The sequence below is a fragment of the Miniopterus schreibersii genome (genome assembly GCF_964146895.1).
Source record: "Miniopterus schreibersii genome assembly, chromosome: 4".
Classification (NCBI taxonomy): Eukaryota; Metazoa; Chordata; class Mammalia; order Chiroptera; family Miniopteridae; genus Miniopterus; species Miniopterus schreibersii.
Genome location: NC_138105.1, coordinates 24,389,175 through 24,533,353, shown reverse-complemented (window position 1 = coordinate 24,533,353; position 144,179 = coordinate 24,389,175). Strand labels below are relative to the sequence as shown.

The following is a 144,179-nucleotide window of genomic DNA, read 5'->3' as shown; positions in this document are numbered from 1 at the left end:
TGTGCACTGGAGGGTTGTGGGTTCGATTCCCAGTCAAGAGCATATATACCTGGGTTGCAGGTTCAATCTCAGACCCTGGTCAGGGCATGTTCAGGAGGCAACCAGTCAATGTGTGTCTCTCACATTGATGTTTCTGTCTCCGCCTCCCCCCTCCCTGACACTCTCAAAATCAATGGAGAAAATATCCTCTCTGGTGAGGATTAACAAAACAAAAAAAAGGCTTTGCTAGGAAAAACGTGTTCCACAAAAGGAAAATTATTCCATATTCTCTATATAATATTGATTTAATTAAAATAGATATAACAATGTTTTTCTTAATTCACATTCCTCTAGAATCCCTATTCCCACCTTCCAGAACTAGACAGTTGTCATTCAGCCCTCAACGCAGTTATAAAGCCAGTCACACCTAGTGTCAATAGGCAGTTAGACCTGAGCAGAGCAAGGATGATGGGCCAGGTACAGAAGGTCACCAGGGTGGAAAGCCCTGGGTGCCTAGCAAGCGGCAAAACTGGGAAAACAAGAACCTTGCCCCCAGGGTAACTTTTCCTCCCCTAGAATATAGCTGGTGGTGCAATTTAGACACCGCCCCCCCCCCCATCTTTTCCTCCCTAAAGGTAACAACTAGGCCTCAGTTGTATTTCAGCTCCAGACTAGAAAAGCAACAGAACCAGACAAGTGACTCCATGGCTGCCTCAGGACCAGCTGCATTGACTAATGACCTCCTGCCGTGGCACAGACCAAGCCGTGGAGACCATGACCCTAAAAGAATACACCTGAAAAGCTGATGAATATCCTATTGAGACCCTCCCCTAAGATTCCCACCTGCAAGAGAAATACCCTCAGCACAAAGGACCCAGGGTTCACTCTCCATCTAGGGAGCAGCCCCCGCCATTCCCTTTCCCCTCTTCTTCCCTCTCTCCTCCCACAGGCGGGCATCTCCTAAGCTCTAAAGGACCCCAGGAGACTTGCAACCAGGGAAGAATGAGCCGTGGCAGCTCGTCCCAGGCTAACCCCTTGAATCTGTCCCCAAGGCCCCCTTTCTCTGGCTTTCCAGAGAGCTAGGGCAGCCCAGCCTCAGCTCTCCTGTTGCTGCTTCTGTGCTAAGCCCTTTCTTGTCTTACTGTCCCTAGCTTTTTTTTTTTTTTTTTAATTCTCATCTGAGGATATTTTTCCATTGCTTTTCAGAGGTCCCCTTTCCTGTAACACCAGGACATGCATTCTCCCCTCTTTTGGGCCTTTTCCTGGAAGACATTATTCGACCTTTTAAAATGTTTGCATAAACAAACTCTATTGCTCTCCGGAGAGCTTTTTCCTTTGAACGTCTGTCCGGGCCTCACCATTCCAGAACTGCCACACCTCAGGCCTTGACCCTTGAATGCAGAAGTAGCCTCAGGTGTGACTACTGGGAAGAGGAAAGAAGGAAGGGCAGAGAAGAGGGCCTCAGAGAGAGAGGGGGGTGCAGGCCTCTCCACCAGGAAAAAAAGTGCTCCCAGTAGGAAGCTGATGCTGATTTAAATTTCAAAGACAATAGGTAAACACCCGAAGCCACCGTGGCCAAGCTGTGATAACAACACTGCAGGGTCTTTGAGAGGATTGCTTTATAACACTTGCCTCCCCCCACCCCCACCGCGCCCCCAGACTCCCCATCACCTCCCCTCTCTGCGGTTCTCAGCCACAGCTGACCTACACTCCCTCTCCAGCTTCTGGTTTCCAGGCGAGGGTGCCCGAGGCTCTGGCCAGCGGCCCGCGGCGCCGCGGGGCACGCGAGCACGGCTTCGCTATTCTGTTTCCAATTTGCAGGCTGAAGGTAAAAGTACACTAATTACACCGCGCTGGGAGCGGGCGCGGAGGCGAGCGGCGGAGGCAGCGGCCCGGCTGCCTGTTGCCCAGCAACGACCCAGCCGCAGCCGCCTGCAGAGCCGGGAGGGCAGCCGGGCGGGGGCGGAACCTGAGCGGAGACCCGTGAGACCCTCTGTTCCACCCTGAGGAACTAAGAAAGACTCTTTTTGATACTGATACTGGAGATCAACACCCCCTCTCCCCCTGCCCACCACCCTCCTGCTTCCCTCCACTTCTCTTTAACCAACAAAGGAAAGCAAGCCAACCTTCCCCAGGGCTGCCTGGCCGGAGTTGCTTTCCTAAAGAAGCAAAGAAGCCTAGCCTCAGCCTTCAGGCCCAGCAGGAACAGTGCTCTGCAAGGCCAGGCAAATTCCCCTTGGCTGGCCCGGAGGCCTGGTAGCCGGGGAGGCCGCAGGTGGTCAAGTGTAGGTGGCAGCTTTCATCATAAGGAGAACAGTGCCCTCTGCTGGCGGTGTCTTGGAGAGTGACATTCACTCGGCTCCTGGGCCCTCCAATACCCAGCACCTATGGTGCGCTTATTCGTGCCCTCTGAAATAATAACGGTGTGGGCAGGAGATAAACTGGGGCACGGAGACAGGGACAACATGAAAGGACGGGCGCAGTTGGTGTCCATTTACTCTGGTGGCTCCCCGATCTCACAGGCGAAAGCAGAGAAGCCTTGTACTTCCCCATGGGAAAACCCAACTCAGAACCAAAGGGCAATTTAACCGGACAACGGCAGACGCTGCTCCCCAGGCCCATTGGGGCCTGGGAGTGCTTTGTCTAAAATACACTATTTCCACTGGCCTAATGGACCCCACTAAGTGTGTTTCTAAGAATATCACAATGGGAGAATGTGGTGGGGCCTGTACAGGGCAAAAGGCAGAAATAAGTAGATTCCATCCAGAATGCATCTAGAAGCCAGCTGCCCTGCTAGACTGAGAATCTTGGAGCAGAGGCTCAGCAGTGTTCAAAGCATAATGTTAGAACCCGAAACTGCCTCAGCAGGAGCCCCATATGTTTTTTATAAAAAGGCACAATGTGAGCATTGTTCTGTGCTCAATAGCACGACTGTTATAACTAATGCTTTTGCTATGAATACGACCATTTAAAATTCCCAACCAGTTGCACTTAGTCACAATACGCATCGGAAAACAAGCCCAGAGCAGAGATTTCTCACTTTGGGGTCAGTTGGCTTTAAATACACATACACATGCTTTTTAATGTGCCCACTGAAAAACACACTGAACGTGCGCAAGAACCATGCTCTTCTCCCTGGTGTTTGCAGCTACAAATGCTAAAGATTTTCACATGTATATTTGAGAACTTAACATTGATTTTGTGTATACTGGGTTGATGCACAAATAGAGGAAAGTGCCTGTCCTGTTTCTCCCTCTAACTCCCCCCGCCATCTCCAGCCCACTCCCAGATCAGCATCTCTACCACACAGCTGAGCTGCCTCGCCAGGCCCCCATGCCTCACCTTCTGCTCCCACCCCCAACTACCCTCCTCAAGCCTGGCTGACCCAGTGAAGTCTCCAAAGGAGAGTAGGATAAATTCAATTTTGATAACCTAATTGGAAGAGGAAGAAAGCTCTTGGAATGAATGTCCCCAAATGTCCAAGTATACTGGGCATTTGTCAGGGTTCTTAGACAGCAAAGCACTTCAACTCATTTTCCATTTGCGGACTTTATCCATTGACTCTTGAAGGGAGGCGGTACCCCACTTCCACTACTGAGGTTGGGGGCTTGGGTAAAACCAGCAAAGGAGACCTGGACTTAGCCAATGAGGCCTCCGCTTTGGTAGCCATGCAGTCACCGGAACAGTTAGGGATTACTGGTAGCGGTGGAGCTGAGGGCCCAGCATCCCCCCGGTCCCTCCTGTTTCTAAACCTGGTTCTCCAGTCTTCCTAGCGATTCCCAGACCTTACTGATATCCTCCAACAAATCCCTCTTCTGCTCTAGTCAGATAGGGTTGGTGTCTGTAATCAGTGAACAACATCCTTACCCCAAACTATGTTTCAGGTGACATACACACTTCTCACATCAAATTTTATTGGGGGGGGGGCTATTTTGCATCTTAAGTTGAGACTCTGACTTGTCTCCTCTCCCTCTACCCAACCCTGACCAAACCCCTCGCTTGTCCCAAAAAGGGGGAATACTGCAGTTTTTTAAACCCATGAATTAATTGCCAAATAATCCACAAAACTTGGTTGAGGCCACATGACAATACTTAGAAGTTTCCTGGGAGGGCCTGCCCTGGGTCATTCCCACCCCTAGGGTAAAGCACCGAATAAACCAGCGTCACCTCCAGCTGTGTGGGTGAAAGTGGGGGTAATGCTCCCCACTTCCACCGCCCTTAACTAAATAAACAGAGGGGAGAAGGGAGGTTTATCCGGAGGACGGGTCCCTGGGGGCGAGGCCAGCCTGGGAGATGGGGGTTGATGGCCAAGGCCGCTCCTCACGGCATCCAGTTGGTCCTGAAGGAGCCGGACCCGCTCGTCCAAGCTGCGCTGCTGGGCCAGGACGGCGGCCTTGCCGGCCAGGAGCGCGCAGTAGGCGCGCAGCTCCCTGGCGGGCAGCGCCCGCACCAGCACTTCGCGCAGGGCCCGCTCGCGCCGCGCCACGTGCTCCTTCAGCTCCCTGGCGTCCTCCTCCTGCCGCTGCAGGAGCCCGAGTCGCTGCAGCAGAGAGGCCTGGAGCCAAAAGGAAAGGGCAGCGTGAGCCGGGCGAGTGCGCTTCGCCGCCCTGCTCTCCGGCAGCCTGAACGCTTTTACCTGCTCCTCGGGGTCGCCGTCAGCCCCCGTTCGGGACAGGGCGAGGCGCACGCGAGCCAGGCGACTGCCCAGTAGCAGCAGGAGGCCAAGCACGCGCTCCAGGTCGGCCATGAACCGGCTGAACCGCTCTAGGTCGCGGGGCGCACAGGCCTGGCCAACTGCGGCCTCCAGCGCCGCGCCGCGCCTGGCCCAGGTCTGGGCTGCGCCCTCCAGCTGCTCCTGCTCAGCTTGAAGGTCCCGCAGCATCTTCTGGAGGAGGTCCGCTAGCTCCACCTGCAGGGAAGGCGTGGGTACTTAAGGCGGGGCCAGGCCCCTCACGTCTCAAGGCAAATTCCAGTCTCTTGTCCCATCCACCTTCCATCAGCCCCACAACACTCACTTTCTTAGCTTGGATGCTTCTCTTTGGCTCAAGCAGACCCTGGCCACATGGCTGGTCAGGCACAGGGTGAGCGGTAAGGTTTTCAGGCCTTGTTTCCTCCTGAGAAGTTGGCAGGAACTGGGTGGAGCTTGATAGATGGGACCTGGGGACAAAGCCAGAGCTCCCTGAGCTGTCCTGCCCCAGACTGCAGGAGCTTAGAATCCCCTGAGTCCCTGGTGCCCCTCACTCACCCTGGCTCAGAAATACCAGCAGCCTCCTCTCCAGCCTTGGCACAGGCTGGCCTCATTGCAGCCCAGACCTCAGCTAAAGGAATCAACCCATCCAGCAGATCCAGAGGTGGCTCTGGGCTGGGATAGGACATGAGAGTGTCACTCAGAGAGGGATCCAGTCTGGCAAGCTCCTGAACCAGCTCCTCCAGGCGCGGACTAGGCCATGTTGGCCTGGAACCAGCCTGGACAGTGCCCCAAACCAGGGCAGTGTCATCAGGAGGCCCTTGGGTATCACTGCCTGGAGGTCCCAAGGCATCAACTGGGAGAGGTTTGAAGGAGTCACTCCCTGCAGCTGCAGGGGAGTCAGTCATCAGAAGTCCAGTGGAGTCAATGGTTGGGATGTCACCATTTACAGTCCCAGGGGGGCTACAGCATGTGGGCCAGCAGTCCTTTGCTCCTGCAGTTTCTGGGCACTCATGGAGGGGGTGCTCTAGGGGGACTGTAGCTGGGTCAGGCCTCTGGACACTGGAAGTGGAAGAGATAACGAATCAGAAAAAGTTGTGGCCGAAGACCACTTGCCAATGGCAACCTGCCACCACCCTATCACCCAGATTCCCAGGCTTCAGCTAGGAGAGGGTTCCCTGCCTCTCCAGCATTTCATAGCCATATATGGAAAGGGGGTGTCTCACTCTGCTTGGAAACATATTTCACCTGGCTGGGAGCACCAGGGGTGTATGGGAGACTGGAGATGACCTCATTCTGACCAGCGGGGCTTCTTCCAGGAAGACATCATCATCAGGGAGGGAAGGGAGCCGGGAAGACATAATGCAGGTCTCTGGGACCCTGTGCTCACAGTCAATGGGACTGCTCTGGGGACCCTCCGCAGGATACACCACTGCAGCTTCCTTCTGAGTCTGGAACCTGGAGGCAGAGACCCCACACTGACCACAGTGACCAGGAAAGAAGCTCTTAGTTCTGCACCATAGAAACAGTAAAATGTTGGGGGGGTGGGGGGCAGTTGGAGATTTGGTTTGCAAAAGACAGTGTCCAAAGACTCAGAATGAGGGCAGGTAGGAGGCCTTGTCTTTTCTTGGGCAAGAGCCATGAGAGCTGCCTCCTCCCAAGAGTGATCCACGTGTCTCACCTGGAATGCTTGGTCTGAAACAATGGTCTGGGGAGTTCTGCTCCTTGAGGAACAGCCTGGAAAGGCAAACAGGTTGGATGAAATGTGGCTCACGTTTTCAGTCTCCCAGATGACCCCTCACCCCACCCCAAGCCTGCAGCTCTTCTCTTCCATACCTGGACAATGGGCATGGTTCCTCCTGCACCTCCCCAGGGACCCAAAACTTCCCCTGAAGCGCTCTGACTCCTTCGAGCAGGCCTGTAGACGTTGTCGAGCTTCAAGGACCAGGGTTCTGGGTCCACTGTGCCTCTCAGCGATCTGATCTGGTGACCTTCGAACTCTCCCAGCACCTGATGCTGCAATTCCTGGGTCTCGGGCCTAGCGAGGCCAAAGCTGGAGCAGGCCCCGCCCGAGCATTCCCCGACCATCCCACCGCCCCGACCCACGCGATCCAGCTTCCCTGGCTCCGAGAAGCACCACTTGTGCTGCTGGTTGGCAAGGCGGCCGCGGCCGGCGGTTCCAGGCGCAGGAGCCCCGGAGCGCGCCGGCTCCCCTTCCCCGCCCGGGTGGCCCAGCGAGGCGGAGCGCGGGTGCGCCGCGGGGGGGCGCACGGGGGTCGCGGGCCGCAAGCGGGCGGGAAGACTCATGCGGAGCTCCTTGCGCTGGAAGGACGTCTCCCGGAGGACTCGCCGCTGCGCGCCCTGCAGCCGCTGGCGGTAGGCAGCCCGCGAGGCCGGCGGGCTGGGCGGCTCGGCGGCGCGCACCGCGGCCCCCGCCTCGGCCGCCAGCGCGTACAGCAGCGGGGTGGCCTGCCTGCTGAGCGGCCCCGGGCCCCCCTGGGCCTGCGGGGGGCGCGGCCCGCTGCGCGCGGCGGCCGCGGGCCGGGGCTGCGGGGAGGCGCGGAGGGCGCAGGCGGCCGAGGCGGGGGCCGGGCCGCCCCACACCACGCGCACGTAGTCCCAGTCCAGGTACGGAAGGGGGTCGGTCTCGGGCGAGGGAGTGCGCGGCTCCGCACCGCCCGAGGCCGCGGAGAAGGAGCTGTAGGCCGAGTCGGCGCGCACGGACATCCGCCGCAGGTCCAGGCTGCGCGTGGACGAGGCTGGGGACACGCGGCCGCCCCCCGCACCCAGGGTCTCCATGGCTGCGCGGGCGAGCGCTGGGCCAGCGAGCTCGGTAGGGCCTGGAAGAACACAGCCGGCCTGATGGGTGAGGGGCGCAGGGGAAGGGCTAGGACAGCCGCTGGCCCCCCACACGGAGAGCCAGGCGCTTACAAATCCCCTCTGGTCACAGTCTCAGCGCGGGCATGACCCCCAGGTCAAGGATGGCATGGCCGGTAGGCCCAAACCCAGGGAGCAGCTCTGGAGGTTGAGGGTCTCAGCTCAGGGAGAGGACCTGGGCCCTGGCCCGCTCCCCGCTGAGGCTTTCCTGGAGGCACCCCCTGGAGCGCTGAGCGCCTACCCAAGCTCCTTCCCTCCCCAGCCCTGTCGCACCCTGGCTCCTTCCTGGCGCTTTGTTAGCGTCTCCACAGGCTCTTTCCCTGATACACAAAGATCAAGAACGTTTTGAGATCACTGGGGAGCCGGGAAAGGAGACTGGAAGACCCAGGTCAGGTGGCAGGCGCAGCTTCACAGCCATCGGCCCTGCCTCCATGCCAGTTATGTCCCAGGTGCTTTATATAAATATTTATCTTCCTCCTCCCAACTGCTATCTGCATTTTACAGATGAGGACACCGAGGTTCTGAGGGGGAAATGATTTGCCCAGGGACACACAGCTGGTGAGAGGCAGAGCCCTGTCTGGAATCTGGGCCTGCCTCCAAGCTCGCTGCAGCCAGATCAGTTTCCTAGAAGCAAACCCTGCTGAAAGCCAGTGTCCCCCCACCCCACCCCCACAGCTGCCTGAAGCCTCCAACACGGCCCAAACCACTGTGGGAAACAGTCGCCCCCACCTTCCCTCAAACTACTGGCAGATTCCGGAATAACAGATTCCAGAATAAGGGTCCCTGCTTCTGGAGGCTGCCTTTTGTCTCACCCCCCACCCCCTTTTTTAATCCCTACCAGGGGATATTTTTTTCATTGCTTTTTGAGAGAGAGAGAGAGAGCACGCAACATGGATGTGAGAGACACATTGATTAGTTGCCTCCCACACTGGCCGGGACCAGGGCCAGGGGAGCCTGCAACTGAAATACGTGCCCTTGGCCGGAATCGAACCTGGGACCCTTGAGTCCCAGGGCCAACGCTCTAACCACTGACCCAAACTGGCTAGGGCTGTCCTGCTATTCTTGCACCTCCAACAGGGCTCAGCTTAGAGGTCTCCTGACCTTTTGGGATCCCTCCAGTGTCCTGAACTTCCCCCCCCAGGGCATCACACATCCCTGTGCTTTCATTGTTGGCTTGCCTATGATTCCTTCTTCCCAGTCCCACCCAGAGCTTCCTGAGGACAGGCCGTGTGTGTCCTCATCTCTGGACCCTCAGTACCCAGCATGTAGTTGATGTTAAATATGTGTTGAATGGCAAGGGCAGGAGCCAACTTATAAGGAGTAGATGGGAGAGAAGGAAGAGGGCTCCTTTGCTTCTGTCCCCTCTCCTCTCTAGTAGTCTTTTCGGGCTCAGACTGGGTGAGGCAGTTGCTACCACAGACACTAACCAGGTTTCTCATGCTTTAGTAGGAACCAAAAAAAGCAAGTAAGCACAGCTTGGAGCAGGACTGGCCAGAAGTCTATACCTCCACATTGCTGGAGTTGGGTGGGTGTGCCTGGGTCAGGGGTGAGAACAGCTTTGAGTCTTGAGAAACTGGGGCTCCTTATGGGCTTTGGGGGCTTGGGGAGTGGGCTTGCCTACCCTGAACTGCTTGGTGGGGAGTGCAGAGGAGGGTGCCCCCATCTGGTGTAGGAGCTGAAAAGCAGGTTCATCTGAGCCTCCTGGACACTATTTGGAGCTCAGGATCACTCTCCCACCCCCTTCCCTGAGACCCCAGATGCTACAGATTGCTGGTCAGGAAAGGTAGGGAGGTTAGTGGTGGGAGGATATGATGTTTCCTAAAAGCGAGAGGGGCTCTCAGCTGACAATCTTGGGACCAGACCATCTTGACTTCACCTACCTGGAGGCATCTTTATGCCCACTAAGGCCAGCCCTGCAGGTTGGGCCTCATACTCAGGCTTGGGGACCTCTTTTGCAAAGTGTTTCCACTCTCTGGACTTCAGGAAGACAAGAAACTACTCTGAGTAGCAGCCCTGCCCCAGGTGGACAGTCACCTCCTCTAGGAAACCCATCCTAGCTGCCGGACACTAGCCCTCTCGCTTCCTACTTTTCTGGGCCCAGCTTAGAAGCACCCTGGCTCATGACACCCATGCCTGCCCAAGTTGGATTGCTGCATCTACAGGCATGGTGACTGTTCAAATACAAAGATGTTTCCTCAAAAAGGCCTTGAAAATTCTATCTTATTTGTGAGTCACAGTGAGACAAAGAAAACTCAGAGTTCACCAAATAAAAACAGCTTGAATGGATAATAAAAGTGTGGGTACATATGTATTTTCTTATTGCTCATCTCAAGGATGCTTTTGCAGTGCTGGCCCCAGCAGGCTGATACCCATGCAGGATGCTCACACCTTTGCAGAACCTGCTATGCCAGGAGGGTCCAGCTCCTTTAGTATGTTTTGGGGCCTCGGCACAAAGAGTAAGGAGTTTTCACACTTGTCTGGCTGCAGGGAGCCTCTTGCAGTCCAGCCAGCCCCTGTGGCTGGGGGTGGCCCAGCCCAGGAGCCCTAGTGTCAGCATTAGTGTCAGCTGTGGGCTGGGCTGCAGAGCCAGTGCCTGCAATGAAGTCCAGGGGCTGTAGCTCAAAGAGCTCCCAGAGCAGGGGAGCAGCATGGACTCCCTGCTAGAAAACCACCAGACTGGGGTCCTGTAGGGATGGGAGAGGCTATTTGCGATATACTTGTCACCTAAACAAAAGAGCAAGACAGGAAGGAGAGAGAGATGACTTCAGCATGCAGAGCTGGGGGCCTGGAAGGTGGAGGTGCCAAGCTCAGAAAGGAGAGAGCTGAGATGGGGACCGACCAAGGGGTCCAGTGCTCATTCAGTCCAAGGCCTGTGGGCTTTACAGTGTTTGTGGCAAGTCTAGCAGTTGAGGAGCTGGGATGTGGGTCAGGACCTCAGTGGAGAGGTTGGACCAGGCCAGCAGGCTGACCCAGGTTTTCAGTTAGAGGTTGTTAGGGAAATAAATGAAGACAGCTTCCAGTGGGCAAAACCCTACCAAGGCAATGGGAGCAGATCCAGGTAAGGTGACCAGAAAGGTGAGCAAACGCACAAGACCAACAATGGTCAGGAATGAAGTCCTATCTCTCTCAAAGGCCACCTCACATCCAACGTCTCTGTGGAGAGGCTCGCCAAGGGGACACTGCTGCAAGGCAGTCTCCCTGCCAGACTGCGTTTCTGGGTCCCGGGCAGTGTCTTGCATTCAAGCACCGCAGACTAGGTCTGGCGGGGCAGTCATTCTGGAAAGTCCCTGGGCGCTCCCCGTCCCCAGCGCCCCTCCCCCATTCTCCCAGGGACTCGCTCCGCGCGGCGCAGGAAATGCGGGATGCTGGTGACACCTGCAGGAGCGCGCGGCGTCGTGTCGTATCACCTACCCGAGGCTCCGAGCGCCGAGTCCAGGCCCCGGAGGGAGGGGAGAGGCGCAGTCCCGGCGACCGCGGGGGGCGACCGCGTCACGTGCTGCGGCGGCGGCAGATTGGGGTCCCGGGGACGCTGGGCGCGCCGCTGGCCGCGGGCCCCGCGCTTCTCGGCCTTTCCTGTTGGATTCGCCGTCGGGGCGGGACGACTCAGAGGCAAGCTGGGGGGGGGCCCGGATTCTCCAGCCGCCCGGTGGCCGAGGGGCGGGAGTGAAGGGTCGCGGAGTGAGGCCCTTTGCGCGCCTGGGCCACCCGCGGGCTCCCCCTCCCTGCAGCTCCCGCGGCTCCGCCGGGCTCGTCCCCGCCCCCAGCCTTCGGCGGAGCGCCCCGGCGACCAGGGGGCCCCTGGACTCGCGCAGACCGGCCTCGGCGCGGGACGCACACCTCCGCACCCGGCGGCGGGGCGGGCCCCCGGCCCCCGCCCCCTTCTCGCCGCCGGCTAGCCCTGCCCCCTCCCGGGAAGCGGGGGGCTGGAGGCGGGGGGCGGGGGGCGGCCCCCGGCGCTGCGCGATCCGAGCTCCGGCCGGAGGTGCTGCTGGGCGCCCGCGGCCGCGCGGTGACATCAGAGCCCCGGGCGCCGGCTCCGGACCCCACCTCCCGGCCCGGCCGCCGCGGGGGAGGCGCCACGTCCGGCCACCGGGGGCGGGCGCGAGGAGCTGCCCCGGCAGCCGCCCACCCCTTCGTGGTGTGCGAGCGCGGCGGCCCAGCCCCAGGCCCAGGGGGTGGACACCAGTTCCCCGTCGGCCACAGGCCCCTTGCGCTGGGCCGGAGAAGCAGGAGCGCAGCGGAGGAGGGGCGCCTCTGTAGGGAGGCGCACGCCGGGCCTCCAGGCCTCCGGGCCACCCCTTTCCTTTAACGCTTGGCCAAGAAAACAGACCCTCCCGGGGCTCTTGCCTCTGTCCCTGCCCCTGAGGACAGTTAGGTTTGGATGGTAGCGCACTTCTTGACCAGCTGTGCAGATGCCCCCTTTCCAAAACTCTTCCAAAGCTCTTGGACTCCCTCCGAGGGCTCTTTTCCCCTGTTTTTTGCCCCCTTTCTTTCCATTTCTTTCACTACCCTAGGCCAGGCCGTCCTGGCCAACCACCTGGACCGGAGAGGGGACTGCTGACTTGTGTGTGCACCCCCCTGCCCCCTCAGTGGGTCCTTTAGGTGCTGGGCCTGGATAGGGTTCACCAGCTGCATGGAGCTTGGCTGTCAAGGTCCTCTCCTTGACAGGGCATCTCTGTCTCCAAAGAATGCTCTGCATTCACCCGCCTCTGTGCTCCACACCCCGTGCGGTCCTCTGCCTCTCCCGCCCCCACTTTCCACACTTCTAGGAATACTGGTTCTGCCTAGCAATGCCAGGTCCTTGGAAGGGGGCAGGGGGCCCTTCGCTGAGCCCCTTCAGCTCCCAGGTCTCTCTGCTGTTGATGTGCGCTGCCCTGGCCCTCCCACAGAATCAGCGTGCCCGGAGCAGGGACCATGACCCTCATCTTGGCATGCTTCCATGATCAGGTCTGTTGGTGGAATAGCTGGGACCCAGATCCCAGACCAGGGCCAAGGCTGCTGCCTTCTGGGAGCCTGGGGAACTGTCTTCTAAGGTGGGTCTTCTGAAGTGGAGGCGGCAGGCATCTGAGCCTGGGTCCTGATTGGTGCCCTTCTGGCTCTGTTCCTTCTTCAAACACCATCCTGACCAAGCCCTCAGCTTCAGCTGGAACTGGAGCTGTGGGCTCAGAAGCTCTTGGTTTTGAAAGTTTGCCCTTTTAAGACCCTGATTCACATGGTTGGTCTCAAAGCAGTATCACAATAGAAGGGTCACAACCCAGCAACTAAAAGTCAATTCAAAATTGCTCAAGTTTTTAATTTATATTTTAAACTTTATATTTAAAAGAAACATAATTCTTGAAAGCCATGAAGTGGAGACAGTGTCCACAGTTATTTTTATTATCTCACTCCACCTTCCTGCGCCTTACTTCTCTGGCATGTGCTGCAGAAACTCTGCATAATTCCCAGAAAACAGAAATCCTGCCCACCCGCTTCTCTGCTGGCCTCCTCTTTTGAGAAAGAGAAAAGCCGCCCCTGACTTCTGGAAGTTGGCCTGGTGCTGTCAGCTTGACGTAGCTAGGAGCTCACCTGACATGCATAGTCAAGGATTTGGTGTTCCCCTGTTGCACCTAAACAATTTCACACAATTAATATCAGACAAGGCCTTCTGTAACCAGGATGGTTCAAGACAAAAAACGAGACAACTCTTGTTGTCAGATCTGGACACAGATAAACCACGAACATTGTCCATGTCACAAAAATGACCAAACGTCTTTATGTCCTGGTTAATAGGAGTGACTGCTGTTTCTTTACTAATCGCAGCTTTCGCTTTGCTCTAGTCATTTCTCTTTCTAGGTAAGATTTACTAATATACCCAATCAGGGAATTACTCTTGCTTCCTGACAGCATCCGACACTGAGAAAAGTCCTGCTTCCTTAGCTCTCTCCAAATCCACTAACACAAGCCCAAATCCTGTAAGTCCTTTCTAACACCCTCTTATCAAGTTGGCCCAGGGTTCCACCCCAGGCCGTGTGTTCCCCCTCATTGCGACAAACCCAGTTTGCTCAATTGGAGGTGTCGTCTTGGCTGTCTTTGCCTGGAGGGCATTGGCACTGCGTGTTTCCTTATTACAAAAGCCCAGAGAATCTTCGAGAAGAGGAAGGAGAAGAAAGTACTACAGAGCTGGAGTCTCCTACAGTGACAAGGATGGAGATTCATGCATCTTTGTGGGAGAGTCCTTTTAAACAGCACTCTAGGTGACTAAGTGTAAGTCAGGGTTAGTGGGACCAACCTCGCTGTTCTTGGCCAGGCCTATCTCAAGGAGCTATGGGTGGCAAGGTGCTTGGCCTCCATTCCATGTGATTTGACACTTGTAACCTGAACTGATGACACCATACCAAAGCAGCTGTCCACCTCGCAAGTCTCTGTGGCTTCCTGCTTTGGTGCCTGTTCTCCCTGTGCTGGATTCAGGTGACATGTTGTGACAATGGTTTGAATGCTAAAGACCACATCGTTCTGCCAGGTGTTGTGCTAAGTGCTCAACTTATATGTCTTATAACCTTGCTATGCCTGAGAAGGAGGTATCATTATAACCCCATTTTACCGGTGAGAAAACAGAGGCTTAGAGAGATTAAATATCTTGTCAAGGTCAAGTAGCTCATAATCAGTAGAGGCAAAATTTGACCCTATGATGATCTGTTCCAAAGGCCATTTTCACATGACCAGTGAAAAGAACGGCAAGATTTGGGTGCCAGGCAGCCTTCCTAGGAGAGCCGGATTTGGACTTCAGGTTGAGCAGGCCAAGCAAGTGAGTGGGCAGGATGAGACGAAAGCAGCACAAGACCCCAATCAGGACTTTCCTCTCTCTCTGTGTCCTCAACAGCGCCACATAGGCCTGGGCTGTGTCATATATGGTTTCCATTGGTTTATTGTCAAGGGCTTGTAAAAACATTTCTTTCCTTAGGTACCTTTTCAAGAGGTTCTGCACCTTGATTTTTATTATTTATTTATTTATTGAATCATTACCCAAGGATACGTCTTCACTGATTTTCAGAGAGGAAGGGGGAGAGAGAGAAAAAAAACCATCAACATGAGAAGAAACATCAGTTCCCTGCCTCCCATACGTGCCCCGACCAAGGATCAAACCGGAAACCTAGGCATGTGCCCTGACCAGGAATCAAAACCCCTAACCTTTTGGTGTCAGGACGGTGCTCCAACCAACTTAGCCACCTGGCCAGGGCTGATTTTTCTTGTTTGAAATTCTATCTTGGGGCTCAGTCAGCATCAGTTCATAGAGCTGTATTATTCTTTTTAATAGGTGCATAGTTATTCATTGCATGACACAAATTGAGTTATTTCACCCAATCCCCTATTTACGGGCATTTAGGTTAATCTACTCTTTTTCTATTACTAATTCTGTAATGAATACCCTTGGTCACACATCTTTGCTCACATTTGTCAGTCTGTTTGTAGGATAAATTCCTAAAAAATGAACCGGAAGTGGATCCTTCAGTGTCAGCCACCCCAGCTGACACCATATGGATCAGAGAAGAACCACCACCCTAGCCTTCCTCAAGTTCTGGCCCTCAAAATCCTAAGCAAAATAATTGTAAATGTGGAAGCCACTAGGTTTGGGGGTAGTTTGTTTCACAGTAACAGGGTACGTAAATTTCCAATTTTGGTTAATATTGTCAAATTTCTTAGAGGTTTACCAATTTACATTCCATTAATATATGAGAAATGCCTGTTTTCCTATATCCTTGTTAGCACAGCACATTATCAAACTTTTGATCCCTGAAATATGAGAGGTTGAAATAGTATCTCACTGTTTTAATTTCTTTTTTAAAAATAAATTGCACATCATTTTGTACATTTTAAAGCCATTTGTATTAACTTCTGTGTTCTGTCCATTTCCTCTGCCCATTTTTCTATTGGATTACTAGTCTTTTTCTTATTGATTTGTAAAAATCTCTTTATATATTAAGGCATTTAACATTTTTTTTCCTACCTGTGGCAAATATCTTCCCAAGTTTATGTCTTTTGACTTTGTCTGTGGTAGCAGTGAATCTATAATCCATAGTTGAAGCAGATGTATCTCTCTTTCAGACAGCAGCTACTTAGCTGTCTTAATAATTTAGAGATGGTCATGTATTGGTTAAAGTACATTAGAGGCCAAATATCTTTCAATGAAATCATGTCTATTTTTAGAAATACAACAAAGCATGAATCATTGCTTATCCACAAATGTCTACTTAAATTGTAAAGGTTCCCGTGGGGTAAGTTTGTTTGCTTTTTAATTATGCACTGAATTCACCACATTCATCCCAAGAAAGGGCTTTACAGAGAGGCAGCCACAAGAAGAAAGTGCAGGGAGCAGGGAGCTCACCCTCTCCCGTAGGGGCTTCTGACAGGAAAGATCTGTAGGCGAGGTTGAGTAGGGACTGGTTGTTCCAAGGATTGAACCAGAGTTCCCTTTCAGATAGGCGGTTCCTGGAAAGAAATCCTGGGCTGTCACACTGCTATTGAGTACACATATATCACCTTTTCCCTACAGACACTGGGTGACACCCCAGCCTCTGTTTGCTTTGGTCAAAATAACTCAGCTTTTCTTCTCTAGCCTCTGGCCCCAAGGCCAGGCCTGGGACCATTCCAGCCTCCTGGTCTCCTCTCATTCAGATGTCACCCACACATCTTGGACAAGGGAGGGTAAATGACATAGATGGTAAAGGCTCTCTCCTGCCTACTCCTGTGGACTCAGGACAGATAGGTGGTAGTCAGGGGAGCTTTTGTGTCCCCTGTGCTTTATTTAGGTTTGCAAGCACATAAATTAACTCAGGCTCTGAATCAGTCACCCCCCCTCCCCCCAGCATTGCCCAGAGGGCAACAGCTGACTCAAGGCCAGGAATGAACAGACTGCCCCTTCGTTGTTCAGGCCCGTACAAAGGGGGAGTTGTTCAGGCCCGTACAAAGGGGGATATGGTCTCCAAGAAGCCCTGCTCCTAAAAATGCCCTTCTGTTTGAGCTAAACCTCCCAGGTCTCTGCTTGCCAAGGAGTCACCTGGTCAGCATTTTCAGCGGGAGAACAATTCAATTCTAGAGCTGCAGGCCCAAGGCTCGCAAAGCAGCCGTGTGCTGCATGGGGGGCCGAATTGGCCCACAGCATGCCGCGTGCACGTGGGATGAATTTTTGGCCATTGGCTCTGAAACAGATAATACATGTCCTTAATGTTCACCTAGAAAATCTTGCTGATTTTAACTGACCTGTCTGGTCAGGTACTCACATGGAGGAGACTTTGTTCTAAAGCCTCTGGGTGCATATGTCTGGCATCCATCATGGTCTGTGTGTTTTTAGGACACTTCCAGGGGTGAATGTGACCACACACACACATGCAATCTAGTTGGCAGTTCTTTGGACTTCAAGGAAAGCATTAAGAGAAGTTAAAACAAAAAAAAAAAAAATAGAAAGTTACTTTAAAAAAAATATTTCTTGATTGACTGATTTTAGAGAGAGAAACGTTGATTTGTTGCTCTGCTTATTAATGCATTCATTGGTTGAATCAAGGATCAAACCCACAACCTTGGCATATCAGGACGGTGCTCTAACCAACTGAGCTACCCTGCCAGGGCCTTAGAATATTACTTTTGACTTTCCTAGCAAATTACATAGCAAGATGAAGGCAGGCTGTGTCTATTAAATGGGTGGCACCGAAAGAATTTGGGGGCAAAGAGCAACTAGTAGCAATTGCCTGGAAGGGGCAGAGATGGATTCACACACGCTCATCAGCCACCCTGTGATTTCTCACCATGGAACGGTCTATCCTGCGGAAAGGGAAACCAGCGTATGGAGAGAGTGGGAGCCCAACGCCTGGCGGGCCTAAGTGTGAATGCCAGTAGCTACAGGACCCAGGAGATAGCCCAGCCTTCCCAAATTCCATTTCCTCATTGATAAAGCAGGGCTACTGCTGCATGTTTGCCAGGTAAAGAGGAAATGAGAGTCCATCATGCATATTCAGCTCATGGGAGGCCATACATGAATGGGGTCAGTTATTATTATTATTATTATTCCTCACATCAGCATCCCCCGTGGGGAATATAATCTTGACTAAATCCCAGTCCATTTTATCTCTAAGAGGATTGCCTTGCATACCAGGGACCTCCCATGGGTATTGTTCCTGCTGCTGGTAGCCCCCTTCCTAAACTCAGCTCACTCCTCTCCCAGACAGGGCTGCAGTGGTCATCTGAACACTTTCTTCTTGGGGGGACTCACATACTGTGTGGGGGAGACAGAGCTCTCCTCCCACTTGGAAAGCCAGCCTAGTCACAGTGTAGGCTGAGACCTGGATTGATGCTTCGGCCAGGGACTGGCACTCTCATGAGGGACACAGAGAGTCAGGGACAGGTGAGAAACTACCAAGTCCTAACTCACCTCAGTGGTGGTCCTAACATGTGTCCTGCTCTTGCTGCCCAGCCTCCTTTGTTTCCTGCCTATTTTCATAGCCTGGTCTCCTGCCTTCTCGTCAGTTCTGTGAACCACCAGACCTCCTTCCAGTACATTCCTTTTGGGGTGAGTCAGGCATGGCTGGTTGCTGTTACTTAAAACTAAAAATTTTCATATATGGAACCTATTAATACTGAGATGGCAGTGTTAGGCAGGAGGGGAATCTAGCCAGATTTGGGTTTCAGAGCTACTCTTTCCTTAGAAGAAGCAACCAGCGGGCCAGAGGGCAAGAGAGCTCTCCCACAGCCCTGGGCATGCAGTCCCTGCTCTGGGATGTGGCTGGATACCCTCTAACAAGTCTTACACAGTCTCAAAACCAGTAACTCAGGAAACGGGATAAAGCAGGCAGGAGAAACACAGGGCAAGCAAGTTCCTGGTTCAAAGTCATAAACATTGCTATAAAAACAAAACCAAGATTTCCCTTGCTAAACATAAAATCAAAGGCTAGGCAATTTAGAGATCGGTTGCTTTTTCCTGTTCCTGCACTAAAGGGTTGACCTGGTTCTACTGAGTTTTTCACAGTAGCATGGGCTAAGCTGTCAGGCCAAGGTGGGCCTACCTGAGACCCAGAAGCAGAGGCTCCCATCCCATATCTGCCCCTCATAGAGGGTTAGCCATATGCTGACACATCTTCTTTTCTTCCCTCTCCACTAGCAGATGTCCCTGGTAAAGGACCCATCATGGTGGTGAGTTACAAACCCCTGAGGCAAGTATCACCTCCTCAGTGAAGCCTGCCTTGATATCCCTAGGTAGAGTTTATTGTTCCCTCTTCTACCTAATACTACACTGTAGAATATATGGTTATTTACTGTCCTGTGTGCCCCATAGACAGATTTTGAGCTCTTGAAGGAAAGGACCAGGCCTGGCAGTACCGGGATCAGGACTCATCTCAGTGATGTTGAATGAAGGCATGTGGGAGACCTGATCTCAGGCGAACAGCTGTACCATTCCTCCAGTCTGTGAGTTCACAGTTGATAGAAACATTCTAAGGATGGCCTTGGTCTCCCCGACCCAGTGACGTGTGTGTGTGTGTGTGTGTGCACATGCTTGTGCTTTGGGGGACGTGAGAGGGAGAGTCTGTACAAACAGCATTCTAGACACTAAGTGGCCCTCCTATGGAAGTGTTGTGTAAAAGGAATCATTTAATTAGCAAGCAATTATTGAGTGTCCATGTACCAATCTGCCCATGGCTTAAGGTGAGAGACAAAGGACACATATCCTCAAAGCCAAGAGCCAGAAGAGCAATCGGCAGCACCCTTCCTTCCTTCCTGCTGCTGCTGGTAAGCCCTCTTTATCCTGGCTTCAGCTACCCTGGAGCACCTGGGTCAAACTCCTCCTCGGCCTTCACTGGGGAAAACAAGTTTAAAGCAATTAGTTCCTGGACTGGCCATTTCCTTCAGATCTCTACAATTCTTTTTCACTTTCTCCTTTGGGCAGTTTTAACAAAAAGATGTGACTTACCATGCTAGAAGGGACTACTTTCTTTTCAGAGTAGATGGCTTCAGTCACTTGGGTACAGCAAAGAGAGGTCTGGGGAGATGCTGCCATGGATAAAAGCAGAGATTTCCAAGAGAGTTCATTTGGATTTCCAAGTCCTCAGCTTTGGTTCTTAGGATTAATCATCTTTACTAGTGATGGCAGTAAGTTCTAGTTCAGTCTGTGAACACAGGTTCTTTCCAAAATGTAAGTACTAGAAAAAAATTAAAAACAAAGTCAGCCCAGACCGGTGTGGCTCAGTTTGATGGGCATTGTCCCGTGCACCAAAAGGTTGCTGGTTCGATTCCCAGGCAGGGCACATGCCTAGACTGTGGGCTCAATCCCCGATAGGGGGTTTGCAGGAGGCAGCCTACCGATGTTCTGCTCTAACATCGATGTTTCTCTCTCTCTCCCTCTCCCTTCCTCTCTCTAAAAATCAATAAAAAATCTTTAAAAACAAACCAAAGTCAAAATGCAACCTTCTTATTGTTCTAGAGCAGTGAGTGCTTTATTTAAATTAGATTAATATACTAAACAGCTTACAACTCAGCAGAAAGACAATCCATTTTTTAATGGTCAAAAGAATTCGAATAGACGTTTCTCCCATGAAGATGTACAAATGGCCAATAAAGACATGAAAAAATGGTCAATATCAAATGCAAATCAAAACCACAATGGGGCCCGGCCGGGCGTGGCTCAGCAGTTGAGCGCCGGCCTAGGATCCAGGAGACTGCAGTTCGGTTCCAGGTCAGGGCACATGCCCGGGTTGCAGGCTCATGCAGGAGGCAGCCGATTAATGATGATTCTCTCATCATTGATGTTCCTATCTCTCTCGCCTTCTCCCTCCCTCTCTCTCTCTAAAGTCAATAAAGATATATATTTAAAAATAAACAAAACACAATGGCGGGGAGCAGAAGAAATTAACCAAAGAACTTATATGAATATATGCACAGCCCATAGACACAGACAATAGTGTGGTGAAGGCCTGGGGTGGGGCAGGAGCTGAGTTGAGTGGGGCAAAGGGGAGAAAGCTGGGCATATCTGTAATACTCTCAACAATAAAAATAAAAAAATTAAAACCACAATGACTGGGGTGGTGAACACACAATACAATATACAGATGAGGTATTATAAAATTGTACACCTGAAACTTATATAATTTTATTAACCAATGTTAATTGGTTATTTACCACCCCAATAAAGTCAATGAAAAAAAACCCATAATGAGATACCACTTTACACCCACGTGGATGGCTGTAGTAAAAAAGACAGACAGTAAGTGTTTGTAAGGATGCAGACAAATCAATCTTCATGCACCGCTGGTGGGAATGTAAAATGGTGCAGCTGCTTTGGAAATGGTTTGTCAGTCCTCGAACAATTAAATCAAGTGGCCACGTGACCTAGCCATTCCAGTCTTAGGTAAATAACCAAGAGAATTGAAAACATATATTCATGCAAAGAGTTGTAATGTGAATGTTGATGGCACCATTATTCATAATGGCCAGAAAGTGGAAACAACCCAAATGGCCATCAACAGATGAATGGATAAGCAAAATGTCACATTTCCATACTATGGAATATTATTAAGTCATAAAAAGAAATTAAGCCCTGGCTGGTTTGGCTCAGTGGCTAGAGTGTCAGCCTGTAGACCGAAGGGTCACGGTTTCAATTCCTGGTCTAGGGCACGTCTCTCTCTTGAAGGTTCCCTGCCCCCATCAGGGCGAGTGCGATGTCTCTCTCACATCGACACTTCTCTCTCTCTCTTTTTCTCTCCCTTCCTTCTACTCTCTCTAGAAATCGATGGAGAAAATATCCTCAGGCGAGGATTAAAAAAAAAGGGAGAAAAAAGAACTTAAGTACCAGGGGAGGGGGCAGGGTGAGGTGGAAGAGAGTATAAATGGTGATGGAAAAATAAAGTAAAAATGAAGTACCAATACATGCTACTACAACCTGGATGAACCTTGAAGCCAGACAAAATGACCAAGTCATATGATTTGTGAAGAAAAAGAATTTTGGCAGAACTGGGACCAGTGTCTTCCTGATGGGGCAGAATTCTATGTTCCATCAGTTCCTTCCACTTGGGTGGGCAGATAGTCAGACAGCCCCTGAAAACTGCACTCCAAAGGCAGCTACAGGGAATTACAGGATGTTTCACCTGTATCTCAGCCTGTGCCTCGCTTCTCAAACTGTGACTGTTCTCACCAGCGAGCGATGTGATTTGTTTTTCACCATCAGTGATCCCACTGTGCTTGGGATTAGCACAGTGGGAAAGAAGTACAGTCGAGTATCACTATTCAAAAAAGAAAGCTACTGCATAGGAGGAGGGAAATGTATCAGATTAAATAATAAATAGACAATGTGTGTACTTTAGAAGTATCATGAGCTCCACCTTGAGGGACAATATCAGGGTGAAGTTTAGAGTGAAATCTATGAGGAAGAGACTGTTGAAATATAGACATATAATATAAGCCACATATGTAGTTTTAAATGATCTAATAGCCATATTAAAAAAATAAAAACAGGTAAAGTAGATTTTAATATATAGTAATATATATACTACATATTTAATATATCCAAACAGATCCAATATACCAGAATATTATCACTTCAACGTGTAATCAATATGACAAAATGAGATAGGTTACATTCTTTTTTCATACTCTGTCTTTGAGATCTGGTGTATATTTTACATTCACAGCTCACCTCAGTTTTGATTAGCCACATTTTAAATGCTCAGTGGCCACACGTAGCTAGTGACTACTGTATTGGAAAGCACAGCTTCAGAGAATCTAGTTAGGGTAATAATAATAAAAACAACATTTAGGGAGAATCTATTTGCTAGACATTGTTCTAAATTCTTTATATGTATTAACTCATTTAATCCTCACAACAACCCTAGGAGATAGGTTCTATTGTTAGCCCCATTTTACAGATAAGGAAACTCATTTGTCCAAAGTTATAGCCAGGGTGGTTCCAGAGCTCATGCTTTTAATTACTCTACTCTGTTCCTTAGGCTGTGCTTACAGTTTCTCTCTCTAGTATGATCTTCATGAGTGGTAATAAACCAAGTGCTGCTCTGTTGGGGACTTTTTTTCCATCTCATTTGCATGCAGTTTTGTTGGGGAAGGATCTAGGTGAGCTGAAGCCATGAACCCTTCAGTTCCAGGAAGCACTCACTGTGTGGCATCAACTCGGCACACCTCCGAGATTCCTTAATCTCCACGACCCAGCTTTAGCCCTTTACAAATATTTCACAAACTGGAAATGGCCAAGGGCATGAACACAATGAAAACCTGTGATCCTAATCACTTTCTTCTCCAATCATGCCATGGTTTGCAAAGTTCACAGCACTCATTTTCCTGGCAAATGATGCAATGGAAGCTGGGCACATTAACCTTTATTTTGACTTTAATAAGCTGTTAAGCCTATTTATCCCTTTTCTAAAGATAACAATTGAACTCAGTTTTCCTACATTTAGGCAAAACTTCAGATTACTTATTGGCAGGTAGTTTGGTCCTGCCAGTTAAGACTGTCTAATAAGGTACTTTTTAATGTTAAATATCATGTGCAATCCAAACACTGGATGTGCTCCTGCCTTAGAAATAGTTCTACTTTTCTTACCCCACACTGACTGGACAGGGACGAGATGCAGATGTTCAAGGAAGCCATCAGGTAGAGAACATGTAGAAAGTTCTTTGTCACAAAGGAGTTACAATTTGCTATAGACTTTTCTTAACCCATTTTCTCTAAGCAGAGGTTTGAACAAGGACTTGACATGGTGCTTATAGGAGTACGTCTTTTTGACTTGGAGAACTGAACACACAAACTCATCTCTACTTCTTCCCGTTAACATTAGAACAAGTGAATATCAAATATACCCATAGGAGCAGAGAACAGGTGATGAGAGCACAGAACGCTGGGAAAGCTCAGGAAATGAAGATGCCATATACCACAGAAGGCAGCGCAGCGGTGCCAGCTAGGACTGTCAGTGGGTATTGGCTGAGTCTGTAGATGGAACCACTGTACCCCAGTGTACACTCCACCATCCCAAGCAGCTAGATGACTACCCCTCCCCCAACCCAGCAGGACACTGGAGGTGGTCTCCGTGGAAAAGTTGAAAGCAGACAAGTGAACTCCAGGCGTGGTGGTGGCTGGGGGAAGAGGAGCAGTATTGAGATGAAAAGGGATTGATTAGGTAAAAGCCCACAGCCCCTTGCACTGCTGGGCTCGAAGACCACCAGCAGCTAAGCGTATGTCTTTGCCCCCCTTCCTCCTATCAGAAGACTGGATAACAGGTCTGGGGAGAAACCTACAGACACTGACAGAAGCCTCAAACCAAAGAGCCTGCTAATGAACACATCCTGCCCTTTTGTGCACAGCTCCCAGCAGCTTTCTCGGGCCTTACACTTACAGATGGACAGCAAAAGAAAATTGAGAAAAGCCTCCAACATGAAAGGCAAAGGCCAAAACAAACAGGAACAAAACAAAACTCATAGAAGAAAACAAATAGAACAAAGAGAAACGATGATGAAGCAGCATCTCGTGTGGATGGGAATCTGAAGCCAGGAAACACACATCTTATTCTTTCCTTTCACCATAACGACAGAAGTTTCTTCTCTTACTAGAAGGCTGCCATTCTACAACCTCAGAGGGAGAGGCTAAATAACGAAGGGGAGAGCCACAAAAAGAGATCCTGAGCCCACTTCTCTGCATCCCCACCTCCACCGCTGTGGTTCACGCCAGCATCATCTCTCACCCGGACCACGAGAAGAGGCCCCCAAAACCTAAAAGGTCTCCCTGTTTCAGACTAGTGTCTGCCCAACAGCTCTACATGGAACACTTGGAGTGATCTTTAAAAAAAAAAAAAAGAATCCAATCATGGCAGGCCCGATTCAACATTTTCAATGGTTTCCTAACGACCTTGGCATAAAAATCCAGCCCCTCGCACTGGCCAGTAAGGTCGTGTACCAGCCTGTCTGGCTGCCTCTTCAGCCTCGTCTCCTCCCACACCACTTGCCATTCCACTGATTGCTTCTCCTGTCCCCCTTGCCAGTGATAGCTAGGTCTTTCTGATGTTAGAAGACAAGTTTGTTCTGCCTGGAGGTCCCTGTACATGGCTGCTCGTGTTGTTTACTTGTTTACTGGCTGTCTCTCCCCACTGGAATATGAGCTCCAAGTGCCTGTCTCTCTTTTTTTTACCACTATTACAGCAGCATCTAGAAGAATACCTGACATGCTGTATGTGCCCAATAAACATTTATTGAATTAATAAATCTGTAGTTTAAAAGGCTCAGAGTTTCTAGAGGTAAAGTGGTAGAAGATGGAAAATTAACTCCATCAGGAGATATCAAAACTTTATTGATGTCAACACTTTCCTTGACCCAAATGAGTTTCAATGTGAAAAATTATAATCTATTATATCAATGTCAATATCCTAGTTGTGATAGTATGCTATGCTTTTGCACGATGTTGTCATTGAGGGGACTGGATAAAGGCTACATGAGATCTATTATTTCTGACAATTGCATGCGAATCTACACTTATCTTAAAATAAAACATTTAATTAAAAAATTCTAATCTAGCCCAGACAGTGTGCCTCAGTGGATTGTCATCCTATGTCACTGGTTTGATTCCTGGTCAGGGCACATGCCCGGGTTGTGGGCTAGATCCCCAGTAGGGGGCATGCAGGAGGCAGCTGATCCATGTTTCTCTCTCACATTGATGTTTCTGTCTCTCCCTCTCCCTTCCTCTCTCTAAAAAAAAATCAACAAAACACATTTAAAAAAAATATTCTAATCTAAAGGTAAAATAATTTAGTATTTCTTCAGACTGCTTATGTAGTACTCACCCCAAAATGTATTCCTCCACAGAATATTCTGTGATGACAGATGTTCACTGACAGAACTTAGGCTAATAAAGGAAGTCACTATTTCTGGGTAGGTGATATTTTTTTCCTGGAGCTGAGAACATTAGACTCTGTTCTCAACTATACACAGCACCTGGCCCACAGTCAGTGTTCAATAAATATTTATTCAATGAGCTAATTATTTCTGAGAAAGCCAAAATGACATCCAGGCACAGGTTGTGAACTTCTAACACTGCCTATCATAGCATTCCAACCTGGAAAGATACTAGTACCAAAGACAGGCCTATAAATAACTCTGTAAACCACTCACAAAGCATCTAAGATGCCCAAAATGTACAGTTGCTCTTGTCCACATATATCTAATTACTCAACTATCCCATAAATATTGTATTACATAGTAAGGTAGGACAAAGAAATACTGTCAGGCCACCTATAAAATCCTGTTCTTTAAATGGATACTGAAATAGGCCTGGTTTAACAAACCAAGACCCTTTCCAAAAATTAACCAGTAAATCTGTGGTCTGGAAAGGACAGCTGAGTCTGGAAGTAATTAGCCTCACATGGAGAACCTGCTTGACTTGCCAGTTCCGGTAAAGGATGAAGTATCAGTCTCCTGGTTGTGTTTATTTTTCCTTCTATTTAGACAACAGTTAATGAATATAACAGCATACTTCTCTATTGTATCAATCCACTCAGCCAATCTCCATACTTAAGGAATGTTACTGGGACTGACATCCTCTAAAGGAATATTTAAATATTATCATTTCACTTCATTTATAAGTTATAATCACTCCAAAGTTAAAAATTAAAATTGACTGAAGTTTTGATATAAACCAAGTTCTTCTGAGCATTTTCCTTTGATCACTTATGTAACCCTGAATATTTCCCACTTTACCCTATGAAAGAGCAACTTTATTTCCCCCTCAGACCGTCTAAACTGAGCTCTAAACCAAGTTCAAGTGGCTGCTGCTCTTGAAGCTGATTAGTAAAACACCAAGTATTCAACATAACACAGGAGTTGATTTAAACCGATAGAGAGCAGGAAACTCAGAGCTGAAGGTAAAACCAGCTCCTGACATGCCCTATTGTTCCCTGGCACACTAAGGCACGCATCACATTAGGTGACCTCGTATCTCATCTGGACTAAATACCGCAGCTGAATGCAACTATTTACGGCAGATGTGGCCTCATCCTTAAATTTCCAGATTTAAATCACTGCTGTCCTTTGTTATTTATTTTCTAAAGTGGCAGCTTTTGTAAGAGTAACCCAAGAAAAAGAGGTTTCATATGGAGGCGGCAGTTGGGAGACTGGTATATTGTGTAGAAGAGAATCTTTGAAGTTTAAATTTAGCAGACATATCAGCCCTGAATATTAACACTGTCTTATGAATAAGAGAAACTAGATTTACAAATAAAGCCAAAAAAAAAAAAAAAAAAAGGCAAGCGTCTAGTTCTTCAAGCTATTTATTAAGTAAGTCTGTCTAATTTAGAACTTACCTGTAAGGATGAGCTATTTTTTCTCTTCCTAATTCTGGCATTGACAGTGATACTTAACATCCATCAGAGCTACCCCTTCATTTTCCTCTTTTCGAAACCTTTAGATTGCAGAGCACATTCCACAATCAGCCGCAGAAACAGGCCATGAAAAAAATAAAAACAAACAAGAAATTTGTTTCAGAAGAACAAAAATTAATTCACTTTAGGGTAACTGAGGAACTACGAGGAATCCCTTAAGTTTATATTTCATGTGGTCCATTTGAAAACAGCCATATTTAAAGGAGAGTTACTTTCAAATAAGTTCAGTTGTACTTTGCCATTATTACTTATGGCCTTTCCATTCTAGATATTTTTTACTCCTAAGAATGACAGTTGATACAAAACCTCTGAAACACCATTTATCTCTTAGACTTGCAGCTCCTTTACCAAAGGATAATGACACCTTCAAGTTACACAAAAGGGTAAAGTTATGTGGAAACTGGGCCACCTAAAATTTCTACCTTTGTTTCAGTCCCATTTTTCAAGGGTAAAAATCATGAGCAGAAAACAGCATTTATGTCAGTATGTGCAGGTTTATAATGTGTATGCATGATAGCACCAGGAAACAACCCCAAAATGAAATAAACAATTCCATTCATAATAACATCAAAAAGAATAAAATTCTTAGAAATAAATTTAACAATAAAAAGTGCAAAACTTATACTCAAAAACTACAAAAACATTTTTGAAAGAAATAGAAGATCTAAATAAAGGGGAAACATCCCATGTTCATGGATAGGAAGATTTAGCATTGTTAAGATGGCAATACTCCCCAATCTGATCTATAGATTCAACACCATCACTATCAAAATCCAAGCTGACTTCTTTAGACATTAAGCACTAAGAAAACATTTACAAGAATGGAAAGTACTTCTTGCATGGAGTTACTTTTGGTTTGTAGACTAGGGTTTTAGAAACTGAAACAGAAATCACTGCATCAGCCCTCTATATCCCTAGGGCTTTCTTAAGGTAAATTGATTGACAACCCACATATAAGCCCTCAGATCCAAACAAGGTCCCCTCTGTAATATAATCTTGTCACTGCTAGCTTGGATCAATGGGAACCAGCCCAAAGCCATCTGAAAAAAAATATGTGGTGGTGGAATAATGGAAGCTAAAGGAAATTGGAAACAAACAAAAATTGCTCCTTGACTTCGTTCCATAGGGTCAGAGAACCAAACACATAAAAGAGAAAATGCACTTTAAAAATCTTTAACACTGCATTTTCTTGGGGAAAAAATCTTCAAGGCAATTTCCTTTACATGGAACAAATATTATATTGTTTGATGTGAATCAACCAATTTATACAAGCCATCTAATGAGCAGTCAGTATGTTGTGTATCAGTCACATTAATGCAACAGAAATGGGCTTTGTTGCAGATACTCTAGACCTAGTGAACCTCACTTCATCAAGATTTAGGTAAGAAGTTAGCCTCTCTTTTACTCTGAAAGAGATCAAAGGTTGAACCAAGACTATCTTTTAGCCATGCTTCCTCTGCCTCCCAAATCACCATATAAAAGCAATCTTTATTTAATAAACACACATGAATTTTAAGCCACTGACAGGAATTTATTCTTCTATTAAATAAGACTACAACACTCTGAATTGTGTGCTTAGATCTGCAATTCCATCCAAGATTAATGACAATTAAGTTTTTAACATTGAAAACAACTTACAAAAAGAAAAAAATTGCTTTGGGGAAAAAATGGAAAGCTCTCCAAAATAATTACATTCGTTTACATTTGCAAATGAAAAGGCAGATGTTACCCCTTTACACTGATAGATGTCACAGAATGTGCCAATTGACACAGAACTCCTCCTTATACAAGACACACCGCATAATATTTACAGATTTGACATATGAAGGCACAGGTAGACGCAGGGCATTCACTGTGCCAAAGAAGCTCAAGGTTTTAGTTTAGAGGACCATGTGTTAGCGACAGGTGCACTTAGTGGCTATCATATCTTCATATTCTTTATAAGCGATTGAGCCATCAGGCTCAATAGTCAACACACTCAAAGGGCTGTATCTGGCAGGCACACAGGACGGTTTTGGCACTGAGGAGTCGAGCTGCTTCTCATAGATGATGTTCTGCACCATGGTGTGTACTGGAGAGCCATACCGATGCCCAACTGCCCTTGGACAGTCCCCTTTACAGTATCGGGGGTTATATTTGTGTGGGGCCACAATCCAGTTGTCCCACTTCAGCTGACTAAAACGAAGCCTGAAGTCATGGAGCTCACACTCATCCTGGGGAAAGAGGAACTGTCTGAAGTATTCACTCAGGTTGAAAGAAGCTGGAACTAGAGGCTTCTTCAATTCTGAGCTGAGAGTGTCCTGACCTCTCCGGTGACGGTGATGGGAAGGTCTTACTCCTTTAGCAGCCTCTTCTCCCATAGGACAGGCAGACAGATCTCTCTGGTCACGAGCCTGTGAGGCACTTCTTCTATAGTGGAGGGAATACCACCTGTGATGAGCCTGAGCACTCGTGTCGTTCAGATACAAAAGCAGTGAGGGGGGTACCAGGTCAAAGGGACTGTCCCGTGCTGAAGGGTGTTGTAGCTGGTCTTTCAAGCATGTAAAAGTCACAGACATGTGAATACTTCTCTTGCCGGAGGCCACAAGAGGTTGAAGCAGGGCGGTCACATCAACTTCAACCCAGTTGTATTTCCTTCTAAATTCAAACTGTGATTTAAAGGTAAAGGAGTGTGGAGCCCTAGGGCGAGTCTTGCTAGAACTAGACTCTGGCTCTTTCAGCAGCAGGTGGCACACACATTTAGCAGCAGAGGGGAAAGACGCTGAGTTGTTCAAAGTGTACAGCAAGACTGACTTGAGTAAGTGTTCAACAGCAGTAACAGGATCCAGGTTAAACAGCAGGTCCACTGACAGCATCGGCACCATTCCTGGGGAGAAAAACAATTCACCAGTGGTGTTTGGATACAATTGAAGAGAGCAGGACGTCAAATCACGGAATCAGTACTTTGGAATATACTTTCTCCCTTCTCTTTTCTTACTTCCTTAAACCCTAAAAAATGGGGGGAGGGGGCGGTTATACAGAAAATATAGGTAATTGGGACCATAACTAATTCCCAGCAACTACAAGTGGATATATACTCACCAGAAAGTCAGAACAGCTTTGGTGGTGAATTAAAATAACAGGGAATTATTACGCAGTTTAATTTTTAGAATCTTAATAACTTGCTCCAAACATAGAGGAAGCTAATAAGGAAAATCCTATTTTTCTCTTGGGGAGTCTCTAGAGGGAAAACTATAATAAAAAACACTTACTAGGTTTGTTAAGCAGACATTCTAAGCCTTAATGGATGGTTTCAATAAAAGCTAACTTGTCTAAGTTAATTTGGAACACTTGAGATAGACAACAAATAGAGGCTCTAAAGCCACCAAAATAAAATAGGACAGCAGGAAGGAGGAAGGGTTAGAACCATGAGCTAGTGAATACAGATTTTTTTGTTTTAAAGTACTGCTGCTTTCACACACCCTCACCAAGGCGCTGAGTCAAACTGATGACTGTTCTCGTGAGGACCTACTGTTCCAAATTGGGACTTAAGCTTTCCTCTCACAGAAAGCAACAAACAAGGGGAAAACAGCCTGTGTGACAAAGCACACCAACAGCTCTGAGATATTTTAGGCACATTTTCAGGCCAGCATTGGTAGGATGGAAAGAATAAGCAACTGGAAGTCAAAATACCTGGTTTCCAGTCTTGATTTTGACCTTGGACAAGATGCTAACCTTCCCCAGCAGCACTTTCCTTGGTCATTAGAGCCATTACGTCTCCTCTAGCTCTAAAATTCTATCATACTAGCCCATCTTAACCCATGAGGGCACTAGAAGAAACAATAAGATCAAGCACCAGATTTTTTGAATTTGGATACTTACTGAGTGTCATGAAAAGTAAAATGCAATTCAAGGAGCAAGGCCCAGCTCCTTTCTGTAATTGAAGTGCAGCCCGGTCTATCATCTTCCCTCCACCCATTAACCAATCTGCTCCTACACACCTGTCACCTGGTCCACAGAAGCCTGCTTGTGCTGAACATAAGGGGTGAAGAGCCGAACAGTGTTGTAGAGGTGACTTCTGTTGGATTTAGGGATCCCCTCTTTGGTAGCATATGCCTTATAGAGCCTCTTCATGTAGCGCAAAGCTCTGGAGTCTGGCTGCAGCCTAGGGGCCCCACCTTGCCCCTCACACAGAACCTTGAAGAGAGGGGAAAAGAGGCCAGATCTGTCTCTCTCATTTAGAGGCTGCAGCAAGGACCAAGGCTCGGCCTCAGATTCCAACTCATCACTGGCTGCAATCTGAGCTTCTCCCCTAGAAGCCTGAGAACCAAGGCTAATAGGAAAACACAGCCAGGAAAAGCAGCCAAACCAAAAAAAGAACTTGCTGGGAACCGCCATGGCTTGGAAGAACTAGCAGGGAACACAGCCATACCAGTCTACTTCCTAAAAGCCAGGAAGAGCCTCGGTTGATTTCTTAAATAAATTTTAGGTGTGTGGTGGGTTAGGGTCACTTCTGTAATCAGACCTCAAGGATGCCTAGCTGAAGATAATTTTTATCAGGTGTATATCAAACAGCTGATAACACTATTTATCCAATTTGTCCTCATTAGATACGGATTTGGCTCTTTTGCTTTCCTCTTCCTTTCTCCTGACATTTAAGACATCTTAAGTTATCATTACACTATTGCACCAGCTATGTAGCTGAAAGGCTAAGAGAAATTGAGAAACGATCTTAAAACAAAAGAACTCATTTTTTGAGAGAGATTAGGGTTCTTAAACTGTTCCTTAGGTGCTTGCTGAAATTTCCAAGGCACGTGGAAAAACTAACTAATTATTTATGATGATAGGAAGATCTGTTGATATGCAATTTATGGTATTAGGTTTACTCTTCCTGCTCCTTCCTCCTCACCACCTCTCCCACTTTCAGGTGCTTAGAATAATTATTTCCCACGTGTTGATTTGGAGGGTGAAAGTCACAGTTGGCACTAAAACTCCAGAAAGCAGAGAACTGTTAGGTTGCCCAGCTCTCCCAAGTGGCTTAGTATAGAATATGGACTTGTGATACAATACACTTAAAAAAGGAAGACATCGCCTTTAACCTTGACTCATGTAAAATATAGTACCTTGATGTCTTTACTTTGTTTGTCTGCACATTCACGTGTACCTATTTTGGTCGAAAGGTTTAGAAATGTTGGCAGGTGCTAGAAAATACATGGAAGTTTTACTTACTATTTTATTAATGGCTCAAATGGTGGTAGAATTTCCTAGGGTATTATTGTTGTTAACTGTTATGTTCTTGCCTTGGAGTTGAGACCAAGCTAGCGGTCATGTTTTGAGACAAAGGTGCGCCATGAAAAGCTGAAATGAGGGGATATCCAGTGCCCACCCCTAAGGAGACTGTGCAGGCAAAAGGGCAACCCACACTCCTGGTACAAGATACAGAACCAGTCTGTGCAGTACTTAGGCTGATAAAACAGAGGTATGTTCCCAAATTGAAGTTTCTTGCCTGCCAAGCCTCCCTGGCCTGTGGCTAGGAAGCAGGTTATAAACACACCAAACTGTTGAACGAGGCCTGAGTCCTAGATGACATACAGCCAGCAATTCCCCGAAAGAAACATTTACAGGCAGCGCAGCCAGTAGAACAGCCAGACAGCTGCACAGGGGGGCAGCCTCCGTAAGTACAAAGCACCTTCCGACAACACGGGAACACCTCCCAGCCAGCGTCGCCTGCCTCACCTCCTGGAAAGTGGGGGGAGAACCGCGGGCGACATGATCTATCCCCGCACCCCCTACCCAGGCCAGACCACCTCGGGGATGTGAAACCGGGAGGGGGTCGGGGGGGGGGAATGCCGAGAGGCTCCTTCCCTCTTAACCGCCACTTAACAGTCCTTTATCGATTGCTTGACGATTATTGGGGGGCTCTTGTGGATGTACCTCCAGAAACGTTTTTGTTCTACCCTGGGAAAGCCTACGTCCTGCCAGTGGATTCTCAGGGGGCGGCGGTCAAGAGAGGCCCCAGATCTGAGTCCCTGATTTTGGTACTGGGGTCGAGCCGGGTTTTAGCTGCTGCACCAGATGGAGTAACACCTCGCGTTCGCTGCACCCACTCGGGCCTCGGGGGACTCTCCACAGCTGGAGGGCTCGCGGCCGGCGGCCCGGCCTCATCGCCTCTGCGTCCCCTGCGCACCGGGCCGCTTCCAGCGGCTCCAACGAAAGGCAGAGGGGACGTGCGCGCGCCAGGAGGGGCGCCCCGGACCCCAACGGCCGCACAACGACCGTCCTCCACAACACCCCAACCCCAGCCCAGGTACCGTCCACCCACAGAGTCAACCGGCCAGGGCACCTCTCTCCAGAACCGGGGGGGGAAGGGGGGCGGCCCACAGCGCCTTCCCCTCAGACAGCGGGAAGATGGTATTCCCCGGAAGTGACCTCACGGCCTCCTAGAGCGGCTTCCGGTCCTGTCGGAAGTGGCGGACGGAAGTCGGTGTGCCCCGCGACTGTGGAGGGCGAGGTGACCCTGGTGTGGGGAGTGGGGTCCGGTGGCGGGGTCGTGCTGGCCGCCGGAAGGGTGGGGGCGCAGCCTGGGCTGGGGTGGACGAGAGGCGCCCGGGAGGGCCTGTCGGGTGCGGGCGGCGCGTCCCAGGACTGAACCCGACGCCTGTCCACCTTCGGTCCTGCAGGCGCCGCCGCCACCATGGGCCGCGAGTTTGGGAAGCTGACCCGGGTGCGGCATGTGATCACCTACAGCTTGTCGCCCTTCGAGCAGCGCGCCTTCCCGAACTACTTCAGCAAGGGCATCCCCAACGTGCTGCGCCGCATTCAGGCGTCCATCCTTCGGGCCGCGCCGCGTGAGTGCCGGGGCCGGGGGGGCCGGCCTCCCAGTCTGGGTGGGAACGGGCCCAGCCTCGGAGCGCTCGCCAAACACACGTTTTCTCGCTGAAAATTCCTCAGAGCCCTTGAACTGGTTATATTATCGTCTCCATCTTACAGATGAGGAAACGGAGTCACAGGGAACTTAAATGAGTTGGCCCAAGGTCACTTGTGTGACTCCGACTTCCTCCGAGGTCATCTTTACCCACTGCTTTCTTAGCGATGAACTAACTGTTTTGTGTTAATGTGCAGCAGATAGTGATGGTAGTTGCACAACATTGTGAATCTGGTTAAATGGTGAAGTTTATGTTAATTTTGTCTCCATTATCTCATTAAAAAATTTAAAATGTGCTTCAGGGAAAAGATAGGGGAGGTTTGGTGACCAAATTTCCCAGGTAGATCTTTTTGGTCATCTATCAGATGGGAGTGTAATGTAACCCTTCTTTTTTTTTTAAATCCTCGCCTGATGTTTTTTGATTTTTAGAGAGAGGAAAGGAGAGAGAGAGAAAGAAGCATCCATGTGAGAGAAACAGCCATCTGTTGTCTCCTGTATGTGCCCTGGCTGGGGATTGAAGCGGCATCGTTTTGCTGTACTGGACATGCTCCAACCACCAACTGAGCCACCCGGCAGGCGCTAATGTAACCCTTCTTGGTCAAAAGGTTTAAAAGTGGATTTTTGAAAACTAGAATCAGGAAGGCAGAATCTGTTGTGATTCAGAAAAGAGGACAGGGACCCCTTTGTCTTATATGTGCTCACTGCTCTCACTTTTGATTTTTAAAGCATTTGTAGCATTTTATCTTGTCTACACATGGGGGACCGAGGAGTTTGAGAAATCCAGGAGGAAGAATCCGGCTACCTATGAAAATGACCAATAAGCAACTCATCTGGAGGATGGTTCCCTGTGTCTGAAAGACCTTTTTCTGAGAGAGGAGTCTACACTGTATAGTGTCTTGAAGACACAATAAACTTCTTATGGACTGCAATGTTGTGATTTTGCATTTTTGTGAGCAGAGTCCTTGGTGCGACTTGCTAATACTCAAGTTAATGAACTCCCTTCCCGAGATGAGCCCTGAACAATTTGGCTAGTCTGGGAATTTATTGAAGGAGTGGGGCTCGCCCCTTGTTCTACAGTATAATCTGCAAGAAAGGAGCTGCCACTACTCTTGCAAGCTGGCCAGTTGTGGGTGGCATGGACTGTGGGGAGTGTTGGTTCCCATCCCTCTGATCCTATAACAATAATAAAATCTAACTATATTGTAATTACTATGTGTCAGGTACTCTTCTTAGTCCTTTACACAAATTAGTTCTTTTAAACCTCACAACTACCTTTGAGGTGTCATTACACTTATTTTGCAGATGAGGACACAGGCACAGAGAGTGTAAGCAATTTGCCCAAAATTATACAGTTACTAAAATTCATGTTCTTAAAGTTATACTGTACTGCCTTTTCTCCTAAGGCAGGCCTTCTTTAGCCTGAGGGGAAGTCAGCTATAAAAGGAGGGGTGAGGTCAGTGACCCCTTGACTTCTAGAGCTGGGGCCGCACTCTGGCTATTTGTACTAGGTTGCTAACTGTTTTAACCACATATGCCCCATAAAGCCTAAAATACTTACTCTGGCCACTTATAGGAATACTTTACCCCTGTTCTGGAGCCTTTGAATGGTCTTTTTAGTAGGAAAACATTTTTTTTTAAAGAAAATACTGAATATATTCATCACGGGCTCAACCAGAAACTTAATTGATAAAAGCAAACAAAACAAATATGACACCACAGCTGAAGATACAGAGTCCTATACAGAAGTCAAGGCAAGGACGTAACATAAAAGGAAAAAATTAAAGTTAGCACAGGCCCTGGTCAGGTGGCTCAGGGGTTAGAGCATCTCCATATGTCAAGTTTGTGTGTTCTATCCCTGGTCAGGGCACATACAAGAATCAGCCAATGAATGCATGAATAAGTGGAACAACAAATCGATGTTTCTCTAAAATCAATAAACGATAATGTAATTAGAAAAAGCACAAGGAAAGAGACTGGACAGCCAGCTCACGGCTCTTAGCTGGAGACCTGCTTTGCATAGGTTTCTTGCAGGTTTTTTTAAAAAATATATATCTTTATTGATTTCATAGGGAGGAAAGGAGAGGGAGAGAGAAACACCAATGATGAGAGTCGTCACTGATCGGCTGCCTCCTGCACGCCCCTGACTGGGGATCGAGTCCGCAACCTGGGCATGTGCCCTCACTGGGAATCGAACCCCAATCGCCTGGATCCTAGGTCGATGCTCAACCGCTGAGCCACGCCCGGCTGGGCTTGCAGGTATTTCTTAAAGGCTGTGAGGTTTTTCCAGAGCTGGGCAGCATGTGTGCTCAACAGGCTGTCCATGTTGTGTTCTAGCAGGCTCTGGATGGAGAACAGGGTGGTCCTGTCGTCACACAGGGCAGATAACCTGTCCTTCAGGATGTCCAGGCAGATGTTACCCTGGGTGTCCACACTGGGGTGGTAGCAGGGGGTGAGGAACTTTGCCATGGGTGTGTTGTAAGGATAGCCACTGGGGAAGTCTAGGGAGAGTTTGAACCTCATGTCTTAAACTGTGCCAGCTGCTCCATGGTTGGTCCCCACCCACTTGACAAGGTCTGATTCAGGGAAGGCAGAAATTCCTTTGTTGCCAGACAACATGGGGTCATCAGCTCCTATAACCTCCACACCACTCATCTCTTGCCCTCGGAGCCCTGGATGGCGCCCCTGCTAGGGTAGGCTCCTTCATGGCAGCTGGGAAGCTAGTGGCGGCTGGGTCAAGGCTCTGGGAAGCCACCCGGGCAGCCCTGGCAGGGATCAGGAACTCTGAGAACACAACAGTAACTCTAAAATGTACCTTTTTCCTTTCATCAGGAGTTTGCGAAGCGTTGGCAGTTATATGCTTCTGCTTCCCTGCTCCATTTCTAGAAATCTCTCTTCTAAGTATACTTCTTGCTGGTCCAGAGCAGCAACTTTCACTGTAGCTCAGCTTCTGTCTCAGGCTGTATTTTTCCTTCTTATTCTAATGATTTTAGGAACCAAAGTTAAAATACTTCCAAACCAAACCAAAAAAATTGGTAAGATAAATTATATTTATTGTGAGGCAGGATAAAGGGGAATGGCTGAGTGACAGGCTTGGGCCTATACCTTTTAACTGTTTCTCCGTGATACAGGCAAGAAACCTACATTCCTGAACTTTGAACTTGTTGCCCATAAAACAGATGTATACAAAGCCACAGGGTTGCTTTATAGTCATTATATACATGGGTAATAAATATTACCCATGGCAGGGTGGTGTAGACTTAAAGGTCAGCTATATAATGAAAACACACCAAACATGGCTTAATTTTCCTGTTTGGTTCTTTGTCCAAATTTATTCTCAGGGCTTGCGTGATCTGCAACATATTTGGGCCATGGACTTTTTTGAGACTGAGAGAGAGCTGTGGACCTGAGAGTGGTGTAAATGCACCCATCCATAACTTTGCCGTTTCAACAGATTCATGCACTGGGGAGATCACTGCCATTCACGAATCTCTCTCCCCTACCCAATTTTAGCCCCAAGCTTCCTAGGGGAGATGGCTGCCCCTTCCCACCTTCTTGGCTTCATTTAAAAAAAAATGTTTTTATGGATTTGAGAGAGAGGAAGGGAGAGGGAGAAGAGAGAAACAATGATGAGAGAAATATCAGTGGGCTGCCTCCTGCACTCCCCCTACCGAGTATTCAGCCTGCAACCCGGGCACATGCCCTGACTGGGAATTGAACCGGCGACCTCTTGATGCACAGGACGATGCCCAACTGAGCCACACTGGCCAGGGCATACTTGGCTTCTTTGACTCCTTTGGAGATACCAGCTCAAAATCAAACTTACCCTTTCTCAGCACCCAGTCTGTTGGTCTGAATCCTTTTTATCCCAGGAGCCTCTGCTTTTTATTTTTATTTTTTTATTTTTATTTTTTAAATGTATCTTTATTGATTTCAGAGAGAGGAAAGGAGAGGAAGAGAGAGAGCCAGAAACATCAATGATGAGAGTCATTGATCGGCTGCAGCCCGCAACCCGGGCATGTGCTCTGACCGGGAATCGAACCCTGATCGCCTGGATCCTAGTTCGATGCTTAACTGCTGAGCCACGCCCGGCTGGGCAAGCCTCTGCTTTTTAGAGTACTCCTGTAAGCCCTCTATATGCTGAGCTTCTGCTTTTAGATAAAACTGTTAAAGGCTGCTTTTAAGCCTCTCTCACCAAAGGGCTTCCTCTCTAAACTTGGGGGCACAAAACTCTGGGTAGCATGGTGCTGAGGTGGTGATGGTAGAATGTGACAAGTTGTCACAGTTCAGTGCTCTTGTACATGATATGGGATCTGAGATCATTTTAGGGACCATTTGTAGAAATCCAAAAAGAAAACTTAACTTGGGTAAAGTCTCTTAAGGAAGAGGGACCAATACTATGGCCTCAGTGTCTATAACCCACCCACCTGGGCCCTCCGGCCCTGGGTGCGGCTCCTTCACGTGCTGCTGGGGGCACAGCCAGTTATTGGTTTTGCCCTTCTTTCCCCCTGCAGTGCTCCTCCCGCAACAAGGGCTTTTACCTCTGGGCTGCAGAACGTGGCCAAGGGAACTCTTCAGTTGGCCAACAACTGTCCCGGAGATACAGGTCTACCTAGTGCAGGCCCAGCGGTCTGCCAGTGCCAGCCAGCAAAAAAGCGAATACACTTTGACCCTTTGTTGAAATTGCATCTGGAAAAGTTTTTACATTTCAGGAAAGTCATTTTTATTAAGCACCTCCTGACTGGGGACAGCAAAAGTTTCCAGTTACTGTGAAGCCCTTATGATCTCTACCCCTGAAATGTGTTTCAAACATCCATTCGTGTGCTACATTCTCTTCCTCCCACTTCATCCCAGGCACTTACCTCCAAAGCAGAAAATCCCTGGGAGCTGTGTTCAGTTAACCAAGCTACAAACTATCAAATGTGCTTCAGTCTCAATTTCTTCTTGTAAATCAATCATATGAACCCCAGAATGTCAGTGCCTGAAAGGCTTCAGGGATCTTCTCCCATCTCATGGAAGAACAAGAGACTAAAGCCCAAAGAGGGGACAGGCTGGCCTGTGGTCAGTCACCCTACTTGGACCCTACTCCCGCCTCCTAGCCAAGAACTATTCTTATGGCTGAAATTGTTAAAGGCTGATTAGGCCTTTTCCTGGAGGAAGGAACATGTAGTTGTGTATTTACTCATTTGGCAAAATACTTGATTGCAGAGAGCTTGTGACATTTACAATTTTTAACTTTTTTAAATTTCAGGAATGGGCCTTCACAACCACTCAAGGGGTATAGGATGGCGGTAGATACCTGCTGTCACTTCAGCTTAATGCTGCCTGAATTCCACTCTTCTTTTAAAAGTTTGATTTTTATACCATGTTCAATTTAAATAAAACAACAGCAAGGTTAGTTTAAACCTATGTTTAAATACTTTCCGTTTCTTCCACCGCAGTAACTGGTGGTTCTTTTGTTCGGGGAGGAGGTGGCAGGCGAGATAGAGGCTTGAGCCACAAAGGCTTCTGCATTGTCGTCACACTCATGATGACAAATGGTCTTTTTCCTCTGTGCACAGGGGGACTGTGCGACCCTGCACTTGGCTGTGGTATTGGCTTTATTAACACAAAAGGCTAGTTTGATTTTGCTAGGAGTACAGGGAGGCAAAAATGGAGGAATTCATTTGGCAAATCACTCCGGGCTGATAAAGGGGAGGCTGGCACTGAGTCCACAGACCCAACTGGCTCTAGGACATCACGTTGTTCAGTCTTTTGCTTATCTAATCGGATTTGTTCTTACCCAATGTTCACTAGGTCACCACGTAGCCTCTTCCCCACCCCACAAAAATTGCTAGTTAAGCCCCTACATGGGGTCATTCAGGACCCAAGCTCAGGATAAAGGGAAGGAGCAGCTAACTAGTCGCAAACTCGCAGGATTGGTTAGGTGGGTTTGGCAGAGGTCTGCTTCTCAGTGTTCTTAAAGAGCAAGCAGTGGTGTCTCCCGCCAGGCTCCAAGGTCCTGAGAGAGCTGGAACCAGGACAGACAGATCTGTGGTCACACCCCGCCCAACCCCAACTCTGAGAGAGGTCCACCATACCAAACTCTTCTTCCTTGGCCAGAGATTGGCGACCTTCAATTTCACCTTAAGCTGTGCCACATCTCCTCCATTTTTCTTGAAGAACAGGCAGGTTCTCAACAAATATCCAACCTCTGAAGATGAGAAGGGCCTTGGGAATAGCAATCAGCAAAATTTTCACGGAGACACCAGGCAGAGAAGAAATCTTGTTGCATTTGTCTTGTCGGCCGGTGAACACTTCTAGGTCACAGGAAAATCTAAAGTCCTATAAACCTCTTTACTCAGAATTCACACCTTTGCCCCCCAATTTACTAAAATGCCCTTGTCATTTAATGAGTACCCATAACCACTCATGATTTAGGTCCATGCCCCAAGAAGCCAGCAACAGTCCCTACTTCAGCTGATGGGTTTTGGGCTTTGGAGACAGCTTAGCCTTAGACCAGCTTCCCTGAGGCTGCTGGAAGGACATGCCCTTTAGGAGGCCCCAGTCACCTACTGGGAGGAAAGCCCATAACTCAAGGCTTCGCAATGTGATTTGGTTTAGGAGCCCAAGTCACTCACAGAACAAAACAAGAAATCAACCTATACTCATTCATTCGAGTCACCTGTGGTTCACAGAAGTCCCCCGTCATCCTGATGGCCCTTCCCCCAGGAGAGGGCAGGTAGACAAGATTTTGAACTTTCCACAGCTGGGTCTCCATTCTTCCAGGGAGATGATCTGGAGCAGAGAATTAGGGTGACAGTCAATCTACATAAATGAGGGACTGGGGCACTGTAGACCATGCTTGCTAAAGCATCCTCCCACAGTAGGATTAGGGGCTTTATCCAATTGCCTATAACAAAACAGATCAGTGCCTCTTTCCTAGACAAGGCTGAAAGGGGTCAACACTATTTCTGAAGACCTCATTAGAACTATTTTGATTAAAGTGATCTCACTAAGCTATTTTGGAATCAAAATGTGGCTAGGTGCCTGGCCTCCCTCAATAGCTTCACGTGGCTTTCACAGGGGAGGGGGGGTGCTGACTTTTGCTAAAATGGGTGAAAGGGTCCAAGCCAGCCAACATAATCACTCAAAGTCCAGAGGAGAGATCAGTAAATACAACGTGCCTGAAAGGCAGGCCTTGAGCACATTCCTCTGGTAGGCATTAACTTATTAAATCAACCCTGATTGCAAAAATAAACTTTGCCCCCACCTCACCTGGCAACCATAAAAGAGGCAGATTTCAGTCTATAAAACGAAGTGGGAACTGCCCCTGGCTTTTAGGCGCCAACCCCGTGTCAGAATGTGGCACCTCAAACTTTTTGCAGTGCTCGTGATCTGCCTGTTACTGTTGGGCCAGGTAAGGATACGAATGTGGATGTGTGGGGATGGTGGTGCTGTAAGCAGAGCCCGAGAGCCAGCCTCGGACCTGAGGGATGGTTCTTCTGCTCTGTCTACAGCATCCTGGGAATGACCATTCCTCCAAGATGTGCAGCAGGCTGTCAGCTCTTCCACACCTGAGGTGACTTTGTCTTTGCCCTACAGGTAGATGGCTCCCCAGTATCGGAACTGAGTTCAGCAAAGAGAAGGCTGCGGAGAATGACCCCATTTTGGAGAGGGGTTTCCCTCAGGCCCATTGGAGCCTCCTGCCGGGATGACTCTGAGTGCATCACCAGGCTCTGCAGGTACTCCACAAACCCAGGAGCAGAGCTGGGCAGAGATCAGCACACACGCAGCTAAGAATAAAGTTGGGATGCAGGACTTGAGGCCGGGAGCTCCTTGGCAAATGCCTCAGGAATTAAGAGCCAAGGACAGGCGCACACAGGTGCAATGGAAGAGTGATGCCTTCCCTTCCTGCAGTCCTCCCTAAGCTTGGATAGATGGACCAGAGGAAGGAAACGGCAGGCTGGCTCTGGGCACTGCTACCTTTTGTCTTAAAACCTACCTTTTCTTTTCCCATAGAAAGAGACGCTGTTCCCTAAGTGTGGCCCAGGAATGATGTACATACCAGGGAAAAAGAGGACAGCACTCAGCTACAACAATGCTCCGTTCTATGGAATATTGATGAACTGTGTATTGGTTGGAGACTTAAGTGAAGCAATCTTGTGTTTTTAATATTTAAAAACAGATGTATGCTTTAAATTGGACTCCGTTTCTTCTTAGAATGTTATTTAGATGAGCATAACTAAACTTGTCAAATTAGAGTTTATTTTTCTATGTATACTATTAAAGTTCTCAAATTCAAAATTTTGGCAGTCTGGAATTTAAGCCTTTGAGGGGAAGAAGGTTCACTTGTGTACTATAGAAAAAACAGCATTGCCTAATAATGATGTGTTGTTACTTGATCTTAGCCGAAAGGCCGAGAAGTGATGATGTATTACTTCTCGATCTTGAAAGTTAGCAGTGAGTAGTAACTAAAGTAGTGCGAGTTAACATTTTTTCAAGAAATAAGGAACACGCCCTAGCCAGTTTGTCTCAGTGGTTAGAGCGTTGGCCCGCAGACTGAAGGGTCTTGGGTTCGATTCCAGCCAGGGGCACGTACATCGGCTGCAGACTCAATCACTGACCCAGGTCAGGGCTCATCCAGAGGCAACCAACTGATGTGTCTCTCTCATGTCGATGTCCCCCTCCCCCCCTTCCACTCTCTCTGAAAAGCAATGAAAAAAATATCCTCGGGTGAGGATTAAAAAGAAAATGAAAAAAGGAAAGAAAGCACACGCCCTGGCTGGTGTGGCTCAGCTGGTTGCGTGTCATCTCATGCACTGAAAGGCCGTGGGTTCTATTCCTGGTCAGGGCCCACGCCCAGGTTGTGCCCCCGACCCCCGGCTGGGGTGCGCGCAGGAGGCAGCCGATTGAGGTAAAGAGCCCGACGGCAGGCTACGGTTCAGTACGAGCTCTGTGATCAGCAAGTTCCTACGCTGTGGCCCTGGATCCTGGGTGCCAAAGACGGCCAGTGCTGGCACTTGCTACCTGATGATGTGCCCAAGTTTGTCTGTGACTGAAAAGGCAGAAGTGGGAAAAAATCTAGTTAAATAAAACAATAAAAGCCCAAGGCACCAAGAACAGCAAAAAGGATTTGTCTGAGATTTCTGCTGGAGCAGGGCGAATTCTGATCTATGCAATAGGACCCATGGCCAGCAAAAATATAGCATTTCGGTAATTAGAAAGTGAGACCTGGACTGGTGGGACCAGACTTTTAAAGAAGAGTAGCATTGGACCCTAAAACACAAAACAGAAATTATATGAAAAGGGAAAACTGAGAATTGACAGTGTTTATAAACTTTAATACAGAAAATCTATTTGATATTTATTAAACTTAGTTTCTCCAGCTATGGTTTGGCATTATACAAAGCATCTTAATGACACAGTAGAGTTAAAAAGATCTTTACAAATTGAAATGTGATACCCTTGTCTCCAAATATTTTAATTGCCATAAATTTGTTTAAAAATACACATTAAACGCATGTTTGACACTCTAAACTTTCTATAATCTCAATACCACAAAATACATATAATATACTATACAGATGTGGAAAAATCTAGTTAGTATATAATACTTTGCTCACCATTAACAGCTTTATTATGTGAAATGCACATACTGACTTAGAAATCCTAGCTTTTGAACCCCAAAGTACCTCTGAAATTTTAACATATTGCAACAAATAAAAATCACAGTATATAATTGAAATTTTGGTTGAAAATGTCAGATGCCTAAATATTTTGGATAAAAGAAATGTAAAACAAAGATTTGGATCATGTACAAAACAAAGGCATCCAATCAGACACTAACAGTACCTTTCTGCAGAATCAACAAGGCTTCTAATTTATCAGCGGCATTACCTCCCCTTCAAAACCCTCCCCAAATATCAAACCGTTATTCACCAAATAATTTTAATTTCAAATAAGATAAAAGGATTTTCAATAAATATATAAGCATTTCCATCCTCCATATACAAAATTTCTTAAAACCATTCAAAACGGAGGCTAGATAGAAATTTTCATAACTGTGCTTACCAACCCCACATCTGGTCCTCAAAGATGGTGCCTTTTCAGGCACTGCCACTTGGGCCAGCTCTGTTGGTGAGCCCCGCCCCAACCCACCCTAACCCAACCCCAGTACTGTTGAATGCTCATGTCAATGATTTGCCAGGTGTGTGCATAAAGTTGTAAAATAGGGACGCTTCTTGAACAGCAACAACAAACTCAACAGTATGGATAATCATGGCATTGACTTGAAAGGCAGCATTTCCAAAGAGAGATTTTCCAGAGAGGAACATAGCAGGTAGAATATTCCAATGGTTAAAAGCTGAAAAGAAACTCCACGTGGAAGCAGGAAGAGGTCAAAACTGAGTATTACTAGAATTTCCGGGTGGGAGTTGTGTTTGTTTGTTTTTCCCATGCTCATTTAGGGAACTTTTTTGTTTCTTTTTAAGAGTCACAATTTATGCTTAGCTGAGCAATGGTGGCAAGGAGAGGCATATGCAGACATTCCTGAAAGTCAACTTCATTACATGATGATTACTTAGGCTGCTATTTTATGATGCTTAACTTAAAAGACCTACAAGACTCAGTTTAGGCTAAACTCGGATGCCTTATTCTGTGACCAAATTCTATAAAAGAAAAGAGACTCAGATATTGTTTCCATTCCCTTTTCTGGAGACAGTAAGTTCATTTTAATTAGCAATAGGGTTCAACTGAATAGAATCACCATCTGCTTTACCAACTACTAATAATTTGCTTCCTGTTACTTGTCAACTTGGTTCTAGGGTCTAGGGGGTCTAAACTGAACTCCTTCAGTGAGTATGTGAAAGACATGCTCACAAACATGACCAATTTGGCCTCTTGTCACTACATATTCCAAGTCATTCCATAGTTATCTCTTCTACTTATCTTATGGAATAGCAACCTTAAATGTGCAGTATTATTATTGGAAAAAAGTCTGCCTCCCCAACACACTGATACATGACATTGAAATGACATCTGTGTTCCACATAATTAGGGAACATGAGTTTAGGAGTCTATATGGATTTGAAATGCTTTCCCAATTTTCTTAGGTTCTGTTTGCTTTTAAAAACATCACCACAATCTGCCTAAAATCAGTCATTCCAAGTATATGTTCCTGAGACCCAGGAGCAAACTCCTATAATTCAAAATACATGAGGCCATTTTGTCCAATTAGCAACTGGAAAATTAAAATCCTTCCCACCCTGTAAGAGCCCTATTATACTACAAAGGGGCTCAAATATATTTTAAAAGTTAATTTACTACAAATCATAGTAATTAAGCTTTAAAGATCTAAAAGGAATACACATTGCACCCTTGAACATTAATATTCAAGGTGTCAACAAGAAAGTGTCTTAGATCAATTTAATAAATAATGTGGAAATAGTTGCACTAAGCTAAAATACTAAACACACACATTTTTGACAAACTAAGTTCATGTTTTCATACATACATTACATACATATATATAAAGTGTGTATGTGTACATAGTTTTCAATCCAAGGCTGCATACCCTCACACCCGGAAGAGTGCACAGCTACTCTCTTCCGCACAACTAGGCTTCACGGACTGGAGAGACCACTGGCTGCTCTGAAACTCCAGTCAGAACGTTCACTCAGAACAGGTGCCTTTTGCAGGCGCTTGCTTTACAATGCAAGCTCATTCAGTAAAGGTAATTTCCCAAAGTTTCTGTCATTAAACACAAAATGATGCTGTCTGAGCTAGCTGATTAAACCTTTCTTTAATTAAAAGAAACAAACAATTAAAAACAACAGCAGTGAATCTAATAAAGCCACAAGTGTGTGTCAAAGTGCAGCCCAGATGCCCAAGGATCCATCAGTGCGAGAGCTCTTCAGAGCACAGGTGTGTGTGGGCATGTGTACACGTTACTCTAGATTGCTTTTACTTTGGAGAATTAAATTAGTGATGGTCAGCCTTCTCCACTCTTCAGCAACTATAACTGTAAATTTATTGGAAGTACTCTACTCACTCATTGCTTTTAAAGTCAGTTCTTGGCTACTTGCCCAGAAAAAGGTGGCACTGAGGCAAGAAATGCATTGAATGCTCCCCAGCAAGACTGGGCCTGGGCTGGACTGGAGAAACTTGAGAATCACCTGGAGGGAAGCTCTCCCCACAGCCCAGCTTTGCACAGGCTGAGCAAGACTACTATGTAACAATCTGCTGGTTGGTTGCCTATAAAGAATCCAATGGTGTAGGCTGCTGACTCATACAAGTGTGGTCTTAAAGAGCAGTCAACAGTAGTTTTTAAATAGTTGCTATTTCTAGAATTAACTATATATTAAATACAAGTCTCAGACTAAGTTTTTAGCCACTTGTCAAACTTAGTTTTAAATGGTTGGAGACAATGAAGACGCCTATTGAGGAAGGAGGAATGGTCACCTGTAAAGGAGTCCAAAGTACGTGCTGGAGCAGATGAAGACACAGACAGAACTTCTGAGATGGGCTCAGGAGAGGGAGTGGTGTTTCCACAGAACATTGCCTTAAAAATTCAATTATTTAGGACAGGATTTTGATCCACTGCCCACTACCACCTGGTGGGAAAAACCCGCCACAGTGAAAAGTTTGAAAAAATTCATTCTCCAAGAATTGACAGTTTAGAGAGAGAGAATCTTAAAGCAGCACCATAATACATGCAGGAAACTCTGCTTTAACAAAATGAATGTGTGACTCCAGAAACGCTCCTGCTGCCTCTGAGGACACACTAGAGACTAGAACACACTGGAACTCCGAGGTGCCGACAAGCTGCTGTTGCTGACCATCTAAATGCTCAAAGGATACTTTTTCCATTTCTAGGACATCACTACAAATGAAGGAATCAAGGTCAGAGAAGTCAGAAGGCCAGGACATACGTCTACTGGATTTGGATTAACAGCGGCAAGTTTCTTACTGAATAACTACCATGGACACTGAGAAGTTGTCCTCTTAAGGAAAACTGTTCCTAAAACCCACGAAGTTTAAGTTAGAAAGATTATGAGAGGCAATTTCTCCAAGGGTTAAGGTGGTCAACATAATTCATAGCTATCATTCTTCAATGATACGCAAAAACAACTTGAGGTACAAAACAGTAAAGAAGTTCTAGAAATATGAAGCCACAGGACAATTAAAGTTCTCTAGCTTCAGAATAAGTATAAAAGAGACTCGAACACAGAGAATTCACTGCACCACTGGGCTTGGAGATTTCCTATTCCTCCTTTCCCATTTCAAGCCTTAGCAATCATCTATAAACAGCAGGATAATTCTTTTTTCTGACTGGGTGGGTTCATTTTTGGAACGGGGAGAGGACAAACTGTTTTTGATGCCCACTACCCAGGAGGTTAGACTACCTTCAGTACCAAAGCATTCGCTTTTCTGGAGAATTAACCTTTATGCAACCCTAAAGGAAGATTTAAAAGGAGAGAGAATTTAACATTGTTACTGCAGAAAACCAACTATATTGGTGATCTGGTCCTAGTGTAAAACTTCATCTGTAAACAGTCTAGAGTCTTCATTTAAAGGTAAGATTTAAGGCACACCAGACATGATAGGGGCACTAAAACAAGATAGAGGAAATATTTCTCACCTTTGACTCCTATATGCACCTTACAGGAAAAGGTACTTTGATATACAACTCTTAAAGAGCTGGCTTCTTAAGCAATACCCCTACTTCCCACCCCTTCCCAAGAGAGCTCACATTGAACCAAGTTAGGTAATTTTCTAGTGTGAATTTTCTGATCCCATCAGAAACATGTATCATTGATGAGGGCCTTCATAATACAAAGGGAATAATTACAAAACAGACTTAAAGGGAGAAATTCATCATCTCTACATCAGGCATTAGAACTCTAACTTGTGTAACAAAACACACACACTAAGGCTCCAGCCCATTCCTGCATTAGTCACTGCAGGCTCCTATCAGAGCATCACAATCTAGTTTGGAAAAAATTTTTTTACATAAGAATCCTGAAGAAAGGTTTTACCCTTTAAAGATCATCAATGAAAAAGATTTAGGCAGCAACTTTCAGGAGTAGGATCATCCTTTGCTCACAATAACATGCTATTTCAATTAAGTGTCAAATAATTAGCAACATAAAAGAACACATGGTTTTAGTAAAATCCATAAAGTTCAAGATTGTCCTTTTATGAAACCCTTCATTTGATATGCTTCTCCTCGAAAGTCTGCCTGCCCTCTTTTGTAATGCATTAAATGCAAGTTGTAGTCACCTTGTGATTGTTAGTGTTATCAACACACATTCACAGTTCTTGAAATAATGCATACCAAATCAGACATATTTCATTTTACATCCATGTAGAATGCTATCTTCTCATATTTAAGTGATTTTCATATGTAGAAGAATATCATTAATACTAAGTATAAATTCTGCATTAATAAAATTGTAGTTAATATTTGAAATATTATCAGGTAGTAGGTACAGAAAGAACATGTCCATATTTTAGATGAACCAACTATTACTCTTAGAAGAGCTACCACAAAAAGACATTATTAGGTAACAAAGCTCCCAAAGTATATAAATAAAAGTGCCTACATTAAATTTATGCTAAATATTTAACAGGATAAATTTATAGGCAGAAATAACTAAGTTTTAAACTAGCCCCAATGTGGGAACTTAAAAAAAATTACAATAAATAGAATTTCAATTGATTACTTATGAATTGCAACTGGAATTTCAATCTTATTACAGATTACCGAAACCATCTTATCAATATGCTGCAGATTTAAAAGCATTTAAATAATTTTTCATATAGAGACTACTGAAGGGGTCAACTGACATGATGGCTTTGGGTTATAAAAAACAATAACACATGAACAAGGGAGGAGAAAACCATTCCTCATTCTTAGTGTTGACTAGGTGGCATGTTATGGCAGTTTTCCTTCGTGATGTAACACAGTGTTGTGGAGAAAATCAGAGGCAACGAGAATGTGTTCAGTTCAAGATATCAACTTGGCATCCTGGCGAAGCCAGTGCAGTCCCTGCCGGGTGTAACGAACTAGGTCTGTCATGATGCTTGCGTTAAAGATGAGAGGGCCCATTACTTTATCCAGTTCAGCAAAGAATTCTAGAAAACCAAAAACACTCATTAAATGATGTACACTCTTTTTAATCACTGGCTTTAAAATTTTTAGTCTAGATTGTAAAATAGTATTCATATGAAGTAAAAAAACACACCCTTCTACACTAAAATAACTGTCTGTGTCTTAGAACAAATTATTCCATAGTCTCAAGTTACATTTTTTCCCTAAGTCACAAAACATTTAAATGAACTGTATGATCAGGAATTAAGCATTATACATATAAGCAGAATTCCGCTGATGGAAATTATAAACTATTAGCATGCAGTAAACATTATTAAAATGGAGACCAAGTACTACAATGTACTATTATTACTCAAAACATTCTCTGTGTACTGTTTTTTGCATAAGAAGCATGTTTTCCCTTAAGAGCCCCTGTGAGGCTTAGACACTTATGACAGCTTACATTTAACCTTTCTGTTGTAATCATATGCCATGAAACACTGATATATCCCATGTGTTAGTAGTTTAAAAATATAAGGGACAGAAATAAAAGGATTCTCCCTATGTGAACAAATATAGACTGATGTGCATGTGAGGGGGGTGTAGAGAGGAAGAGGGGAAAAGAGTATCCTAACATTTGATCCCAATGCAATTTTGGGAGATAGAGGGATGCAGGACTCAGACGATAAAGACAGTTGATACAGATGCACAGAAAAAGGGGTCATTCTCATGATAAAGATCTACTCAAATAAGGCAAGAAGTAATCAGCTGAGAAGAAAAGGCTCTGCTTTATAGAATTCCAGCTAATTAATGTAGCAGGAATATCAGAATAGAAAATTTCTGATGCATTTTCTATTTCCTAATGGAATAATAAATGTAGGTAATGATCATAAATGGATGCTAAAAGCATCAAGTTAAAGTTTAACAGGGAATCTTACATCAAACTGACACCACCTAAATGAATCAATGGTCAAATATTATTATCACTAAAGAAGAGATAACCATTGCATGCCTTATACTATGATGTAATTGGAAATCTAGAGTGCCACCTATGAAACATTCTTATCTAAAATAATAAACTTGAAAAAAATAACATAATAAACTCAAGTCTAACTAATCAAGCCTCTAGATGTAACTACCAGTCCTGACCAGTGTGGTTCAGTTGGTTGAGCACCGTCCCATTCACCAGAGCAAATTCCCTGTCAGGGCACGTACCCAGGTTGCGGGTTCGATCCCTGGTGGGGCATGTGTGGGAGGCAACCAATTGATGTTTCTCTCACATCAATGTTTATCTTTTCTCTCCCTTTCTCTCTCTCTAAAATCAATAGGAACATATCCTCAGGTGAGGATTAGGAAAAAGAAAGAAAACAACAGATGTTACTACCAGTATGAAGGAAATTAAGGGGACAGAGAAGAGCAAGCTAAATGATACCAGGAGAAAGTTATCAATCAAATCCAGAATATGACTTAGTCTATGGCCCAGTTTCTCCTTGACAGCAGTAGAATGGCCACACACACCAAAAAAAAGTAGAAGAGGGGAAGATACTTAAGAGACTGATCAATAAATGTTTAGATCCCATCTAAACCAAATTCAACTGTTAAAAAAAGGGCATATTTTAGATAATAGGAAAATCTGCTGGCAGACTAGGTGTAAGATGATAGTTCATTTGGGTGGCTGTGATAAAGGCATGGTGATCATGTTTTTGAAAAGTCTATCACCTAAAGATGTATATAGCGAAGTATTCAGGTGCAATGTCATGATTTGGTATTTGCTTTAAAGTACTGTGGGGAAAAGAATGGGGGGCAGGGAGAGATGGAACATGATTAGCAAAATATTGTGCTGTTGAAGCTGAAGCTGAATGAAAGGTCCATGGGTTTGTCATATCATTCTGTTTCCTTTAGTCAGTGCTAGAAAACTGCCATACAAAAAGGGAGAAGAAAAAAAGAAAAGGAAAGGAAAGGAAAGGAAAAAAGGCTCCAAAACTCGAATCAGGAGGAAGAATGGAAAGTAAAAGTAGGGGTGACTAAAAAAGAATTTCAAATTTGTAACCTTTCCTGAGCAATATTTAAAATATTAGAAACAATTTAAAAACACAACCTTGTTAGATGTTGGGGTCCCCCTTCTATTGTTCTGTCACCATTACCCCTCTTTAGGGAGAGGAATCTTTCATTTTCATCTGATTATCTGTTCGTACTATCAGTATTCAAATGTACTGTGACAAAAGGACACTTGATTGACTACTTTAGTGCTTCTCCACAAAGGATCTACTGGAATAGATGCCACACACACATATATACTAACATCATCTACTAAAATAACATGGTATTTATATAGTACTTTTTCCTAAGGTCTTTAAATCTTTATAATTCTCATTGTTCTTAATTTGGGCAATAACAAATTTAAAGTACAAGCCTCAAATTATCTAATATTTAAAAATGCTAGAAATCTATTCATTTTGTAGTCTCTTGTATCACATAAGTTTCTTCCAATATACCTAAAAGTCTAGTATGAACATGTTTTCTTATAATATCTCATATGTATAAGAAGTCTGGATGTGATCCTATGCCTATAACCAATTTTACTGTTAATCATCCTAAAACAGGAACATATATTTTATTATTTTATTGTATGAGCTGTGTTTAATATACCAGAACAAAGCATATTTGTCTTAGACCAAAAACTATTTTTAGTTTAGTTTGTGTCACCAGTATAGTGAAAGGTATTTTCTGACCAAATTCAGTACATTCGATATGATTGCTAAGCAATGGGGATTAGCAAACTGACTAGATAAAAAACTTAAAATGCAGACCAGACACTTACTTAACTAGGTCATAAAAGTTCCTTTTAACAATTCTACCCCTCAAAATCTCTCCAGAGACCATCCTACCTTTTTGTTCTTTGGAAAGCTGCTCAGCTTGATCCCAAATTTCTGTGGCATAGAGGAAGTTAGATGTAACCTGAACATAGCTGGCTGCCATCTGGTGGATCCTGTGTGGAATGGTCACTGAAGAACCACTTGCTGAAGCACTACTGGTGCCAGAAGAATAATTTCCTGAATTGCCTGGCGACAGCTTTGGAGAAACAGGGGAAGGCATCCCAACAGCTTTGCTACACACAAAGAAACAGGACATTTATTCATATGAATATGGTGAACATAATAAAATAAATGTGCTATGTACGGGCTCTTAGAAGGAGCCCACATGAAATTTTCAAATGAAAAGATTCTTTCAAACTAGAAGGGTTCCCAGGGAAGTACAATTTCTTCTAAATAAATACTCTGCTCACTAAAAGACCACTGTGAATTATCATCTTATCTGGACTCCGTTTTAATAAATGGCAACAGAACAAGAAATGAGAAAGAAATGTTACTACTGTAGTTCAAAGACTTAGTAAATCAGATGGCCTCACTCAAAAATTCAACACACTTTCGATGGGCATATATTTAGGTACTTTTCAAACTGCATTGTAAAATTGGGTGGAATTAACAATTTAGCACAAAATAACTGTGGTAGTAGATGGGAACATCCTATTTTGAATTACATAATTTCTCGTACTTTCCTAGTTTAACCAAGTTATTCAGAACTGACAGAGAGGTATAGCTTTCTCAATCAACTGTAATCATCTCAAGCTTCTGTCAATTAAATATTTCTTAGAACACATTTTGAAAGCTAGCAGGTTCATTTCAGTAGTACTAAAATTTGTAGAAATGCCCAAGACCGTAAAAAAGGAAAACTCAAACAAAAGTTGGGTGGTAAGCAGGAAGTTATCTACGAACATTTTTATCGAGCCTGGCCGGTGTGGCTCAGTTGGTAGAGCACCGTCTAGTACACCAAAAGGTCATGGGTTTGATTCCCAGTCAGAGTGCATACAGGAGGCAACCAAAAGATGTTTCTCTCACATCGATGTTTCTCTCTGTCCCTTCCTCTCTCTCTCAAGTCAATAAAAGCGTATCCTCTGGTGAGGATTAAAAAAAATTGTTTAAAAAAGAAGAAAAATAATATTTTTTATCCGCACTTTTGGCACTATAATTTGGTTAAGAAAATACAGAGAGGCACAGACAAAATGTCAATTACCTGATGTGGAGGTGAAGGAGAAACCACAACCATGCCTTGATTATTAAATTCTGGCAGTGCCAAGATATTAGTACAGATAAACTTACTGTGATAAAAACCCAAGTAGCAAAAGAAACCAGCCTGTAAGGAGAGTTAAGGTGCTGAAAAAACTCAGATTTCTGCAGGTGAAATGTTCCCTCCTCTCTAATCTGTAAGATTATGTTCATTATCCTATTTCAATTTATAAAAAAGTTAAAATATTTAAAAATTCTTAATCAGAGATGGTTTTAATTTTTTAAATGGTTGTCATCTTACCATTTTGGAAGTCAGACCCTACCCATTCCACTTTTACATAAAAATAATCCTGCTTCTTTCTGAGGAAACACCAAATGGCGGATGACGCCGGTGCTGCGAAGGCCCCAGGAGGCCCCGGGGACCCTGGAATCAGTGGCCGCCGCGGCTTCCGTGGAGGATTTGGCAGCGGCGGCCAAGGTTGTGGCCAGGGTCGGGGAGGGGCCGAGGCCACGGAGCTCGTGGAGGCAAGGCCGAGGACAAGGAGTGGATCCCAGTCACCAAGCTGGGCTGCCTGGTCAAGGACATGAAAATCAAGTCCCTGGAGATCTACCTCTTCTCCTTGCCCATCAAGGAATCTAAGATCATTGGCTTTTTCTTGGGGGAATCCCTCAAGGATGAGGTTTTGAAGATTATGCCCATGCAAAAGCAGACAAGGGCTGGCCAGAGGACCCAATTCAAGGCATTTGTCGCCCTTGGGGACTACAATGGACATGTTGGTCTGGATGTTAAGTGCTCAAAGGAAGTAGCCACTGCCATCCGTGGGGCCATCATCCTGGCCAAGCTCTCTATTGTCCCTGTGCTACTGGGGGAATAAGATTGGCAAGCCCCACACCGTCCCTTGCAAGGTGACTGGCCACTGTGGTTCTGTACTGGTGGCCTCACCCCCACCCCTAGGGGCACTGGCATCGTCTCAGTCCCTGTGCCCAAGAAGCTGCTGCTGATGGCTGGTATGGATGACTGCTATACCTCGGCCAGGGGCTGCATAGCTACCCTGGGCAACTTCGCCAAGGCCACCTTTGATGCCATCTCTAAGACCTACAGCTATCTCACCCCAGATCTCTGGAAAGAGACTGTTTTCACCAAGTCTTTCTATCAGGAATTCACTGACCATCTCGTAAAGACCCACACCAGAGTTTCTGTGCAAAGGACCCAGGCTCCAGCTGTGGCCACCACATAATTTCATATCAGAAAAATAAAGTGAATTAAGCACCCCCCCCAAAATAAAATAAATAAATAAATAATCCTGTCACAAATAATATTTTATAGAATAAAACTGACCTACCTTCCCAAGCCAGGTGATGGTGCTTGAGAATTATTATAAGAATTCTGTGGAGAAAATGAAATGTACTTAACAAAAATTTAAAAACGCACACATAAAACTACTTATAAAACACACACATAAAACTAAATATATTCAAAAACACTGGTCCAGAACTGATCAGCCTTGTAAATTAAAAGCCAAAATGTGTGCATGTGCATGTGTGTGTGTATAAATGTGCAATAGAAAGAAGTTATGGGTAAGAGCTGGGTGTTCTGGAAGACTTAAGTGAGACATAAAGAATGAGTAATATTCAAAATGATAGAGTGGGAGAGGTGAGTCATACCACATACAAAGGCTGCAGAAAAGAGAATGTATGAGAGACCCCTAGTTATCCTGGAGCACAGGTTTAAGTAAGGAATGAGAGAGATCTTGAGGATCTTGCAGGTCAGGGTAAGAAGCTTGGACTTGACCCTGCAGAGAATGGCAAGCTACTGAAGGGTTCCAAGTCATAATCATGGCAAGATTTGAGGAAGACTTATGTGTTGCTATTAAAGGAAAAAACAGAAAGACATTTTAGAAAACTGTAAGTCTAAGGAAAGATGGCAGTGAAAACAAAAGACCATTTTACAAGTATAAATTAGGTTTCATGATAAAAATAGCCTATATCTAGTGAAATGTTAAGAGCTATTGAATATGGCTACATAGATTCTACAAACAGATATATGTGCATTTAAAAACTTACCAAGAAACCTCAAACTTATTTGAGAGTTCCCAAACAGTAGCTCCCTCCTTGCGGCAGTTAAAACGAGGGCACTTTTTGAGCGGGGATAGAAAACTTCACAAATTTTGTCTCCTAGCAAATGGACCCTCCTCTTTAGCACACTTACCTTCAGGTGCTCTGTCAGTGTCTTTGAGTACTTCAGAGCATTTTCCTTCTTCAGTTTGAATAGCCTCAGGTACAGCAAAGACTGGCATCGCAGGCTAGTCAATGAAAAGGGCAGCTTATTTATAGGAGCATGCTCTGGCCTCATCTGTACAGACAATCTTTGCATTGTGCAAGAGTACAGAACTGGCTCATGTGAGCAGACCAAAGCATAAGGTGAGCAATACTAACCCTTAGGCAAAACCAAAAGCTGTGTTCTTATTATGGCACTCACACTAGAGAGAAGGAAGGGAAAGATACCTAGGACTAGCTTCCTATTTGTTGTCATTCAAAAATTTAAACCTCACCCACAGGATCCAACATGTCATTGTAACATATGCACTTAAAAACTGTTGAGGGGCAGACTCTATAGATCAAATTATAAGTAATCTAAAATTAAACAACAAAAACTAGGAAACTCAATTATAAATATTACAACTCTGAGGAAATATATATAAGCCTTAACATGGCTTACAAAGGCCCTGCATGATAATCACTGCCTACCTCTTTAGTCGCTTTCATTTCTCACTGGTCTTCTTTTGGTTCCTCAATAGTTTACAGTTTCTTCCTACTATTCAGCCCTTGCATGTGTTCCCTCTACCTAAGGATGAGGTCTCCCTACACTCTACTCTTACCATTACATATACTTTTCTTCCAAACTACTTAATTCATATACTTGTAATTATTTAATTTCTGTTTCCTCACACTAGACACTATGACAAATAGGACCATGTCAATTCTATACATAGCTGCACTCCCAACTGTTAAACATAGTGCCAGGTAAAGTAAAATACTTATAACAAATCAACTGTTACATTTGCCTGGAATACAAGCAAACAAACTCCATTATTTATTCTGAGCAAGCTTAAACATTTGCTCCCCAAGGAAAGGTATATATGTGAATGGGGAGAGAGGATACCAAAAGAAGAGCCTGGAAAGTGACCACTTAAGACAATGGAGAGTTCTTAAGTAATCCCACTCTTCCAAGGCTTTTGTCAAGAGGGCAATGGATCAGGGACTGACAACTATTAAAACCTTTCAGTAGGAATTTTGAATTATTTGCTACTTTACCCATCAAGGAGAGATTTATGACAGGGTTATAGAATGTTGATTCAAGGATAACTTTCAGAAGCACATACACAGCACAATTTCTTATGGAACGGCCTGTCATTTGAAAGAGGTAGAATACGTAACACTCACCAAAGTACTGTGAGTCTTTTATCTGCAGCTGTAGCATCTGGTGCTAAGTAATTCTTTAGCTTCATAGTGTATCTGTGAGTTAAAATAACAAACAAACGACACTGTATTTCAACTTGATCTTCTAACTACCTTAGTCCTCAAAACACTGGACTTTAACCTACATAAGGGCAAAAATACTCACTGAAGTATCTAGTTCCCATCCAAGGACAATAAAGGATTAAACATCCTCTTTAGCTCCACTGTATACAGCCATGCTGCTTTACAGTAGGGATACATTCATGCTGTCAGGCGATTCCCTCACTGTGCAAACACCATAGAGTGCACTTACACAAACCTAGACGGTACAGCCTACCACACACCTAGGCTAGATGGTATACAGCCTATTGTTCCTAGGCTACAAGCCTGTACAGAATGTTACTGTACAAAATAACACAAGATTAAATGAAGTGCAAGAGAAAATGATGCAATCAAGAGATGGGGTAAACATAAGATATGTGAAGCTGCTGCCGGCATAATGTGGCATACTGTTTTACAGTAAAATTTTAATGTATGTAGAAAGAGTATCCTTTAAAATAACAATAAGTATAGTAAATACATAGACCAGTAACACAGCTATACATCATCAAGTACTATGTATTGTACATAAGTGTACGTGGTATATTTATATGAGACAGGCAAGTGCAGTAGGTTTGCTTATACCAGCATCACTATAAACAAGGCATTGCACTATGACATTACCACAGATCCACGACACTAGGAGACGGAAATTTTTCAGTCCCACTATAATCTTATGGGACCATCGTATATGTGATCTGTCATTGACTGAAACATTGTTATGCAGTACATGACTGTACAGTTGTATCAGCCCCTTCCTAGGTAGACCAGAGAAATAATATCACCAATGATGTGTCAAGTTTCCCCACTTACTTGATGAGCTCCACTGTCTCTGAATACATAGGGAATGGGGACTTGGATTCCTGAGCATTTTTCTCTAATGCATTCCCACATTCAATGAAAGATACCACAGCATCAAGATAGTATACAGCTTTCTCAAACCTGTCAGACTGAAGAAAGGAGAAAAAAATAAGAGTTGCACTGATGTAGCATGGAAACAAACAATAAATGTAGATTTAGTTAATCTGATTAAATATATACATGTGAGGAGAATATTTACTTACCAATGCATCTGCATTGTGCTTTAGCTTTTTTGCTTCTTGTAAATAATGGTCTGCTGAATAATTTCTGCAATGTAAATTTTTATTGTAAATAATATGGTAAGTATTTTTCATAACATGACAATAGTTCATTTTAGTCTCTAGCATCCCTCAGTTTTCATGTCCTCAAGAAGATGAGCTATTACTAAAACATTTGATTCACTATTTTCCTGATAAATGTTTACATTGAGTTAAGAGCATAAATAGTTTTGGCCAACTCATGGCAAATTTTTACTTAAGAAAACGGAAATCAGGCTCCCTAGTATTAAATACACAAGTATTACTTACCCAAGTTGTTGGAGAAATCTAGGGTAAATAAAAGATTAAATAAGAGAAATAATCTCTTATTAAAATGGAGGAAAAAACCCCAACATTATTCTTATATATTTAAGAAAGCCCCTATTTATTTTAAACAGTGATCAGCAGCAGTAAGGTTCTACCAGAAGGCACATCATTCACATCCCTCATGAGATTCATAGAGTTAAGTCAAAGGAGTAATACCTGGGACTACTGGGTACCTTTCAAATTAAAATCCAATTATTCTGTAGATCACAGTATGAATTCTTCTAGTCACTGACAGAAATGAAAATGAATTTCTTACATGGTGACAGGTACGATTTCTTGAATGCATAAAAAAATCTTATTTATCTCACCTGTCGTCAAAGGCAAGCTTTGTTCTCCGAGGCTTAGAAGCTTCAGGAGTTGGTGTAGATGAAGGACAGTTAGAGGAGCTATTTGAAGTCTTTTCCTGGCCAAAAAAATATATAACTATGTTTAAAATTGTGAAATTAAAATTAAACTAAAAATATTTCCTGAGCCACTGGGAGAAAGAAAACAAAATTCCATTCACTTCAGTAATTAATTTCCTTGTTATAAAATTTTTAAATTTCAAATTGTAAACATCTTTTTCATAGATTGAATCCATTTAACATTATCAAAAATTGTCATTCTAATATTAGGGGTCTACTATGAGCCAGGCACTGACCTAGGCACATAAACATAAATCTAATATCAAAATGGCAGTACTACTTAAGACAACATTTACTGGTAATTACTGGTTAATGGAAACAGTAATAAAAATATCTAACATTTACTGTGTTCTTACTACTTACCTGGCACTACTTAACTAAGTACTTAGCACAGTCATTAATCCTTCAACAACCCTATGAAATATGTACTGCTATTAGGATAGAATAAAAACCAGTCTCAAGGTTAAGTAACTTGCACAAAGTTCAAACAGCTTTAAGCGGCATTCCTGGAATTTGGGTATTAAATCCAGACCTGTCAGATTTCAAAAGCCTAGCCACTTTCTTAAACTTTATTCTGCCTCTCGCCCGGCCAGGCGTGGCTCAGCGGTTGAGCATCAACCTAGGGTCCAGGTGGTCAGGGTTCGATTCCTGGTCAGGGCACATGCCCGCGTTGTGGGCTCGATCAATGACTCTCTCATCATTGATGTTTCTGTCTCTCTCTCTCCCTCTCCTTTCCTCTCTCTGAAATCAATAAAGATATATTTAAAAAACAAAACAAAACAAAACAAAACAAAACTTTATTCTGCCTCTTATCAACATAGCTCTGTATGCCAGGGCTATGACTGCTTCCCCATTCAGCCCTATCTTTAATAAAATGAATATATACTTTCGATAATAAAACATAAATAAGTAGACTTTATCCTACAAATGTCTGTTTCAACATCAGAAAACCCAGTAATAAATTATTTTTCTACTGGTGCTTAAAATCTATTTAAAAGGAATCATATAACCATTTTCTTTATTTTCTTGTATGATAAGAACTTTTCAGTTCCACCATTACAGCTTACTTCAGGGAATAAAAATTAAAGTCCTGAGATTTGAAAAAATACTAAGCTTTTCATGGTCAAGTTGGCATGTATATGAAATGGCTTCCTGAATATTGTGTTGCAATGTAACATTACTAGGATAGCTTATAGATCTGTAACTTTAGATTTATTGAAGGAAAACTGAAATTTCTGAAAATTGAAAAAAACTTTCCCCCAGATATTTCAATACACTTTCTTATATAAAAATTATGTGTGTGTGATATATAAAATCATTACATGTGGTGATGGATGTTAACGACTTATTGTGATCATTTCACAAAATAAATAAATTTCAAACCATTATCTGTAACTGAAATAATATTATGTATAAAGTATACCTAAATTAAAAAAAAATGATAGAACTGTAAGAAACAGACAAATCCTATATATACTTGTGGAAATAAGAGAAGTAAAACACATTTCTCTCAGTGAACATTAGAAGTGACAAAATATCAATCAGCATAGAGAAGGTATGAAAACATGACTAACCTAATTAAATTATATAGATCCCTGTCTATAACATATGTAAAATACACATGCTTTTCAAGCAAATATAAAATATTAGAAAAATCTTCCATGTACTTTATAAAAATAAAGCAAATCTTAACAAAATTTAAGATTGTTACCATGCAGACCACTCTCCAGTTCCAATGTAATTAAGGTAGAAGGACTAACCAAAAGATAACTAGAAAATCTCCATACATTTGGAAACTGAGTAGCGTACTTTTAAATAACTCTTTGATCAAAGACGAAATCACCACGGAAATTAGAAAACATTTAAAGCAGTGTTATAAAAACATTATATACCAAATCTTGTGTGATGCAGCTAAAGCAGTATTTAGAGGGAAATATACAGTCTAGGTGCTTACATTAGAGAAAGAAAAAGGCTTACAATTAATTTAAAAATTAATGAAGTATCGACCTCTAAAAGTCAGTAAATAGAATAGCAAAACAAACAAGAAGAATAAGAAAATTATAAAGAGTATAAATTAATGACATAGAAAACAAACTTATAGAGAATCAACAAAACTAAAGGCTGTTTTTTGAAAAGACAAGTAAAATTAGTAAGCTTCTGATGAGACTGAATAAGGAAAAAATAGAGATGGCACACAGCTAATATTAAGAACACAAGAGGAACATAAATAGAGATATTACAGATATTAAAAGCATAGCGAGACATTATAATGAACTGCTGTATGTCATTTTCAAAAATCTGATATGAGCAAAAATCTACAAAAACATAAAATAAAAATTATATGTAACTTTGGTTTACCATATTAATTTTTCTTCAGTTGAGAGAAGAAATAGCATATTTTCTAACTATATTAAAGATTTTTCTTTTTTTTAAATCCTCACCTGAGGATATTTTTTCCATTGCTTTTTGAGGGTGTAGAGAGAGAAAAAGAAACATCTGTGTGAGAGAGACATCAATTGGTTGCCTCCACATGGGCAGGGAACGAGCCTGCACATGCCCTTGGATGGAACTGAACCCGGGACCCTTCAGTCTGTCGCCGATGCTCTAACCACTGAGAAAACTGGCTAGGGCAAGATTTTTCTTTAATAAACCCATATATAATTGTTTAAATGGGAAATTGCTAAGACTAACAGCAACAATTTTAACAAGTGTTAAGTCCCATAAGATACTGAAATAAGAGTGATCAGGGCCTCTATTTTATAGTTTGTCGATAACAGAGTACAAATAACTACATTTGATCCAATGAATATTTCCTGATTACCCAGTAAGTTCAACACTGGATAAAACACAAAACAAGAAAGATACAAATCCCTGTTTTCAAGAAGCTGATCAACCAATAAGGAAGAGACAAAGGCAGTGAATTTTACCTATGAGATTAACAAAAGCCAAATAAGCAGGTGAACTTACTGAATGAATACTTAAACAAAAATGATAAAAGCATACAGGCCTTGCCCAGCCAAGCATGGCTCAGTGGTTGAGCATCAACCTAGGGTCCAGGAGGTTGTGGTTCGATTCCCCATCAGGGCACATGCCCGGGTTGCCAGCTTGATCCCAGGTTGGGGGTGTGCAGGAGGCAGCCCGATCAATGACTCTCATCATTGATGTTTCTATCTCTCTCCCTCTCCCTTCCTCTCTCTGAAATCAATAAAAGATATATTATAAAAAAAAAAGCATACAGACCTCAAAATCCTACAATTAAAGGAGGGGAAATAGAGAAAGAGCCAATGAGCAGGTTAGTAGAGATCTGGAGCAGTGAAGGAAGCCGACAGGACACTCAGGTTCCTTGAGGATACTAACTTTCTAAATTACTACAGAAGGGTGCCCAGCTGGAGGAAAAGCCTTCTGTAAATCTTCATTTGATACGGTCACAATTAAAATTACCTCAATCTGAAAGACTAATAATTACCACATTTAATAAGCACAACTAACTGCCTTCATCTAATTTTTCAACTCAAACCTTTACTACTTAAGTTACAAATAATAACCCAGTGAATTATATTCTTAAAAATACAGGTATTTTCTTAATTTTGTTATGGAGTTTGCTCCTGGATCAGAACAGTTTAGAAAGCAATGTAAATAACCTGGTAAAACAAATAGAGGGTAATAGATCAAAGAAGCTTTTTCAAAGCTGCATTAATCTCCATCCACATGCATTAAGAATATTCCCCTATATATGATCATGCTCTAGGAATAATTCGTGTTAGCTCAAAGGATTTTTTTCTTCTTCATGAATCAAAGCCAAATGGTTGCTTTGTCACTTTATGTAATATAACTTGCCTGTAAAATCCAATTTTAAAAAATCCAAAGCCAATTTTAAACCATGGAGAAGCAACTGGAGCTATTTATAATTCAATCACAATCAACTGGTTTTCCACAACCAACTCTTCCAATTATGGGTTCTATCTTAATTACTAGGCATGTGGCCAGCTGACTTGCTGCTTTCATGGTCTCAAATCACTGCATTAGTTTATCACCAAGAACATGACATTTTGAGAGTAAAAATGCACATAAATTTAATGAGATGTCTATAAAATTTTCAAAGAGCAGCGTCACCTTGAAGAAGTCACATGGCAATAGAACTGATTTTCAAAACACTCAGGCCCCCAGTGTCTTACCTTGACCTCCTTAGAGGTACTGGAAGTCTTCCCTTCAGTTTTCTTCTGCTTTGACGTGGAGGAACTGTTTTTGCTGCTGCCACTATTCTCCTTGTTGCTGTTATTACTTGACTTTAAGGAAGAAGACTGACTAATAGTCCTCTTCCGAGAGCCATGCTCTGTTTTTGGATCTTTTGAAGGAACAGGCCCAGCAGGAGAAGGCAACAAATCCTTTTCTTTCGCCACACTCTGTTTAGATGACCTGCCAAACCAAACAAATGCCCTCATTTCTCCACACAGTCATAGGGGCAATGGAGTTTTTTCATTTCTCTTTGTCTTCAAGACAAATTTGTTTTTCCCTATGAGATTACTAGGATACATGATTTCTGCAAAACAAAACTGTAAATTTCATGAAGGCATGCATCTTGTCTGGCTTTCCCCCGTGGTTGTATACCTAGTGCCTAACCCTTGGTCTGCAACACAATAAGTATTCGATAAATACTGGTTGCAAAACTAAACAAAAAGATGAATGGTGAATGAAGATATTAATGCTCATAAATTAGCTATTAGTCTCTTGCAAGTTACAGATAGGCTTATCTAGCCAGAAAGTGGCAAAGCCTTACTTTAATTCTTATCCTATACTCACCCCTAACTCCACTAAAAAGAAGTGATTAAATCTCAAATGCTTTCCATCTCTGTTAGCTAAAAGCAAAAGCTTCCACTATTTGGTTTATGTTATGTGTATACATGTGTATGATATATTCTTGCTATAAGGAACATTATAAAAGTGTGTTAGAAAGTACCCAACAGCAAATGAGACACATATATTAATACACATGTAACATGTTCGGGGGACGTACTCTCTGTTGCTGGATGGCTTGTGGCCTGCTGAACTCTTGTCCTCTGTTTTGGGTTTCTTGCTCTCATTGGCTCGGTTATCATCTTCATTCTATATGAAAAACAGAAAAAAAAGCTGCTGGGCTTGAACTTTATTCATCTAATTTTAGTTTCCAGAACTAGTCACCCTCAAACAGCTTATCCCCGATAAACTTCAGTAAGACAACAAATGTGAAGTAAAAGAATTCATTTAAACAATGTTCAGTGAAGTAAGTTTTAAGTCTCAGTAGAAGACTCCTATTTTAGATAAAGAGTCCAAATATTAAAACAAATTTCCTGTAGTCTTTTAGATGGCATCTTTTCAGACTAATGATTTCTGGGTGGGAGCAGGGGTGTGTGAAATTGTAATTAAGATATAATTCACATACCATAAAATTCAATCTTTAAAAGTACACAGTTCAAGGCTTTTAGTATATTCACGGAGTTCTACAACCACCACAACAACACATTTTAGACCATTTCATCATCTTAAAAAGACACCTGTACCCATTAGCAGTTACTCCCAATTGTCTTCATCCCAAGACACTAGCAATCATTAAACTGTACATTTTGTCTTTATGAATTTGCCTATTCTAGACAGTTCATATAAACGGAATCATATGAGTGCTGGCTCCCTTCACTTAGCATAACCTTTTTAAGGCTCATCCATGTTGTAGCATGTATCAGTACTTCATTCCTTTTTATGGCTGCATATACTTCATTATATGGATATACCACATTTTATTTATCCATTCATCAGTTGATGGCCATTTAGGTTGTTCTCCACCTTTTGGGCTAACATGAATAATACTGCTAAGAACATTTAAGTACAAGTTTTTGTGTAGACATGTTTTCATTTCTCTTGGGTATATATATCTAAGAGTGGAATTGCTGGGACATAAGATAATACTGTGTGTACCTTTCTGAGAAACTGCCATACTATTCCAAAGCTGCTATATCATTTTACATTCCCACCAGCACTGTTTGAAAATTCAAATTCCTTCACATCTTCAACACTTGTTACTGCCCATCTTTTTATTGTAAATTGAACCTAATGATTTCTAAAAAATTTTCTTGCTAAAACAAAAGCTTTGGGAAAATCTGTAATTGTCAATGATACCTCCCAGGATGAACCTCAGTTTTCCAATTTGATATTTGCTTTAAATTTCAGGGCACAAGATTGCAAACATGCAGCCATAACATAATCTATTCCTCTACACCAGCGATTTTCAACCAGTATGCACAAATAAATTTTAATACATCCAATACCTGACTAGTCAAGGGCACTAACTTCTTTTCCCTTAGACTGTCAACAAAAAAAATGACAAAAGCCAACACAACAATAGCAGTCCTGTGTGAATGAATAAAAATTATATCTTTTTTTGTGTCAGATTGGCAAAAAAATATTTTTTGGTGTGCAACAGAATTTTAGTAATTAGTTTATGTGTACCACGAGCTGAAAAAGGTTGAAAACCGCTGCCCTACCACAAATGATTAAAGATGAACACAGGAAACATGAGAAAAAGAAATCTACATCCCTCATTACCTTTGGCTGGGTCTCCTGTCAGTATCATCTGCTTTATCTTTAAGAACTGCCTGACAATTTTACCAAAGCCACCAATCTCAAAAATCAGCACCAAGTTTCCTGGTGTTATATATTTTATAAAATCAAAATTTGACTTACAAGTATTTTTAAAGACATGTTTTTATTTATTTTAGAGAGAGAGGAAGGGAGAATGATAGAAACACTAATGAGAGAGAAACATCGATTGGCTGCAACCGGCACTGCCCCCTACCGGGGATCAAGCCCACAACCCAGGTATGTGACCTGACCGGGAATTGAACCAGCAACCCTTTGGTACACGGGACAACACCCAACCAACAGAGCCACACCAGCCAGGGCTGACTGACAAGTACTGATAAAGAATACTTGGGAGGAATATATACAAGTGAGATATAAGGGAGGGGAGGAGATATGGGGTACTCTTTTTAGAAGAAGGGGACATTTTCTTGTAATAATATCTTTTTAAACAAAAAGACTAAAAAGGCCATTGTGGCTCAGTTGGTTGAGCATTGTCCCATGCAATAAAAGGTCCCAGTTTGATCCCGTCAGGGCACATGCCCAGGTTGCAGGCTCGGTCTCCGGTCAGGGTGCATACAGGAGGCAACCAATCTTAGCTTCTCACATCATTGTTTCTCTCCCTCTTCATCAATGTTTCTCTCCCTCCTCCTTCCTTTCTCTCTAAAATCAATAAACACATATTTTTAAAAAAAAGAGTAAAAAGGACCTTCATTTTCTCTATTATATTTTAAATACTTTAAAATCTTATAAAGAACACGGAATACTTAAGCACAAAAGGACCGGCTTTGCATTCCATACCTTAGTTTTCTAAAGAGCAGAGTCTATTATATACAAGTTCTTATTTCATGAATTAAATGAATTTAATTCTATGAATTAAATCCCATAACCACATCTAACAATCCAAGGCTGTGGACTACAGGGGCCAGCAGCCCTAAACAGCCCTAAACAGCTTAGTTGAATAAAGCATCCCACACTACAATAATGGAAACTCATTAGCTATAGCACTGAAAGTAATAAGCTTCAATTTTCTAGAAATTCAGACTTTAAAGTATCTTCAATTTATGAAGATACAAAAAATAAACACAAGTATTATTCTAGTTTGTTCAAATATATCTTATGTGCACGTAGTACTGTGGTTGTATCAGAAAGAGAGGAAAAACGTCTAGCTCACTTCATTTTAAGAAAATGCTGTATTCTTCTTATCCTCAAGGTCAGCTGGGATTGGGATTTTACTCTGAGACCACCTGGTACCTATCTGTTCCCCTGCTCACGCTTTCAGTCTTTTACAATCATATTCACCATCTATCTATGTATCAGGAAATTACACTATTCTTCAAAACAGATTATTAAAATTTACGTTGCTCTAAAAACTCACTAGAACTGAAAAGATCAGGCTGTTTTTCTCAAAGATTCTCCATTAAATATGTAAACTGTTCAGCTTTTTCCATTATATGTCTATTTTCCTCCAATCATAGACATCGTGAGTTTTCACATTTCCAGGTTCTAAAAAAAGCTGACCTTAAATATATACACCAAGCTTCATTTCTAAATCCAAATTATCTTGGAAGTATTTAGAGATGAGAAGTATATGCCAGCAGATGTTTTTAGTTCTGAACTTGCAGATATAGGTGTCTGAAAAGGGAAAAGAGCTGGGCATAGTTATGTACAGTAGATTGGTGAAATGTCTAAATTAGTGAGACAAATTTTTTAGCTGGAATTAGTAATTTAGAAAGTGCGACTTGGTCTGGGTATGAGAGAGAAGTGTGACAACCTGGAGAGTACATACCCCCAACTAAAGACATTTCAAACCAAAATTTAAAGAACGCTGTGAAGGCCAGTTTGCAATCTCTGCTTCATTCTCACCTCTACACTGGCCAGGATACACTCTGAACAGAAGCACCTGACTAGAAACGATGCTGCTTTACTAAAGGAGACAGGCAGAGGCACAGTGGTCTTTAGGAGACTGTTCTATTTGTAGCCTCGACTGGGCCTTGGGCTTACCCTCTATTTCCCTCATGGCTACTATTCAACTAGTTATTTTGCGCTGAGATTTCCACTGCATTTCAGATTCTGATGTTTAAAAACAGAAACAACGAGACCTTTACAAACCTTATGTTTCCTCTTGCCTTTGGTGGAAACTTTTTCTGAGGCTTGTTTCTGAGCCTCTCTTGTGTGCTTCTCTGGCACATTTTTCTTCTCCCCCTTGGGTGGCTCTGTTTCTTTGTAAGGCTTTCCTGGTATTCTAGTCAAGAGATTCAGGTCAATCTTCACAATAAGTGGATACCTGTCATCAGGCTCACTAAGGGGTGAAAGAAGTTCCTTCTCTTCCATAGGAGAGAATATTCGTTGCCGAAAAAAGCTATCTTCTTCCTCCACTGAGGAGGGTTTAACAGGAGTCCTATTACTCTCAGGGTACTTAGGAGTTTGTGAGGAAGGAGGAAGGCTCTCGCTTTCATCCGAATCTGAGGATGAGGTATCTGTTTCTATGATTTCCCTCGATTTCTGGGAAGATTTACTTGTTGACTTGTATTTCTTTTTCTCTGCTGAAGGGCGAGGGGAAGATTTGGACTCCTTTTTTATGTTGGGTTTCCTTGAGCCTTTGGTGGCTGCTTTGTGTCTGCTGGAGGGCATACTGGTAGCCATGTCTACGGGGGTTTCACTTTCTATCTTTAAGCCTCCACGGGGCTCTTCAGCAGCTGCCTTCTCTGCCTTTTTGGGTTGCTTTTTGCCTACAGTTCTCCTCTGTGTTGTACTGTCACTCTGTGCAGGAGACTTCTGCCTCCCACGCCCACTTTCTGATCCCTTTTGAGTGGTTTTGGAGTCTCGTCCAGGAGTAGTGGAACTTGTTTCTTTAGGCCCACCTGGATCAGTGTAGCTATTCCCAGTGCCCTGTTCTCGGCCTTCCTTTTTATAGCCTTGAGATGATGGGATGTTACTGTCCACAGAAGAAGCTGGTGACACTTTATGTGGGTTCACTTTATTCAACCAATTATCAAGTTGCCATTTGTTTGTTGGTGGTGGTTCAGGCTGAAAGACAGAGAAATAAATACGTTTTCAATACTGAAGCTTTCTCCCTCATTTACAGTCGCAGGAAAAGGAAAAACACAATGCCTAATGCCACTAAGGTTACTTGCTTTTCATAGCTCTGATTGAGCCAAAGCAAAGGGCTAAATAGTGACTATCAGCTCTAATCACTTAAATGAGAAGATAGCAGCTTAATGTTACGTATGGCCTTTAAATATTAAATACTGTCAGGAATCCATCTACAAAGCCCAAATTTTAAAAGGCCGTATAATATCCAGAAAGTGAACAAATGATGTAGGTACCAATAGAGATTTCAAATCACATTTTATCAACCTACAGTAGAATTACACTATAAGACTCTTTTTATCCACAATACGTAACATAAATTACATGTTAAGATACAAAAATAAAGCCCAAACAGAAAATTCCAGTATTTTCATGACCTGAAATATGGCCTCAAGTAGTACCTAATCTAGACCAAATGTTTGTTCAAATAACAAGGAACCAAAGTACCTAGTTTTCTCCAAGATACACAGCTCAATTTCTTTTTGTCAGAATATGTAACATTCTTTCCTTCACCTTTTATATTTGAATCAGGTTTCAACTGGCCATCACCAGGGGCCTTGAGAGGGCCTAAGGAAGGTACCCCCCGCCTCCCTCTCACCTCAGGAGATGCACTCTGAGATGGCTCATTTGCCTCACTGTCACTGGAACTACTTTCACTCTCTGAGTCAGATCCAGAGCTGCTTTCAGATCCACTGTGGCTGCTAGAATCATCCCTGGAGTTATCTGCTCCTTCACTATTATGGTGTGAAGGTTCAGAGTTACTAAAAGAGATAAAACATATAATGACCAAAAGTCTTTTTGTTTTATTTTTTTTTAACAATGATAACAGGAACACATTCAAATCTGACAACCAATTTTAAGAAATAAAAGAATGGCTACCTTCCTGGTGTACTCCTTGGCATTGTCTTATCACAATCCTAAAATTTAAACATGAGAGGAAATCCGTGAATGAATAAACAGCATTCCATCTGCTTAATGTGAACAATATCTGAACGTTTCATGAAAAACTGGTTTCTCTAATGTATGCATCAATATTTACACTTAACACAACATACTGTTTTACCTAAAGAATAACTAATTGCCAGGATAAGATGAAAAGCTTTGTTAATAGTTCTTGTCAACAATCTCATGATTCATGAGTATATTCTGATCCATGATAAGTATTAAGAAAAAGCCAATTTTGCCCTGGCCGGGTGACTCAGTTGGTTGGAGCGTCGTTCCATACACCAAAAGGCTGCAGGTTAGATTCCCGATTAGAGAACATGGCTAGGTTTCAAGTTCAATCCCCGGTCGGGGTGCATTTGGGAAGCCACCGATTGATGTTTCTCTTCCTTTCCCTTCCCCTCCCTCCTTCCCTCCCCCCCCCTCTAAAATCAATAAAAACATATGGTTGGGTAAGAATTAAAAAAAAATTTTTTTTAATGGAGGTTTAAAGACAGAGCAGAAATACAACATCCAAATGTTAAAAAGTAGAAAGTAACTTATTTTAAATAACTGGATCATAAATATATTCTTCAATTATAATTTTTTATAAAAAACAATGAAAACAAATACTGTATGAGACTGGCAAAATCATGTAGTAGTAGACACACCTGTTCCCCATCACTGTCTTCACTGCTGCTTAGCTTTAAGTCATCTTTTAACATACTAGAGGGAAAAGGCAGAAAGGGTTATTATTTTTGGAACAATTTATCATGGCATACCAGAATATTAAATATCTACTAAGAATTCTACAAATAATCACTGTGGTAGCCACCAAAGTTTCAAGTGAAAAACAAAGAAAAGAATCAATAAGTCTTATTCTCTCTGGTTTGGTTCACATCCAGAGTAAAAACTGAGAAGTAATTTAAAATTCCAGAAACTCCAACTTTTCCATAAGTAAAATATTCACTTTCTTTTCTAATTAAATAAAAGCCAACTTCTAGAAACTCTTATATTCACTTTTGTTATCTCTTATTTTTCTCTAATTGCACACACACACAAATTATTAAGACAAATTATCATACTCATACCCAACAGTCCACTAGAGAGATATAACTACTAAAAAGAAGGAAGATAAAATAAAAGCATCGGTAATTCTCTTTCATTGTCCCCAATGTTCCATGAAGAGATCTGTACAACTGGGTAATTGTGAAAACCTGAACACAAAGGCAAAGTTCTAGTTCATACATACCTCACTAAGCAAGATGAGTACCCTGTATAGAAGTAACAATTATGGACAAGAAACTTGGCTATACCATACAAATGACCATGTATGTATTAAAAATAAGCTCCAGGTTCCAAATCTTCCTTGATCAAATCAATTTAAAAAACAAAAAGACATATTTTTCTTAAGGACATAACATCAAAATTAAAATTAAAATCTGAGTAACAGACCATAAAACACTCCTTGCCTTTTTACAGAAGAGGAAAATTAATACAAAGCTTAGGGAGAACTAAAACTAGAAAAAGTTTTAATTTCTCATTACTAGTAGTTTCATTACTTTTCTTCTCAAAATTTCATGACAGTCTCCAATCAGTGGGAGAAAAATCTTTCACTTTAATAACTACATTTTCCCCTCAAAGCTTAACATGATTTCTAAATCTGACCCCAAATTCTGAGTTATCACATAAAATAATCACAAAGAAACACAGTAACCAGATGATTATAGAATTATGACATGTTTTACAGCTGGCCCAATTAAGTGGGACAGAAAAAGAGTTTTCTTTTGGAAAAGGGCTTAGTGCATCTCTCTAATTCCCTGTAAGCAAATAACTTACTCTGAATTCCTCTCAGCCTCCATGATTTAATAATGCAGCTCGGTGAATCAGTTCACATGTGTGAATATGTCAAAGTTTTTGCCAGACACTCAAAGATTAAGTACATGTTTCTAAGTGTTGTTCTAAATATCCAGACACTACATGTAGACGTTTAGCAAAAAAGAAACATTAAACTTATTAAACAATAAACTTACGATTTAGACTGATGCCCATTTGAGGTTTTAGAAGGATTGTATCTTTCTAGAATAAAAAGAATGCAGAAATCACTAACTGAAGTAGGGCTATTTAGATTATAAAATATCTATCAATATACCCTCAAGGAAATATAAATCAAAATGACAAGATACAATTCTTCATTCATTTGTAACACTTTAAAGTCTGATAATATGAGATACTGAAGGAAATAGGCATGCTCATATGCTGTTGGTAGAACTATAAACTCATGCAATCTTTCTGAAGGGCAATCTGATAATATTATCTAATCAATACTGTTAAATGCGCATATCCACTGACTTAGCAATTATAATAAAAGGAATTTACCTTACATATATATCTGGAGGAGTACATAAACATGAACATACACATGGATGTTTATTATAATATAGTTTATAACAGCAAAATCTGGAAACAAACGTCCCTCAAGAAGGGACTAGTCAAACAAATTATGGTATTTTCATACAATATAACACAATTTTAATGCTAAAAAGAATGAGCTAGAGCTTTATACTACAAAAACTTTAAAATAAATTAACAAAATGGTAATAAAGAGTAGGTGCAGCTTATGATCCCATCTGCCAATAGTTAGCTTTGGGAGAGAGAATGGGGGTCAGGGAATAAAAGAAAGAATGAGACATTCTTAAAGATTTTAAGAGAGAAAATGTAAACTCTAAGGTCTATTAGCTAGCTGTTTTCTGTATATTCACAATGTCAGGTCCCTTTTTCCTATAACTATAGCTTTAATGCAGAATTAAGAAATGGATATATAAAATAAAGTTTGTTAATATTCGGAGGAATTTCTTCTAGTTTCGTTTTTAAGATCACTAAAGATAACATGCTAAGTGTCAAAAAGTTCCATATTTTTATCTCCCAAAATAGCTTATTACCAGTGTAAATCTACCTTACTTAAGAAGGTACTGCTCTTGGCAAAGAGAACACTGGTTTTGTTACAGAGCTATATAATGAAGCCTAGACATTTGCTACAGTTCCTGACCTTACTGCTACCCTTACCATTGTCAATTCGCACAGCCATCAGGTCTTGGGACCATGCTTGAATTCCCTAAGGCTATCTTTCCCTCAAGTTCCTCTGAGAGGCTAAGAGAGTGGAGGTAGAAGGGGACTGTGTAGCAGACAGCAGACTTTCTTCCCAGACCAAATGAATAAATAAATATACAAACAGGAAGAGAAGAGCCATTGTAAGCTACAGTGATCCCTTCTTACCTGGAGTTTTGCTATCACAGAACCAAGTATCTTCATGAAGCAGATGGAAAGACAGAATGGCTTTTGGGTTTATAAGGTGTCAATCGAATTGAATTCATGAACTTTGTAGTTCAAATACTTAATAATAAAAAGTTAATTTTGATCTCCAATAATCTGTAATTCTTCATTTTTTAAGCATATCAAGATTCAATTGATAGACTCTTCTCAAAAGACTTTGAAGAAGCAAGTACAAATGTATTGATTTTAGGTACTTTCATAGAGAAATACATGCATTACAACTCTTTGGAGTGTTTGAATCATGGACGTAATACACACGTTTATTACTGTGTAGAATGTTGCCATCTTCCGTAAAGTATTGTCATATACTGGTCTCTACCAGAGAGCATGTTCCAACATTCATTATTTGGTTAACAACTTTCTTCTTAGTTTTGTGTGTGCTTAAAACTTAGCCAAAATCCTGCTTTGCACGAATTAATTTTACAATGCTCAATTAAGGTTTACACAATGAGCTGCTACTTGAAACCTTAAAACTACACTGTTCCAATGCTGGTTTGCTATTCCCATTACAAATGCATTGGTTTCATATTATCTCTTGAGAAATACAGGCATTATTTTGGGGGGGAAAATTCAGTTGAATCCATTACTAATCATATTATAAAAATCGGGATAAGACATGCAAGAACTTATTAAAGCAATATATGATATGACCATGAGAAAGGAAATGTTGAAGAAAACCAAGAGGAAAAGAAATACTCACTTTGTTCTCCAGGGCCAAAGCTGGACTGCTGAGACTCCTGTGATAAATGGGACAAAAATTATATAGTAACATTAAGTGAAAAGGTTTTATTAGTGAAAAATGCTTCAAGTGAAATTATTCAATTCCAGCTAATTTAATGAATAATTATGTTGAATTCCTAAGAATACATAAAAGAAATACAAAAGAATTTAATGGAATCTGATCAGCCTCAGCAATTTTGTCATCAATAATGGACTTTCCCAGAGCTAACTACAAAAAGCAACCTAACTGTTTCTCATTCATTTCTTTTCAGCATGGTATTCATATCCTAATTTAGAGCCCTGGAAAAGCAAATGATTTAAATTTAAGATTCTTGGTTTTAAGAAAATGTTTAATTTTTCTTTTTAAAAAGGTAATACACCAAGAACTTTATACTAGGGTGAAAATAGCTGTACGACCTATACAATCTCAAAATATACCACTTTTACAGACTAAAGAAACCTACAAGGTATTCCCATGTCATTTTACTCTCTTCTTCTCTCTGCTTCCAGAATCTTACAATCAGCAACTTGAAGAGATTGTCATATACTTATTTATTTATACTCCCTATACTAGCACAGTGCCTGGTACTCAGGAAGCACTGGTAAAAAAGAAGCCAAAATGTCACTGTCAGTGAAACATGAGTTTCCAAACTCAACTTTCATGATCAGAATAGCTGTTTTACATGTGTAAACTGCCCATTTTTCTAAGTTAAGTCTGTGGTACACTATGTAGTACTGAAATCACACAAACATCCCTAAATGCCTCTTTAAAATAAGCACAATCTTCTTTTAATTTTAATTATTTGTGAAAGAAAAATCCAAAAAGTATGAAAGCTAAAATATAGTTTTGCTATTAAAAAAAGTTAGAAACCTACATCTGTGGTCAACTGATACTCAACAAGGGTGCCAAGACCACCCAATGGGAAAAGAATAGTCTTGTCAACAAATGGTGCTGGGTCAACTAAATAGCCATATGCAAAAGAATGAAGTAGGATGCTTAATTCAGACAATATAAAAAATTAACTTACATTGAATCAAAGACCTAAATTTAAGAGCTAAAACTATAAAACTCTTAGAAAATAATGCAGTGCCAAATCTTAATGACCTTGAATTTGGCAAAGATTTCTTACATATGACACCAAAAGCACAAGACAGAAAACCAATAGATAAATAAAATTAAGAACTTTGTGCTTAAAAAGATACCATCAACAAAGTGAAAAGGACAACCCACAGAATGAGGAGAAAATATTTGCAAATCATATATGTGATGAGACTGATATTTACAATATAAAAAGAGCTCTTACCAGTTAATGATAAAAAACACAAATAACCCAACTCTCTCGGGTCCTCACTTCCAAGATGACCAAGAAAAGAAGGAACAATGGTATGCCAAAAAAGGCAACGGGCATGTGCAGCCTATCTGTTGCACCACCTGCACCTGATTAAGTGCCCAAGAACCAGGCCATTAAGAAGTTTGTCATCAGAGCCTGGCCAGTGTGGCTCAGTGGTTGAGTGTCAGACCAATGAACTAGGAGGTCACTGTTTGATTCCTGGGCAGGGCACGTGCCAGGGTTTCAGGCTTGATCCCCGTGGGTGGCATGCAGGAGGCAATCAATCGATGATTCTCTCATCACTGATGTTTCTATACCTCTCTTACTCTCTCTAAAATCAATAAAAAATATTTAAAAAAAAGTAAAAAGAAGTTTGTCATTCAAAACATAGTAGAGGCCGCAGCCATTAGGGACGTTTCCAAAGCAAGTGTCTTTGATGGCTATGTGCTTCCCAAGCTGTATGTAAAACTACATTACTGTGTGAGCTGTGCCATTCACAGCAAGGTAGTCAGGAATCAGTCTCATGAAACCTGGAAGGACTAAACAATCCCACCCCAATCTTAGACTTGTGAGTGCTGCCCCACGACCTCCACCACAGCCCATGTAAGGAGCTGAGCCCTTAAGGACTAAAGAAAAATTCTCTGGGAGAAAAAAAAAGAAAATCATACTTAAAAAAAGTCACATAACCCAATTAAAAACTGGGCAAAGGGTCTGAATATATATTTCTCCAAGGAAGATACACAAATGACCAATAAGCACATGAAAAGATGTTGTCTGACATCATATCTCATCAGGGGAAATACAAATCAAACCCACAATGGATAGATATCACTTCACATCCACTAGGATGACTAGAATCACAAAGATAAGAAGTGTTGCCAAGGATATGGAGAAACTGAAAGCCTCGTGGAAATGTAAAATGATGTAGCTAGCTACTTTGGAAAACATTCTGGCAGTTCCTCAAATGATTAAACATAGAGTTACCATATGAGCAAGCAAAATGAAAACATGTCTACACAAAAACTTGTACACAAATGTTTATAGTAGCATTATTCATAATAGCCAAAAGCTTGAAATAACCCAGATGTGCTTCAGCTGATGAATACAAATCATGATATATATCTATACAATGAAATATTAGTTGGCCATAAAAACGAATGAAGTACTAATACATGCTACAACTTGGAAGAACCTTGAAAACATTATGCTAAGTGAAAGAATCCAGGTGCAAAAAACCATATATGGTATAATTCCATTTATAAGAAATGTCCAGAAAAGGAAAATTTGTTGAGAGAGAGTAGACTAGTAGACTAGGGCTGGCAGGGAACAGAAGGAAAGGAGGTAATACCTAAAGAGTAGGGAATTTCTTCATTAGGTGATGAAAATGTTCTAAAATTGCAGTGATGGTTGCACATGTCTATAAATATACTCAAAACCACTTAATTATATACTTCAAATGGGTGAATTGCATGGTATGTGAATTATATCTCAATAAGGCTATCATAAAAAACCTATAAATAAAGCAGTGCCTAAGAGGTTACTCCTGTAAATTGCATTAAAAATGAAAAGAATCCTCTATTCTCTTGAATTGCTAATTTACCTGATAAGTGGTCTAAAAATTAATAGCCCAAGCTTTTAAGCAATTTCTGACTCCTTTCTCTCATGTCTGACTAGTCAGCTATTCACCTAATCACCAAGTGCTACTGGATCCTATCTCCAAAATATCTACTAAATGCAACACTATCTCCTCTCCAGACTTCAGGTCTTCATCTTTTTTCATCTATAATGGCCATCTAATGGATCTACTTAATTCCAGTCTTTCTCCTTCACTTAACTAAAGCCTCTTGCTAACCTTTCTAAAGTCCAAGTCTTAGTACATAACATCATTACTTTCCTATTTTTCTTTATTGATTTGAGGGAGGAAGAGAGAGAAGCATCTATTTGTTGCTCCACCCATTCATGCATTTACTGGTGGATTCCTGCATCACTGGGGATCAAACCCACAACCTTGGCACGAGGCTCCAACTGAATTACCCAGCCAAGGTTCTCCCATTTTTCATAGAGCCTCTAATGGATGAAATACAAACTCTTTCGCATGACATTCACTCATATATGTAAGTACTGGAAAAACAGAATGAAAAACAAAAACAAAAGCAAACATGGGCCTTGTCCTCATGGAGCTTAACACCCATGTGAATAATATCAATGACTATCTTTGCAACTACTCGTGCAAATAAAGGTAAAGTGGCAATTATGATAAGTATAAAGAAGAGCGAATACACAGTATTACATGAAAACTTATCACTGTGCGCATGTGGGTATGCATGAGAGTATGATTATGAATGTGAATATGAATTTGGCTAGGAAGATGAGCACAGGCTTCCTTGAGTAAGTATCAGGTTAAGATCTGAAAGATATGTAGGAAGTAAACTGGGAAAGAAAGGGAAAGGTAAGTGTTCAGGGTAGAAAGAACAGCATGTGTAAAGGACAGGAGTACAGCTGGTATAAAGAAGTTAAAGGCAGTCTGTGGGAAGAAAAAGTACAGAAGAAAGAGTAGTGAGAAATGAAACTCAAGACCTGAGAAGCTGGGTTAGATAGCTTGTAGACTTTGCAGACCACATTAAAGATGTGTGTGTGTGTGTACAGTTTACTAAGTAGAAGAATTATACAATGACAACTGGGTATTGTGAAGATCAACCTTGCTATTAAGAAGTGGAGAATAGCTCTGGAAAAACTAGAATGGAAGTAAAGATATCAAGCGATTACTACAGAGGTCTAAGGAGGAGATGACTACAGCTTAAACAAATCAGTGTTCAAGATTTTCTGATCATGCACTCCCTATCACTGAGAAAGCTTTTTATTTGTATCTCCAAAATATGTACAGTTGACCCTTGAACAACTGGGGTTTGAACTACGTGGGTCCACTTAATATGCAGATTGAAAAAATCCTCATAAGGGTAAACTTATATTTTATTCATTACTAATTATCTAATATAACCAAATTACTGAAATTTTATTTGGCTCAGATAAAATGAAATTTTTCACTACATACAAAGAAAAAAGGAATGACAGGAAATTACATATCAGAAACAATGCAAACCAGAAGACAGCAGAGCAATGTCTTCAACCTAGAATTCTACATCCAGTGATAATACTTTAAAAAGAAAGGTAAAATAAATACTTATTTTGGACATACCAAAGCTAAAAAGCATTCATCACTAGCAGACAAACATGTTAAAGAAAGTAATCTAGGCAGAAGGAAAATTATAACAGAGAGGAATCTGGGTGAATACAAAGGAAATGGTAACTGTGTGGGGAAATACAAAAGCCTTTTTTCTTATTATTTAAATCTTTTTAAAAGATAACAGAATGTTTAAATGGAAAACAGTAACAATACTGTGGGGTTTATAACTTATGGAAGTAAAATATATGCAATAATAGTACAGATGCTGGGAAGGGAGAAATGCAGGCATAATATTGAAAGGTTCTTACATAATAGAAAAGAATGGTATAATATTACTTGAAGATAGACTTTGGTAAGTTAAAGATATATTCTACAAACCCTGGAACAAACATTAAATAGCACAACAGTTATAACTAATAAGCCCAAAATAAAATGTAAGAATGAAAAATACTCAACCCAAAAGGCCAAAACAAAAAAAAAGACTAAATGTGACAAGTAGGTATTAAAAAGCAATATGATAGAAATTTAAACCCAGCTATACCAATAATCACATTAAATATAAATGGTATAAATACCCTAATGAAAGAGCAAAAAAATGTCAGATTAGAAATTTAAAAAGGAGAAAATGATAATGATACCTACAAGAAATACATTATAAACACCAAGGACACAGTTTAGAAGTAAAGGATGGAAAATGGGATATGATACACTAATCAAAAGAAAGCTAGAGTCGTTATATTAATATGAGACAAAGTATATTATTAGCAGGGTTAAAAGGTGTCATTTCATAATAATAAACAGGTTAATTCATCAAGAGCTAATAACAATATCAAATGTTTATGCACCTAAAAACAGAGCTTAAAAAGTAAAAAAAAGCCTGGCCGGGCATGGCTCAGTGGTTGAGCATTGACTTAGGATCCAGGAGATCATGGTCGATTCCCAGTCAGGGCACATGCCCGGGTTGCGGGCTCGATCCCCAGTGGGGTGCATGCAGGAGGCAGACCATCAATGACTCTCTCATCATTGATGTTTCTCTCTCTCTTTCTCTCTCTCTTTCTCTCTCTCTCTCTCTCCCCCCCTCTCCCTTCCTCTCTCTGAAATCAATAAAGATATATTTTTTTAAAAAGTATGAAGAAATGAACAAGCAAGGACAAATTCAAAATATAGTTGGAAATTAACTACAACTCTCAATAATTAATAGAACAAGTAGAATTACAATGAATAAGAACATAGAAAACTTGAATAATATTAGAAACCGACTTCATCTGATATTTACAGGGCACTTCATTCAACAGCAGAATATATATATTTTTCAAGTATATGTGAAATATTTACCACAGTGTAATTAAACCACAAATCAGTAACAAAAAATATGTGGAACATTTAGAAACTAAATGACACTACAAAATAACCCACAGAACAAAGAATGAATTTTTTAAAAATCAGGACTTTGAACTGAATAAAAGTAATACAACACATATTAAAATGTGTGAGTTACAGGTAAGACATTATTTAAACAGAAATTTTAACCGTCAAAGTGTATATTAGAAAACGAGAAAGGTCTCAAATCAATGATCTTAGTTTCCGCTTTAAGAAATTTTTTTTAAAAAAAGTACATTAAACCAAAAGAAAACAGAACATACCAAGAATGTGGAACAAGCCAATTGTGTAGTGAAGGCCTGGGATGAGGTGGAACCAGGTGGGAGGGGAGGGGGGCAATGGGGAAAAAACGGGAAGCATAGCCATGCAGCCTAAGGCACTAGATTAAAAGTAATTGTGATATGTGATATTGTAAACCCTACAGTAATCACACAAAACAGGTCTGGAAGACTCCTACTTTCTGATTTCAAACTTACTACAAAACTATAGTAATCAAGACAGTGTGTGATATTGGCATAAAGATAGACAAATAGATCAGTGAAACAAAACTGAGAGACCACAAAAATACCCTCACAGTATGGTCAACTGATTTTCCACATGGGTGTCAATATAATTTAATGGGGAAAGAATACTCTTTCCGACAAATGGTGGAGGGACAACTGGACGTGCACATGCAAAAGAATGAAGTTGGGCCCCTATCTGACACTAAATACAAAATTTAATTATAAATGGAGGAATGATCTAAATGTAACATTTAAAAATATAAAACTCTTAGAAAAAAACATAGGTGTAAATATTTGTTACCCTGGATCATACAACAGTTTTTAAACAATGACACCAAAATCACAAACCACAAAAAATAAACTGGACTTCATCAAAATTAAAAAATGTTGTGCTTTAATGATCGCCATCAAAAAAGTAAAAAAATCCCACAGCATGGGAGAAAACTTTTGCAAATTATACATATGATACAGGACTGTACTCTAAAATATATAAAGAAAAAATAAAATAAAATATAAATATATAAAGAATTCCTATAACTTAATGATAAAAAGACAACCCAATTAAAAAATATCTGAATTGGTATATCTCTAAATAAGATATACAAAGGCCAATAAGCCCATGAAAAGATTCTCAGCATCATTAACCATCAGAGAAATGAATATCAAAACCACAATGATGGGGGAGAAACAAGATGGCGGCAGAGGTACAGCTGCACCCGCCGCCTCCCACAACCACATCAAAATTACAACTAAAATACAGAACCACCACCACTCAGAACCTCCTGAAATCTAGCTGAACAAAAATCCTACAACCAGGGAATTTAAGAAGCACTGAGACCAGTAGGAGGGGCAGAGACACGGGCAGATCAGGGCTGAATCCCAGAGACTCTGCCTCGGGCCCACACCCGGTGCTGAGGTTTAAACCCGGGAAGGACATCTCCGCGGTGGAGGTTTACTGGAGAAGTGAGGGGTCCCAGCCCCACATTGGGCTCCCAACCTAGAGCTCCAGGGCCGTAAAGAAAAGTCCCCAAAACTTCAGGCTGTAAAAACCAGTGGGGACTTAACTTCGGGACACAAAGGTTGGGGGAGTCCTAGGCTTTCCTCTTAAAGGGCCAACACATGGACTCACTCAGAGGCGCTCCATCTGAGCTCCAGAGCTGGGCAGCAGCTTGAAAGGACCTGGGACATTTGGAGAGGAACTAACTTGCCTGAAGTCAGGGCGAGAGGTGAAGGGGCAGCTTTCTCCCAGACAGAAGAGCTGGCAGAGGCCACTGCACCTTTGGCGAGCTCTCCCCACACAGAGCCAGCAGGAAGGCACCATATTTGAATCTCCAGCACCTGACTCACGCCTTTGGCCCCGCCCCTCCCCACCTGCAAGCTCATCCAGGCCATTTCAATGGCTTTTCTATGCAAGTGGCCTCTAGAGCCTCATGCTTAGGACTTTCCTAAAATCTCTCAAACAAGCAGCAGCGTGCCCAATATGGCTTGATAAGTGGCCGCAGGGCTGGCACTAGTGGCAGCCTGCATTGGTTCATAGGCTGGCCTCTCCTGGACACCTCCAAGCCCAGCACAAGTAGCAGCCAACTACGGTTTGCTGTGTAGCTCATGCTGGGCAGCCCTGGGCAAGTCACAGGCAGAGGCTGACTTTGCACCTTCCAGGAGGCCCAGAGACAGTGTACCGGGGGGTCGGACTTGACTATGCTGGATTACAACCCTACCACATCCATGACTGACACACTCAAGGGGCGCACTTGGAGAACATCAAAGCTCCACTGAAGTAAATCCTGCTCCATAGGGGTGTCTCCAGCACAGCAGCTCTTTGGCTGGAGTTGCAGCTGGTCCTCACAGCTGATTGGCCTGGGGGTGAATTTCTCCCAGTGACACCAACAGCAATCAAGGCTCAACTACAACAGGACAGTGCAAACAGCCCACACAGGGGTGCACCTAGGAGGTCCAGCTCAGGTGACTGGGGAGGTTCAGCCACTGGACCCTACAGGACACCTACTACACAAAGCCACTCTACAAATTCCAGGAAACATAGCAGCTCTACCTAATACATAGAAACAAACACCTGGGAGCAGCCAAAATGTGGAGGCAAAGAAACATGTCACAAAGGAAAGAACAGAAGAAATCTCTAGAGAAGGAACTAAATGAAATAGATCCAAGCAAGCTAACAGACACAGAGTTCAGAATTTTGGTTATAAGGATGCTCAAGGATATTAGTGAGACTATTACGAAAATAAGTGAGACCATCGATGACCTAATAAAGTACCTATCAGAAATGAAGGCTACACAAACTGAAATGAAGAACAAAATACAGGAAATCAACAGTAGAGGACGCTGAGAATCAAATCAGCAATTTGGAACACAAAAAAAACCCAAACACCCAACCAGAAAAGGAAAAAGAAAAAAGAATCCAAAAATATGAAGATAGTATAAGGAGTCTCTGGGACAACTTCAAAAGGCCCAACATTCATATTATTGGGGTCCCAGAAGGAGAAAAAAGAGAGCAAGAAATTGAAAATCTATTTGAAAAAATAATTACAGAAAACTTCCCCTACCTGGGGAATGAAATAGACTTAGAAGTCCAGGAAGCACAGAGGGTCCCAAACAAGAGGAACCCAAAGAGGCCCACAGCAAGACACATCATAATTAAAATCCAAAGGGTAAAGACAAAGAGAGAATCTTAAAAGCAGCAAGAGAAAAGCAATTAGTTACCTACAAGGGAGCATCCATATGACTGTCAGCTGATTTCTCAACAGAAACCTTGCAGGCCAGAAGGGAGTGGCAAGAAATATTCAAAGTGATGAAAAGCAAGAACCTACAACCAAGATTACTCTACCCAGCAAAGCTATCATTTAGAATTGAAGGTCAGATAAAGAGCTTCTCAGACAAGGAAAAGCTAAAGGAGTTCATCACCACCAGACCAGTACTATGTGAAATGTTGAAGGGTCTTCTTTAAGAAGCTGCTAATGAACAAAAGAATCTGAAAAACTAAATGTATCCAGAGACACTGACACATGCAACACATGATCATACTTCAGAGGGAAGAGGGAAGGGGGGTGGAGGGTGGGAAGAGATTAACCAAAGTTACTTGCATATATGCATAACCCATGGACACAGACAGTAATGGGGTGAAGGCCTGGGGAGGGGGTGGGAGCGAGGTGGAGGGGGTCAATTGGGGGGAAAAATGGGACACCTGTAGTGCTTTCAACAATAAAGATAAATTTAAAAAATAATAATAAATAAATAATAAATAAAAATAAACAATTTTAAAAACCCACAATGACATACCAATTCACACCCACTAAAATAGCTATAATCAAAAAGAAAGATAATAACAAGCTGTCCAGGGTGTGGAGAAATTCAAACAAACTCTCATAGGCTGCTGGTGGGATATGTAAAATGGACCAGCCACTTTGGAAAATCATCAGACAGTGCCTCATATATTAAACAAAGAGTTACCATATGACCTAGCATTTCCACTCCTGGGTAATAAACAAGAGAATTGAAAATATACATCTATATAAACACTTCACTAATGTTTACAGCAGCTTTGTCTTAATAGCCAAAAACTGAAAACAACCCAAACATCAATCAACTGAACAGATAAACAAAATATGACATATCCATACAATAAAATATAGTCAGTGTTAAAAAGGAATGAAGTATTGATACATGCTGTAACATACATGAACCTTGAAAACATCATGCTAAGTGAAAGATCCCATCACAAGACTGTATATTATATGATACTATTTGCATAAAATACCCAGAATAGGTAATTCTATAGAGATGTAAATTAAGATTAGTGGTTGACTAGGGCTGCGAGGTGGGGAATGGTTGGAGAATAGAGAAGGGTAACTGCTAACTTTTAGCAGGGTTTCTTTTTGATGGCTGTACAACTCTGAATTTACTAAAAACCAGTGAGTTGTATATTTTAAATGGATGAGCTGAATGGCATGTGTATTATATCTCAATAAAATTGCTACCCTCAAAAAAGAAAGAGAAGGCATTAGCCAGAATTATGAACTTATATTTAAAGTCTTCTAATAAACTAAAGCTTTAATTTTACAATTAAAAAAGAGGCATAGCTATTAAATAAAACAAGAGATAAAATTAAAAAAGCAAGAGTGTCTATATGAATATAAATGTAGACCTGAATATCAGACAGACATCAAAACAAACATTAATACCACATATAAAGAGGAACATCTCATAATGTAAAAAAGGGATCAATTCATCTGAAAGACACAGCAATTCTAAATGTTATGTACCTAATGACAAAGCTGCAAAATACACGAAATAAAAACAGACAAAACTGAAAGCGGAAACAGATCAGTAAATACAGATGCAGATGTTCACACTCTCAGTAACTGAAAGAGTAGACAGAAAATCAGTAAAAATATAGGTTACTTAACTACTCCCAACCAACTTGATCTGATATATATATAGAGAACATATTGTATCTACTGCACATGAAACAATCACCAAGAGAGATCATATACTAGGCCATGAACATTTAAATTTAAAAGGACTGAAATTATACAGCATGTAGTATTATTTGAAAAGAACATAAATTAGAAATCAATAAACAAAATGATATCCGGAAAATCCTTAAGTATTTGAAAATAAAACCACAAACTTCTGAATAACCCATGGATCAAAAAAGTCACAGAAAATACCCTAATTTGTGAGATACAACTAAAGCAGGGCTTAGAGGGAAATTGGTAGTTTTAAATACTTAAAACAAGAATTGTTGCCGGGCCGGGAGTGGCTCAGCGGTTGAGCATCAACCTAGGATCCAGGAGATCAAGGTTTGATTCCCAGTCAGGGCACATGCCCGTGGTTGTGGGCTTGATCCCCAGTCAGAGGCATGCAGGAGGCAGCCAATCAATGACTCTCTCATCATTGATGTTTCTATCTCTCTTTCCCTCTCCCTTCCTCTCTTTGAAATCAATAAAGATATATATTTAAAAAATAAAAAAATAAAAAGAATTGTTTACAATCTATGATCTAAGTTTCCACCTTAAGAAGTTAGAAGAAAAACAAATAAAACCCAGAATAAGTAGAAAGAAGAAAATAATCACAATAAAAGCAAAAATAAAAGAAATAGAAAACAGAAAACCTAAGATGGTTCTTGGAAATGATTGATAAAACTAATAAACCTCTAGCTAGAATGATCAGAGAAAAAATACAAATCACTAATATCAGAGGGAAAAGGACTTCACTAGAGTTCCTATAGACATTAAAGGAATAAGTATATATTATATATAAATCTATGCAATAAATTTGAGTACTTATATAAAATAAATAATTACCAAAATTCACACAAGAAGGGATTAAAAATTTCAATAGCTATCTAACAAAGAAATTAAATTTGTAATTTACAAACTTCTAATAAAGAACTCTATAGGTCCAGACAGTTTCACGGTTGAATTACATTAAACATTCAAGGAAGAATTAATACTAACATTCAAAAACTATTTCTGAAAGTAAAGATAAGGGAACACTTCCTTGCTCCATTGAGGAAGCCAGTATTACCCTGACACCAAAACCAAAGACATTGTAAGAAAAGAAAACTACAAACACCCCTAACCCTGCCACCACCACCACCACCACCACACACACACAAAAAAGACAATGGGTTTGAACTGACACTTCAAAAAAAAAAAAGAATGGTTAATTTGCTCATGAAACGAAGTGCAACACCATTTGTCATGAGGGAAATACAAATTAAAATCAAGCCCGGCTGGGCGTGGCTCAGCGGTTGAGCATCGACCTGAGATCCAGGCGATCAGGGTTCGATTCCCGGTCAGGGCACATGCCCGGGTTGCGGGCTCGATCAATGACTTTCTCATCATTAATGTTTCTATCTTTCTCTCCCTCTCCTTTCCTCTCTCTGAAATCAATAAAGATGTATTTAAAAACTAATAAATGAATAAATAAATAAATAAATAAATAAAATCAAAATGAGGTATCTCTACATGCCCAATAAAATGGCTAAAACTAAATAGACTGACAATACCAAATGTAGGCAAGTATGGAGAACGAAAGCTATCATACACTGCTAGGGATGGGCGTGGGGGGAAGAAGGAATGTGATACAATCACTTTGAAAAATAGTTTTCAGTTTAGTATTAATTTAACACGCACTCAACATATGACCCAGTAATTCTATTTTTTACCATACAACCCAGTATTTATCCATAGGAAGACTTGTAAATGAATGTTTATACTTAATTTCTTGTTAGCCCAAATCTGGAAACAACTCAAATGTTCACCAAGTGAATGAATAAACTTTGGTACAACAGAAATAAAAAGGTACTCAAAAATTAAAAGGAACATATTACTGATATATTCAAGAACATAGAAGAATTCCAAAAGTATATGCTGATCAAAAAGAAGGTAACCAGCCCAGCCGGGTGTGGCTCAGCGGTTGAGTGTTGACCTAGGATCCAGGAGATCGGGGTTTGAATCCCAGTCAGGGAACATGCCCGGGTTGCGGGCTGCAGCCAATCAATGACTCTCATCATTGATGTTCTTATATCTCTCTCTCCATCTCCTTTCCTCTCTCTGAAATCAATAAAGATATATTTAAAAAATAAATAAATAAATTAAAAAAAAAGAGAAGGTAACCAGCCTGGCTGGCATGGCTCAGTGGTTGAGTGTCGACCTATGATCCAGGAGATGGAGGTTTGATTTCCAGTCAGGGCAAGTGCCCAGGTTGCGGGCTCGATCCCCATCATTGATGTTTCTCTCTCTCTCCCTCCCTCCCTTCCTCTCTCTGAAATCAATAAAAATATATATATTTTTAAAAAGAGGGTAACCATATATGCAAAAGAAGTAAACACTGAATGGATTCTATTTATATGAAAATCTAGAAAAAGCAAAACTTATCTATGATGTAAAACAAATCAGCAATTGTGTGGGGCCAGTGGTGGGAGTAAGGAGGACTGCAAAAGAACATAAGGGACCTTTTGAGGGTGATGGAAATGTTCTCATTCTTGATTAGGGTGGTGGTTACAAAGGAGCACACATCTATCAAAATTCGGACTGTACATTAAATACCTGTGCAGTTTTTAATTTGTGAACATTGATTTAAAAAGTAAAAGAGTAGTATGGCGCACATATGGGCAGAAAGTTTTATCTCTATGTAACATCATTCACAAAAATAAACTGGGCTAAATATAAACTTAGAAAACAAAACTTCAATCACACTGAAAGAAAAACAAGAGGATAGATTTATAATCCTAGGGAATGAATAGTCTTCTTTAACAAGACATTAAGAAGCAAAAGATACAAGAAAGAGGAAAATACAATTATTCATCAAAATTAAAACCTTCTAGACCATAAAACTTAAAAGGACTCTGGGAAATATATCTGCAATATGTAGTAAAAGAAAATATTAGAATCCACCCAGCCGGCATGGCTCAGCCATTGAGCATCTACCTATGATCCAGGAGATCTAGGTTCGATTCCCAGTAGGGGACATGCCCGGGTTCGCGCTCGATCCTTGGTCGGGGGCGTGCAGGAGGCAGCCGAGCAATGACTCTTCTCATCACTGATGTTTCTCTCTCTCTCCCTCTCTGACATCAATAAAGACATATTTTTTAAAAAAATAAAAATACCAGAATCCACAATTCAAACAAAACATAGAGCAAAACAAGAAATTCTCCTAAAACTCACAGGTGAAAGATGCAACCCAAAGGGTAGAGGATGTGGGAAAATTCATCCATACAGAAATCAAATGGATAACAAACATGTAAAGATGATGAACTTTACTAGCAATCCAGGAAATGGAATGCCATTTTTCACCCAAAAGAATGGTGGTTAAAATAACAAATAGGGGTGTGCATGTGAGGAAAAATAGGGAACACAAGTGGGAGCACTCACTGGTACAACCACTTCGGGGGGAATTTGAGAGTATATATTAAGCATATACTTTCAATACTCAGTAATTCTACTTCTTGCTTTTTACCCAAAAGAAACTTGCATGCACACTAGAAGGAATGAACAAAGATATCCACTAAAGAAATGTTTACAGAAATGAAAACTTGGCAACAACTTAAATACCAAAGGGAAATGGCTAAATAATAAGATACATTTATACTATGGTTGCAATTTTAAAAAATTAAATACCTCTATATGTAATATATTATCTACTTATAATCTATAGATAATATATATGTATAATAACAAGAAAAGGTCTTGAAGACCTATTGCTGACTAAGACTACAAAACAATAAATCTGTATATAAATAATGAGAAAATGCTTACATGTAATGATTACATAATATGCATGTAAATACAAATGAAAATTCTTACAAAGTTATATATGAAAGGAGCTCAAATGAGATGAAGCGGCAGAACTGAGGAAGGCTATTATTAGAAGTCCTGACCAAACTACACAAAGAGAATGTATTCTTGTATAATTTGTATAAGTTAATATTTTAAAAATCTGCTGATTTTAGTTGAGCTTGGAATTTTTGTCTGAGAAACCTTTTTCCATATGACATAAATATGGTTTTTATATCCTATGAAAAGGAGTTTCTCAAACAACAGTTTGAGAAGACCTTACCACCTAGAATACCGCCTAGAATACCATAATAGTTTGCAACAAACTTAAAAGTCTCTTCTACATGTTGCCTTCAAAGCTTTTCAAGTACCTCTGAATTTAAATCACTCTTGATTCCACTATCTGATTTTATTTCTTCATAGCAATTATCACTAGCTGAATTTATCTACTTATTCTCATTTACTGTCTGTCTCCCGCTAGAATGGGAATGGCAAGACAATTATGAATTCATATGATTTTAGTCAAGCCATTTAGATTTTTCTTATAGTATCAAAGATACGTTTTATTTACTTACCTTAGTTGGAAAAGGAAATTTGGAAGGTTCTGTTTTGCATGGTGTGTGAATAGCCGTTAGAGGGGGAGGCCATGAATGCGTCATCTCCTGAAATGTAATTATTACAGTTTGTTTTCAACCAGGTCAAGGATAAAAATTACACAGCTAAAAACCAGATTTGTATTATAAATGCTGGTTTCACGATTGCTCCTCCAAAAGTATACATATTTAATCAACAAGTACCAATTAGGCACGATGTGTGCAAGGCACTATGGGGCAGGTAATAGGAAAATAAATAATATACACTCTCTGGCTTCAAGGAGCTTAGAGTTAAGATGATAAAACCTGTGAATAGTTACAGAAATCAGCTTGTAATCAAATACAAGGCACATAGTAAAATGCTACTAAGGAAGAGCTTGCTGTGGGAGTGGGAGCAGGGGAATAATAATAAAAGCAGCTAACATTTATTGTGTACCTGTAATGAGCCAGATACCATGCTGTTTTACATGTCTATTACTCACATAGTGCTCACAATGACATTATGAGGTAGATAACCATTATTATCCTGAGTCTACGTAGGATGAAACTGAAGCACAGAGGTTAAGTTATTTATTCAAGGTAACACACCTAGTAAGTAATGAACACAGAATTTCATCCTGGGATGTTTGGCCACAGAGCCTATTCACTGATAGGAAATTTTGGTCAGAAAAAATCAGAAGAGAGGTATTAAAAGCACATGAGCAGGAAGACAGACAAGTAAGGCCGTAAGTCTGATTTTATTCAATCAGGCCTTCTGTCTAATCATATGCCAACTATGTCCAAGTGGAGGTTTGGTTAAGATCACAATGTGCATACTACGGGAGTAGAGGGGAGAGAGGTATCAGACTTGGAATAAGGAGGGAGTGTTTTATTCTGGCATTTAGCTCAAAGTAAACAATCAAGTATACAGAAAAAGTATAGTAAAGGTTTTATAACTTTTAGAAATTTACCTTACAGCTTATACCCACACAGTTGTGTAAAGATACATGTTCAAGCAGCTCACACTTAAAAAATGGAATCAACCTATATGTTAAATAACACAGGAATAATTAAACTATCAGACATCCATATAATGGAACACCAAGCAGACAGTAAAATGAGAAATTTAAATACTGTTATGAAATGATGTCCACAGTATATTAAATGACAAACACAAATCATAGTCTATGTCCTAGTAAATGTTTATATATGAAAAAAAATCTCTGGAAGACAGTTACCTTTGGGCAATAGAATGACAGAAGGGGCAAAGACAAGGGCATTTAATACAGTTTTTACTACTTGAAACTCTGGAACAGCCACCTGCACTATAATTGCTCTTTATCTTCTTACAATGCTTTATTTAATGGCATTTCACTTACTGAAATAATAGTTGATTTCCTAAATCCTGCTCTACAATGTCAGCTCAAAGGGTGCAAGAGTGTCATTATTATCACCACTATATCCCCAGTGCTTGACACATAGTAGGTGTTCAATTAGTAAGACTTGAATTAACGAATCTCTTTCTTTTTACAGTAAATACATATTGCTTTTAGATTAGAATTTTTTTTCTTTAAGTCTCTCCTAGAAACAGTATGACTACAAATGTCAAGAAAACATGAAGGGAATTCAGACCTGAAATTCCTTGCCCACTGCACACAGGGAAGGGAAAAGAAAACAGAAAACCATATACCCCAGGTTTTCAGTGTTGGCATTTTACACCTCAAATACCAAAATACCCTCAACAGAAAATCTACTTAACTCTCCATCATCAAATGACTGAGCACTTATTACTCTCAAGGCTATATGCCACGCTGTATATATACATTCAGAATAAATTTTCAGTAACATCAAAGAAATAATTAAATATAAGAAAATTTAAGATTTCTTCTAGGTATTAGAATGCCATGCATTTTTGAGGATTTGGGGAAAAGATATATGCTTCCTTAGACTTTTTATATACATGGCAACTGAAAAATGAATACTGAAAAATCAAAGGAAAGAATTTATCACTATGGTCTCTGACAGTCTAATACAGGGGGAAGAATAATTGCATTAGGATTCTAAGAAAAAACAGAATTTATATGTAACTCAAGAAGAAGGAGAAACACATTTCATGGAAGTTTTTTTAAAAAAAGGTAAAAGAGCGAGAAAGTATATGAATTAGGGAAACCAGTTTGGTTAATCAGTAGTGGGAGAGGTTAGGACTGGCCTGTGGAAGGTCTGGAATGTTGAACCTGGTAGCAATATGGAAGACAAATGAGCAGGGAGACTGAAAGGCAGAAACGCAGAGTGAGGACTGTACACTGCAATTACTGAAGCCCAAGATGACAGAAACGGAAATAAAGGCATGAATGACTATTACAAGGAATTTTCAAAGTCTACAAGTAGTTCTGTGATAAAGTAGAACATGAAAGAAAGAAATGACAGATAATTAGAATTCTACACTTATAAGCATGGGAGAATGGTGGTACTACTAATGGAAGGAAATCTGATAAATTTAGTCATGTTGAATCTGAAGCAGCAGGGAGAAATCCAAATGGAGAGCCAGTTAAAAAAACAACTAAGAGACATAAACCAAAACCCAAAGGAGACCAAGGCAGAAGAGAAGGACTGAACAGCTGTCTGATAAAGAAAAAAAAAAAAAAAGGAGAAAAGAGCAACTAAAAGAGCAAAAAGAGGTGGCTAGAAAATGCACCCATATTTAAAAGATAAGAGAAGACACAAGGTTCCCCAAAGGCAGAGAATGAAAGACAAGAAAGATGGCTGGTAAATAAAAACAAAGAAGCATATCAACAGTCATGAAAGGAAGAATGTTTCCAGAGGAAAAAATAAAAATTCTTTAAAACAGCAGAAAGAGCAGAGTATTCAAATAAAGTCTCCAATAACGTTACAGAACAGATTCCATGGAGTGGCAGAGGTAAAAGAGAGGTTATAGTGGGCCAAAGGAGAGGAGGGGAGAGTAAAGCAAACGCAGCCAGTGCAAGTAGTCTTAGCCAGTGCAAGTAGTCTTTCCAAAGCATCCATAACGAAATGCCAAGTGCAGACATAAAAATTTAGGAGCTTTTCCAAAAAGTCCTAGTAATATGTTTCTGATGGTTTTTCTCTATTGAGTCAAAAGCAGAATATAAAAGATTTTATATTTTTCAAAATCTTTAAAATATATTTCTTACACTTAGATTAGAAATAATTTTTAAATGTAATTATGCAAGTGAGCAGCTGGTCAAAAAATTTGAAAATTTATATACAAAATATACCATGATACTGAGATATATCACTGGACTTCCTCTTTTTCTTTTCTCAATGGAGGAATATACTTTTTGGTCATGTATCAACTTTAAACATATTCCATTAAACACTCAAAATATGCATTATTCAGAGGAGGTCTTTCAGTGTAGAATTTGATCAGTAGTGCAGATGAATTACAAAGCAAGCTATTTTCAATGTTTGACTGTAACTACTGAGTTTTTTAGCACTTCAAATTATTAACAGAGAAACCTGAGAAAGTACAGTTATATTTGGTTCCTTCCTCTTTTTAAGGGAAACAGTTAAGACTGAAATTTGTTTTACTTAAAAACAAAAACTGCTCTTTAAATAGAAAAGTAAACAAACCAAGTGATTTAGAACGTAAGTATGACTATCAGCATAATAAATAGTCAATTATTTTTGATGGACATAATCAAGTTATACATGTGAGCAATCTGTTGCTTCAGATCCTTTGTGAAATAGAGGGGAAAGAAGGTAAGAGAGTGGCAGAGCATAATTAAATAAGAGAGTTGAACCTATTAAAAAGAAAACACACAACTTACTTTAAGAATTTCATCTACACAGCTCACATCACCAGAAGCAGATGCCTTAAGAAAGAAGAAACACATATTAGATTTGAAGTTATTATTAGATTTTTATCATTTGTTGCACAAATTCAAGAAAATTATTAGAAACAAACCTCAGTTTAAAGAAGTACTTATGATCCCACCACTCCACATCAGAACACTAATTAGAATCTTTGAACTAATTTTCTTAAATACAAATTTTTCAAAAACTAAAAGAATTTTAATCACCAAACTGTACATGATTTTAAAACTTTATATTTTTCAAAAGCTTTAAAATATCTTTCCTATACTTAGACTAGAAATAATTTTTAAATGTATTTATTCAGATAAGCAGCTTATCAAAATATTTAAAAATTTATACGCAAAAAACCCATGAGGCCTAGCTGGTGGTTAGAGCGTTGGTCCATTGACTGAAGGGTCTCAGGTTCAGTTCCAGTCAAGGGCACGTACCTCGGATGCAGTTTGGATCCCCAGCCCGTTGAGGCACACGAGGGAGGCAACCAATCGATGTGTCTCTCTCATATCGATGTCTCTATCTCCCCCCCCCATTCTCTCTAAAAAAAATCAATGGAAAGAATATCCTTGGATGAGAATTAACCAAAAAATGAACAAACAAACAAAAAACACCAAAAACATGACATTGAGGTACATCATTTCACATAAACTAACAAACAGAATAAAACCAGTATTATTGAAAAATTACTTGTCTGGAACATGATGGACATTTTACATAGCCTTTCTTAAATGTGGAAGTTGTTTATTTTAAGGCACAAACAGGAATTAAAAAGCGGGAGTTTGAACTCAAGTCTAATTCTAAGGATCATGATGTTTGAAGAAAGAATAAATTACCACTTTCTTCTCTTCAGAGGAGTAATTAGATGACAAATGCCATGAACAATGAGTTTCTCAGGGCCAAAGAAAAGATTTTCAAATGTTCTTGAAAAAGCGTTTTACCTATACCTGACACCGACCACCCCCCACAAATGTTTTAAGCTATGAGCTGTGATTTTCAGCTACTACCATTACCTTTAATTTTTTTTTTTAACCTCACCTGAGGATATGTTTATTGAATTTAGGAAGAGGAGGGGGGCAAGGGAGGGAGGAGGGGATGAGAGAGAAAAAGAGAGAGAAACATCAATGTAAGAAACATCGATGTGAGGGAGATCTTTGAGCCCCGAGCGGGGATCAAACTCGCAACCTTTTGGTGTATGGGAAAACGCTGGGCCACCTGGGCATGAGGAAATCTAAGATATTCATAGATCAAAAGGAGGAAATCTAACATACTCATATATCATACTTTTATTCTATAACCGACTCATCATTTTATTGTTTGAAACAGTGAATGACATTTTCTCTACTGCCCAAGAGGGGAAGTGAGCAGCTCTATGCACCACTTGGGAGTCAATCACAAGTCCTCCTTTAAACTTTTACATTTCTTACTATTAAAACAAATGGACACTTGAAGTTCAAAAATAATTTCATGGTAAACTGCTTCACACAGTCACAATGTCAAAAGTTCTAAATGGGTAACTTACATCCAGTGGCTGGGAAGGTATTTTCAGCTTGGTGAGATGTGCTTTGCTGCTGGGCTTCAATTCAGCCATGCTGCTGCCATGGGATTGGCTGCTGTAGTGCTCAGAGGACAGCTTTGGTTCCATGGACTCCTGTCCATCCATGGGCCGCACATAGGCAGTAGGTTTCTGTAACATTGAACTGGACTTTGACATCAATGAAGGTGGGAAAGACTGATTTGAGTGCTGCCCACTTGAAAAAGGTACACGGGAAGGAGAATCCCAGTTTGCATCAGGGTCCCGAGGTGATTTGGAACGCTGATGTTCCTTGCTATGGTGATCATTCCCATGAGACCTGGAATGACTGGAGCTTAATGAAGAAACAGCCTGGGGTTTCCCCGGGCTGGAAGAGCGTGATTTGGAGTGTTCTGATCCATGCTGGCCTTTTTTCCGGCTACTGCTCCCACTACTGCTATATGAATCACGGTCATGCCTCTGGCTACTACTATTATTGCCACCACTGCCACCTGCACTGGTCCGCTGGCTACTGTGTCCACTCTGTAAGCCTGAGGAACGTTTCTGAGACTGAGATGTGCTGGGTGCTGGTCCTACTGGAGTCCATTTGCTACTCTGATGAGAGCTCCCATGTCTCTGTTCAAAGAAATTTGGGTTAGATTTTTCATCTGCTGACGGTGGTACTGTAGGCTTGGGAATTGCAACAAGCTTTGGTATGGATCTGTCTCCTATGAAATCCTTCATTTCATCGTAGTTTCCAAGCATACTCTGAATACGACTTGATAGCTTATCTTCTTTGCTAGTCTACAAAAAAATGTAAAATATAATTATACAATTAGCATAACTAGAAATAAAAGATGCTTCTAAAACTGACTTTCCAAACTTCAAATGGAAAGGGTCCTTCTTCATATTTTAAGGTTAACATCTCAAAGCAAACTCCAGATAGGTCATTTTTATGGTGAAAAAATTCATGAAAGTGAAAAACATTCATGATAAAACACAAATATTCTATAGGACACTGAGAAATATATATATATATAATAGATTCCAGGAAGGAAAAAATACAAATTTCACCAATAAATATACTGAAACAGACTGAAAATCTTTTAAACAACAGGAAAAGTAATCCGCCTTTACGTAATTAAGTTCCAGGTCAGCAGATCAGTCAACACTCATACACTGACAGTCTAGGAAAACATTATATTCCTAATAATTCAAAAATTTAGTGAAACAAGTTATACCCAGCCGTTTTTTTTAAAATTTTAATCCCTCTGTCACTTTGATTCATTAAGTTAATAAAAGTTCCAGCCACAAATTAAGCATGGAAAATCTACTGATAAAAGTTTAAAATTCTCCCCAATAAATTTAATTTAAATGAATAAATAAATAAGTTTTAAATCCTAATTACTGATTCTGACCAATGAATGCTCCAATATTTAAAGTCAACAGTACATAATTTAAACTTCAAGAATTATTCTTGGATAATAAGAAAGTTCAAGATGTCTCCAAGCTTTAGGACTCTTTCATATTCATACACATGGAAGAAAAAGTTTACCAATTACATTAAAAAGGAAATCAAGACTGAGCTACCACTATTTTATTTTGAGGTTGGCATGAATCGGTAACGACTTTACATTATCTGAAAATCAGTCTGATCCCTATTAAGAGAGAGAAATATACAGCAATTTATAGACAACATAAAGATTAGAAATAAAATCCAATTCATTACAGTGTAATTATAAAATAAATGGCAGTATGATTTTAATCACTAATCCCAAATCCCAGGTTTTGTGTTACGCTCATATAAATCATGTCAGTATAACTGTCTTTAATTAGAAAATCCTTAGAAGCTCTGAATACATGGCTTTTACAGATCTCATTTGGTTTCCATAAACACCAAATGTTTTAAAGGTAAAGCCAGGATATGTTACATTTGTATTTCATGAGAAAAAAGTCTAACACACTCTCAATCTCATACTGTATACCAATAATGGTCAATACTGCTGCTATACATTGTATTATAGCTATTATACAAAATATAAGTCTTTAAAATGTAAAAATAGTTCAAATGAAACACAAAGCCAAATCAAATATTAGAGACATTTGTGGCTACCACAGCTACATTAGTAATCAAAGTGATATCATTCAGTGTTTTATGTAATCTCAAATCAAGTACAATGGTAGTTATAAAAATAGCAATTGGTTCTATTTATTGAACACCTCTGACAACATGCTTTAATCTAAATCTGATACTGTTAATTAAGCTTTAAATACATTAGAAAGAAAATCAGATAATTAATATGTGATAACAGCAAAAGAAACAGATTGATACTGAAGATAAATTTATTCAAACATACTAGTAAGTCACTGAAACTTAGTTAACCAAGAAAGCAAAAATAGGCAGAAACAAAAGAATCTATGAACTGTATTCATCTTTGATTGATGTTATACCCAAAGAACCTAAGAAAGAGCAGACAATGAAGGTTGATTGACAAAATTTTAACTTAATTTAAGGCTTAGAAAGGTGAAATACCTGCCCAGAGTTAGTAGTAGAGCCAAGAATATAGACATGAATGTTTGAGCTAATCCAGATCACATTTTCAAAATTATAGGTAGCAATTGGGGGGTGGGCAATGACAATGACTTTAGGGCCCTAGTAATACTCTATTTCTTGATCTAGGTACTAATTATATCAGGTTGTTCATGTTGTGAAAATTCTTTTAGCTATAACACAATTTGTATACTTTTCTGTACCCATGTTATACTCCAATAAAAGTACCTCAACAAAGTACATTTCATTCAGAGGAAATAGTATACATAACTCTTTTCTAATATTAAAACTCAAGTTTAAACATTTTAAAAACAAAAATATCATAGTATTGAGGGGAAATATTCAGAGGACAACTTACAACTTTGTATGGCTCAGCAAAGAGAGGAGAGCTAGGTGGGAAGGCGTCTTCACCCTGCTGAATTTCCTGATTCCGCCTTTCCCGTTCTTTCATACGCAGCACATTCCGGTCTTCACGGTTCATGTTGCTATGGAGAAAAATGCAATCTTTATATCACATAAAGAAAAGGAAAAATTAAATGTTCTGTACTGATTTTGTCAGTTTAATGCTTCAAACGGATATTCCCTTTTGACTTCCAAGCAATAACAGGCATTAGTGCTGAAGCTGGGTTTTGGAAATGGTTTTATCAATTAATACCACCCCATTGAAACACTTAACCTTATCAACTTTTAAAGTATTCTGCTAGCTAAAAGTCAGCTAAAACTTATACATTCAGAGGGAAAGTAGTACTTAAACCCAAATCCTTAATATTTCCTATAAGCCTTCCATGGCTTCCTCTTCAGAAATCTAACTATTCTTTGCCATTAGAGGCATACAACCCACTCCCACCTACCACCCCCCACCCCCCAGGGTCCAGTGCTTTTCTCTACTTTGCATCTACCTTATCTTGATTTCTTTTTGTCCCAAACACAGCTTCCTTGGTGTCCATCCTTATGGCAGTTTGACCTCAGCTTTGCTGTTGCTCTAGATTCCCTAAAAAACGACATTTCTGCTCTAAATACATTAATATTTCAATTAACACCTCAATAAATGGCAAAACTGAGGCTTTCAGCAATAGAATCTAAAATTAACTTGGGTTAGTAAAAGTAGTCGAAATTGTGTTGAAGAAGAAAGAGTCTTTTAGAGTGAAGGGAAAAATGAGGGTGTCATTACTATAATCATAAGGGTATGTTGTGTTTTCACTAAGAATAAACTAAGGAAAATAGTTTATTTACAGCAGCAGGGATTTTGGTTAATAATGAAAAAGGTTTTCAAACCCTGGGACAAGGAATTACCAGGGACTCTGCAACACTCTTCCTTGAATATAGATTAAACCATCTGTCCTAATTTTGATTTTAAAAAAAAGTCCTGTTGGAGGCCAAAGGGAAAAATCAAGTTATACTTGTGCCGCATTTCTAGACTTATGATTCATAAATCAAACCTAATCAGAAAATTGAAGTCAATAAAGATTGGGGAAAATTTAATTGTAAAATCAGAATGGACAGCAAAACCAATATACTCTTGGTCAGAACAGTACAAGTAAACATTCAAAGATAAAACTTTCTGACTTGCAAAATTAGTGCCTTGCATTTAATATTTTTTGAAGTATTCTAAGTGTTCCAAATGTGTATTCAAGTTGTTTATTATTTGTAAAATTTTCTAATAAACTTAGAAAAGAAAATAAGCTTTTTGAGGTATGGAAATAGTGTGTGCTTTCTAGGGTCTCCCTAGTACTTAGCACCAGACAGAACTACAAAAAGCGTTTGAATCTTTCTTTAATATAAATACCCCAAAACATCTATACTTTAGTATTCAGAGAATAAAACCAAAGACCATGTATTATCCTCCAGCTCACTTGAAACAACTAATAATTGTATATCACTAACAATCAAGTTTCAAACAGACCTCCTGAGCTATTGTGCTGTGACATACAGTTATTTGTATTTGAGAGTCTAAGGGGCATGTTAACTAACGATTTCCTTACATTTCCTAAATTCAGTTCCTGAAAGATCAGAAAACAGAAATGCCTTTTTTAAACTATGATTTAATTTTATGCATTCAACAGCACTAAAATAATCATGCAAGAAACACTTGTACATTTACTGCAAAAATAGGTATGATTCCCACAATGAAATCCTTCCTATAATACAATTACAAAAAACTTGGTTTTCTTTTCTTAAACAATGAAAGTCATCCAACTGGGTATTTCCTCTTTTAACAAGACTGCCAAGAAGCTCAGAACTAAATTAACTGATTATTTAGAACTAATATCCTAGTTGTAGTTCTTAGTCTCTAATTTTTTTCTGATCTGATTTTCGCATCTAATTTATAGCCTCCATTTTTTTTCTCCTGTGTCTTTTATGAATACCTCCTGCCTAAGGTAAAATAAAGTTTCCGAAAAGCAACCATTCCAGTAATCTGAGCTCTCTTAAAAGTAACATGAAATTTAAATGAGTCAATTTGAAATACATCTTTGCTTTACAAGCAAAAAACTATTGTATCATATATCCCTTGGGACACATGCAACTATTGTACTAAAATAGGATTCAGTTTTTAAAATTAGCAAATTACTATATCACAACAAATCCTATGGGACCATTAGATAAAAATAATTTTGAAAAGAATACTGTCAGGCACAGGCACCTACAGGCAGGAAGATGGCGGCTGGGTTCAGAACTGTGGAATCTCTGGAGTATTACATGAGATTTTTGAAAGAGAATTCCCATCCTGATGGAAGAGAACTTGGTGAATTCAGAACCACAACTGTGAACATAGGTCCCATTAGTACTGTAGATGATTCTGCTCCAGTGAAGCTGGAAACTACTACAGTAATTTGCGGAATCTGCAGTACCACCAACAGATGCCCCTGATAAAGGGTATGTTGTTCCTAACGTGGATCTACCACCTCTGTAGAAATTTCAGTCTGGACCTCCTGGAGAACAGGCCCAAGTGGCTAGCCAGTTCACTGCAGATGCCACTGAAAATTCAAAGGTAATTAAAAAAGAGGACTTAACACATTTCTCCAGGAAAGTTTGCTTGGGTTCTACAATGTAATCTCATTTGTGTCGACTATGATGGAAATATTCTGGATGCCTATACATTTGCTTTGTTAGCAGCTTTAAAAAATGTACAGTTGCCTGAAGTTACTATACATGAAGAAACTGCTTTAGCAGAAGTTAATTTAAAGAAGAGATACTTGAACATTAGAACTAATCCAGTTGCTACTTCCTTTGCGGTGTTTGACGACACTCTGCTCATAATTGACCCTATTGGGGAGAAGGAACATCTGGCAACTGGAACCCTAACAGTAGTAATAGACAACAAGGCAAGCTATGTTGTCTTCACAAACCCGGTGTAAGTGGACTGGAGCTAAAATTCAGGACTGTATGAGCCAAGCAGTTACAAGATGCAAAGAAGTGAAAAAACTGATGAAGTAATTAAGAGTATGAAACCCAAATAAACCACATTTTCAAAACAGATTTGTAAAAACTGTATTTGTTACCTGTGCACAAAACTTTTATATTAAATAAATATCAAACTACATTCTTTTTGCGGGGGGGAAATGTCAAGTAAAAATGAGGGTTCTCCACCTAAAATTTTTAATCATTCAACGTAAACTGTTTTAAGAAGCCATCAAGTACTTATGTTAAGTAATTAATTAATTACAAACAATTACAAACAGTCTATGGACAAAAAGAAATGCAAAAAAAAAATCTTCAACTTAGGTTTGTTCTTGGGAGTGATAATGAGTAGATATATTGAGAGTTCTGGGGAATTGGGGTCTTTAACATGAGAAGAGAGACATGCAAAATGGAATGAGGAAAAAAATAATCCTTGGGGGTTAGAAATTAGAAGTCGTATTTTGAATTCATGCTTATATAAAAAATATACATACAGTCTCTAGATCTGTCCACTGAAAGCATCTAGGAGCAGTGATATCCCAGTAGAAAAAGCACCCTAAACACCCAAATTTTTATTTCTAACATCACTCCCCACTAAAATGGAACAGGACTTACTTGGCAAAATAGCTAATTCCAAGACTATAGCAGGAAGAATACAAAGTGAGCCTAAAACATATTGTTGTAAAGGCAACAAAATGCTCAAAAACAGATGAAAGCATCACAAGGGCACAAGAACCAACCCGAAGGGGCTCACACTGGTCAGATTTAGAAGATGAGCCTCAAAATGAATAAAGATGCTCTGGCCAGTGTGGCTCCATGGTTAGGAGCATTGTCCCGCATTCCGAAGGGTGGCAGGTTAGATTCCCAGTCAAGGGCAGGTACCTGGGTTGAAGGTTCAGTCTCTGCCTGGTTGGGGAGAGTGTGGGAGGCAACCAATTAATGTGTCTCTTTCACACAGATCTTTCTCTCTCTCCTGCCCTCTTATTCTAAAAAAAAAAATCAATGGAAAAAATATATCCTTGGGTGAGGATTAACAACAACAAAAATGAATAATGACAAGAATGAAACATAACCAATTGAATAAAAAAAGAATTCCTGAGTCCAGAGCAATAGTAGCAAAAAAAAAAAAGAGAGAGAGAGAGAGAGAGAGAGAGAAATACAGCAGGGAACAAAAGTCCTTCTTTACAGAAAAATGCCAGCTAATAAAAGTAGAAGAAATAGAATTATAACATTTTTGCAGTCACTAAAGTAATAATTGAGGCAAGAATTGTCAATGGATGCTAAAATCATTGGGTGAGAAAATTGGGGAAGATGCATTATTCAGTATCATCCTACAGTCTATTAATTACAAAGAAAAAACTCCTTAAAGAAGTATAGCAAACACTACCTTTAATCAAGTGATCGGCCCGGCCAAGCGTGGCTCAGTACTTGAGCACTGACCTAGGATCCAGGAGATCTCAGTTCGATTCCCAGTCAGGGCACGTGCCCAGGTTGTGGGCTCGATCCCCAGTTGGGGGAGTGCAGAGGGCAGCCTATCAATGACTCTCATCATTGATGCTTCTATTTCTCTCTCTCCCTCTCCCTTCCTCTCTCTGAAATCAATAAAGATATATTAAAAAAATAAAAATCAAGTGATCAAATTTAACAGCATCAATAATGGGACAAACTGACATCATGTGCCTTCCAATATGATATGATGCACATAAGACATATCACCACTTAGGTATTCTTCCTGCTTAAAATATTAACCTGAATCTAATCACGAGTAAGCAGGCAAATGTAAATTGAGAAACATACTATAAAATTGGCCTGTACCCTTCAAAAATGTCAATATTATGAAACCCTCCCCCCCAAAAAAGGCTACAGATTACTTCTACATTGAAGGAGACAAAACAAATGCATATATGATCCTTCATTTCCCAGATTCTGGATCTGGGGAGAAAAAAATTGTTGTGAAGGACATTACTGGGAAATGGAGAAATTTGAATGTTGAAGGTATTTCAGGTAATCATGTCACTGTTAAGTTTCTCAACTGTGATAACTGTATTTGGTTATGTGGGAGAATGTCCTTGATTCTTAGGGCATACATGGTTGAAATGTTATCATGTCTGCAACTCTCAAATGGTTCAGCATCTACCTGGATATATACTCAATATGTTTATATATACCTAAATATGTATTTGTGTGTGTGTAGTGAGGGAGGAAGGGAAAGACAGACAGACAAGAGGAGAAGGAGTAAGGGTCGGGGCAGCAGCAATTACAGTAAAAATGTTAACAACTGGTACATCTAGGTCAGGGGTTAGGAACACCTGACCCAAGAAATTATTTGGTCTAGCCCTGCCAAGGCAACCACAGGCGGGACTTGAAATTCAATAAATCTAGGAGCTTTTTTCACAGCTAATTTTTAAGTTGATACTTCTGTATGACCCTCAAATGAAGTTATAAATATCCAAATAGCCCTTGGCAGAAAAAAGGTTCCCCACTCCTGATATAGGCGAAGGGTATATGGATGCATATTATGTTTCCTATAGGTCTGAAGTTTTTCAAAATAAAAGATGGAAGGAAAAGAGTGATATAGTTTACATTTTTTTATTTTTTTAAAATATGTCTTTATTGATTTCAGAGAGAGGAAGGGAAAGGGGGAGAGAGAGAGATACATCAATGATGAGAGAGTCATTGATCAGCTGCCTCCTGCACGCCCCTGACTGGGGATCGAGCCCACAGCCTGGGCATGTGCCCTGACTGGGAATCGAACCCTGATCGCCTGGATCCTAGGTCGACGCTCAACCACTGAGCCATGCCCGGCGGGGCTATAGTTTACACTTTAGAGCATTATAGGTGCTTTTCAGCATTTTCAGCCATGGGATTTACTATCAAACTGTCTTTTTTCTAGGGCTTCAAGTATTTCTTTCATCCCTAAAGTGTGCCCCCTTGCACCTCCAAATTCACACTGATCATCCAATACTCCTCAACTCCTCCTTGTCACTATTTACAACACTTGAGAAAGTATAGTGCCATTCTCGGCTAGGAGCAGACACCATCAACATGCCACTTTCAGTCTCCCTAAATTAAATGGGCATCCCAAATACATTTAATATTTATCATTTACCAAGTGTACTTATTAACTTAATAAATATGCAACAAACATCTATTATATACTTAGCACTGGGGAAAGAAAAGAATTTGCCACCATGGGTACTAAAACTTACTACAAAGCCATCATCGTTATCAAAGTAGCATGACAGCGCATAGAAATGAACAAACGAATCAGTAACACAGAGGCTAGAAATTAACTCAGAGATATAGGACTTTAATAGTTAACAAATCCAATTCAATGAGAAAACAATGTTTTCTTTAATAACAACAATAATTAAGAGCCAAGATGGCATAGTTATTAAAATGGTGAAGCCATGTTTCACTCAACCAGAAAAATAAATCCTTCAGCCCAGCAGCCTCACTCACAGGATTACATCCCATAAAAATAAAAGTACAGTCATAAGCTATGAAGACATTTACTGCAGCACTGTTTTTAGTGATAAAGCAATGGAAAATAACCGAATGCTCAAGAACAGAGAAGTGGTTAAGTAAATGGTTAAATTATGGTTTATTAAAACCAGGTAGATCTTTGCCAATTAACTTGGAAGAATTTCCATAATTGTGAGAAAAAGTATATGCAATACGTATATGATATAACTGATCACCTTATTATTTCTTTAGGGTAAAACTCAGAAGTAGAATTGTCAGGTGTTGAATATGCAACTAACTCAACTAACATCAGAATGTGTCAACTAATATTCTCACATGCTAAACACAAGAAAACAAATCTAAATATCCAATTTTATACACAAGATTGTAGAATGTCTCCCTATTTAGCTAAATCTTCTTTCTTGGCCCTCAGTAAATGTGGTGTTGGGCTTTTTGTTAATCCTCACCCGAGGATATTTTTTCCACTGATTTTTTAGAGAGAGTGGAAGGGAGGGGGAGAGACAGAGAGAGAGTATAACACTGATATGAGAGAGACACACTGATTGGTTGCCTCCAGCACATGCCCCAACCAGGGTGAAGACTGAGCCTGCAACCTAGGTGCGTGCCCTTGACTGGAATCGAACCGGCAACCTTTCAGTCTGAGAGCCAAAGCTCTAACCACTGAGCCAAACAGACTAGGGCCCTCAGTAAATATTTTGACTGTTCCTGTAAACATGAATAAAGAGTATTCTTCCAATTACATACTTTTCAAAAGAGATAAACCTTGATGGTTTTGGTTTCCCAATTATAAAAGTAATTCTTGCTCTTTGCTCAGAAACTCTAATCTGGCTAATATAAAGTAGAAAATAAAAGTCACCAATAATTTCACTCCCCTGAAATAAATTGTGAGGAGTTACATAGAGTCATACATGTAGACATTATTAAACATGCAATTCTTATTTCATTTAATAAACAATGAACTAGCTCCCCTGATAACTGGGTTGTATCCAGAATTTAGTGTTACAAACATTACAAAGTGTGTGCGCATACTCTATTTTAGCTTCAGATAAATTTTTAGATTTGAATTGGTGAATCAAAGGGTATATGCTATACCATTTTAATACGTATCTCTAAATTGCTTTCCAAAAGGATTGTGTAAATTGACAGCCCCACAAAGAGAGTATTAGACTGCCCTTTAACCATGCCATTTTTAAACCTAGTCATTCTGAGTCTTTTTAAATTATACCACCAAAGAGGTAAAAAAAAAAAAAAAAAAAAAAACTATTCCAATGTCATTTGTTTATTTCATTTACCCAACAAATATATGAGCCTACCTACTATTGCTAGGCATAAAATGGAGAATGACACACAGATGGTCCCTGACCTTACAGAGCTCAGGGTCAATTGCATTCTACTGAATTTCTCCGATAGTTATATTACATCTTTCTACGTGTTAGACATTCATATTTTTTCTTTTGTGAAATGCCTCTTCATATCCTTTGTCCATTTTTCTATTAAAGTGATAGTTTTTTATTATGTACTAACTATGCTTTTCCCAATTTGTCATATATCTTAATTGAGTAATATAAGGTGGATTAAATTTTATATTTAACTGTTAACTCTACTGACTGCCTCTTCAAATCTGCTTCCTCCTGCAGGCCCACTCTCAAACTCTACCAGCAGGCTCTACCTAAACTCTCCTCAAACCCTTCATAGTAGGATGCAAGCCTCGCTGCATTGCCAAATTTGTTAATACTCTCTCCAAGTCTCTTGATTTGTTTCCGTCTGCTCTCTTTCCTTTCACCTTGATCTCCATCTGCTCAGCCTCTCTGGAGTTTCCCATCTTTATTTCTATGGGGTAACTATAATTAACCTAAATAAATAATTTTAAATTACTATACTACAGACATTGTGCTATCTATATCTTTATTTCTCACTTATCTAGTATCCAAAGAGACCAAAAATGAATTTTACTATGGACAACATGGGATTAGGGTACTAAAGCAGCATTTTTCAACCTTTTTCATCTCATGGCACACATAAACTAATTACTAAAATTCTGTGGTACACCAAAAAATATATTTTTTGCCAATCTGACAAAAAAATAGGTATAATTTTGATTCATTCACACTGGACAGCTATTGTGTTGGCTGTTGTCATTCTTTTTTTTATTTGACAATCTAAGGAAAAGACGACAACAGTGCCCCTGACTAAATAGTCAAGTAGTGTATGTTTTAAAAAATCTTGCGGCACACTGGTTGAAAATCACTGCACTGGCGCTGGCAGTGTAGATCAGCTGGTTGGACTATCATCCAGGGATGCTAAGGTTTCAGGTTCAATCCCCAGTCGGGGCACATGGGAAGTTCACCAGTGAATGCATGAATGGGTGGAGCAACAAATCAACCAATCAATCTCTCTCTCTCTCTCTCTCACATCAATAAGTTTTTTAAACATCGCCATACTAAAGGAAGGAGAGGGCTGGCTTTGATAGGCAGTCTCTGCGGCCCATTGCCATTGTAAATCTCATCTACTCACAACTAGCAGCTCCATCCAAATGAAACTGCATTTATAGAGGAGCTGGACAAATTAGAAAGAGGTCACTTCTCAGCCACTTATATTTCTCTGAAGATCCTTTGGACCTCTTGCAGGGGGAAAGGAAAGAGATGACAGAGGGGTTAAGAACAGCAATCTCAGGAGAGCATCAGGAATAATTCAGAGCATATATGTACAATAACTATCTACCAGATGAATATTTGGAGGAAGACAGTTCCTCATTTGTCCATAATCAGTATCAGAGAGGCTAAGGTACTACTAATCCTCAAGATGACCCTTTATCTCCCAAAACACAGTTCCTCATAGGTAATTCAGGTGGTTTAGTTATAAGCAAGGACTATTTGATAAGCTACATGTAGAGTGGTAACCTTGCTAGTAAAAATTCTCAAACATAAAACATCTAGTAACCAAAAACCAACAAAGGCAATTATCTCTTAACTTCTTAAATACCATAACAAAGTAATGCAAATTCTAAACTTCAATTGAACTATAAACAGCTGAGGCACTATAATTTAGTAAATGGGGCAATTAAGGATACCTGATTTTTAGTTCTGGTTATATAACATACTAGCTATATGACTTAGGTAAGTAACTTCCCTGAACCTCAGGTTTATTTTGTATAAACTGTTCATAATCTGATGATAAGGATTAGATGAGAACTGTGTTGGAGTATTTAACACTATACAAGAATAAAGTGTAAAACAAAGTGCAAATGGGCACAAATTGTTTTGGGGTGATGTAAATGTTCTACAATTAAAGTATGGTGATAGTTGCATACTCTATAACCTGATTAAAAGTCACTGAATTGTATACTTAAAAACAAGTGAATTTTATGGGATGCAAATTATACCTCAATAAAGCTGTTTTTTTTAAAAGGAGTATTATCAGCCTGAAAAAGACCCTTGATTACTATTATTTGTCAACCCTCCCTCTACCTTCCTGACCTTCCTGATGAGCTTCAGACCAGTACATTCCCTTAAATAACTGAGCCTCCCCCACCTTCTGCTTAAACCACCTGTTTCCCTATTAGAAACAACTGAGGTCTCACATCATTTAAATAATATGGTGCTATTCAAAAGATAAAGGATACAAATGGAATAAATATTACAGTCTCTCAGGATCTGATACAATGAACTTGAACAACATGATAATAAACTAAATAAACCTAACAGATAGGTATAGAACACTCCACTCATCAACAGCAGAATATACAGTCTTCTCACATGTACATGGAACATTCTCCAGAATAGATTATAGGTTAGGTCCTGAAACAAGTCTAAATAAATTTAAAAGGATTGAAATCATACAAAGTATGTTCTCGGATCATGATGGGATGAAATGAGAAAATCAAGAACAGAAGAAAAATTGGGAAATTCACAAATATGTGTAAATTAAACAATACATTCCTAAACAACCAACTGGTCAAAGATGAAATCACAGGGGAAATTAGAAAATCCTTTGAGATAATAAAAACAAAACCCTATACTAAACCTTATCAGATCAGTTAAAGCAGTGCTTAAAGGAAAATTTATAACTATAAACACTGATATTAAACAAGGAAAAAGATCTGAAATAATACAGATTAGATTAGAAATAAATTAAGCAGAAAAATAAGAGAAAATAAACAAAACCAAAAATTAGTTCTTTATAAAGATCAAGAAAATTGACAAACCTTTACTTAAAATGAACAGGGGGTGAAAAAAGGAAAACTCAAATTACTAAAATGATGAATGAAGATGGGGACAATATTACCAACCTTACAGAAATAAAACTGGTTATAATGGAATACAATGAAAAAGTGTATGCCAACAAGTTAAATAATCTAGATGAACAAAATTCCTAAAAAGACACAAAATTATGTAATTTTGTAATTTTTAAAGTTTAAAATGGTGTTCAGTACCTGTTAATGTTTTTTCAATGAATGTTTCAGAACTATCCTACTGCAAATAGAGCCCTTCAACTACCAGATTACTTAAACTCCAAATGTCAAAATGAGACTTTAGCTAAGATTTCGATTATTTCAGAATCCAGTTTATTACACTGCTATTAAGCTGTAATTTTAACACAATGCACTATTTGTTAAAGCAAAAAGCCTCAAGAGTAGAGAAACTTCTCTTGGCCTCATATGACAGGATTTCTCTACCCATGAGAGTCTGAAGAGGTCGCTTCCTACAAGGCAGGGAAACAAAGATGTACACCTGGAGATCAAAGCCAACAGTAACAAAACATCAGGTTCCAAACACTCTTTTGCACAGAAGGACCTTTGCCCCAAAGTCATCTTTGCACAGAAGGATCTTTGCCCCATGAGACATCTATAGCCTTCAGTTTAAAATGATGTAGTGAAAAACATGGAAGCAAAGATAATTCCGTACTATTTTAGCTTTTTTCATCATATCTTTATATATTATCTCAATTTCTCATAATTGTGTTTCACAATCACTCTCAACCAGGCCCTCAAAGCTTCCCAGAAATTTTACTAACTTTCTGTTTCCTATTCCTCACAAGTATTTCATGGAGTCTATGACTCTCCCTCCTAATTTGTATTCCACAAATGACTTTGTCTTACTAGACAAAGATTAAAAACAGAAAATTTAAAATGAGAGAGAAATTGAGATACACTGGTTAGATCACTTCTTTCTGTGTATGCTGCCGAGTAAGCACCGTTGACATCTCCCCGCCCGCAGTCGCCCGTAGTCGTCTGGTCTAAGTCAGAGTCTCCCAAAGAGCCGGAACAGCTGCGGAAGCTCTTTATCGGAGGTTTGAGCTTTGAAACAAGCAATGAGAGTCTGAGGGGCATTCTGAGCAATGGGGATACTCAGAGGCTGTGTGGTGATGAGAGATCCAAACACCAAGCGCTCCAGAAGCCTTGGGTTTGTCACGTGTGCCACTGTGGAGGAGGTGGCTGCAGTCTTGAATGCAGGGCCACACGAGGTAGATGAAGAGCTGTGGAACCAGAGAGGGCTGTCTCAGGAGAAGATTCTAAAAGACTTGGTGCCCACTCAACTGTGAAAAAGACTTTTGTCGGTGGTATTAAAGAAGATGCTGAAGAACATTACCTAAGAGATTATTTTGAACAGTATGGAAGAACTGAGGTGACTGAAATCATGACTGACTGAGGCAGAGGCAAAAAAAAAAGGCTTTGCTTTTGTAACCTTTGATGGCCATGACTCTAGACAAGACTGTCATTCAGAAACATCATACTGTGAATGGCCACAACTGTGAAGTAAGGAAAGCCCTATCTAAGCAAGAGATGGCTAGTGCTTCGTTCAGCCAGAGAGGTTGAAGTGGTTCTAGAAACTTCAGAGGTAGTTGTAGAGAATGTTTTGGGGGGAATGACAACTTTGCTCGTGGAGGAAACTTCAGTGGTCAAGGTGGCTTTGGTGGCAGCCAGGGTGGTGGTGGATATGGTGGCAGTGGGGATGGTTATAATGGATTTGGTAATGATGGAAGCAATTTTGGAGGAAGCAGAAGCTACAGTGATTTCAGCAATCACAAGAATCAATCTCAAATTTTGGACCCATGAAAGGAGGAAACTTTGGAGCAGCTCTAGTCCCTGTGGTGGAAGCCAATTCTTTGCCAAACCACAAAACCAAGATGGCTATGGCGGTCCCAGCAGCAGCAGTGGCTCTGGTGGTGGCAGAAGGTTTTAATTACTTCTAGGAAACCAAGCTTAGCAGGAGAGGAGAGCCAGAGAAGTGACAGGGAAGCTACAAGTTACAACAGATTTGTGAACTCAGCCAAGCACAGTGGGGGCAGGGCCCATCAGCTACAAAGACATGTTTTAGACAATATTAATGGGTAAAAAATTCGAGGACTATATTTGTGACTAATTGTATAACAGGTTTTTTTAGTTTCTGTTCTGTGGAAAGTGTAAAGCATTCCAACAAAGGGTTTTAATGTAGATTTTTTTTTTTTTGCACCCATGCTGTTGATTGCTAAATGTAATAGTCTGATCGTGACACTGAATAAATGTGTCTTTAAAAAAAAACCAGAAAAATCCTCTCATCAACCAACCATCACCTTTCAAAGTACTAGCATCTGCATTCATTCTCGTCTTTCCCGATTATAAAAGTATCTCTCTTTCTATCAAAGAACAATTATGACCATTTTGCTACCTTTTCCTAGGTCTTCATCGGTTACTGACTTTTCTCCAGCAACTTCACCTTCTGCCTCTCTAATGAATCCCTTCCATCAGCACTCAAACATATTCTTCTTTTAAAAAAGCAAGCCCTGACCCTGTATTTTTCTCCAGTTATCACTCACTCTTTATCTTCTCTATTCTTGTTCATGGCCAAGCTTCTCAAGAGGACTCTTGGTGATTCTCTACTTCCTCTGAAGCCTTTCATTTTATAAAAAGTCACCCAAAAAATTGTAAGAGCAAAATAGTGAGTGCTTGAGTTACCCTCAAACTACCTTAGAAAATATAGCATTGACATTAGAGTGAAGTCCCCTGTGTACCCTTCCATAAATTTATTTATACTTTTACTATATATATATACATATATATATATATACACACACACACACACACGCATAGGTATACCTAAATAAAACATTGAATTGTTTTGCATGTTTTTCAACTGCTAAAAAAGATATAGTCTAAAGACTCTGAGTCTTTTTAATTCTCAGCATTATGAGGTTAATCCATGTTCATTTATTTTCACTGTTGTGTATCCACACAATTTACTTATCCACTCCCTAGATATTTAGGGAGTTTCCCCTTTTTCTGCTATTACAAACAATGCTGTAATGCTCACTTTTATACATATCTCTCTGTACCAATGAGCAAGAGTTTTTCTAGAATAGACACCTACAAGTGGAATTGCAGGGTTGCAGGGTAGGAGCATCTTCAATTTTAATATATACTGTATAGACAAACTACTTTCCAAAATGCATCCAGTCACTAATTAACACTCTACTGTTTCCAACTTCCCACACTCCACCCCTCTGCCAAGATCTCTAGTGATCTGCATGTTGCTAAAGCCAACAGACATCCTATTGTTTTAGTTGACCTATCATTCAACTATCATTCAGCCATTAAGTTCCTTAATATAGTACTTCTGGCTTCTGTAACCCTGGTCTTCCCAGTTTTCCCAGTACCTCTGGCTCCCCCCTTATATCAAACTTTTTAAAAGTTGATGCTCCTCTGTGCTCAGCCATGGGTCTTATTCTGATTCAGTCATTCTCTCCCTACAATTTCAAGCTTAAAATACCATCTATATGCCTATAATCCAAATACCTAAATATGCTCCAGATCAGACCTTTCTCTTCTGAGGTGCAGAACCACATATCTAAGGATCTGTTTGAACATGTTCTTTGACTGAGGAATCTCAAGCTTAATACATCCAAAACTGATTTCTTGATCTGTTTTCCCCTGCCTCCACCAACTCCTACTCTAGTGATCCTCTCCTACCAACTGCTCTTGCTGAATCCTCCCTTCAACCTCTCTCCATATCCAATCCATAACCACAGCCTCCAAAATATATTTTGAATTAATCTGTTCACTTCCTTCTCTACTACCACTGTTCAAAACAAGCCATCATTTTATCTCCAACTTGGGAAAATGTTACAGCCTTTAATTAAGGCTTCTGGTTCCCCTGATCTCTCTCTACTCCACATTTCATGCAACAGCCAAAGTGATATTTTTAAAATACAAACCAGATCATGTCATCCAACCTGCTTTAAAATTTTTAATAAGCGTTCCACTTACCTTAGGATAAACTTTAAGGTCCTTAACATGGCCTACAGAGCCCTGATCTGACTCCTGCCTATCTCACCAGATTCATTTTGTATCTTACAACCCTCCTCACTCCCAGTTCCCACCAGGGCCTTTTAGGGAGGCTTCTTGAACTTGTGGTGCACTTTCCAGCTTCAGAAAATTCATGTAGACAATTCCCTTTTCCTTCAGAGTACTTGATCACAATTATATATGTACTTATTTTGATGTTCATTAATACTTCCTCTCCCACTAAACAATAATCAGGGTATTTGTTTTGTTCAGCATTGCATATCTATAATAGCCTAGTAGACAAAAACTTGAATGAGTAAACTAATGAACTTCATAGCATGGTTAGAAAGGAGACATTATCTCACTTACTAGGAAATAATACACAGAGATCATGATATTATTGACCTAATATCACAATATATTAATATTTCACAATGGAAATAATCAGTACTTCATACTACACTAAAATCAGACACTATTCTGCAACAAATTTTAATTTAGCACTCTAACATTTGCATTTAATTATTTCAGATAGACCAGACTGAAACATTTATTTACTCATCTGTGAAGCTCTACAACTCTTATCCTTTAACCATAATTCAATTCACTTCCTACATGAAGATTTTCAGATAAAACAAAACTTTATTTCCTCATCTTAGAGGCCAAACAGTATAACAAGTAATGCTTATTATGTAATTAAGCAGTTATTCCATTGTTCAAGAAATAATTTGAAACAGTATTTGCCAGACTGATTACCGAGGATATGAAAAAATATGAACAAATAAATCAAACTGAGAAGCCTATTTTCATCTTCAAAGATATGAATAAATGGGGAGAGATAATGGTTAAAAGTCAAAATTTACAGTTCTTTTTCTAAAGAAACAACAACAATCTTCTGATTCATTTTATTTTAAAAGCATACAAATATCTAAAACCCACAAAGGCACCTTACTGGAAAACTTCTGTAATGTATACACTGATAATTATTTTATGTCTTTATAAAACATCTAATTAAGATATTCTTATCCTTGAAAGTCATCAATAACAGGGTTTAAAGCTGTCTACAGTTCAATTCTTACCTACTTTTATAAAGCCTTCAGGATTTATCTGAGCCTGAAAATAACCAACATACATTTAGATCCAAGTTTTTACTCAAACCGGCCCCTTTATTTAGTAGTCCCTTACTTTTCCCCATTTCTAAGTTCATTCATTTCAAAGCTCACCAAATATCTCAGTTCTTCCAAAAAACCCTCCAAGATTCCTGACTTTTTAAAAGTATAAACATATAATTATGAACTCATTATGTTTATAGCTCTTACATAACTATAAAACTAAAACAACTTGAAAAATTAGATCTAAAATAACGTGAATGTAACAGATTGTGTTGGTTTACAGAAACTAGATCAATGATGTATTCAATTCTGGAAATATGTAGTCTCAAGTCTGGTTCTATAATTTTAAACCACTTCTGTAGCTTGACCTCAATAATACTAATACAGAAAATGCTTATAAATATGTTATACAAAATGGACTTAACAACTGTGAGTGTTTGTTAGTTTGGAAAATACAACTTTATACACCAGACCAGCTAGCAGTCCTTAAATGTCAATTTTAAAGAGGCCTCACCTGTAACTCTGGCAATCTGGTTCCTTTGTGGTTTCCTACCTTATTGAAATCTACATTAAATGTATATAAAGTATAACCACTGCTGAAGTTGGAAACACAACACCCATACTGCAAACTGTTTTACGTTGATTAATTAAAAAGATAGGATCCACCAGAAATATCTCAAGGTGAAAATATTATATCACCTACTATGCCAGGGTTCTTTAGGATTTGGCCTGCCTATACTAACATGTACTATGACACGGTCCAATTTTACTCACCATCTTTCTCTTCTGAGCCACCACAATATCATCTTGGTACAAGGCACTATAGGTTGGCACAAACAATAGTAAACAAAATCTAAACACAGCAACAAACACCCAAGGGAGTATCTGGCTATAAAGCAGTCCTTCAGAAGTTACATAAAACTCATTAATGTCTAAGAATCCCCAGTTAGAAGAATACTACAGAAAATGGAACATTACTAAGGAGTTTAAAGTAACAAAATCAGACTGGCAGTTTCCAGGGAAAAATCATTCTGGTACAGGTTGTAGATCAGACTGGCAATAAGAAAACAAGTGAGAAGACTGATGCAATAATCCAAGTGAGATATGAAAACGGATTAAGGCCGCAAATGTAGAGAAAGGGTTTAGATTCAAATATGTTAAGAAAGTGGAATCTTGGGAAAGCCAGATGTGAGAAGTAAAACAGAGGAATCAAGGGAAACTTGCAGGTTTCTGGGAAAAGTGATGACAGTGGTGCATTGTCCAAGGCAAGAAAAAGAGCAGAATTGGGGGTGATGGGATTGAGAAGTGGTGGAATAGTTAATGTGTACATAATGAACACTTATAGTGACTACTTGACCAGCTTCTAGCCTCATCTCACCCCAAGATTTTCTGAAAATTCTCCCCCATTTATATACCTGTATTACAGGCAACCGTGTTACAATGTACCCTATAGTGTGATCCTACCTTCAGGGTACAGTTGACCCATCAAGTCTAATCCCCTAACTAAAGCTAGACTAATGCCCAGATCCCACCTGTTTGTGTATGTGCATTTTGTGTATACATGTATGTGTATTCTACAATCAAACAAAAACCCCTAACAACTACCACAGTAAATAGGGACATCATAACTAACTGTTCAACCCTAAGGCAATCCTCAAACCCATGTGTCCACTAAGACCCATTTGATCTGTTAAAACAGGAGTCAACAAACTTTTTTAAAGCCTTCTAGTAAATGTTTTAGGCTTTGTAGGACATACAGTCACAAATACTCAACTCTGCCTTTGCAGCAGCAAAAGCAGGTACAGATAATAAACAAATGGCTGTGTTGTCTGTGTTCCAATAAAATTGTATTTATGAACACTGAAATTTGAGTTTCGTATGATTTTCACATGCCATAAAATACTCTTTTGATTTCCCCCCACCATTTAAAAATGTAAAGCCAGCCTGGCTGGCATGGCTCAGTGGTTGAGCACTGACCTATGATCCAGGAGATCATGGTTCGATTCCCGGTCAGGGCACATGCCCGGGTTGTAAACTCGATCCCGTGGGGGACGGACAGGAGGCAGCCAATCAATGACTCTTATCATTGATGTTTCTCTCTCTCTCCCTCTCCCTTCCTCTTTCTGAAATCAATAAAGATACATACTTTTTAAAAATGTAAAACCATTCGTAGCTCACAGCCATACAAGCATGTAGCCTTGTGTCGACCAACCATAGTTTGCCAACCTTTGTGATAAGGCAACATAGATCTGCCCATCCCACTCCTAAAACTCCTTCCAAATGTCCTCTCAGTGTTAATCTTAATCTAAGACAAAAATCTTCCTAGTGGACAGAACTAAAAAATCTTCATTTGACTGACAAAAGAACTCTATTTATAAGGAAGTCAACAAATGAAGACCCGTGTAATTTGCTGGCTCTATCATTTACCTTATACCTGTCCAGTAAGATATGGTGTTAAATTTTCCAACAATGATACCTTCCTCTGCCCTCCTCTCTTAAGAGTTTAAGTTATTTTGTTTCCCAACCACTGAGAATCACTTACATTAAGAATGATTAAATTTAGATTTTAACCCACAATTTTCAGACATGTGACAAAGCATATCTAGGCCTGATTAACAAAGGGTATCACCTTTAGAATTTGGACTCAGAAAACAATGACCTTTGGATATTGTAGCTAGGTATGAATTTGGGTTGTCTCCATAGAAGAGATGAGGTTGTTTGCTGGTATATATAAAATATGTTTAAACAAATATTTAAGCCTGACCGGTGTGGCTCAGTTGGTTGAGCATTGTTCTATGCACCAGGAGGTCCTCAGTTAGATTACCAGTGAGGGCACATGCCCGGGTTGCAGGTTCAATCCCCAGTACAGGAGGCAGCCGAGCCATCATCTATGTTTCTGTTTTTGTTGTTTTTATTGATTTCAGAGAGAGGGAGAGATAGGAACATCAATGATGAAAGTCACTGATCAGCAGCCTCCTGCACACCCCCTACTGGGGATCGAGCCAGCAACCCCGGCATGTGCCCTGACCCGGAACTGAACCATGACCTCCTGGTTCATAGGTGGAAGCTCAACCACTGAGCCATGCTGGCCAGGCCCCAACTATGTTTTAAGAGTGCCCTTTACTCCACTTCTCTCTGGGATGGTGCAGCTAGAGCATCTTATTACAATGTAGCCTCCTCGCCAAAGTTGTGGTCTAGAGGTGGACACATAACCTAATGAGTCTCCTTTCCTAGGATTTGGAATTGAGACTCCGATCAGTCTCTGATAGCAGAAGATACAAGATTTTGAACTCAGAAGATATTAGTATTAAAGTTGGTCTGCAGCAAGAGAACTAACTGAATATACGAAGAGCATCTCATGACATTTAAAGAGATACTCCTAAACAATTTGAAGTCCCTGGATCCAGCTGTTCCTGAGTTCTAACTGTCCTCCTACGGTTTGATCGCCTTTCTTAGAATTTGTAGGATACCCAGTATGTTCCCAATAAATTCTTCTTTTTGCTTAAGTTAGGTATGTGTACTTTCCTAAATAAAACAAAGTGCCTATTAGATAAAGGGCAGTATTCAGTTGGAGGAAAGAGTTCTGGTGCCCACAAAAGACTTAGAGATGATAGCTACACAATACAAATGAATGGGATCATCCTGAGGAGTGAAAAGGGAATGCCAAGGTTAAAATCCAGAACTATCGATCTCAAGGGATTGCCAAGAATTAAGAGTCTGCAAAGAAGCAGCTAGTACGTAGAAAGGCAGGAAATGAACAGTAATCAAAGTAAGGAAGAAAGCATTATCAAGGAGAAAATGATTAACAATTTCAAGCACAAAAAGATGTAGTAAACAATGATTACACAACTTGGCAATATAAAAGTCACAGGTGGCCTTGATAGGAGTAATTTCACTGGCATGGTAAGATGAAAAGCCAGGCTGAAAGTTTAAATAAGAGTGCATAGGAGGTGCACAATACTACTTAATGGCAAGTATTCTTGGCATTAAAAAAATTTCAAGCCTGAATCGAATCAAGCTTCTAGATGTAACTACTAATTTAAAGGAAAAATGGGGCAAAGGAACATACTACATAAAACCACAGAGATGCAATCAGCACAATCTCATAGGGCAAGAACTTGGTTTCTTTAACAAACCAACTGTATGGGAACAACAAAAAGATAGCAACCAATAGAAGGGGAAAAAAAAGAGGGTTGAGAAAGATACCCAATGTAATATATGCCCCTTTGTGTTTTGTTTTTATGTTTATTGTTGAGAGTATTACAAATGTCCTCCCTTTTTTTCTCCCCCTTGTCCTCCACCACCCGGTTCTGCCCTACCCCAGGCCTTCGCCACCCTACTGTCTGTGTTATATGCCCCTTTATCTGGATCCTAATTCAAACTAACTGTTAAAACAAAGCAAAAAGTATAATCATGGAAATCTGAACACTGGATATGTAATTTTTTAGTGAAATCTTAAATTAGATTAGTTTTAATCCTTATTTTTTACAGATACATAATAGTGTAACAATTTTTATTTTACTAGTGTGTCTTCCCTGATACATTGTGTTCCATGTCACCCAGCAGGCTACAGACCCAGAGTTAGTTGCCTAACAAATAAGAGAGATACAAAAGGGTCTTAATATATGGTGATGGGAGAAGATACAACTTTGGGTGGTGGGCACACAGAGAAATATACAAATCTTGTGACAGAAACCCACACCTGAAACCTGTATGTTCATATTAACCACTGTCACCCCAATGAGTTTAATAAAAAAAGAGAGAGATACAAAGTGATACAGGGATTCCAAGGAGGTGGGTCACAATTGGAGTAGTTTGAGGAATCAAGCAAAACTTTAGGAAGTCAAACTTCACTTGCACTGGGTCTTAAAAGGTGGTAAAATTTTAATAGGCAAGGAACAAGTGAGGAAAAGTGATATTCCTCATGGAAGAAATTAAAGCAATTGCAAAGAGGTGGGAAGACCTGTCTATACAGAGTATTCACCTATACTCACCTCTCCATAAGACTGTTCCTACCCAGCCCAGCCAGCATGGCTCAGCGATTGAGCATCAACCTATGATCCAGGAGATGGGGGTTCAACTCCTGGTCAGGGCACATGCCTGGACTGAGGGCTCAATCCCCAGTAGGGGGTGTGCAGGAGGGAGCCGATCAATGACTCTCTCATCATTGATGTTCCTATCTCTCTCTCCTCCTTCCTCTCTCTGAAATCAATAAAGACACATTTTTTAAAAAAACCTGTCCCTACCCTAATAATGATATGAAAATGAAAACTTGAAAAGTCATAACCCACTAGGCAGCTCCAAATTGACAAAAATCATGGAAGACCTATTCGGGCCCCTAGCAGCTCCAGGGCACCCAGCCCCAGGACAGATCATGACAATATCTGGGTAGCCAAACCATACAGACTTTCCAGGGCAATCTATTCATGTCAATCAATTCCCAACCCCAACCCCCACCCACCCACACACTTTGGGAAAAGAATGCATGGAGTTCTTTTACCTATCCTAGGAAAGAATGATCAAAAGTTAATTTAAAACAGTACCCACTAATAAGCTTTGTCCACCTGCCTAAAAGCCACTACTACAGCTCATAACATGAAATGCCTTTCCTCAGGTTATAAATTTTTTTAAAAGTATAGCTGATGAAGCAGGTTTATTTTAAATAAGATATTTTTCCTTCAAAAGTAGAATAAGTAACCCTAGTATTAAAATGTTTTTGGAGTATTTTGAAAATGAATTCAACGGTTCTAACATTTTCTATGTGCCAGTACCATTAAAATTCTCAGGATATGATGCCAGTGAAAATGAACATCAAGACAAATAGGAATGCACATAATCAGCCAAAACTCAGTAACTGGAATGTTTATTACTGCCCTCTTCCATGTACTAGAGTATCACTTCAAATAACCAACATGAGTGGGTGTAGGGAGATACTACAAGTAGGGGTGTTTTTCTTAAACCAAAGGAAAAAGCAGCAAGGTAACAGGTCAGGTTAGCTTTAAGCAGTCTTGAAGTCACTGACTACACCTTATTTCACAATAACTAGAACTGGTATACACCCTCTCAGAAATCAAATATAATTGCTCTAACTTATCAGAAGAAATAAAAAATGAAATGAGTAAAACATAATAAGGATTGGGGGTTCAAAAGCTGGGAAACCTTTACATTATATAGGAAAGTTTCTGTGATAAGGTATCTGTAGAATAGAGCTTAAATAAAATTTAAGTCACCAATTTTTATATTTCACACTGTATTTCTGGATCATTGTCTAGGTGTGCCTTCAATACTTAAAAAAATGCCTCTCTGATTTTATGAAAAATACTACAAAGAGGCCTCATAAATTTTGGACTCCATTCTAAACCAGTAGATGGCCACAAAAGAAGAAATACCTGTTTTCTTTGTTCCTCTCAGGTACACATTAAACCATTACATTTACCTTAACTCTTCAAAAAAGGTGAGATATACAACTTTTAGAAGGCTTCATCTTCTATAGCTGAGTCACTTTTTTTCTCTTCAAATACTTATCACTTGCTCATATAGCTTTCTTTAGATTACCTTTTTGTGAAATCTTAGGTTGCATATCACATTTCAAATTCAACCTAATAATTGCATAAAATACTGGGGAGAATACAGAGAATATAAGAATAATATAGTTCTTGCTCAAAAGACACTACAACAGACCTATAAGAAAAACTGCAGTACAAAGCAGAAAGTATCAACTGTTACAAAGGCGATACATTAACTCAAGACCACAGAGTAGAGAATGTATGTCATCTGAAAAGAAGAAAGTGAATCTGAATGAAAATATTCTTATCTTTAAGAATTCTTAATTACACAGCTTACTAAAGCACTGTAATCACCTTTATACTTCAAAATTGTAGACCACTTTCCAATTAACAGTTAAGCTCTTTTTATTTTTAACCAAATAGTAAAAGCTGGGTCATTCACAGACATCCTATCTTGTTTCCACTTGACGCAAAATTTTATTTAAAGTAAAATTTGCCTACTGTTCCTGTAGAGCTAACACACACCAGTCATCAGCCTGCAAGCCACCACAGGCTGAATGAAACTACTGGTATTAAAAAAAATAAATAAATACACTGATTGCTTCCAGTAAGTTAACTCTAAAAGGTAATTAAAAACTATTATTGAGAATTTTTTTTTATGTTTGGAGACTGAAAAACTCAATGATGAATAAGAAAAATAAACCTGAGAAATTTTAAAAAGCCAGCTTTGTTAAAAACCAAGTGGCCACTTGCCAACACTTCTTTATGCACATATGACCAAAGATGATTCCAGGCAGATTCAGAGGCCACAAAGGATCTTTACCAAATGCCAAATTAAGAAAGTTCTCGTAAATATCTCAATTTCGGTTAAAGGACAGTTAAATCAAAGAAGCACTTTACAAAGCTTTGTAGAATGAATATGGAAACAAAGCTCTGAGCTTTTCACATCGGAGCCCTGAAAAAAAACCCCACACATTTCAAACCTCACGTGTACAAACATCCTATTCACACGGGCACCTATATAGCTTAGATTCCCTCGAGAAAAATACCAATCACGGGGAAGGGGACGAGCCTACGTTTAAAAATTCTATGGCCAGCGAGGAAAGAAATCCCACAGTTCTGAATTGCAACTAAGTATAAGAACCCTCAAAATCGAAGAGTTCGTCTTAGTTTGAACTCCACAAGCATTTCACATCTGTCCTTTCAACTTGGCATAAACGATATCGTTTGTGAAGGAAAAGGCAATAAGGATACTCCTCCAACTCCTACATCCCACCATCCATCCTCAAAGAGTGGAAGGAACAGCAAAGTGGAAGGAACAAAGCACTGACGTCAATTACGAGATTAACCCCGGGCACAGGCAGCTGGAGGAAAAGGCCTACCCATCAATATCCAAATACGAGCTCCGGGGATAACCAGCTCACAGGCCGACTCACAAGTTACGGGGGGTGGGGGCACTCAAGCACGACGCCCCCACATTCCCATGTTTAGTTAACCCCCTCCGCCGCTCGAAAGCGGACTATCCGCCCCTCTTCCCTTTTTTTTTTTTTTTTGCAGAGGAGGGTGACGGTGAGCAGGATCGCGAGAAGGAAAGCGAGAACTAGTTGGGTTATGATGGCCAGAACCTAGGCCTATTTTCTCTCGGACGAGAAATAACTTGAAATTGGGTATTGAAAAGTCACAACACAGTCGACGGCATTTCTGAGCGAAGGGATAGATTAAGGAACGAAAAGGGGCGAGAGGAAACGGCGGAAAGATGGATTTCTGGGAATTTGGGTTAGGATTAGGTTAGCTTATTTATTTACTTGGGGGCGGGGGGAAGAGGGTGGAACGCGAAGGTGAGGGAGGAAGGCGGAGGGAGCAGCCGCGGCCCGGGGGTGTCCCCGAGCCCCCGGGCGGACCCGGTCCTCCCCTCGCCCGCCCCCTCCCCTGCCCGCCCCTCCCCCGCGGCGCCGCGCGGCCCGGCCTCAGTCGGCCGGTCGGCTTCTCACCTCCAGTCCCGGCTCCGCTAGGCCCGAACCATCTCCCGGCGGCGGTGGCGGCGGCGGGGCCGGGCCTGCACCTTCACCAGACGCGCATTCGAGCCCAGCCGGGGGGCGGCGACAGGCTGCCAAGGGCGAGGGACTCCGGGGGCGGCGGGGGCTCCCAAGGTCTCGAAAAGCGCAGGCGACGGCGGCGACGCGCCTCACACGGCACAGGCGGAGGCCCCGACCCACTCCATGACGGTCGGGCCCAGCCTGGGACAGCCGAGCGGGCGGCGGGGGCGGGCTGACGAGGACCTGGCACCCGGATCTCCGCCCCGTCAGCTGGCGGCGGCGGCGGCGACGACGGCGGCTCGACTCCCGCAGCCAGGACTGTGACTGACGCAGCGGCCGTGCTACCCATGTGACCGGGGCCGGGCGGGCGGGGCGTCACGTGACGACGGCGCGCCCCTCCCCGCCGGAAAAGCGGGGGGCTGCGGGCCGCGGGGCTTGCGGTGCCCGGAGGCGATGCTGAGCGCGGGGACGCGCGCGGCTGTCAGGCCCGACGACCCCGGGCGGGCCGAGCGCCGGCCCCGGCGGCCCAGGCCCGAGCCCCGGCCCGGCGGCCGCGTTCGGAGGGCGGGGAGGGCAGGACCCGGCCGCCCCAGGCCGACGCGCTCCGCCCTGCGCGTAGCCGCTAGCGGGGTGCGGAGGGCTGCGCCGCGCCGGGCCGGGCCGGATCTACCGGCTCGGGGGCTCGGGTGGCGGGCTCGGGCGGACCGCGCCCCGAAGCCCCCAGACCTGCTTCCCGCGCTGACTTGAAGCCGCGAGTCCAGGGCCCGCCACTGGTCCGGCCGAAAGGCAGTCCCCGGGGACTTCCTGGGGGAGGCTGCTCACAGCCTCGCGTGAGCTCCCAGGAAGCCTAGCCAGCCCCCTTATTATTTCCCCCCCCCCATCATCTAAACATTTTCTGCCCCTAAACCTATGCTTCAGAATATTAAGTACTTTCCTTCACTTCTTAATACCTTGCCAGTCAGGCCAAGCTACAATTTAATGGAGAGTCAAATCATAGTTATAGACTAGACGGGATTTTCAAAGGGTCTCCTAGAAGCCAGTACAGTAATTGTCCAGAGATACTCCCTCTGGTTCATCGTTTGGAAAACTGTAAGCTTCCTGCCTCTCGTCTGTTTTCTTTCCATGAAGGAGCCCCTTGAAACTGATTCTTGTTTGTTTGTTTAATTTTCTACTAATTTGAAGCAAACATTTTAAAGATTGTTTTTAATAAAAGTCAAGTTTTGTAATAAATTATTATAAAGAATGTGCATCTGAAAATGTTTCTATTAGCCCTAAAAGCTGGCTAATTCACCAGCATCTATAAGTACGTATTTTCCTTTTTAAAATTCTTACCTGACCACCTGTTATTTCTTTTAAGTGTCACTCCTTTTATCTGCATAGATTTTAGCTACATATCTGTATGTAAGGAAATGTATTAATGCAAACTCAAACTAGAATGAAAAATAGTTGCTGCTCCCATCCCTAATCCTATTCAGCTCCCTGGCTGTCTACAGTCCCCACCCACCTCTTCCTCACTCATCCTCCCTTCTCCTGATTTTATATTATATATGTGTGTGTGTGTATACATATATATATGTATACATACACATATATATATAAAATAAGACAGCTCTGAATTTTGAGCTGTCTGAAGATGAATTTGAAAATTAGTTCTCCCATCTTCTCAAGCTAGGCCTTCTAGATCAATAAACCTTTCCTTGCTCCAAACTCTGATGTATTGAACATTGGCCTTTCTTTTGAAGCATTGGGCGCACAAACCTTGTACCTGTAACACTGGAGGGTCTATTAGCTTCCTGTTGCTACTGTAACAAATTATCACAGATTTAAGGGTTTACAACAGCACAAATTTATCATCTTACAATTCTGTAAGTCAGAAGTCTGAGCTGGTCTCCCTGGGTAAAAGTCAAGGTGTTGGCAAGGCCACTCCTTTCCGGAGGCTCTAGGGAAGACTCCCTTTCCTTGCCTTTTCCATCTCCTAGAGGCTGCCTGCCCACATTCCTAGGCCAAGCCCGTGTCCTCCATCTTCAAAGTCAGCAAAGGCTGGTTGAGTTCCTCTTAAATCACATTACTCTGACCTTCTATTCTGTCTCCCTCTTCTAATTTTGAGGACCCTTGTGATCACTGTGTGCCGATTCAGATAATCCAGGATAATCTCCCTATTTTAAGGTCAAATAAATTAGCAACCTTAATTCCATCTGCCACTTTAATTCCCCTTTGTCATATAACAGCATCTTCAGAAGTTCCAGATTAGTACATAGACATCTTTGGGGGCCATTGTTCTATTTACCACACAGCATAAGCAGTCATTTAAAGTCACCTATTGAAAAGTTGAGGAACTCGATGTTCATTTAAATGGGATTTTGAGAAATTCCTGAAATGGAAAATAAAGCTACTTGTAATTTTTTTCTCCCTGATCAAAGTGTTCCTGGGATAGTAATTTTACAGATGACAGCAAAATAATAAAATTATGTTAATATTGGCTGTGAAGGGGCTGAAACTTGGGGATATTGATTTAAAGCTATTTATTAAGAAAATAGAGACTTAGAAAGAATCTTTGATCCTCCCCCTTTTCCCAAGAGATTCAGACAGAGAAACCTGCTTCAGGAAGGAGATTTTAGGAGACAGCCTTAGCCTAATTTGAATTAATTAAGTGTGGTAAACAAGAGGCTTCCAGGCAAGTTAGCTAGATACACACACACACACACACACACACACACACACACACACACACACACACACACCACGTGTCCCATTGTTTCTGAGTAGCCTAGCAAGAATCTTCCTACCAAGTGTCTCCTGCTCTTCCTCAACTACCTGTAAATCGATCGTTCTCACTTCTGAAATCTAATACCCCATTTCCCCCTTTCTCCTTTGTCCAAATTTGTCTTAGATGATCACTGTTGCCTCATTGATTTTGGAATTTTCATGGAATTATCACGCCTATTTGAGTTCCCCATGCATATGTATTAAACTTTGATTTTCTCCTGTTAATCTGTCTCTGTTAACTTGGTTATTAGCCCAGCCAGAAGAACTTAGGAGGTGAGAGGAAAAGTGTTAATATTTTTCAGCTCCCATAATTGTAATCTGTGTGGAAGTAGATGGTTTAAATTCTCAGTGTCCCATCTTATAGTCATTCTTCAGCTTGAGCTGGGGATCATTAACATTTGGGGCCATGATCAATCCAAATCTTCACTGTTATTTAAGGTGTCATAATTATTAATCAAATTTCTGGGGGTGGTTGTTTCAGCTTGCTTAAGTGCCAGATTTTGCCTTCTTTTTTTTAATTGATCTTAGAGAAGGGAGAGGTATAGAGAAACATCAATATGAGAGAGAAACATCAATCAATCGGTTGCCTCCCCTGCATCCCAACCGGGGGTTGAACCCACAACCTGGGTATGTGCCCTGACGGGGAATGAAACCCACTACCTTTTGGTGTATGGGGCAATGCTCCAACCAACTGAGCCACAGCAGCCAGTGCAGGTTTTGCCATTATTAATCCTGCTGGCAAACTCTGCAGAATATATACCTTAAAGTTACCCCATGCAAAAAGCAAGGGACTGGAGTATTTATGCCACTACTCCTGTTGAGAGGGCTGGTCCTAGAGATGTTAATTCCCCAACATCTCTTGCCTGTGAGCAGAGCAGACTGCAGCAGCCAGAGAAGGTTCTCAGGCAAATAAAATCAGGAACATCTGCATAGTTAAAAGTCAAGCTGAGTCCTGGCTGGTGTGGTTCAGTGGTTAGAGCATCGGCCTGAGCACCGAGCGGCTGAGGGTTGGATTCTGGGTCACGGGCACGTACCTGGGTGCGGGAGGCAACCAGGCGATGTGTCTCTCTCACATAGATGTGTCTCTCTCACATAGATGTTTCCCTCTCTCTCTCTCTCTCCCTGCCCCCTTCCACTCTCTCTGAAAAGCAATGGAAAAAATATTTCACTTAACTGGAATTCAAAATTAAAAAGTCAGGCTGATATTCCCGAGGGCATATGAACAGGCACCAACCGTGTCTGCTTCAGTGATAATTACTGTACATACTATGTGCTAAGCACATTACTAAACACTATAGATGTCAACTTTTTTCCTTTTCCTCCCTGTCTTGTCGTCTGCCACCTTGCTGCTGAGGCCACTCACGGAGAGCACCAACAGTTCCCACACTACCAAATCCAAAAGTTGAATCTTTATCTTTACCTTAGTGGCATTTAACACAGTTGACTATTGTCTCTTGTTTGAAACATTTTCTTCTCTATGCTTTTGAGATGCCACACTCTTGGAGTTTCCCTCCTACCACCTCCCTGGCTTCTGCTTTCCAGTCTCAGTTGCAGGAGAGCCTTTACCTTTTCCTGACTTCTGAATAGAGGTGTCCTAAGACTTGGTCTTCAGCTCTTTTCTTTTCTCTCTGGGGTTGACAAACTTTGGCTGTAAAGGCCAGATAGTAAATATTTTAGGCTTTGTAGGACAAGTAGCAAAATCAAAGATTTTATGTAGGTACATAGTAATAGAGTGTACTTTTTCCCCATGATTTTTTATGACATCCAAAATATAGTAATTGGGTAAGTTTTATAATTCAAGTCCACTAATGAGAATAATAAATTTTTGTTTTGGGAGGAATATTTCACTTAACTAGAGTTCGAAATTACTGTTTCCTATCATCAAAAGTGATTTCAGCACTGGCCAGTGTGGCTCAGTTAGTTGAGTGTCGTCCCATCCACCAAAAGGTCACTGGTTCGATTTCCAGTCAGGGCACTGCCCAGTTTGTGGGATCCATCCCTGGTCGGGTGCGTACCAGAGGTAAACTCATTGATGTTTCTCTTTCACATCAATGTTTCTCTCTCTCTCCTTCTCTCTTCTTCTCTCTCTAAAAAAGTTAATAAGATTTTTTTAAAAGATTTTTTAAAAAAAAGTGATTTCAAATATTCTGTTAATGCTGATCTGTAATGAAATGTTATGTATTTCATTTTTGAAAGCATCTTTTCACACAGATAGGTACTAGGAAACACTGCTATCGATCCACTGCCATGTGATATTAATAATATTCATTGCAAAGAGGCTGGGCAAAACCATGGTGTGTTAAAGGAGTGGGGATGGGGATTTGTTTGTAGGAGGTCTGGGGCCAATGGCTTGTGTGCAGTCTCCGTCACCCCTCCTTTCACCACCACTGTCACCAGCCAGAACATGTCATCCAACTGTACCAGCACCACCACAGTGACAGGGGCGCTGCTCAGCTCCAGCAAAACCAAGACCAAGAAGAAGCATGTGTACCAGAAAGTGAAGGTATTCCTGGCCAGTCAGCACATTCTCAGCATCCCGATGTGGAGGGTGAACAACACAATCAATGAGTTGAGCAATGTCCCTGTCCCTGTCATGCTAATGCCAGATTGTTAGCATAGGTAACTAGCTAGTTATTAATAAAGGAAGGGAGCAAATGGAATCAGACATTAAGCCTAATAAACTAGGGAGCTGCATTGGACATTAAGCCTGATTCACTAGGAAGCCACAGCATTCACAGTCTCCACAGGGAACAGCCACATCCTCCGCTGAAGGGACCTAATCCCCAAAGTGGGCAGGAAGAGTCAACTTTCCAATCTCCCCAGGGGGGACAACCAGCTACTAGCTGGAATTACCTGGGGAGGGATAAAAACAGCAGGGGAAATTCCTTTGCTGGGAGCATGCACCTTAGAAACAAGATGGTGCAGGGAGAGGTAAGTGCATGCAGTAGAAACCAGATGAGGAGGGAAAACTTTGAGGCATGTGCAGTAGGAGCCAAAATGACAGCATAAAGGCAGAGTCTAGCCTGGGGAAGTCTGGGCAAAGGATCAGTTTGCATAAGAGACACAAAACCCCAAAAGATCCAGAAAAGGGATTGGTTAGGGGTAGGGCCCCGTACAAGGCCGGAAAGGATTAGGAAAGAGGTTGGTTAGTTTGAAAGAAAGCCTGCTCTCTCCCAAGCCTGAGATAATGTAACCAACGCATATCAAAGGCCCATCATCCGGGCAGCACAGGTGCATTCGCCGGTCCGGTCCCGCTTCTCTCTGTAGCGGCTGCACAGCTCCGAGCGTGGTTCCAGGAGTGGGCCTGTGGGCAGTGCTGCAGTGCCGGCTGGAGCGCAGCCAGGAGCAGAGGCTGTGCGGGGCGTCCCGCGCCCAGGGTGGCTGAGAGCATTACAGTTCTGGATCCCGACCCTCCTGGTAGGCACCTAGGCTCACCAGGCCCAGGACTTCTTCCACAGTGAGACGGACCTAAACCACCTGGTCGTGGATGAGACATTGGGCTTCTGGGGGCAGTCCTTTGTTTTTGCTCCAGTAAATCTTACCACTGTGTCTCATCCTTCAATGTGTCGGTCCCTGAAATGCTTTTCTCATGACCCTGTGGAAAAACCCAATTTCCACCAGCCACAAGATGACTTCAAAGCACACAGCAAGATCCAGATAGACAATCATCTCTTCGATGAGAACCTTCCCAGCCTCTTTAAGTTTAAGGAGAACTGTACCATGGTGTTTTGAAATCTTCAGGAAAGAGTTGGGATTGACGATCAGGATTACCAGAATTCAGTGATGTGCCCCTATCAATCGTGACAGCCAGGGCTGATGTGGGACACATTTCCTCACCACCTATAGCTGGTGCTTTGTCATCAAGACTGTGTCAAGTGAGGATGTGGCTGAGATGCACATCTTAAAGAAGTACCACCAGTTCACAGTGGAGTGTCACAGCAACACCTTTTTGCCAGTTCCTGAGCATGTACTGCCTGACCATAGATGGTATGGAAACCTACATGGTGGTCACCAGGAACATGTTCAGCCATCGGCTTGCTGTGCACTGCAAGTATGACCTCAAGGGTTCTACTGTTGCCAGAGAAGCGAGTGACAAGGAGAAGGCCAAGGACTTGCCAACACTTAAAGACAACGACTCAGTGAAGGGCAGACGCACAAGTGGGAGAGGAGAGTAAAAAAACTTCCTGGAAAAACTGAAATGGGACATAGAGATTCTGGCCCAGCTAAAGGTCATGTACTAGTTTGCTGGTGGGCATCCACAATGTGGACCGGGCAGAGCAGGAGGTGGGGGTGGAGGAGTGGGCAGAGGACCAGGAGTGTGGGAGTGAAGGGGTGGGCGGCAACCTGCTCTGCCCCTATGGCACACCTCCAGGCAGCCCTGGCAACCTTCTCAGCTTTCCTTGGTACTTTGGTCCTGGAGAATTTGATCCCTTTGTTGATGTTTATGCCGTAAAAAGCCATGAAAGTGCCCCCAAGAAGGAGGTCTATTTCATGGCCATCATTGGAATATTCATGCCATACGATCCTAAGAAGAAAGCAGCACATGCTGCCAAAGCAGTGAAACGTGGAGCGGGGTCTGAGATCTAGACTGTGAACCCTGAGCAGTACTCCAAACACTTCAACAAGTTCATGTCCAACATCTGATGTCGTAGAGCCACAGAATGACGTATGGGGTCAGGGATCGGAAGAGGGAGAGGGTGTATTTGGGCTAGATGGGAGGAGTGGGAGCTGCGACACTGAAAGAGATTCTAGGGAGGAGGAGATGTGCTGCGTGTACGTGCTCACAGGATGTAGGCTCACCTCCCGCTTACCTTTGATTCCCCCCCCCCCCCCAATTTGACCCAGATTTAAAGCGGTTTCCTTTTTGTTACCTTTCAATCTTTTAAAATACCTTGGGGCAAGAGGTCACTGTGGGTTTATTTGGGTTTTTCTGAAATTTCATTGCTCCAGGTTTGCTATTTATAATGACATGTGTCATCACCCTATCCACCGTCTCCATCCCTGTCCTGAGTTCCCTTCCATTACAGAGGCACCCCCTAGTCCCAGCCAAGTGTCCTCTCAGAGCCAAGTGCTCTGGCGCCAGAGGAGGGGAGGTCAGACACCTCATCCCTCCTGGATTAACTTTTTAATTTTTTTCTAAAATATATCTTTATTGATTTCAGAGAGAGGAAAGGAGAGGGAGAGAGAGACATAGAAACATCAATGATGAGAGAGTCATGGATTGAGCCCACAGCTGGGGCATGTGCCCTGACCGGGAATCGAACCCCAATCGCCTGGATCCCAGGTCGACGCTCAACCGCTGAGCCATGCCCGGCAGGGCAACTTCTTAATTTTATGAAGTATTGTACACAAATTCCTTCACCTTTTCTCCTCAGATCCAAATGATCCTCCCATCTAAAAGCTGTCCTTCTGAAGGACCACCCCAGATCAACATCAGTCGTCTTGGATCAGAATCAAATATCTCAGAGGGGAGCGAGTTCATCCTCGTGAAATGCGAGGGGTGGGGGCTGCTGTTGGTCTCTCGGACAGCTGGTTCTCAGAAAACCCTGTGATCATCACTCAAACCCCTGGGCTCTCTCAGCCACTGGAATTCAAATGTCTTTTCTATAAAGCCTGCCTCCCACTTGGTCAAGAGGAACTAGAAAGAATCCTTGTGTTCAAGCGGGGTGCTCCTTGCAGAGATTCCTCTTTGAGCCCCAGGGCTACCATGTGGATAAAAATCTGACGCCCTGTGCCTGTGGTTTGCCACCTGGACGTTATGGGAGTGATGCCTCCCACCTTGGAGTGTGGCACGCAAGCCTGATGTTGTTTCTGGGTCACTTAAGGATGTGACCCAGGAAATCCAATTTGGAGGCTTGATGTGGGACTGGTCCTGGCCCCAGCCTCAGGGCTGTTTTCCTTTGATGCCCCCTACTAGACTTTTAGCAGATCTGACACCCACGGGCTTCCTCAGCAGTGGCATCCTGCGGCTTCCTTCAGGATCTCCACCCACCTTCTGAGCCTTGCTCTCCCGGCCTCACAATTGAGCTGTGTGTCATTCTGTGATAACATCAGAGCAGCCTGTCTGGTCCGGCTAGGAGAGAAAACAGTTCTGTGTCGGGAGAGGTACATTCCTGTATCTTCTCAACCCCTCACCAGGAACTGGGGATTTGGGGTGAGATATGGTAAAATATGTAGATAACCCCATGGATGCAAAGAAAGTTTGTAGAAGCATTGTGGGTGAATGGATTGGTTTCCTATGGCTCCCACCAAACCTGGCCAAGCTCAGATTCTGGAGCAGGAACCAGCAAGGTCTCCATGCCCTACTCGTAGCATTTAGGTCAGGAAGGAATGGAGATAGCATTCTTGGACTCTTCTGGGGATGCTGGGACCCTCCTGGAAGAGACAGATGGGTCAAACGACGGCCCTGGCCCCAGGAAGGGGCCATAGGTAACTGAACACCAGCAGTAAGACCACAGGTGACTTGGGGAAGGATTTTAAACCAAGTGGCTCATGGAGAAAACAAAATTTACTTAGGAAGGAATTGTATAGGAATACTGTTTGGACTTGATTTCCCTGCCTTCTAATCAAGACTGAAAATTTGAATCTGCTCACAGAAAGGCCCAGCATCTCCAAAGCTTGGCAGGCTGTGTCTTCCAGCAGCGTCCACAGCTTCAGGCTCTCACCGGCTTCCTGAATTTATTTGGCCTGCTGGTCATGTTGCCATAGTGTGTATGAAACGTGTAACACAATCCTACCTCTTAAAGATGAGCTAACTTCAACACTGAGTTTTGTATTTTTGTGCATTTTTTGGTATATTGTTTATTCTTTGAGAGGTAGCATCCTGTTTCAAATATTCTTTTGTGTTTCTGACAGTGTTGTTGATTGGGTCAGAACGTTTGAGCTGTGGTTTGGTGAATTTTAGATTTTTTTTTTTTTAAAGGTTATTCTCGCCCTGGCCGGTGTGGTTCAGTTGGTTGGGCAGCATCCAATGTGCCTCGGGGCACATGCCAGGATTGCGGGCTCAGTCCCCACTGAGGGGCACGCAGGAGGCAGCTGGTCCATATTTCTCTCTCTCTCCCCCTCTTCCTTCCTCTCTCTCTAAAAATCAAGTTCTAAAAAAATCTTAAAATGTCATTCCCTGTGCTATTTTCAAAACCTTAGATCTTTAATTCTTCCGTCATTCAAATGTTCAAAAGCTATTTAGCTTGGTTTATACATGTTTTCTTTCTCTTCTTTTTATAATGATGAAGATAATAAATTTGCTTTGGGGTCTGAATGCAGAGAAAGTGAACTGATCCCCACTTTGTCTGCCCCCACTTTTCTGCCCCCAAATCCCACCATTTCCTTTCTGAGCGGTAGAAGGCACCTAAGGAGAAGTAGCTACCCTCAACCTCACTCTCCGGAGCTGTGAAACTCAACAGCCTTATGGCATCCTAGAATAATTTGGATCTCTCAGGAACCACGGTATAAGAATAGGACATGGCCAAACTGGGTGAGGTCTGGAGTGCGGTAAGGGCAGGATTCGTCTCCCAGAATCCTCCATCTACCACCTAACCAGTCACAGCTTCTCCCATTCACCCCTCTTCCGAAAGTCTACAGCTAAGAGACTATAGTCTCCCATATTTTCCGGCCAAAGCGAGGGGTTGTCTGAAAACTCCCCTGAGACCTCTAGATGGAGGCCTCTGGCCTTTGTTCCTGTTCATGAACCACTGAGTCTTATCCTCCTAGTGCGAGCTCCTTCCCTGTGCCCGCAGTTCCAGGAGCACAGACTGAAGCTCCCTATCTTGCTCAGGGGCTGCTTGTCTGTGGCAGGTGCCACAAGCTGCCCCAGTGGTTATTCTCAGTGGCTCTCCCTAAATTCCCACCACAGGCGGCTCATCCTACTTTAGTTGTTTCTCTTGCCTGCGTTTTAGGCCTCAAGCATGTCCCCTGGTAGTACTCAGGGCTTGGGACTACAGATCCTGCCCTAGTGACTTTCCCCTTTTCACAGTCTGCCACCCTAGGGAGATGGACCCAAGACCCAGGACTTTTCTCAGTAGCCGATACCATCCCCCCAATTGTTTTTTACCAGTTCAAGAGGGGAGAGAGAAGAACACTTCAGCACTCCCCAGCATTTGAGACACTCAAGTGTTAGGGGCCAGAAGTGTTAAACAATCCTTAGAGCTCTGGCCTTAGACCTGTGGCTCCAAATCTAGGGACCTCACCTCTTTCTGGTAGAAATGTGTGGAGGGGGAGTCCACTCCGAGCACAGGAATCAAAGGGAAAACACATTTATATAACTGCCCCCAAATATACCAGCTATCTGCAGAGGGCAGTGACATGGCCCTGGCCTTTGTGGATGAAAAGGGCCCAAATGCTAACCTGGTTAGCTCAGGGAAGGCCTTCGTGGAGGCCTTGCAAACTCAGAGACCTGAAATAACCACAAAAGATGGTCTGAAATGAAAGCTTTTTAACTAAAAGCAGTCTGTGGTGGGTAGTCACAACCTAAGGCAGTATTTTTCCCTTACAAAGGTTAATTTTCACCTTAGCTAAGCCTGTCAGTTGTCTTTTGCACCTGAGTTAACACCTGCCTTTGCAAAACAAAGTAATTTCCCCTCTCTCAGGGCCCTCGATCACCAGGGCAGAGACCAGGAGTCTATCTTGTTAACTGTTGACTGTGAACTCTCCCATACCCACCTTTGTAAAAGAAATATGTGCCGACCGGCCGCGCACGGCTCAGCGGCTGAGCATCGCCCTAGGATCCAGGAGGTCGGGGTTCGATTCCCGGTCAGGGCACATGCCCGGGTTGAGGGCTAGCCGATCAATGACTCTCTCATCATTGAGGTTTCTATCTCTCTCTTTCCCTCTCCCTTCCTCTCTCTGAAATCAATGATGATATATTTAATAAATAAAAAAAGTATGTGCCTACCATTTTACTTTTTACCCAATTCCAGAGGTTTCCCCACTTTGCTTTCTCCCCCCTCCCTAATCTATCTCCAATGGACTTCTTGTAACCCACTTAACGTATCCCTTTGATTGTAATCTCTAAAGCAAGGTGCGAAACGAAACTGCCATTCTCTGAGCATTATGCATTATCTCAATCCTTTGAGGTTTTGGCTTCCTGGCAATTGATGACAGTTTGGCTCAGATGAACTCACAAAAATTCCTCACAGGTTTGAGTGATTTCTTACGTTACCACCTTCCTCTGAGATGTGCCACTTATTTAGAGAGCCTCCAAAGGTCACGGGAAGAGGAGGCTCGGCTCTCCCTAGCGGGCTGTGCTGAGAGCCCTTGGAGGCTGAAGAGGAACCTTGGGCAGGAGCCCCTTGCCCTGGCTCAGGGCCATTTGGTGAGGAAGTGGGAACCGTTGGGGGAAGGCCCGGTGCAGCTTAGCACACCAGGCACCAGGTCAGATCATTGTAATAAAAAATGTGAATTAAGTATAGGTTCAGTCTTGGGGGGTATAGCAGGATAAACAGGTGGGTGTGTGACTTCTCCATTACCCACTGCAATTTCCATTCTTAAATAGGAATTTCCAGCCTCCTGTGCTTGTCTGATTTCTGCTCGGAACAGTTCGAGACCCTGTTACTGTTTTAAAATGAATGCGTGTTAAGATGAATCTCCAACTCAACAAAAATAAAACTCAAAAAGCTTTGTGTAAAAAAAACAAAAACCTTCACTGCTTTGAAGAAATTTATACAATTTTATTAAATTAGTCTCTTGATATATGTCTTAGAATATATCATTACACTGAAGATTAATCATCTCCAACTGAAGATGGAAAGAGAGGTCCTCAGTTGTACAGTTAAGTGGATTTTGAAATATGAACATTTTTCTTTACATTTGAAGTCCAAAGGACACTTTAGGCACTGTAGTTTGAGCTCAAAAAGATATACACTGCAAATTTGTGACGTAATGGGCATTTTGCTTCTCATAACTTTTAACAGCACAGGAAGTATTTAAAGCAACTTGACACTGTGATTCAAAAAAGTTATTGTTGCCGAAATGACTTTACTGCAGTAAAAGTTTCACATATAAACAGTTTGCCTCGTAATTTTAGGTGAAACTCATTAAAGAGCATTACTGAGTGTTCAGTAAAAGCTAATTTCCAAACCATTTAGTGTTCAACAGTGGTTGAGGGAAGTTTTCACTTGTAAAAACATCCTTATAACATTATCATTATAGCGAAAAGGTGGAAACAAACCCTATGTCCATCAGTGGATGAACGAATAATCAAAATGTACTATATTCATACAACAGAATGTCATTTAACCACAAAAAGGAAGACACTTCTGATACATGCTACAATATGGATGACGCTTGGGGACATAATGTTAAGTGAACTATGCCGGTCACAAAAAAGACAAATACTGTATGATTCCACTTATATGAGGTACCAAGAGCAGGCAGATTCCTAGAGATGGAAAGTACGGTGGTGGTTTCTAGGGGCAGAGGGAAGGGAGAAATGGGAGTTACTGTTTAATGGGTACAGTGTTGCAGTTTTGTCAGGTGAAACAAGTTTTGGAAATGGATAGTGGAGATGGTGGTGATGGTTGTACAATGTGAATGTGCTTTTTATCAATAAACTGTACACATAAAAAGTTAAGATGTTAAATTTTATGTTATATGTATTTTACCACAGTTTTTAAAATTTCCAGCTCAGTCCTAAGCTCAATCACAATAATATTTTACTACTAAAAGCCATCAAACTGCTGTCTGGGAAGCAAGTCAGGATATTCAGGCTTATTTCTGGGGAGGGGAAAAAAATTCTTGGAACTCATAATGGTTAAATCCGGAAGAGCAAATGAAGTTCACGGTTGATACTGTTGGTTCGATAACACATAATAAATTCAAATATTTGCCACAGACTTTAAACACCTTACATTGGCAAAAGCTCTGTAAGTTTCTCCAACTAAGCCTTTTCTGCTCCATACATATTAGTATCACCATCAAATGTAACACACCTTATCTGACTCAACTTCAGGTTGTACTGAATTCGTGATTTCTCAAGTTCTTTGAAAATATTCTTACGTGTAGTTGTCCAACACACACTATGTTGAGAGGTTAATTCTTCAATCACTTTGAACACAAATGTATGTGTCCACACACAACTTGTACAAAAATGTTTATAGCAACATTATTCATCATAATAGCCAAAAGATGGAAAACAACCCAAATGTCCAACTGGTAAATGAATAAACAATGTGGTATGTCCATACAATAGAATATTATTTGGCAATAAAAGAATGAAATACTAATACATGCTGCACTATAGATTAACCTTGAAAACAGCATGCTGAATGAAAGAAGTGAGTCACAAAAGACAATATAATATATGCTTCCATTTATATGAAGTGTCCACTGTAGGCAAATCGATAAAGACAGAAAGAGATTAGTGGTCACCTACGGCTGGGAGGTGGCAGGAAAATGGGTAACGATTGCTAATGGGTGTAGGGTTTCTTTTGGAGGTGATAAAAATGTCCTAAAATTGATTCTGGTAATGGTTGCATGTGTGAATTGTATGGTATATTAACTATATCTCAAAAAGCTATTATAAAAAAGAAATAAGAGTCAAAGAAAACAGGTTGTTATCATTTACCTTGTTTCTTAATTGACTATTGATGTAGCTCTCAATGTCTTCAACCCCAAGCAACTGTTTTCACAGAAAGGCTGATCATCTTAAACAAGTTAATTTTCTCTGGGTATATTTCTTTGGCTGTTACAATCAAACACGATTTAATAAACTAGCTACCAGGCCCTGGCCAGGTAGCTCAGTCGGTCAGGGCATTGTCCTATTACACCAAGGCTGTGGGTTCAGTTCCCAGCAGAGCACATACAAGAATCAGCCAATGAATGCATGAGTAGTGGAGGCAAAAGAAATAAAATGCTAAAATTAAAAAAACGAACTAGCCATCAGTAAACGGCTTTCCTTGCTCGGATAACCAATGAGTCACTCAGAAACCTTGGTTACAGCCTCCATTTCGTTTTTTACTTTTGTGAAGAAATGAAGCTGTAAGGAGATGTGCCATCTAAAAATTTTAATGTCTTTTATGATCTAGCCTCAGAAGTCACATTCATTTCTCCAATAGCCAACTGGCTGCACAAGTCAGCTGTATTTACTGTGGGAGGGGACAGTACAAGAACATGAATGACAGGAGTCAGGAGTCATGGGGGCTATTTTATTTTATTTTTAATTGATTTTAGAGAGAGGAAAGGGAGAGAGGGAGAGAAAGAGAGAGAGAGAGACCGATTTGAGAGAGAAACATGGATCGGTTGCCTACCACACATGCCCTGACCAGGGATCGAACCCCCAACCTAGGTATGTGCCCTGAAGGGGAATTGAACCCGCCACCTTTTGGTGTCCGAGAGGACGTTCCAACCAACTGAGCCACTCAGGCCAGGGCACGGGGCCATTTCAGAGGCTGCCTACCATAAGGTCCCTTAAGTAAAATGAATCAACAAAAAGTGCAGGTGTGAACATTATTATTTCTTTTAAAAAGTTTCTGTTGTAATAAAAAATTAATAAAAAAGAATGTTTTTGTTGTAATGATCCTAATGCAAACATCGAGTAGTACAAATTCACACATGGCTCACAGTACTCATATGCTCCCTCCCACCCCCCAAAATCCAAGTATACTATTAGGCAAATGTGAATATTAGTTATTTTATTTATTATTCACTTATTCACTTATTTTTTTTAATACCTTTATTGATTTCAGAGAGAGGAAGGGAGAGGAAGAGAGAGAGATAGAAACATGAATGATGAGAGAGTCATTGATCGGCTGCCTCCTGCAGTCCCCCCACCAGGGGTTGAGCCCGCAACCCGGGCATGTGCCCTGACTGGATCCTGGGTCGACGCTCAACTGCTGAGCCACGCCCGGCCGGGCCATTTATTCATTCTTTCAACAATTATCTATAGAGTACCTATCACATGTCAGGTAGCATTATAAGCATTCTAGATCTTAAAGGCACTAGTGAATAAAACAGTTCTTGTCCTCATGGGGCTTCCATTTTAGTGGAGAACATACACACACACACATACACACACACACACAATTCTCAGGTGTAAACCCACAAAAGGAAAAAAACGCAAAGAGATAGCCTAAGTGCAGGTGTTATTTTAGTTCGGTTGGGTAGGAAAAACCTCTTATAGATGAACTTTGAATAGAAACTTGAATGTGGCCTTTTAATAAATGTTTACTTTAAAACATATGAGCATTAGTAGTGTTTTTTTTTAAATTATTTTTTTAATCCTCACCTGAGGATATTTTTTCTGTTGCTTTTCAGAGAGTGGAAGGGAGAGAGGGAGGGAGGGAGGGAAGGAAAGAGAGAGAAACACTGATGTGAGAGAGACACATTGACTGCTTGCCTTCCTGAGTGTCCCAGACCAGGGGATGGGAGGGAACCTGCACCCAGGTACCTGCCCTTGACTGGGAATCGAACCCCAACCCTTTGGTGCTCAGGCTGACGCTCTAACCAATGAGCCAGAGCCATTAGTAGTTTTTAGATTGTTACAGGGACAAATTACTCAAAACTTAGTGGCTTAGCCCGGCCGGCATGGCTCAGTGGTTGAACATCGACTATAATTCAGGAGATCATGGTTCGATTCCCGGTCAGGGCACATGCTGGGGTTGTGGGCTCGATGCCCAGGAGGGGGTGTGCAGGAGGCAGCCAATCAGTGGCACTCTGTCATCATTGATGTTTCTCTCTCTCTCTCTCTATCTCCCTTCCTCTCTCTGAAATCAATAAAAACATATTTTTTAAATTAAAGAAAACCTTAGGGGCTTAAAACAACAATAACTATTTATTGTTTCTCACAAATTCTGTGGGTCAGGAATTCAGATGTGGCTTTTCTAGGCAGTTCCAGGGGGGTCTCTTGAGAAGCTATGGTCATTTGAAGACTTAACTGGGGACAGAGGATCTGCTTCCAGGTGGCCCCCTGACAAGACTGGCAGGTTGCAGCTGGTTGCTGGCCAGAGGACTCAGTTCCTCTCCATAGGGGTCTCTCTACAAGGCTGCTTGAGTATCCCCATGACACAGAGGCTTGTTTGCCCCACAGTGAGTGTTTCAAGAAACAAGGCAGAAGCTGTAATGCCTTTTATGACCTAGCCTCTGAAGTCACACACTGTTACTTTTGTACTATTCTACTGGTCACATAGATTAGCCCAGATTCAGGGTTGGGAGGGATGACACAAGGGCATAATAGCAGGAAATGAAGATCCTTGGGACCATCTTAGATGCTGGTGGTATAACCACTAAAACCATCTAAACCATAATTTTCTCTCATATGTTTGTAATAATATTAAACAAGTTACACAGGGGGATAAAACCCACTAGTGAACAATAAAGTATTTTTTTTATATTGGTTCAATTTCATTCCAGTCCTTACCCACATGCATAACCTGTGTACATTAACATTTATAGGACATTTCAACCCAACAATAGCAAAATACACATTCCTTTCAAAGTCCACCCGGAACATTTACTAAGGTATATTTACCAGGGTAGGCCATATTCCAGATCATAAAACAAGTCTCTTCAACTGTAAAAGGATTTAAGTCAAACAAGGTAGAAACTAGGTATACCTGATCATATGGATTAAGTTAGGAATCACTAACAGAAACATCTCTAGAAAATCCCCAATATATGGAAACTAAATAATAAGCTTTTATGTAACCTATGGGTCAAAAAAGAACTCAAAAAATTTAGATGTATTTTTAACTTGGAAAACAGTATAGAGGTTCCTCAAAAAATTAAAAATGGAGCTGCCTTTTGGCCCAGTGATCCCTCTTCTAGGAATATATCCTAAGAATCCTGAAACACTAATCAGAAAGAATATATGCACCCCTATATTCATAGCACCACAGTTTACAATAGCTAAGATCTGGAAACAGCCCAAGTGCCCATCAGTAGATGAGTGGATACAAAAGCTGTGGGACATTTACACCATGGAATACTATGCAGCTGTAAAGAAGGATCTCGCACCCTTTGGACAGTATGGATGGACCTGGAGAATATTATGCTAAGTGAAATAAGCCAGGCAGAGAAAGACAAACATCACATGATCTCACTTATATGTGGAATCTAAAGAACTTAATAAACTGAAGAACAGAATAGATTCAATGACATGGAAGCACGGAACAGACTGATGAATGTCAGAGGGATGGCGGAGGGCGGGTGGGTGGAGGGGGAGAGAGTAACCAAGGAACTTATACGCATATATGCACAACCCAAGGACATGGACAATGGTGGGGAGAGGGACTGGGGAGGAGGGTGGGATGGGGTGGAATGGATCATTGGGGAGAAAAGAGACATCTGTAATATTTTAAACAAAAATAAACAAAACAAAAAATATTTTTAACTAAACAAAGACGAAAACAAAACTTATTACTATTTGTGGGATGCCTCTGTAGCAGTACATAGGAAACATTCATGGCATTAAACATTAGGGGGAAAAAGAAATGTCTCAGATCATTCACTACAGCTTGCACCCTGAGAAACTAGAAAAAGAATAGCAAATAAATCCCAAAATATAGCAAAAGAAAGGAAATAATAAAGATCAGAGCAGATGTCAATGAAATAGAAAACAGACAACCAACAGAGAACGTTAGTGAATCCGAAAGGTAGTTCTGTGAGAAGATTCATAAAACTGATAAACCTCTATCCAGACCACTCAGGATAAAAGGAGAGGAGGTGCAATTACTGAGCAATATGAGGGACGAGAGGGGTGACATCGCTACAGGTGCCACAGACGTTAAAAAGACACTAAGGGAATAGTCTGACAACTTTACACATTCAATAAATTAGATAAAGTGTCAAAATTCCTTGAAAGCCAAACTAAGTTTCACTCAAGAATAGATGACCCGAGTACCCATATATTTTGTAAAGAAATTGAATTTGTATTTAAACTTGCCCCCCCTAAAAAGAACTCCGTTTTTAAAAAATGTGTTTATACTTTTCACAAACATTTAATTTTATAAATTAAAGGAAATAAAATTCAGTTTCCATATGTTGAGGGATTTTCAAGAGGTTTCTGTTAGTGATTCCTAACTGGATTTCACTGTGGTCGGGTACACTTTGCATATAGCTTGTATGACTTGAATCCTTTTACAATTATGGAGACTGCTTTACGATTTGAAATATGGGCTGCCTTGGTAAATACACCTTGGTAAATGTTCTGAGTGTGCTTAAAAAGAACGTGTATTCCACTATTGTTGGGTGGATTGTTTTAAATGTTAATGAGGTCAAATTGGTTGGTTATGTTGTTCAAGTCTTCTATATCTTATTTGTTTTCTGTCGACTTGCTCTATCGGTTGTTGAAATCTCTGACCATAACTGTGGGCTTGTCTATTGTCTCATTTTGTTCCTATCAGTTTTGCTCCCTATATTTTCAAGGTATGTTATAAGATGTGTAAATGTTTGGGATCATTATGTCCTTCTGAGTAATTAACCACATTACTATACAAAATGAGCTTCTTTAGCCCTGGTAATAGTCTTTCTTCTGAAATCTACTTTGTCAGATATTGATACAGCCTCTCTAGTTTACTTTCCATTAGTGTTAGCATATCTTTTTGTGTGCTTATATTTAAAGTACATTTCTGGTTGGCAGCATGTCTTGCTCTTTTATCCAATCTGATAATCCCTACCTTTTATTTTTTTAATCTTCACCTGAGGATAGTTTTTCCATTGCTTTTCATAGAGAGAGGAAGGGGGGGGGAGAGAGAGAGAGAGAGAGAGAGAGAGAGAGAAAACACATTGATGTGAGAGAGACACATTGATTGGTTGCCTTCCATATGCGCCCTGACCATGGCTGGGGATCAAGTCTGCAACTGAGGTATGTGCTCTTGGCTGAAATCAAACCCTGGCCCCTTTAGTCTGCTGGCCGATGCTCTAACCACTGAGCCAAGCTGGCTAGGGCAATCCCTACCTTTTAATTAGAGTGTTTAGAGCATTATATTTAGAGCAATGAAATTATTGACATGATTAGATTTAAATCTATTATCTTGATATTTATTGTCCATTTGTCTTGATTTTTGTTGTCTTTTTCATCTTTGACTTTCTTTTTTGGGGGGGATACCACTTTTCTCCTTTGTTGGGTTATTAGCTATAACTCTGTTTTGTTATTTTTTGGTTGCTTTAGGGCTCATAGTGTACCTAGTCATTTCCCCTAGGACTTTTCCCACGAGAGATGAAAGCATACATCACACAAAGAATTGAACATGAATGTTCATAGCAGCTTTGTTTGTAATAGTCAAAAACTGGAAACAGCCCTAGCTGGTTTGGCTCATCATGGTTAGAACGTCAACTCGTGGACTGAAGAGTCCCAGGTTGGATTCCAGCCAAGGGCATGTACCTTGGTTGTAGGCTCGTCCCCGGCCCTGGTTGGGGCGCGTGCAGGAGGCAACCAATCGATGTGTCTCTCTCACATTGGTGTTTCTCTCTCTCTCCCTTCCACTCTCTCTGAAAAGCAATGAAAAAAATATCCAAGGGTGAAGATTAAAAAACAAAACAAAACTGGAAACAATCTAAATGTCCATCAATACATGAATGGATAAATAAATTGGATATATCCATACAATGGACTACTACTCAGCAATGAAAAGGAATGAATTGTGTATACACATAGGAACAAGAATGACTCTTAAGATAATTATGCTGAGAGGAAGAAGGTAGACAAAAAAGAGTACATACTATTTGGCTCTATTTATATAAGATTCAAAATCTGCAAACTATTATATAGTTAAAGAAACTATATAGCTGTCTGGGGATTGTGGGGGATAGGATAAGCAGGGAGAAATGGGTGGGGAAAATTACAAGGCACAAGGAAGCTTTTGGGGGGGCAGTGGTTTAATTACCTTGCTTGTGTGATTTCATGAGTGTACACATACATCAAAACTTACAAAATTATACACTTCAAATATGTGCAGGTTATTGTATGACAACTGCATCTCAATAAAGTTTTAAAAAGAAAATCAGAAATAAGGAAAAAAAAGTAGGGAAAGAAAAAATGTGATCTATAATCTTAGCACCTAAATATGAGAACTGTTAGCAATTTGGTCATAACCAAACTTTACAGAAGCCTTTTCAGATATCCAAGTGGTATCTGGAATTTTTTAAAAAACTGTAGTATTCTATTAGGTTAACAAAAATATTTGACTTTTCTTTCATTGCTAGGGTCAGTCTATACTTTTCAAGGTAGTAGTGTTATTATTGTTATAATTGTACTGAAATGAGTATTTTTATTTCAATATTTACCCAGTCATCCAAACAACAGATTTTGAAACCTTCTTAGGTACACTTCTCTCACCACCATAATCAACTGATCACTAAATTCTCTCATTTCTACCTCTTCAATAGCTCTGATATCTGTCACCTCCTTTCCACTCTCATTGTTAATGTGATAAGTTAGTGTAAATGTATTAGATTTGCATAAATTATAAACAAGAGCACTAAAATCACACAATATAGACTCTACTGTAAAGGGTGTGTCTCACTGTGTGCAAGGCTCTGATGACCAGGGGTGACCTTCAATTCTCTTCTGGACAGTTGCAACAATGTCTTCATTCTTATATCTTAATGCTAAAGATATTAAACCAACAAATCTAATAAAATGTGAGAAAACAGTTTTTCTTGAGCATTTAAATGTTGATTACAAGTTGATCAATTAATTAAATAGCTATGTATTTCATATAACTGATTATTAATCACACACATATATATTTACAAATACCATTAACATCGTGGGTTTTATTAATTTTTAAATTATTTCTATACTAATATTTGTGTCTTCCTACTCCTACTGCTATTCTTTTCTCTTTTTAAATTTCTTCTGAAGGACCCGGTACTATTATTTTGATTTCCTTCTGAATTGCATAAATATGGCCAGGCCCAAAGGAAAGGTTAAAAAGCTATACCATCTCAGACAAACTGAGGCTGTAGAATTTGGGTCACAAATAATTTTATTCTTAGTAGAGCCGTGGAGCTTGGTTGCTTCTTACAGTTCAAGTCACTTAAATTGGTTTACCTGCTTCCAATCTTGACATTCTTAAAAAGATCTTAAATATTTCTGGAATGTGAGGCTCTTCTGTCATCTTCCAGATAAAATACAAATTCCTTAGCCTGATATATAACATCCTTGATAATATAGCAACCCCCTTCCCAAGGCCTTTGCAGCCTCATCGGCTACCAGTCTCCCATACAAACAGGCTTCCAGCCATGCTCAACAACTCTTTCTCCGCCAAATCCACATCCCTTGAAAGGCGAACTCTTGAAAACTCTTCAAGTCATTGCTCTCTCTCTCTCTCTCTTTCTCTCTCTCTCTTTTAAGTTGTAAAGTACAGCATAGAGAATATAGTCAATAATATTGTATATAACTATGTATGGTACCAGGTGGTTATTGGAAATACCAGGGGGAAACTCTATATAAAGTATATTATTGGCTAACTACTATGCTGTACACCTAAAACTGATATAAAATAATATTGAATGTAAAATGCAATTGAAAAACAAAACTTACATAAAAAAAATTAAAAAATAAGACTAAGCTCTCTAGCCACTTGTTTGCAGCACTTCCTCAAGTCTTTGTCTTTCAGGCCCTTATCACTTTTGAAGAGCATTTATCAGTTATTTTGTCTAATGTTCCTCAGTTTGGGTTTGTCATTTTCTCATGAAGTTTCTAATTGAAGTTATGCTTTTTGTAAGAATATCACAGAAACGGAGTTGTGTCCTCAGTCCATCATATCACAAGATTCCTAATGTCGATGTGTCATATATATTGGTGATGTTGACCTTGATCACTTGGTTATGGTGGTTTCTGTCAGACTTCATTGTAAAGTTCTGTCTTTCCCTTTAAGTTAATAGCTATCTTGGGGAAGATACTTCGAGACTATGCGAATTGTTTCTCCTCACACTCACCCACTAGTTTTAGTGGATGTTGTCCATGACAGTTATTTGGGGGAGAAGGGTTGTTAATTTTTTTAAATAATTTTTTATTTTTCAATTACAGCTAACATACAACATTATATTAGTCTCAGGTGCACAACCCAGTAATTAGACATTTATATAACCTATGACGTGATCACCTCGATAAATCTAGTACCCATCTGGCACCATACATAGTTATTACAGTATTATTGACTATATTCCCTGTGCTGTACTTTATATCCCCATGACTATTTTGTAACTACCAATTTGTGCTTCTTAATCTCCAGCCCCCAAACACCCCTCCCCTCTAGCAACCATCAAAATATTCTCTGTATCCGTGAGTATGACAGTTATTACTGTGATGTTTTGCCAATGGTGATTTTTATTTTCTTCTTCTACACTAATTGGAATTCTATATGGAAGAGTTGTCTCATCTCCCCATGTTTATTTAATCAATTATTTATAGTATGGACTCATGGATGTTTATTTTGTTAAGTG

General features: G+C 41.3%; 5 protein-coding genes and 5 pseudogenes across 18 annotated transcripts; 7 read left to right on the top strand and 3 right to left on the bottom strand.

Moving 5' to 3' along the window:
* Window positions 1–3,889: 3,889 nt before the first annotated feature.
* On the bottom strand, window positions 3,890–11,405 carry SHROOM1 (shroom family member 1). 2 transcript variants are annotated; one of them, XM_081136676.1, is made up of 8 exons: window positions 10,955–11,405; window positions 6,503–7,506; window positions 6,348–6,403; window positions 5,915–6,124; window positions 5,225–5,728; window positions 4,995–5,136; window positions 4,616–4,888; window positions 3,890–4,534 (listed from the first exon to the last, which is right to left on the bottom strand). In XM_081136676.1, exons 2-8 carry the CDS (start codon window positions 7,463–7,465, stop codon window positions 4,202–4,204), a joined length of 2,481 nt encoding a protein of 826 aa, XP_080992802.1. In that variant the 5' UTR covers window positions 7,466–7,506; window positions 10,955–11,405; the 3' UTR covers window positions 3,890–4,201. The 2 variants fall into 2 exon arrangements, with proteins under 2 accessions (XP_080992802.1, XP_080992803.1); XM_081136677.1 differs by lacking the exon at window positions 5,915–6,124 and having other exon boundaries at window positions 10,955–11,038.
* Window positions 11,406–28,441: 17,036 nt separating this feature from the next.
* GDF9 (growth differentiation factor 9) lies at window positions 28,442–33,309 on the bottom strand (the record flags this gene model as incomplete). Of its 7 annotated transcripts, XM_081133954.1 has the most annotated exons (4): window positions 28,448–29,800; window positions 30,915–31,110; window positions 32,143–32,271; window positions 32,871–33,222. In XM_081133954.1, the coding sequence occupies 2 exons, from the start codon at window positions 31,045–31,047 to the stop codon at window positions 28,830–28,832; spliced, it is 1,104 nt and encodes a 367-aa protein (XP_080990080.1). In that variant the 3' UTR covers window positions 28,448–28,829. The 7 variants fall into 7 exon arrangements, with proteins under 7 accessions (XP_080990079.1, XP_080990080.1, XP_080990081.1 ...); XM_081133953.1 differs by lacking the exon at window positions 32,143–32,271 and having other exon boundaries at window positions 28,442–29,800; window positions 32,848–33,254; XM_081133955.1 differs by lacking the exons at window positions 32,143–32,271; window positions 32,871–33,222 and adding an exon at window positions 33,236–33,309.
* A 56-nt stretch (window positions 33,310–33,365) lies between these two features.
* UQCRQ (ubiquinol-cytochrome c reductase complex III subunit VII) lies at window positions 33,366–34,767 on the top strand. Its single transcript, XM_081133957.1, has 3 exons — window positions 33,366–33,424; window positions 33,594–33,761; window positions 34,565–34,767. Exons 2-3 carry the CDS (start codon window positions 33,608–33,610, stop codon window positions 34,657–34,659), a joined length of 249 nt encoding a protein of 82 aa, XP_080990083.1. The 5' UTR covers window positions 33,366–33,424; window positions 33,594–33,607; the 3' UTR covers window positions 34,660–34,767.
* A 6,351-nt stretch (window positions 34,768–41,118) lies between these two features.
* LEAP2 (liver enriched antimicrobial peptide 2) lies at window positions 41,119–42,524 on the top strand. The gene is made up of 3 exons (XM_081133949.1): window positions 41,119–41,234; window positions 41,420–41,559; window positions 41,837–42,524. The coding sequence occupies exons 1-3, from the start codon at window positions 41,178–41,180 to the stop codon at window positions 41,871–41,873; spliced, it is 234 nt and encodes a 77-aa protein (XP_080990075.1). The 5' UTR covers window positions 41,119–41,177; the 3' UTR covers window positions 41,874–42,524.
* Window positions 42,525–44,305: 1,781 nt separating this feature from the next.
* Window positions 44,306–121,403, bottom strand: AFF4 (ALF transcription elongation factor 4). 2 transcript variants are annotated; one of them, XM_081134221.1, is made up of 22 exons: window positions 120,987–121,386; window positions 97,132–97,223; window positions 96,591–96,717; window positions 93,691–94,485; window positions 92,132–92,176; window positions 88,329–88,415; window positions 73,039–73,075; window positions 71,039–71,084; window positions 69,677–69,731; window positions 68,964–69,001; window positions 68,683–68,845; window positions 67,104–68,021; window positions 63,397–63,485; window positions 62,558–62,798; window positions 58,287–58,381; window positions 57,598–57,661; window positions 57,347–57,483; window positions 56,420–56,491; window positions 55,185–55,278; window positions 54,319–54,362; window positions 51,797–52,017; window positions 44,306–48,952 (listed from the first exon to the last, which is right to left on the bottom strand). In XM_081134221.1, exons 3-22 carry the CDS (start codon window positions 96,711–96,713, stop codon window positions 48,825–48,827), a joined length of 3,492 nt encoding a protein of 1,163 aa, XP_080990347.1. In that variant the 5' UTR covers window positions 96,714–96,717; window positions 97,132–97,223; window positions 120,987–121,386; the 3' UTR covers window positions 44,306–48,824. The 2 variants fall into 2 exon arrangements, with proteins under 2 accessions (XP_080990347.1, XP_080990348.1); XM_081134222.1 differs by lacking the exon at window positions 97,132–97,223 and having other exon boundaries at window positions 120,987–121,403.
* Window positions 53,346–54,238, top strand: LOC308555958 (small ribosomal subunit protein uS5 pseudogene; annotated as a pseudogene). The gene has a single exon. The product of its transcript is annotated as a small ribosomal subunit protein uS5 pseudogene (transcript).
* LOC308555579 (small ribosomal subunit protein eS26 pseudogene) lies at window positions 74,418–74,977 on the top strand (annotated as a pseudogene). Its single transcript has 2 exons — window positions 74,418–74,499; window positions 74,752–74,977. The product of its transcript is annotated as a small ribosomal subunit protein eS26 pseudogene (transcript).
* LOC308555933 (exosome complex component RRP43 pseudogene) lies at window positions 98,888–99,690 on the top strand (annotated as a pseudogene). The gene has a single exon. The product of its transcript is annotated as an exosome complex component RRP43 pseudogene (transcript).
* LOC308555757 (heterogeneous nuclear ribonucleoprotein A1 pseudogene) lies at window positions 108,465–109,382 on the top strand (annotated as a pseudogene). The gene has a single exon. The product of its transcript is annotated as a heterogeneous nuclear ribonucleoprotein A1 pseudogene (transcript).
* A 4,798-nt stretch (window positions 121,404–126,201) lies between the features above and the next one.
* LOC308555755 (phosphatidylinositol 5-phosphate 4-kinase type-2 beta-like) lies at window positions 126,202–128,441 on the top strand (annotated as a pseudogene). The gene is made up of 2 exons: window positions 126,202–126,406; window positions 127,426–128,441. The product of its transcript is annotated as a phosphatidylinositol 5-phosphate 4-kinase type-2 beta-like (transcript).
* Window positions 128,442–144,179: the final 15,738 nt, after the last annotated feature.

Excerpts from the sequence above, each read along its gene's own strand:
- SHROOM1 (XM_081136676.1), bottom strand. The coding sequence starts at position 7,465 with ATGGAGACCCTGGGTGCGGGGGGCGGCCGCGTGTCCCCAGCCTCGTCC. Across the intron at positions 5,729-5,914 it reads CCCCTGGTGCTCCCAGCCAG|TGTCCAGAGGCCTGACCCAG; the intron begins GTGAAATATGTT and ends TTCCACTTCCAG. Across the intron at positions 5,137-5,224 it reads GCTGGTATTTCTGAGCCAGG|GTCCCATCTATCAAGCTCCA; the intron begins GTGAGTGAGGGG and ends CTTTGTCCCCAG.
- UQCRQ (XM_081133957.1), top strand. The coding sequence starts at position 33,608 with ATGGGCCGCGAGTTTGGGAAGCTGACCCGGGTGCGGCATGTGATCACC. Across the intron at positions 33,762-34,564 it reads CATCCTTCGGGCCGCGCCGC|CATTTGTAGCATTTTATCTT; the intron begins GTGAGTGCCGGG and ends TGATTTTTAAAG.
- LEAP2 (XM_081133949.1), top strand. The coding sequence starts at position 41,178 with ATGTGGCACCTCAAACTTTTTGCAGTGCTCGTGATCTGCCTGTTACTG. Across the intron at positions 41,235-41,419 it reads GCCTGTTACTGTTGGGCCAG|GTAGATGGCTCCCCAGTATC; the intron begins GTAAGGATACGA and ends TTTGCCCTACAG. Across the intron at positions 41,560-41,836 it reads TGCATCACCAGGCTCTGCAG|AAAGAGACGCTGTTCCCTAA; the intron begins GTACTCCACAAA and ends CTTTTCCCATAG.
- AFF4 (XM_081134222.1), bottom strand. The coding sequence starts at position 96,713 with ATGAACCGTGAAGACCGGAATGTGCTGCGTATGAAAGAACGGGAAAGG. Across the intron at positions 57,484-57,597 it reads AGCACAATGCAGATGCATTG|TCTGACAGGTTTGAGAAAGC; the intron begins GTAAGTAAATAT and ends TCCTTTCTTCAG. Across the intron at positions 55,279-56,419 it reads AAAAGACTCACAGTACTTTG|CCTGCGATGCCAGTCTTTGC; the intron begins GTGAGTGTTACG and ends TTCATTGACTAG.